This window comes from Ambystoma mexicanum, chromosome 8, assembly GCF_040938575.1.
Source record: "Ambystoma mexicanum isolate Mex_15411 chromosome 8, UKY_AmexF1_1, whole genome shotgun sequence".
NCBI classification, from domain to species: domain Eukaryota; kingdom Metazoa; phylum Chordata; class Amphibia; order Caudata; family Ambystomatidae; genus Ambystoma; species Ambystoma mexicanum.
This window is the reverse complement of record NC_090929.1, coordinates 958,786,031-958,930,209: the sequence shown is the minus strand read 5'-3', so window position 1 is coordinate 958,930,209 and position 144,179 is coordinate 958,786,031. Positions and strand designations below refer to the sequence as shown.

The 144,179-nt window shown below is 46.6% G+C and overlaps 1 long non-coding RNA gene across 1 annotated transcript; it reads left to right on the top strand.

Moving 5' to 3' along the window:
* The first annotated feature begins 37,653 nt into the window (after positions 1-37,653).
* LOC138473700 (uncharacterized) lies at positions 37,654-143,816 on the top strand. Its single transcript, XR_011268863.1, has 2 exons — positions 37,654-37,821; positions 143,282-143,816. It is a non-coding gene; the product is annotated as an uncharacterized lncRNA (long non-coding RNA).
* Positions 143,817-144,179: the final 363 nt, after the last annotated feature.

Sequence of the window (144,179 nt, the reverse complement as noted above, 5' to 3'; positions counted from 1 at the left end):
TTGTGAATCAGGCCCACTGTCTCTGTCTCACTCTACTGAGTGTGGCACGTTTGAGCTATAGTAGAGAGAAGATAATTGTGTCCCGTTGTGTCCCGTTGAATGAACAAAAATCCTTTCCCAAGATGGCCACCATGGAAAGGGAACAGGGGCTCCATAAGGAGCTTCTACTATTGTTATTTATTCTCTTATCTCATGTACTTTCCCTTTCCATGGTGGCCAACGGGAGTGCTCAGGATGGCGGGGAGCAAAAGGTAAGTGTAGGGAGGGGGGGGGGTGAGGGGAATATTTTTTTTTAAATGGTGGGCCGCAGCGGGGCGGCAGCCTGTGGGTTTGTAAAACGCAGGCTGACATCAGAGATTTTAACCCACATTCTGTGGAATCTGACTGGCTGCACCCCCTGCCACAGGTGCTAATGGAGTTTATACCCTTGCAGCTACGTAGAACATGCCTTCATTCTGTAGGCCAGCTCCCACACTGAGCTTGAAAGCAACATTCATTATTCCATCATGTAGTCTCCCCACCCTCAGACCGGCCTATGACACTTTATAGCATCCCATTTTGTCCACTAACAAAACAAAGCCTTGCCTACTAGTAGTAAACAGTATACAGTCATGACATCCAATTGGACTCCCCTGGCACAGCATCTACTCTTTTCATTAACCTCTGCACCGCTCTATCACTCTCCATTCTCCCTTCTGGTCTAACCCACTCTGCTCGACACACTCTGGACAGCCTCATCCACTCCAACCTCCCTCTCTCATCTCCTCTGGTCACCCCTCTCTCTTGGTCTGACCACTCTCTTCTCTCCTCCCTCCTGGGTCCCTATGGCCTTGTGATCACTCCTTCAAAAGCCCTGCCAACCTCGTTCACGAACATTCATCCGATGAAACGAGTGTCAGCTGCTGCCTTCACTTCCACCTTTATCCCCCCTTGCCCTCCCAACTCCGACTCTACCACTGACACTGCTCTCAGCAACTTCCACCTGTCCATCACAAACACCTTTTACATTCTTACCCCAGTCATGCAGATCCACTTGAAACCTGCCTCTAACACAACATGGACTGTTTTCTGTATCCCTACAGACCTGCTACCAGCACTTACACCTGAAGCCTGCACTCCCTGCGCTTGCCACCTGCTGGCCTCACTTTTACTATTGTTATTTATTCTCTTATCTCATGTACTGCACTGTCCCCTCCTCTTTCCCCCTGCACTTTCCCCCTTCCCATGCACTTGCACGATCTGAATGACACCTGGCCTAGTAGGATTGTTGTCTGTCCTCCCTCTGTTCCCCATCCCTTGCCTCGTTGCACCTTGAAACACTTGTGTATAGGCGCGTTATAAATGCCATATCATATCATAACACTTGGTACAACTCTGAACTTGCAGACCTGAAATGAAAGTGCAGAGCTGCAGAAAGGAAGTAGCCAACCTCAAGCTCATCCTCAGACATACTGGCCTTCCACCTGCTCCAAAGGCAATACTGACTCTCTATCCGTGCCAAGAAAAGGGCCCACATTAAGGCATGGGTATCTGGCGCAGCCAACAACAAGGCTAGACTTTTCAAAATCTGCAGGGAAATTGCCAACCCTTCCGCAGTGTTCTCCTCCTCTATTCCTTCTGAGGCCCTCTGCAATGCACTGGCCACTCACTTCACAACCAAAAACACAGGACATCATGAACAGCCTTGGCCCAACCCATCCCTCACCCCGTTGCTTCCATTGGCCACTCACCGTCCTCCTTCCTCCTTCTCCTTCATCGCTCTTGTCTCACCGGAACAAGTCACTAGAATTGTCCGCTCCATGAAGGTCGCTTCCAAACAATTTTCCCCTTGCTCCTCCAGAACCATCAAGGACAACATTAGCTCTCTCGCCCATGCACTCACTGATCGCTGTAACTACTCCTTTGCTTCTGGTTCTTTCCGCTACCTCCCTCAAGCCTGCCATTGTGCTCCCCCTCCTTAAAAAAAGTCAGCAGATCCTTACTTTCCAGCCAACTACTGCCCCATCTCCATCAGCCCCTTCCTGGTGAAACTGCTGGAAAAATTGGCCCTGTCCCAACTCAACTCTGACACTGAACTTATTGGTGGTCTCCACAACCATCAATCTGGATTCCGAGCATCCAGAGGCATGAAAACTGCTCTTCTGAACACCCATGAAGAACTACTTGCATCCCGGGATTCCACCTCCCCTGCTGTCCTCATCCTTCTTGATCTCTCCTCTGCATTTGGCATGGTGAACCACTCCATCCTCATACAAAGGCGCCATGACACCCTTGGTATCTCGGAGTGGGCACTAAACTGGCTGATCTCCTTCTTAACTGACCGTTCTTCCCAAGCCATCCTGTGCACCTTCTGCTCTCTTACTTCCTACTCCACCTCTGGTGTCCCCTCGGGGTCTATTCTCTCGCCTTGGTTATTTAATATCTACTCAGCTGCCACTCCCTATCTCCTCCTTCTTCCCAACTTCCAGTGTTATGCTAATGACACACAACTCTTCTTCAAACTTCCTGCTGACCCTCTTGCACCTTCCATCATCCCTGACAGCCTTTCTGCCATCCAGGCCTTGTGCACTTCCAATGATCTCTGCCTCAATGTCAGCAAAACAGAGATCCTTCTGATTGGGACCGCTGAACCCGGCTTCTTCCCTTTACTCTGGCCTTCCTCCATGGGCTCTCCCATGCACCCTGTTCTGAAGCCAGAAACCACATTGTCATCTTCGACTCCTCTCTCTCCTTCCTGCCTCACACTCAGGACATTGCCAAGAAGTCCCACTTTCAGCTCTTCCTTCTCAGAGGAATTCTACCTTTTCTCACCTTTCCCCAGAAAATCAATATTACCAGAGCCCTGGTTCTCTCTAGGCTTGACTATTACAATAGCCTCCTCATGTATCTACCTTCTTCCGCTCAGCAACCCCTCCAGCTAATCCAGAATAGGGCAGCAAGAGTTATCCTTGGCCTCTAGCCCAAGGACTGCAGCTTTCCTGCCCTAAAAAGTCTTGGCTGACTCCCGGTTGCTTCCCAGATTAAATTCATGTCCCTCTGTATCACCCACAAGGCTGTCTGGGGTTGAATACCACACTATCCGTAACTCTCTCTTACCAAATATTCCCCCTCTAGACCACTGTGCTCCGCTGGCACCAACTCCTTGTGTGTAAAGCGTTTAGCTAAACAGAGGGCAGGAGGTTGATCGTTTTCCTCAGCTGGCTCCCTTTTTTGGAACAGCCTCCAACTCCCTCTTCGTCTTGAGCAGGACATTCTTAAATTGTGGAAGATCCTCAAGAACCTCCTCTTTACCTCCTCCTCCTTCCCTCCCTCTCTCCTCTGCTAATCTCACAGTTGCTTGTTTGGTGTTCAGGGCCATTATGCATCCTCAGGGTCCTGATCTCCCACACCGAACTGCCCAGCTTTTGTCTATCCTTAGCTCTTGCCTTGGCTCGCCCTTCACCCTTGGAGGCTTGCACTTTCCCTACATTGCATTTCACATGTTGCTCACCCATGAGCAACCCAGCACCTATCTCATTCCCTATCCCTTCTGCACCTGCACATTCTGAACACTCACAAGGCATAGTAGGTTCGTCCCCCCCCACTGTATTTTATATTTTTTATAGATTTTAATTGTTTCTCAACCCTTGTCCCCTCCCTGTTGCCCTGTGGGTGCTTTGAAACAATGTTTACTTCCTGTATAAGGGCTTAACAAACGATCGATACATAAATAAATAAATAAATAACAGGCTAAGGTTTATTAATAGCAGTCCCATTCTATCCACAAACCCTACCAACGCGCTCTACCTTAAGCCCTTCAAAAAGATATAACCCACATCTTCTAGAAGGTGTACATAGGCCTCCTGGGACACTATTACTGCCTACTCTAAAACAAAGGTGTTCATTGTATTATCACAATAGTCCATCTTCTATTTCCATGAATCCTTGAATGGTAGTCACCTTCCTGGTCATGATGATGAATAAGACAATTTCCGGTTTCCTCCTCTTCAGGGGCATCTGTCCTCCACCCCGATGTGTTTCCTGTCCCTGATGAGGGGATCATTGTTCAATCCAGTTAGAACCTCTGTGGTGCACTAAATGGCAGACCAATGGCCCTGACCCAGTTATCCCAAGCACAATGAAAAGTCTTTAGCTCAGCAGTTCCAGGACATGCAAGCGCAGTCCTTTGTATCACTTACAAGAATTGTCTTCAGCAGTATGTTTATCCCAGCCAGCTTCATCACCCTCCCCACACCCAATCAAACTCCTGCAATAACATAATTACACTTTATTATAACTTCTAATGTCGGGATCCGCACAGTCACACTACCACCGATCTGTGGCCAGCAAGAAGAAATTCCAATTTAAACATTTCCTTGGTCATCACTTAAGAAACAGATGATTGGTGTTAAAAGTAAGCAAGACTGTTTCCACGAATGAAGGTCATTTTGGGAGATAAAATGTTGTGCAATCTTTGCAAAAGAAGCTACACAAAAAGAAAATTATTGAATTGTACTAATATTCCAAACTGTCTCTTTTTTAAAATGAACAATTTTCATTTCTAGTAATCATTTCCAGGATACATTTTAGTCAGTATATCATTGTTAAATTTGTCTTACTGAGCAAAGCAATTTCACAAAACTTTCAGTAACAATAAACATTATTTTCTGATAAAATATTATTATTCCAACATGGGCACACAGGTTTAATCCTTGAAAATATATTAACGAGAAATAGGAAGGTGAAAAATGGCACGCATGGCTTCTTTGCATGAAGTCAAAGGGCATTTTAGAAACATACGAATGAGTGCAGTTATTTATGTTTGGCAAACATGGCTGTGATAAAAGCATAATATGCTTGAATTGCTAAGTGCATAGTGACCTATGGGCTTTCATTTTTCATAACACTCACCCTAGCATTGAACTGTTGTTTGTAACCCAGAATCATATATAATCATTCAACCAGTTTAGAATTGGAATGATAACATGAAGTCACTGTGAGCTCTATCACTCAATTAGCCAGACTTTTAGAAGAGATGAGTTCACTTCACAGATTTATGATGGCTAGATGCATGCCCAGTCCTAAATTACATATCTAGTAGTGTTCAAAAACATAATATATCGCTTCATAATAATAATATAGTTCTAGAATATATAGTTGTGAAGCTCTGCAGAAAACCATTATATGCATATTTTAAATGCAATAATGCTTTATGTGCATCTATATATATAAAACAAAGCCATGTTTGTTTGTGGGTTTGTATGTGGCGTTGATCTTGGAGGCATAACTCCTCATGAACGGTGGAGTCCGGCATCATGAATTTTGCATGGAATATTCTTTATTACATTGCCAAATTAATGCAACTATTTCTAGCTTGATAGGTCATCCCGTTCCAGAGATAATTAACTTTTTTTGATTTTTCAGCATTACATTTTGTGGTGTTCCGCACACCATCTACAGGTCATTTGTAGAACGTGATCATCATCATGCTGTCTCTGCTGAACTGGTCTTGCATTTTTTTTCCTAATTTATTTTAGAAGAGAGTGAGTGTGTATTTCTTTTCATTGATTTATTTTGCAATAAATTCGATACATGTTAATTTCACTAATTAATTGAACATCACATTTGTATTTAACTCTGAATTGAATTCTCACGTGAATATCATATTTGTATGCTTACTGTGATTATTCACAGTGTGTGTTTAGCAGAGACAATGGCCACCACTGCTCACAACACTGCAAATAATCAGAGTAAGCATACAAATATGATATTCACGTGAGAATTTAAATCGGAGATAAATGACAATTTGGTGTTCAATTTATTAATGAAAATGACATGTATCACATTTTACCTTTGTGGCAATGAACAATATTTGTTCATCTTTTTTGCTGGAATATGAAAAGAAATCTGAGAATGGACATCCTGGCGAAGCCGGGTACATAGGCTAATATATGTATGTAATCAAGTGTACACAATATGTTAAAGGCATGATATGAATATAGCAATGCTTTGTGGCAGAATTGAGCAAAACATTGTGAAGTTTTCAACGTTTTCTCAGTATCAGTTACGAAGTGTGCAAAGGCCTGAAACTGCATAACTCTAGGCAAAGAACCTTTTTCTTCTTGAACTAAAATCTCCCTCAGCAGACATATTCGAGAGCTCTCGAAGCTCCGTACCTTCCACTTTCACCTGCTGAAGCGTGTCCTTCCTTTCCCCGAACATGCAACATAAGGTGGAAGTTACCAAAGGGATGCTGCTGGCAAGAACTGAATCTTTCCACAGCCTGTATCTGGGCCTCCTCAAACTTCACATATGCCTACTTCTGCTGATTCCAAACAAGCCAGCAATGCTCATCATGAGGCGAAAACCCTGGTACAACCCTCCCAGGCCTTGACATCCTTACAATGGCTCCAATTAAGGAACGCATTGACATTAAATCACTATATATCATGTATTGGGTCATCATGGTATGTGGCCCTACCTGTCTCAAACCCTACATCATGAGGTGCAACCTGTTCCATGAGCATAGATCAACAGCAGCTCTTTCTCAATCCTCAAGAATGAGAACCTAGGACTATCACTGTGCATCAGGATGGAGGATAAGCACTTTAAATTCAGAACAATTTCAAAAACGAATTTCTTCTGTCACATTTTACATCCCTGAATGCCCTACACTTTTTCAGGGGGTTCTATGTCTTGTGACCATCTATTGGGGACCGCTCCAAAAAAAAGACTGCCTTTTTAGACCACATTGAAGCTGCCTGCGCCCATTCGGCATCTCCAATCCTCTCACACCCCATCCTCTGACCCACACTGAACTCACCTTCATGTCTGTGCAGCAGTCCCAAACCCTATCCTTTGTAGTTCCTCTTCCCTTCCTCCCCACCCTTGCACATGGGGCCAACTATGCCTTGCATCTGGCACCAGACGTGTCTATAATAAAAACATAAATGATTAAATACAATTACCCTAACAATTCAGTTGTTTCGTCATATGGTTAAATTCGTTTGTATAGGCATAGCTACACCACACTGTTTTCCTTCCATGCTTCTTGATACAGGTATTGACACAGCACAGTTAGGCCTATCTAAGTAGAGCACTTGAGGAATTCGCCTGAGATCTATACAGGTGGAATCATAAATCCTCTAATTCTGAAGCACCAGCAACCAAATTGCTGTCATGTTCTGTAGGTGTCAAGTGTGACGCCTAGTGATATGGTCCTCAACCAAGTGAAGATATGTTCTTAGTTGGTGGTTAGCGGCAATAGGCAATGGCTGCCTTCAGAGCACCCTACCTTGAAAGCCTATGTTAATCTAAGGCTTCACCTAGTGCTCCAGATACATCTCTAAAGTGGGAGTATTTTTCTTTGTATTGATTTAAGTTGGGAATACATTTGTCTTTTGGAGAGTAAAAAACGTAATTCTGATTCCCAAGGGGAGTATTTTTTCAGTCAATCAAAATATATTTAAACTCTAAAACAGATATCAATTTGTGATCTATACTATAGGTGCATTTTTATCGTATACTTCACCTTAAGATCAGACAGTGATTTTGGAGCACCTTCCTACAGCGCTGCTCTGCTGGTAGCACTGTCCGAACATATCTGCGGAGCTGTGTGGATATGATATGATATGATACGGCATTTATAAAGCACCTATACAAATGTGTTTCAGGATGGAAGCAGGAGGCAATCGTCTTGTCCCTGTTATTTCCCACTTTTTACTTTGGAGTAATATTACTTACCATTTTTCGACTATTTTCCTATTTTTAGGGAGCGAAAGTAGCTGGTACGCACCTTTTCTGTAGGTCTGCGTTTACCATTTAAAACATTGGGAGGGTAATTCATAGAATTCAGCGCACAAGTGGCGCACGCGGCTGGCGCACAGTGTGCGCGTGCGAATTTCTGCGCCAGCCGCGTGCACTAAAAGCCATTTCCGCGCGCAGCGTATTCATGGATTTTAGTTCCCAAAACCAGCCGTGGCACAGAGAGGCGCAGCGACCCTGCAGCAGTGCCAGTTACGTCCCCAACCCCTCCCCGTGCGCCATGCACAGCGCACAAATCCCGTACATGGCGCACAGGCCCCCAACCACGAAAAACACCTGTAAAACTCCCCGAATACACGTACCCCGCTGCACGGGGAGTGTCACAGGTGATTAGAGCGGGTACGTTATAACAGGGGTTCGCGGGAAGTTTCACACACGAAATGCCCTGTGCGAGTGGGGTACGTGTATTCCTGGGGTGCGTGGGAAGTTTCACACGCGATTGGAGAGGGGAACGTGTATTTCGGGGATGCGCGGGAAGTTTCACACGCGATAGGCCCTGTGCGCGTGTATTCCTGGGGTGCGCGGGAAGTTTCACACGCGATTGGAGCGGGGTACGTGTATTTCGGGGGGTGCGCTGGAAGTTTCACAAGCAAAATGCCCTGTGCGAGTGGGGTACGTGTATTCCTGGGGTGCGCGGGAAGTATCACATGTGAAATGCCCTGTGCGAGTGGGGTACCTGTATTCCTGGGGTGCGCGGGAAGTTTCACACGCGATTTGAGAGGGGAACGTGTATTAATGGGGGTGCGTGGGAAGTTTCACACGCGATAGGCCCTGTGCGCGTGCATTCCTGGGGTGCGCGGGAAGTTTCACACGCGATTGGAGAGGGGAACGTGTATTTTGGGGGTGCATGGGAAGTTTCACAAGCAATTGAAGCGGGGTACGTGTATTTCGGGGGTGCCCTCTTCATCAGTTTTCGCTGCAGACAGGGAGAGATAAAACACAGACATCAGGGCACTGTACAATGGACTGATACACACATGACAGTTGTAAATGAGTGGCAGTGTCAAACTTCAGACATGGCTTCACACTCCACAACACACATGTCATTTCAACTCACACATCTGAGCATTTCCACAGCAATATTGCACCAAGCAGCAACATCCATACACATACAACAGCATGAACAGCCGAAGGTGAGGCTGACATCACATGAAACACAGGGAGTGCACTAGACACGCACACACGCCACCACACTTACATGCATGTCTACATCTCCTCCCACTGTCGCACGGATGCGATCGCCATACATGTCACATCTGGCATTCAGCCTTCTACATATCAGTGTCACATGCATCCATGTTGCATCACAGTTGCACACTTGTCAAATAAACACACATGCACATGTACACAGTGCAGATACATGCAGCAGGAACCACCATCCATGTTTGACACCACAACCATGCCAACGTACATACACAGAAATTCAAACATGTGTGCTACCACACCTGCATTTGCACAGCATGCTTACCAACACATACACCATCGATGTGTCTCACACCTATGAGGACTCACATGTGGCAGCCTCACGCCCCTGTTCATACACATCCCTACATGGCCCTACGAAAACACATGTGCAACCTGCACACTACTGGCACACCACCACACGCAAAGCGTCAAATCAGTATGCATGTACACTTACCGCTCGACTCCAGACGGGTCTGCCTCTCAAGGACCTGGACATGGAGCGCTGGGCATATGTGTTCCAGGACCCTCATCCGGTGGTCGGACTGGTGGCCCCGGTGCCCCTTGGCATCCGCCGCCTTCAAGAGGCACCGGGCCTTGTTGAGGGTCCTGGACCTGAAGTCCTCCCAGCGCTTCTTGACATGGTGTAAGTTGCGGACTGCCACCCCCTCCGCGTTGATGGCAGTCACGATGTCCATCCAGATCCTGGTCTGTCCTTCAGTGTCGGCACGCAAACTTCCAAAGAGGGCATCATATTACCCCAGGTCTTGCTCCACCAGGACACCAACTTCCCTGGCACTGAAGCTGGTGGCCCTCTGCCTCTCTGGCTGGGGGTTGCCAGTGGTGCCAGATGGTGCTGTGCCCGACATGGCAAACCCAAAGGCAGGAGTGGGTGGGCAACTGGGTCCTGGGGCTGGGCTGTGGAGCGATGGTATCCCAGTCGGGAGTCTTCGGTTGCAGCAGGGGTGGTCACAGCAACTGCACCCCTGGCTGATGTGCAGGCAGCAAATAGCAGGGCATGTGGGCAGCAGGCAGTCAGGCAGCAGCAGATGGCAGGTGGGAGCGTGCTCGGGCCTCTGGGGGGCAGTAATTTGGCCTTCTGGGCAGAAGCGTGGTCTTCTGTGTGTTGTTGCGTGGCCAGCTTGATACAGAGTGATTTGGCACGTGCAAATCTTGCATGTCAGTGTGTAATTCGAGGAAAGTCCCTTCGCGCGTAAGCGCGTCAGCACACATACGAGGTTTCATTGGACCAAAGGCCCTTAGAGTGTAAGTGCTTCTGTGACATGACTCGTGCGGGCGTTTCCCTCATGACATGGGCATAGTGGTTCAGTGCGCGTGGAAAAACTGCACGTCCGCATGTGGATGGATGCGTGTAATCCGAGGAAAGGGCCTACGCGCATAAGTGAAGTGACGCGTGTGGGCGTTTCCATCAACACGGGTGCATGTTCATCGTACACGTCCAAAAACGGCATGTCCGAGTGTCAGCTCGTGTAATTGGAGGAAAGGGCCTTAGCGTGTACACGTGTAAGTGACGCTGTACATGTGGGCCGTTTTAAAAGGTACGTGTAGGACCCCATTCCCTTGTATGTGCTTTTCGTGGAGAGCGAGTGAGTGAATTCTGTACTTCTTGTCGGTTCACACGCGATTACTTCACAGCGTTTCAAGTTCGTACTCCCTGTTACCTCTGACAGCGTTCTTTATTTTTTTGGGGTCTTTTTCCTCAAACAGCTTTCACTTCTTCTTTTGTCCTGTCTCCTCAGACAGTGTACAGTTCTTCTTTTGGCGGGGGTGTTGCCTACGCACACACGTGCGTTTTTTTCCCATTATTTTTCCAGGCAGACGGTGAGTCGCGCATGCATTTACCAACTGTGCTTGCCCCGTGTGTCGCGCACCCCTTCAGAGGTCATTGTAGACTGCGTCTAACATGCGTATGCTTGTTTTTGTGTTTCTGGGTGCCACAGTGTAGTGCGGGTTCATTTTTCCACACACGTGGTCCACGAGGGGTTGCATGCACGTTACTTTTTGTTTTTGGGGTGCCTGTGCGTTGCGTGACACATCATCTTCCCCCAGGGGTCACAGACAGCTTTGCTAGAGCACTAGTACCCTACCCCTTTCACCGCCAATTGCCCAGGACAATTGTTTACTGCAATTCCCATTCGCACAACAACATCAGTGCCATGGTTGGGAGGCAACCTAGCGGTAAGGGAGGCAAAGGTGGCCAACCTCCAAAAGGTGGTTGTGGTGGGCGCGGTAGGGGACGTGGCAAGGATTTGCTGGGTGCCCCTAGACCCCCATGTGTGGAGGACCAATCAGGGACACCCATGCCCCCCCTCCCCTGGTTGAGGGAAACGTGGCTGACACCATCCCAGCTCAGCCCTTGTTGGACCAGCCCATTGTGGCACCTGAGCAGGCACAGGATGACTCCCAGGCTGACTTCCAGGTCAGCAAGTCTAAGCCACATGTGTCGGTGCAAGTTGGTGTCACCAGGCCACGTAGACCTGGGGCAGCAATGTCATCTGCTGCCCAGAGTAGGCAGGGTGGGGAGGCTGCAGGGGCAGCTGCAGCTCTATCCACCCCAGCTCTGAGTCTCCCAGCCGGGACAGTGTTGGTCCTGGTCCATCAAACTGACGTTGCCCCTGCCAACATCACACTTCAGCCAATGCCTGCACCAAGACCTATGGTCATTGTCCCTTTGCACACTCCCAGTATCCAGTCCACCTGCGCTTCTGCCCCTACTGACCAGAGCGGTGCAAGCCACTCAGGCTCAGTTCCACCTTTGAAGAAAAGGAAGAAGGGTGCTCTGGCACTACAGGCTGAGACCCCAGACACGGCTACATAGTCTGGCATGTCAAGAAAGCCTAGCTTTAATGACCCCGAACGTGATGCACTTGTGAGCTCTGTGTCGGCACATAGCCGCAAAATGTTGGTCACTGCAGGGTGCAAGACCACACCTGGTCAACATAGGGCACACTGGCAGACCATCGCGGACCGCATAAGTGCCCTTGCATTTGTGAGGCGCACAGCTGATGATTGCTACAAGCGGTGGAATGACCTGAAATGCAGAGCAAAGAACAAGCTGGCCTCAAATCATGCCACTGCTGGTGACTGGCGGTGGGTCTCCACAAGAGGACAACAAACTCACTGAACATGAGTCTGTTGCTGGGACCTTCGTCACAGAGGAACAGATCCAAGGTGTGGGAGATCTACCTGATTACGATGCATTGTCCGGTGAGTGCCCATGCATGGGTGTGTAATCCATGTGTATGTTGTTTGGGTGACGGGTTCTGATTGAGTGCCATGTGAGGGTGTGTACTCCTGAGTGTTATGGGTCACCCATTTGCTTCCTCCCATATATTCACGTGCCTTGGATTTGGGAATGACTGTATCCCTTCTGCCCACAGTTGCCAATTAGGCTCACATTAGTGCACTTTACCTTGAACTGTCATCTTGCAACTACATTGTTCTGATTTTGTAAGTGTTCATTCAGGATGATTGTTTCCACTCTCCCATTTTTGCTACGCATTATTCTGCCCTATTGCAACATATGTGATATGCTTCGGTCATTGTTAACAGCCCACACTGGGCCACTATTTTTACCTGGTTATGTTAATGATGACGCCATTCAGGCTGATGGAGTATTGGGCTGCAGACATTTTTTATTAGGGCCTGTTTGCATGTGGAAGATGACAGATGTTTCCTGTAATGTTAAAGTGACCAACCATTCATCAGCCCACAATGACTTTGTTATTGGACACTGGATGTGTTTCAGTGTGTGGCACATGCATATTTTGCAACACTATTCAACATCAATCTTCACATCATGTCGATGTGACATGGATGTGTGACAGTACTCATTCACTGACATATTGCTGTAGTTTTGTAATTTACCGTGGCTATGCTACTTGACATCTGTGTGGTGGCATGTGTCATGTATGTGTATTGGACATGCCACTCACAGCCTGATGTGTGATGCCAGTGCTACCCAACATGCTGCAAATGTGTTGCATATCCATCTTGCTCTCCCCAGTGTCTGCCTTTTTTACTCCACTTCCAACTCTTTGACAGTGCATGCATGGCAGGATTATAGTCATGTGGGACATGTGTTATTCATGTACTGGATCTCTGGCTTGTCACGGCCTATGTGTGTGCTATGGTGCGCATTCCCTGTTTCCATTTGTCTTTCATGTTTTTCCAGGTGATGACGCACTTGGTGCTGTTGAGGTTGAGGAGATGGTGCAGACCCTGGAGGAATCTCAGGCACGACTGGGCACCAGTGGGGGACATGGTGTGGTGGTGGGTGAAAACCCAATGTTACTGCAGACCATACTGTCCAGAGGTGCCTCTGGTTGCACCTCCCCAGACCTCTATTCAGGTGCTGAATCGGATGATGAGACTCATGTGCAGTCGCAGGTAAGTGTTCCTGGCAGGGATTCTGTTCTGTCCAACCCACCTGGACCAGGGGTAGAACCCTCTATGGGGATGTCAGTGTTGGTATGTCCGCCTTTGGCGGTTACGGATGCAGGGTCACACTCCACAGCATCTGATCCTGTTCCTCGGCCAGCAGATCAGAGGGGGAATGCAGTCCTGCAGCCTCAGGCAGTGCCAGCAGAGCAAGGTGCAGATCGCCTTGCCCCAAACAGGTGTGGTGTTCGTCGACGCGGTGGCCGTGCGCCACCAGGCAATACTGTATGGGAAAACTCCATGTACGGTATGGCAACCCAACAGGCAGCATCAGTAGAAATGATGGCTCAGGCAATGGAGAGGGTGGCCACTTCCATTATCCCCCCTGAAAGGCAGATGGAGCAACAACAGCAGGCAACAGACTCCATTTGCCAATCACACGGGGAAGACATGTTGGCGTCCAACAGGGACAGACGGGCGGCACTGGAGTCTCTGCGTGAATCCATATCAATAGAGTCCCAGGGCCAGAAGGAAGCCCTGAGGGTAGAACTCCATAACCTCAGGCAGTGTCTGCTTGAACTTGAGGCTTCCCGAAATGTTAGGGCAGAACAGCAGCTGGAGCAGCTCACACGTTCGCTCTCAGCTGAGATGCATGCAACACGTGAGGAGATCCTGGCATCATGCAAGGCCATGCGTGCAGAAATGCAGGCAACCCGTGATGTGCTGCATGGGGATCTCCGCACTTTAATCCTCCAGAATCAGACCTTCCAAACCTGCATGCTTGCTGCCATGGATGACCTTACCAGGGCTTTGCGTGGGCTGCCTCCCATAGTGCCACTGCCTCCTGATGCAGCGGCAGAGGATGAGCAGAGCGACAGCAGTTCTCCCACAATGGCATAGCCATGCAGGCCATGAGCCCAAGGAGGTATTTCTTTTTCTCGCAGGTGGGAGTTGGTGTGCACCCTGTCCTCGAACCTCCTGGGTGGCCTCCCCCACCCCCTCTGGCCCCCACATGGCCATTTTTGATTTTTTTTTTACAGTGAGTTGCCTTGTGTGGCTCTCGTGGGCATCCACTGATTTCTGGCTGGGCACATGCAGGCTTGTCCTGAGTTTGGGTTAGATGCTTGGGTTCGTGAGACACACACCCCTCCTGCTTCCCGTTTCCATGGGCTTGCAAAGGGTGTGACCAAGTGACAGTGAATTACACAGTGACGTTGGGCTCCCATGAGCTGTGTGGGCAGTCTGTAGTCAATACTGTGTAGACATCCCTAGTGGATATTGTTGTATTTTACACTGCATGGTGTATTGATATGTGCTTGTACATCAATGTCTTCCTCCTAATCTGCAGGTTCCTTCCTCATGTCTTCACAAGGCCGTCTACTTTGCAGATGCAGTTCATGTTGTATGCAGTACACTGAGAAATTTGCTTGGCAGCAACACTCTACAGTTGTAAGGGGTCGATGTGCTGGCGTATTCAGGTTGTAAGACTACCACTACTTGAACTTAGTACTGTCATGTTTTTGCATTTTTCCATGGTGCGTTGCAGCATTGTGTTTGTGGTAAGTATTTGGTAATGTGTGCTGTTAGGTATACATTACTGGGAGCATATTGTGTGTGGGCAGTTTCTATTAGGGACAGTGTATTTGTGACACTTGTGTCAGGTCTTGTGTGTTGCTTTGTTTGCTTTCAAATTGCATGATATGCCATGGTGTGTTTGGTGGTGGAGCTGGGGAGGTGTTGGGTGACATGGCGCTGTTCTCATGTTGTATTTAGCAAGGGGGTAATGAATTTCGCAGCATAGATGTATGTCTTTTGATGACACAGCATTAGTGGTGTTTGGGTAGGCAGGGATGCACACAATGAAACACTTCCAGGTGACCAATCTCAGGATGGTATGGTTGTGACAGTTGAGTGTCCCTTATGTCATCATCATTGATTTTCAGCTGGTATGTGCCAGGGCTGTGTGCACTCCACAGGGGTGTGATTTTATGTGAAGTAATTAACCACCAGCTGCGTACGGGCTGCCTCACCACGTGCCCTCTCACCTCCCATGCGCAGCGGGCGTGCATGTGGTTGGGGATGTGGGGGCACCACCATGTCCACCGGCAGGCCCTGGCGTGATGCAACGTTGTGCAGGACACATGCTGCCACTATGATCATGCACACTACTGGGGGAGCATATAACAGCTGCCCACCAGAGCAGTCAAGGGAGCGAAAGCGTGACTTGAGCACTCCGAATGTGCGCTCCACTATGCCCCGGGTTGCAATATGGGCTGTGTTGTATCTTACCTCGGGTGGCGTGGTGGGGTTCCAAATTGGCGTCATCATGTGGGTGCTCATAGGGTAGGCACTGTCCTCTGGGGAGGTGGTGATGGGTATCATTAGTGAGGTTGTGACATTACTCAGTATCTGACATGCATGCATGTGCAGTGGAATTATACTCACCGAGCAGCCATGTATCACCATGCAGCCCAGCTTCTAGGTCCCTGTTTAAGGTTTACATTCTGTAAATGAAACTATCGTGGGTGGATCCTGGATAGTTGGCATATACTGAGGTGATGATTCCCTTGGCATCACATACTACCTGCACGTTGATGGAATGCCAGTGCTTGCGGTTTCTATAGATGTGCTCAGATGCCCTGGGGGGACGTAGAGCCAAATGGGTGCAATCAATGGCACCTAGCACTTTGGGGAATTGTGCCACCCCATAGAACTCCTGGACGGCAGCCTGCCTTTCTGCAGGTGTTCTGGGCAGGTATATGTGCTTGCATACTGATGGGCGTGCAGTCATGATGGCCAACACCTGGTGTAGGCAGCGTGACTGCGTGGCCTGTGACACCCCCCCACTATAGCACTTGTCCGCTGAAATGATCCAGTGGCCAAGAAGTGCAGTACATTGAGGACCTTCTCCAGGGGGCTGAGTGCTTGGGAGCACAGGGTGGGTGATGTGAGGTCATCCTCCCACTCACTCACCAGGTTGAGTATTATGTGAGGTGGAAACCTGTACCTCCCATACACCTGGTCATCAGGCATCCCAAAAAGGCTGGTTCTGGGTGTAAAAATTCTGGGCCTGACTATCCTACTCCTCCTCCTGCGGTATCCCACGACCACTGCTGCTAGGAACGGTATATTCATCTTGGCGTCTGACCTTGTTTGTTGTTTGCGCGCACTTTTATGCTGCGCGGGTCCACATACGCCTGCTTCCTGCTGGCGTACGTGTTTCCGGATTAGCGTGTCTTTTTTGGTGCATGCATTAACCCCGTTCGATTCCATGAATACGTGTTGTAGACGCGCGTGTGGGTGTTCCGCGCATTTGCCTCCTGTACTTCCCCCGTAACACCCACATTTTCACGCGTTGTTCCCCATTCCGCCTGTTACGCCCCCTGTTACGCCTACTTTTGTTATGTGCGCTGCGCTATGTGCACTTTCGCTGTGCGCTTAGTGCACGCTGTTTGGAGACGTGTGCGCCAGCATGCACCATGCAGAATTTTAGCGCACATCCAGGGATTTACATGCACACGGACTTCCATGAATCGCTGTGCGCGGGTTTCGCTGCGATTTTCGTACTTGCACTGCGATTCGCACGCTTTCGCCGAAAATTTCAGCGCACATTCATTCCATGAATCGGCCTCTTAATTAGAGCGGAAACAGTCCCCTACAGCACATATAGGGAGAATACTGGTACCGTGGTTAAAGAGTACAGTAATTGTGAACTTCAATACAGCTAACATCATGAACATTAAACGAGAAAGGTCAACATCTACTAATCCAGTGGAAGAGGAAAAGGTCAAACATTATGCATCATTTGGAGATGTCCTTTACTGCTAATCAAGTCAGAAACTTGCAAATTGAAAATGGTCAACTCAAAGCAAAATAATTACCAAGATGGTAAATTACTTGAGCATTAAAATCTCCTTTTACATTCAGATGTGAGAAAAGGTTCTTTCAAAAAAGGAGTCTGATTAAATGTTTAATCACATGCAGAGAACTTCATTGCAACCCATTGACATGTTTACACTTTGAAAATACTCAAAGGACAAATGCTCAAAACTAGCATAGATAAAAACAGCGTAGGTGATAGGCTATTTTTTGTATTTATGCTAATTTAAGAAATGGGTACGCCACCCTATTCTCAAAGGTGACCTGTGTACTGCAGGAAGGTCAGCCAGAAGCACAAATAATGCCCTGACCAGATGCATTCATTAGCGTCAGAGGCAAACTCCTGGGGCTCCTGTACAACTGGCTGCTATCACCCGTGGGTGATGGGAACACATTTCACTGTCCATGGCCCTTAACTGTTCTGAAATGTAACACAATATATGAGAAGATTTCTATCTCTGCTGGTGGCTAGTTCCATAACACGATTAAACAAATGTGTTCCTGTCTTGCATTGCGTATCACCTGTGCCTGTTCTAAACAGACACAGGGGAATGTGTTTGTTCTCTGTGCATTTTAAAACTCATCCATTTGTGAATTTGGGATGTACTTTAAAATGCGCAGAAATGCCCCTTAATTTGCACAAATAAGCAAACGTGATGTAAACGGGCATCTGAATGTGCACCTCTGTGATCTGCACATTCAGATGCCCTTTGTGAGTAGGCCACACCATTGTGGGTGCCGTTCCTCACCTGCACCAAAAAAGGTTATGAGAATCTGCCCCAAAATGTCTAAAATCTTTTTAAAATTTAAAGCAAGCAAATTGAAACTTGCTTTTACTGATTACTATTTTAATCTGTTGGTTGAAATGGGTATGTGGGGTTAAACATGTTGGCATTACATAACAATACATTGACAAACCATGCATGATTATTTACATTTGTTTTATTTACCTAAGAGTAAATGTGACTATTGTGTTTGAAAACATACAATTGTGATATGTTATGCTAGAAATGTTTCTTTCTTAACACAATTGTGTCCTGAAAAATGACTCATGAAAACTCTTTGACGAAAGTTTAAAATTCTTACATAGTACAAAGATGTAGAAAAGGAGAGGGAAACGCCTCTTTACAACAGTCAATACAGCAAACACTTCTGCTCCAAGGAAACCCCTCTCTATGTTAATGAGAGGAGCCATAAATGACAACAGCAGAGGGTGGATCACCAGAAAAGAAAGACTATATAAGGCACTGGTGAGAGAAGGGTAAGGAAAGGAGCAAATATAGGAGGGCGGCAAGGCATCAACCAGACAGTGAACTAAATGGGGAGAGCTGGAATAGAGAGGGAAGCAGGGAACGACCCCCTAAAGAGCAGAATGGGAAGACAAAGAAGAGGGATAGGGAGTGAGTGTGTGAAGGAGACACTGCATAGAAGTGGAAGCGTGCAGTTTCAGACCTAAGGATGGAGATGGAAGGTACAATTTTGGGGCTTGGAGTGCAAAGGGGGAGAGGTGACATCTAGTTGGATACCAGGGTAAGGAAGGAGAATGAAGGGGTGGTGGCTGGGAAGAGAGACAGAGTAAGGATTGGTAAGAAAACAAAACACAAAACGGGGAAGGGAAAGCGTTCGTTACAGGGGTGAGAAGAGCGGGGTTTTACCACTCAGCAAAAACATGTCATTAAAGAAGGCGGCTTATTACAAAAATAGACAAACACATACACATGTAAAAGTATTACAAATATTTGTTTTAATATTACATTTGGTAAATATATGTAAAATAATACATGTTACATTCGTTTTTAAATATTAACAATTGCAGTGTTAACCCAACACCTGACTGACCTATCACTAGCATCGGGCCTAGCTTAGCAGAGAGGGTTCATGGGCCAGTGTACACTGTCACAAGAGTAGGATGGGCGCCCCAAAGGATCACTGTTCGCTATTGGAGTCCTGGTGGTTGTTGTGATGTTATGTGGTCTTGTCTGTTCACCAGCCATCTGTGCTATTGTCGAATGTTCAGTAGTTGTATGACTGAGAGCTTGGTAGAATGTTGGTGTGTGCTTCTTGTGAGAGTTCCAAGAGTGGCAGTTAGATCAAAGCTGTGAGTGGGTGAGGATGGCTGATGGGTGATCCCTGTCCCCTTGACCTGTACCTGTCCTGTCCAACTGTACATACTACTAAGTATGACTGGACAAGCTGTACATATGTTTCATATAACTGTAAATAAGGATACCTGGATTACAAACCCCAGCTCCACAGTTGGACTTTGTCTTAGCCAACTATACCACCGTTCCCCCAAAAGGCAAGAATCATCCTCACCCAGATGCCCCAACAAGAAATTCACCAAGCAACTGTCCGGAGGGTCTGAGGTGCTGAGGGGCAGCGCAAAGACTTTCATGCGGCTGCAGGAGCTGCGTCAGGGAGTCGTTCCGCTACAACAGGATTTCCGCTCCCTGTCGGAGGTGGGACGCTCCTTAAAGAAAATGGAGTGTAGCAGAGACACATTAAAGGGAGCGCAGCAGGGAATGGTTGATTGGGCATCACTAAACATGAATGAGAGCCCAAGCACATCAAAGGGAGCGGAACGGGGCACGGCCAGTTGCATACCGTGAAATTTGCACAGTAGACTGATAAAACACTGAAATGAGGATTGGGGCCTGTGACGTTACACTTACCTCCAGTATGTGCCCTGGGAAGGACGGCCTGACAGAGCCCCTGTCAGCGGGACCTGGACATGGACGCCATCAGCCAACGGGTGGATCAGGTGTCTATGTGAAGTTTGCTCCCTCGGGCGTCCCTGGGGGAGTTGTGTGCACTGTTCTTGCAAAACAGACTAGCTAGGTAGGCGGTGGTCATGGTCGGCATGGCATGGAAGCTGTACGGCCAGGCTTGCGGGAGTCAATGCATTCTGCAGAGTTATCAGGACACCCCCTCCCGCCATTCAAGGGCCGGCGAGCTCTCTCCTACTTCAAGATTGCAGAAGAATGATGAGGGGCATGGAACGTTCACGCATCAACAGCTTCTCACTCAGATTTTAGGAGTGTACTCCACCAGTTGTAGAGACAACGACAGAGCATAATACGTAATTCAGAGTGCTCAACGTCTAAATTATCTGAGTAGAATTTTTGCATGGAGTAACACTGCGGCAGTAGGGTTGGCCGCACAGATATATAATTAGATGAGCGGTTATGGACTGTCAATGGAGATACCACATCTTGAATTATTATGAGCTACATGCCAAGTTAATAAGAACATTCTGGCTTTGAATGGATGTTTTAAAGGGGAAAAAAAAGAGGAAACTTCATTCAGAATTATTACGATCGCTGCATGCCAAATAAATTGGAAACTTCCGGATTTGTGAATGAATGTTTGGAATATTTTTTTTTTCCTTTTCAACTGTCAACGAGTAAGTGACTGTTTCGCTGGGATTGGTTTACAGCGGTCAGCGTATAAATGACTGTTTTGATATTGACATTGGTTTATAACGATGAACTAGCAAATGATTGTCTTAATGGCGTTGTTTCAGTATGGTCTTCGGAGACTGTTACATGCACTAAAACGCATTTTTCAGCAGTATATACTGAGTCAAAACTAAAACCTTTATGTGTACGAGTGTTCACCGTACATGTTACTAATGCATAGCATATGGAAAATGTTTGCAGCAGTATATAGTATGGCAACATTAAAACGTTTATATGCAAGAGTGTTAAACATACGTGTCACTAATGCATAGCATATGGAAAATGTGTGCGATGCACAGTGTAAATGCATCATTTTAGAGATGTGGTGCAATTTATCATGTACAGCAGAGCAAATGCATTGCATAGGGAAAACAGTTTATGATGCATGTGCACAGTCGCAGTATTTTAGAGGAGTAAGATTATCACATGATTTATAACAAGATGCACTACATTTGAGAAGTAAGGTTTTTAAGAAAATGTTATGACTTGTGTTTGATGCATACCACCTTTGAAGTGGTGTTGGAGCATTCGTTTTACCAAATTAGATAAGCCACTAGTAGCTTGGAGCACACATTTTGGCAAATTGGTGCAAATGCTTTTCAGGGGTTCAGAACTGTCATATGCAGTGTCTATGGGCCATTGTGTTGTGCTCATTGTGTTGTGGCCACCACGTGTGTGTGTCTTTCCTCGCACCTTGCTCCAGATTGTGGAACATCCTCAATGTTTTGTCAATGTGTTACTGTGGTAGTCTCAAGATACATTTGGGATTTTGCAGTTCGCACAGAGAATTTGGCTCAGAGGGTACATTGGTTCAGAGGGTACCACCTCTTGAGCACAGTTTTGGTAATTGTTGCATTAACCAACAATAGATGTGAGGTGTCGCCAGCGCTCAGGGTACATCTCCATGAAATAGTTTGAGAGATTTCATGTATTAAGGGTTTAACATTGTTTATCTTGCAGGTGCGCGGGACAGGTCTGTGTTGAAGTGACCGCCTCACCTCATACGTGTTTGGAATGTGTGTGACTGTCATGTTTAGAATAACATGTTTAATTCCATGTTTTTCTTTTTCAAGTTTTTTTTCTTAGGGTGTAGGGTTTACCTGCTGTGACCCTAAAGTATTGACCTCAAATGTTTCATGAAACTTATGTTTTGGTCTTAATGCATCAATGCTCACTTGTAAGTGTTTTCCATCGTAGTTTCTGTATTGTTGATAGTTAATCACTATATCTGTTTTGCCGTGTACTACCAGGGGTACTGTTCTCACATTTTACCAATTTGTTTCCAAATGTTTCCATGTAGTATGGGTGATGTAGTGATGAGTATGTGGTGCTATGGTTGTTGCTACACAAGTGCAGGTGCATTGAGTGATGAGTATGTGGTGCTATGGTTGTTGGTACACAATTGCAGGTGTGAGTATGTGATGAGTATGTGGTGCTATGGTTGTTGCTGTGTGTTGTTGGTACACAAGTGCAGGTGCATTGAAGTGATGAGTATGTGGTGCTATGGTTGTTGCTGTAGTTGTTGCTTTACAAGTGTAGGTGCATGCTTTATGTCTGGTCTCAGTTCTGGTCTGGATGTTAGTCTTGGATATGACTCTTGGTGAGTGTGATCTTGATGACTGTCTGCGGTGAGACGGGGGTCGACTTGAGCAAGTGTCTGTTGGTGGGTGGAAACATATGGATTACGCACCCTGTTGTGTTGCCTCACTAGGTATTGGCGTGGCACCACCCTTTTTGTTAGTGGACATTTGGAACGCGCGTGCATGTGTAGTTTGCGACTTCCGGGTGTCTGGTTGGCCTGTGCATCTTGCTGTTGTGGGGTCCGTGGCCATTGTCAGTGTATTTGAGAGTTCCTAGTGGACTTGTGCCAGCGTGTGGCAGACCCTGTACCTGGTAATGGCAGTCACAAGTGGGAGGTGTGTGAGAGTGTGTTTACATTGAAGAGTTGTTTTGAGTGTGAGTGTGTCGGGTGTTGCTCAGGTGAGGTGACATACGCCTTCTGTGTACAATTGTGTGCCAAGGGGGATTGTGTGATGTTATGTGGTCTTGTCTTTCCTCCAGCCATCTGTGCTATCGTAGTATGTTCCATAGTTGCATGATTGACTGACAGCTTGGTAGAATGTTGGTGTGTGCTTCTGGTGAGAGTTCCAAGAGTGGCAGTTAGATTCCAGCTGTGATAGGGTGAATATGGCCGGTGGGTGCGCCCCTACCCCTGTCCTGTACCTGTCCTGGCCAACTGGGCATCCTACTAAGAGTAACTGGATGAACTGTACCTATGTTTCATATACCTGTAAATAAAGATACCTGGATTACAAACCCGGCTCCACCGGTGGACTGTGTCTTAGCCAAACATACAACCTATTTACAACAGTGGTCTGTGTTGTGCTTCCTGTTACGCTGAGAGGAAGGATTTCCCTTTGAAAATTCATCCCCACATGGAGTGAGGCATAGAGAAGTGTGAGGCTAAGTGCAGTCAGCTGCACCTTCAACTGCATCGCTATTGGATTGCTGGTGCTGTGCTATATGTTTGCTTCCCATTACACTAAGAGGAGTTGCTTTCTTTTAGAAACTATGATCCCTCCATGGAGTGCGGCATGGAGATGTGTGAGGTTAAGTGCAGTCAGCTGCAAACTTGGTTGTTGTGGATAGGCTGAGAACATACTTCTGGACCTTGAGCCTGTCAATTTTCTTTGGCTCCTCCCAACAACTACTGGTGAAGTTGACAGCAGTCAGTAATTGACCTTTAGACCTATCTATATTCTACTTATGTGCAGTTCTTGGATAGGAGCCTTTCCTGTTTTACTTACTGTTGTCACTATGAATCCTAAAATTGATGACCTCAGAAGTAAGCCTCGAGACCACCACATTCTCTCCCTGGACCATTCACCATCGCACAACCCACCCATCCAACCTTATCTTTACAGTCAATATTGAAACTCGACATAAGTGCCAGGGCTTGTCATCCCCCTCCCACAAATAACTACTAATTTCTTTCACTCAGGGAGGGCGATAATCATTGGGCAAGAGATCCAGTGAGCGTATATGATCTGAAATAGCAAGGAATGCCTCATCGGCTGATGCCTCAGCTGCTCCTTTGGTTATTGCTTCATGCTCACAGGCTTCTTCCAACTCGTCTGATCAGTCAAATTGAAACAACTCAAACCCTCCTTCATTAACCCAATAGGTGGACCTTGTAGAGGGTACCCACACTGTGATCAGCACCATTGAACCTTGTGGGCAATCTTTTTATGTTCATCAGTCATCTCCGTCTGCCTTGTTTTATGATCAACACGACTCTTTCAAAAATTCTCTTCCTTTTAGGGATATCTTGCTCTGCAAAATGTTAGAATCTTTGAGCAACTCATTAAAACAAGGCACTAGCTCTTTTTCTGGCAATCCTCTTAGTGCTGTCCTCATTGGTCAAACTATATGATAATATCTTCTCTGGAGTAAGAATTCATACTGTGTAGTTGGCACGGATTGACCAACCAACTGACACTAAGAGAGGTAGGAGGACGGGGTATTTATACTGCGCCACCAAGCAAGCCTCCAAACTAAGGGAAAAGCCTTCACAAATTATACAATAGATTTGGTGGACAGTGTACTGACCAGGTGGGGCATCTACCTTTAACTGGATCGAGTTTTCCAAAATAAAAAGGGAAAGGCATGTAACTCACCACATTAGAGTGAAGAAACAAATGACCAGGTTAGTGCTACAAAATGTACATTCAGAACAGGAATTTATCAGAATATATATATTTTATTAAATTAATTAACAATCGTTAAAAAAGATCCTTCAAAGAGGCAATGCATATTCAACAACACAATACAATAGAAATGTGGAAAGTGCGCAAGACAAACTCAAAAGAATACTACACAGGAGACAGTGACAGTAATCAAAACCGTAATCAATCAAGTCCTATATTAAGGGTAGAGAAAAAATCACTATTCAAAAGAAATCACTATTAAACAAAATCACTATTAAAAAAAGGCACTCAAAGGGTCAACTAATTCGCCCACAATGTGCTCAAAATTCAATTAAACCAAAGTACTCACACTGCATCATAGCCAATCAACGGATTGACCAATGCCTATAGAATTGTGGGCCCTTCTCTGGCCCGCTGGTGCCTTCAGTTGATCCAAGGCCTAGTGATTCTTTATTTGAATTATTGCTTCACCATTCTATTAAGCTTAGTGACAAACTTCCACCAGTTCCTGCTCCAATAACGTACAATCATCCACTATTTGACACAAGCTGCCAAATGATCCGTGATGCGGACGCTGTTAGTTTCAGACCACTGAATTATGTTAAGAATTGTGCAAAGAAAACATCTAAAAACTGCAAAGATGTGCAGGCTAAGTAGCAAAAATCCTCAGGAACATTTTTATAAACCATTGTAAACACGATACCAATATGGGATCAATTTCAGAAAGATTCCTCAGACACTGAACCTATAGTATGTACTTTTGTAACTGGCTGGAGGCCAAAAATAATAAGAGAAAACTGAAATTCAAAAGAGGATTTATAGAACACAAGTTAACCACTAATGAGGGAAAAATGACTCGCTGCTTTGCTCCTGTAATTTTTGCCAAAAGCATCTTGTGAACTTTTATCTTTTACTGATTTGGCGCACAACGTATCTGTGTCATCACTGATTTCAGATTCATCATTGGACTCACTCAAGAGAACCCTTTGGATCGTGATGTTGGGTCATTTTCAAAAGAACCATAAGATATCTCATCAGAATTCTGTATGAAACAAAACTCAGCTTTGTCTTATGGGACGCCATACTTAAAAACTAGGACTGGAATCTAAAGTTCTCTCAAAATCAATGGCGCCCTAATCAGATCTAATGTTTTGTTATGTTTCTGATTTTTTTAGCATAAGCTTTATTTCGCATACAAAATCATAAAAGCACGCATGTCATCAAACATCATACAAATACCTAAAACTGCCTCACAATAAAATTACAGAATTATATTTCAGAATTAATAGTTAATCAGTCCATGCTGTTTCTTCAGGCGTACTGTCCATGCCCACTTGAGGTATTGACTGATGGCAAACACTGCCAAAGTATCAGCCCAATGTAAGCAGGCTACCATCGCTGCATCAATTGTTCTACAATTACAACTCAAAAACAAACGTTTTAAAAAGTGTCTTCTCTAGGGGAGTCTAACTGGGCACAGTATTATCAAATGTTTCAAACCCTTAAGTGCCATATTACACAACATGCACATAGGAGATACACCATTATCCCATTTTTGAATCAGATCTGCTGTGGGCAAAATCCCAAATCGGAACTTCAGCTACAAGGACCTTATGAATTTGGGACTAACATAATCCAAGTACTCCTCATATCCTTTTTGCTTCTTAATAGCAATGGAAAAGGCCAAAGATTCAGAGGATATGGATAGTACCACTATGTCCCGCTGTAATTTAGCTAAGGTGACATATTTGACCATGGTTTTTGGATAAATTGTGATGGCACAAGTATGACTCCAACAGCCCCAAAGGTCTATGTCGCCCAGGCACCTCCTCACATGGGATGCCCACTTCAAGTTGTTACCCCCTTGCTGAGAGAGAACATCCAACAATACCTCTCTATACTTCAAACGATGAGCATTTGACAACAGCTGGACCCAGTAAAATACCACACGCAACTGACAAAAATATTAAATCCCCTGCATACCTGTCTCTAACAATGCTGGCAGGTTTGGTGTACAAATCGGTAATCCCAGTATATTTTTCAAATATTTATTTTGTGTTATGGCCAAAGAATTAGTATGCATGTGCCCACACAACTCCACCCCATAAACCGCAGCTTGCCGTGCCTGGGCCGTATACACTTCAATTGGGACACATACAGCTGCGTTACCATGTTCTGTTGTAAACCTAGCAATGGCTCCACTGTACATGGCCAACATAAGCTGAGCCTTCTCCAGCTGCATTGACCAGCCACATGTTACCATTACTCTTACCCCTAGATAGTCATAAGAGGCCACTCCTTCAATCACCCCTTCACCCAAGCCCAGGCTGACCCCCTTGGGTTTCCTTCTAATGATAGTATTAAAGATCATAGATTTTGACTAACGTTCAACACCAACCTTTTTCTTTCACAAAATTCACTAAAAATGTCCAGCTGATTGCGGATACCTATAATTGTTAGTGATAAAAGAACTGCATTGTCCGAATGGGATCTTATCACCTGCCAAAGTCGGTGCATCTGTCTGTACGGTTAATAGCTCCTCTGTCCACACAATTATGTTTGGGGACCAGAACACACACCTGCTGAACATATTTTTAATTTGGCACTAAAAGATGTTCTCCTGATCAATACCCCATCCAACTACCGAGGTATTACCCATATATAAACTCTTTATTGCAGTCAATAGTGCACCAAGGATACCCGGTTATCTGACCAACTCCCAAATGGCTGTGCCTAGGTACAGTGTCAAATGTGGTATGCAAACCACAAAGACTGTGTACAGGCTAACCTTCCTAATGACTGCGTACGTGTTGCACACCAACCACAGCCATAGACTTTGGCCGACTGTGCTTAGTCCTTAACAGAACCCTGCTTGTCGGTGATTGATAGTTATCTTATTGTTGGCCAAAGTATACAAATGAGCTAGCAGAGCCCTGACGAAAGTTCTACCCCCATATCCAATAAGGAGTTGGGTCTAAAATTCAAAGGCTCATCTCTAGGACCATTTTTGTGGATTGGAACCCGCTCTGCCTATGTCCATGGCTCAGGGACTACAATTTTACTCAAAATGACATTGTATAACTTTGTCAAATATAGGACCCAGACAGCAATATCATTCCTATAGAAATCTATAGGATTTGTCTGGGTCAGGTGCTTTGCCCATCTTCTGACACAATAATGCTTTACCAAACTCTTCATAAGTCAGTTTCAACGGCAAGCAGTTAGGATCATCTCTACTCATATCACACACCCCTGCAGGGAAAATTGTGCTGCTCACTACCCCATTGTCTCCATAAAGGCTACTATAATGATCTACCCATGCTTGTTCTGTGATGGAGGCTTGCAGATTATTGGATCCTGCACCATGCACTGGCCCCAACAGGCCCCAAAAACCGTTTGAGTCACCTTTGTCTATGGCATTCAGCAACCTCCTCCATGTATCCTCCAGCCATACCCTCTTTTTGTCCTTTACTAGTCTTCGATATTCTGCTCTGGCCAACCTTAACCCAATACTAACTGACAATTATTGTGATCTTATTTCACTAGTCAGCCTACACTCTTTATCTATCTCTACCTGTGGTGTTGTTCCCCAGGGGTCTAACCTCTCTCCCTGGCTGTTCAACCAATATCTGGCACTTCTTGCACACCGCATTGCCGCTCTCTGCCCCAACTTTCAGTGCTATGCGGATGACACTGAACTCATTTTCAGGCTCCCTTCTGCCACCTCTTCTCCTTCTCTCATCTCTGACTGTCTGTTAATATCCAGGAGTGGTGTGCCACCAATGATCTCTACCTTAATGCCAGTATGACTGAGATTCTCCTCATTGGCACACCTGCTCCCTCCTTTCCTGTCACTCTCTGGCCGGCCTCTCTTGGCCCTCTTCCTGCTCCCACCTTTGAGGCTAAAAATCACATGGTCATCTTCGACACTTTACTTCTCTCCTCACATCTCTGACATCTTTAAGATGTCACACTCAGCTACACCTCCTCAGAGGTATTCTTCTTTTCCTCTCCTTCCCCCAGAAGCTCTGGGTCTCCATAGCTCTGGTTCTCCATAGGGTGGACTACTGCAACAGCCTATTTCCAAATCTGCCTGCCTCTTCTCTCCACTCTCTGCAACTCACCCAAAACAGGACTGCAAGACTTGTCCTTGGGTTAAGCCCAGGGATTGTATCTCTCCAGGACTGAACACTCTGCACTGGCTCCCAGTGACTGTGAGGATTACATTTAATTCACTCTGCATTGTCCACAAGGTCTTCTGGGGCTTCAATACTTCAACTCTCTCTTCCTAAATATCTTCATTCTTGAGCTCTTCACTCATCCTCCTCCAACTCCCTCAGGGTCAGTCGCTTTCTCCAAGCAACGAGTTGGTTGTAGATCTCTTTCTTCTGCTGGGACCTCCATCTGAAACAGCCTCCCTGTCTCTCTGAAACTTGAGGAGAACAATCTACAGTTCTGGAAGCACATCAAGACCTTCCTCTTTGCCTCTGCTTCCTCTCATCCTCTCCCCTGCTGATCTCCTGGCTGAAACTGAATCTGCACTGGTTACTTGGCTACCCTCTGATCTCGGGCCCAGGTGCCCTCCTCGCCAATTGCACACATGCACTGCCCCCTGGTAACCCTTGCACCGGTGGACTGTTTCTGTATTCCTACAGCCCCCTACCAGCACTTGACACCAGATGTCTGCACTTACCCTTGCACTTGTCACCAGCTGGCTGCACTTTTTATTTATTGTCTTTATTTATTTTACTGTTATCCTATGTACTGCACTGACACCTACCCCTTCCCCCTGCACTTTTCCTCTTCCTCCCTCCTCTGCACCTGTGCAATCTCAATGTCACCTGGCCTAGTAAGATGGTTGTCTCTGTCTTCCCTTTGTTCCCCCTCCCTTGCCTTGTCATACCTTGAAATACTTGTGTATAGGCACGTTATAAATGCCATATCATATCATATCACATCATACCATGGGTTGAAGGTCTCAGCCAGTTTACGCACTGCTTTTTGTTTTATGAAATTCCAACCTTACATAATGTGTTCTCAAAAGATATTTCTTTTTTTAAATTTATTTTTATTGTGTTTTAGTTCATTGAGCTTTTCACAAATGTATTCACAGGTACATAATACACAATTTCAATTCATGTCATTAAAATAATTTCCACTATGAAATTACTAACAATTTTCAATATCATTTTCCATTGATTCTCAATTACTCTTAGAGGCTGTATATTACATTTTTATACTAGAATATAGTAAAGTGTTTTAGTATTCCTTATTCATTCTTAAGAATGTCTTTCTCAAATCTGTACCATACTTGGATAAGAGCAAAAGCCCTTTTTTGACTACATCCTTCCATTCCGTTCAGTCAAAATTGGTCTTCAGATATTTAAATAGAACCTTTAGTCCAATCTAAATACCATCTAAAATATTCTTTTTTCATAGCTTAACAGCCTGTTAAAACATGTATTATAGTTTCAATTTCTCAAAAGACATTGATTCGGTTCAGTGTTGATGATAACACACACAGATCTTGTATGTTTGCATTTTGATGCTTGGGTAGTTGTTCCTCTGCTGCTTGAAGAGAAGGATTTCTCTCATTAGGATACCATCTTTTGTTTTTGCAGAGAGGCTCTTATCAGACAATAATTTTTACAAACCTGAATGCTCTGTGGTTCAATCTAGCTGTTACAATTTGAAAATGTCATGTGCTGCTAACTCTTACATGATGTGCACAGTTCATTTCGACCAGGAGTCCTAGGTTTCCATCTCTCAATTGAACTTGCCACCCGTCGGCGCTTTCTTTTAATAAGGCATGATCAAGACCTGAGTATCTTTCTTTATAACAGACCGACTTTGTCCATACTATTTTGCAATTAGATTTAATTCCTTCAATCGGTATCCCGATTTTCATCTTTTTTAATAATTATATTACAGACGATATAGTTAACCATTTGCCGTCTACCTCATGGTTATTCGGCCTTCTTACAGCCAGCATCTGTCGGTCTCAAGGGAAGACCCTAATTCTTTTTTGAAAATGGTCTCCTGTTCTACATTTTTTAAAGCTCATTTTCAAGTAATCCTACCATTTTGATGCTTAGTGCAAAATCTGCCAATATTGGTCCTTTTCAAGATTTCTTGTTAATGAATGTGTATTGGCACCCTGCTCATCAGGATCTTGATTGCTTCCTGGATGACCTGTTTCGTATCTTTGAACAAGGTAATTCAGATCAAATTTTACTGGGTGGCGATATAAATAGTGCATATCCAAATATGGACTGGAAATCATGTGTTCTTGACCCTATTTGGGTCAAAGGTAGCTTGAAGTCATCAACGATAAGGGGTCCTAAGTGGGCATACTTCTTTGATACTGGGGGTCTACTCAAATTGATTGGTAATATCCAGGGTAATATTCCCCAGCACTTACCTGGTACAATCACATTTAATTTTCAAATATTGGTTATATTTAAGCATCACCCCAGTGTATCTTTAAGCAAAGTTTTCACATACATATAATAAAAGGAAAAAGACTAAAAACAGGGCATTAATGTTTCATAAGTCGAAAACTACAATGAGAACAAATGGGCAAATCTTCCTTCATGAGCATTTAATTTGAACAAATAAAAACGCATTACCTATGTTTTTGAAGCACATGTAGAACACATAATTCTGCAAAGGAAACTATATACATTACAACATCCAAACAATAATATATACAAATAGTTGGATTATGCGACAAAACCAATGATTGCAATTTTGGTTTCTAAAACTGCTGCACCAAGTTTTAGTAATGTACACAATTTCATAATTACAGATGTATTATTCATATATATTTCTGCATTGAATCCAACATGTTTCTGGCCTAACTGCTCTTATGCTGGACATTCCTCAGGTATAAAACAATACAGTACAGTACTACAACCAAGTTAAACTATGCTTAATTCATTAAAATCAGATGGTATTTATAACTGTGTAATGTAGACGATTACTTTTCATGGCCTGAGATCCTTTGTATTTTATTTGATAACATCCTTTTTACTAGGAAATTCCCTCCTTCTTGGTACATAGTGTATGCTGTGCCTGCTTTTAAAACATGAAAAAGTCTCTTTCTCTATCTCTATAACTATTGCCCACATCCATTATGAGACCAAGCAGCATGTTTTTATATCACTAATATTGTGCGAACTTGAAGCATGGGCCGAATCCACAGAAAGAATTGAGAAATTCCAAACAGGGTTTAGGAAAGTAGTAGGTACACAGTTTAATTGTTATATGTTACCATGATTTCAACATAAGGCCTGGCAGAAGAATGCCTCTAATTTCTTTGTGGTCACTGTAGATCTTTCTGCCTTCAATTTTGTAAATCACACTAGGCTATGGAATAACCTAGCAGCCTGGGATCTCCCATCAGGGATTTTAGACATGATCATACAACTTCATGACAATTTAGCCATCAGAATTAGTTTGGATAGTCATGGGATTTTCACAGAAAAGATCCCTTCAATATGAGGTATGGGAGAGGGATGTGTGCTTTCTCTCTGCCTCATTAACCTCTATAGTTTCCTCCTAAACTTGGGATCCATGATAGTCTATTTATAGTTTGCACTGATGGTATTTAGCAGTTTGATTTAACCCCTATGGATCTTCCCTGAGCCCTACATTATTTCTAAGCATAACTATCAGTTAATGACCTAGTATTAAATATAGACAAAACAAAGATAATTCAATTCAGGAGTTCAAGAAAGCATATGCATTTCAAATGGCCTATTCGCGGGAAGCACATAGGAAAAGTAAAGCAATTTGAATATTTGAGTTCACAAATGTAAACCTAGCAGCTCTTAACTACAACCTTTGTTAAACAAAACAAGTCATACTATTCGCTTCCCAATTACTAAGGCTGCAATTTAGATTCTGCTAATTTTCACATTTACCTTTGCTTAAATACTCCTCAGCATCACATTTAGGCTAGAATTATGGCATCTGGCCGATTGATCCTACTTATCAAGACTTGAGGGTCTTGTTTGGAGGAAGGGGCTTTCACTATCAAATTCAGTCCCTTTATCTATTATTAGGTATGAACTAGGTATAAATTCCCTTCGGGTGTGTGTTCATCAGAATATGTTATGTCTATATTGAAAAATTATTCTTCCATTGAAGGACTCAATGTTTGAGGTATTACAACATTGTGTGCAAGAGATTTTAAAATGCCAAATTGTCTGACAAATGTGAATTAACACCTGAATAATGATGTGGATGTACTCATTGATAACCCTGTCATGATAAAAGAAACAAAAAACTCTGGGAATGGGACAGGATACTAAAGAACATTTCTGATTATAAATGATATAAAGAACATGGCATAGAATACAAAAGATTAGGAACCTTACCACAGTATTTGTTAAGGCTTCCTTCTACCTGCTTTTGAAATCTATTCCTAAGATTTAGATTTAATACGCTGCTTACGGGGGACATTTTAACTTGTCGAGCTGGTCCATCTGTTCATCTCCGAACCTACAGATTTTGGAAAAGCATGGGGCAAGATGAATCTTGGAAACACCTGTTTACAAATTGCACAGCCACGTTAAATGTTCAACCTCTGCATTCCAGTACCTTTGTAGGATCGATCAATATTTTGTCAACTGATTATTTCTACAGTTGTTTATCTGCTTGCTATCATACTTCTCTGACGATCTTGCTCATCAGAGTAATTCATCTTATTTTAGGAGATACCTAGAATCACTCATTGTATTTCAATGGTGGAAATTTGGCTTTTTTGTTTTGTCTTTCCTTTTTTACATATCTGTGTTGTAAATGACAGCGTTACTTATCTTAAGGTTAATGGTATATCTCTTAATGGAATGTTTTAATGTATATAATATATGGGGATTTATTGTGAAGGGTTTATGAAAATAAATGTTGGGCAAGACACCTTAAATCAAGTTACGTGCTCACAATTCAGGGTGCCATCTTGGTTGAAAAATAGTACCAGGTGTATGAGGTATATCATCAAGCTCTCAGCCAAACAAGTGATTCACAGTTTTTCGAAAACTTCCGGGCAACAGATAAGTCCAAAAGGCAACCTCTTAAATCAGTAAAAAAATATAATTGGTGTAATACATGGAGTAAGATGCCATTAATGGAAATGTAACAGCAGTGGATGTAGGCAGCCACATGATCAATGCAAGATAATGCCTTCACCGATACATGTGCAAAAATGCTGAGTTCTTGAGAAGAGTCATCTCAAATGAATACATAACCTAGCAATAGTGTTGGCCTTGCACATTACCACAACCAGTGATGCCCTCTCAAAGGCCTCATTAGGCTGCCTTCTTTCTGGAGCTGTTCAAATTACTAGGAAACATGTTCCCTCACAGCCAAACTGATATTATGATCGCCTAACACCATGGGTATGTCTCATTTATTGAACACCGTTTTGTGTGGAAACTCTAAGAATGACCTAACATAGCCAGAACCTAATCAATATCCCTCCATTGCATATCTTAATCATCACTAACTTCGCTAATGCACTTTTCCTCCATTTCTACAACCTGGTCTGATGATATAACTCAACATTCTCTGTTCTGCTCATCCAAGAACGTTTCCTCCTTTTTCTAACACATGTATCTTTACAGGTGCAAATCTGCTTTGAATTCAATCTCTGCTTTACTCATTAATGGCAATGGGCAGTTTGCAATATGAATTGGCATTAATCATGAACTCATCAAGGAAACACTTCCTCTCAAACCTCTCCCCACACTCCTTATTAATTATGGTGTAGTTTGTCCTTACACTATTAATTAAAAAGAAGGCATGACATGTTTTCCCCTTTTGAGAGTACAACATGGGGGTCATGTGGCCAGCAGCTCCTGAAATTTTGAACGAATGACTTGAAGTCTGACCTCCGAGCTCACCAGCCATTTTCACTCTCCTGATATAAATGTTTTAGTGAATGTCCTTTGGAAAATGTATTTTAGGGTAGTGGACTTTGCAGCGATCATAGAGTCCTTACTCTTTGGTCACCTTTTGGCGGTGACCTTTGAAGATATGGGCAATTTTCTCATCAAGATGGTTGGCTCAGTACTTCTTATATAATAGTTGTGAGGGAGGGTGTAGGAGAAAAGTAAAGCAAAATGAATAACAATGAATAAATAAAGTGATTCAATAAATAAAAAACAGATAAACAATGACCTTAAGGCCATACCCCCAAGGAACATCTTGTTAGCGAATCCCTTAGGCCTTTTTTTTCTTCTAGCAGACTTTACAGGGTTCAGATGCACTATTAGAGTGTGCTTGCCATTGCTTTTTTTTTACAGCAAACATTTGGACATGCATGGAGAGTAGGACTGGAAAAGGGCTATTGAGCATGCATCTGGGCCAAGGTCATCTCGAGATGTATGTGTGAGCCTGGTTTTTCAGACAATTCTATACTTGGACGTCTCATACAATGTGGGGCCACGGACGATCTTTTGGATGCATCCTCTCAAATGCATTGTGCCCAAAAGCAAGAGGTAGAGAGTTCTACTAAAAACAATTCAGGTGTACAAGTCGTGAGGAGGCTGACTATAAGTGATACACTCACAAAGCCCCTAAAAGGACCCAGGGGTTTTCTCTATGACAAAAAATGAAGCTTTCATGTTTCAGGGTTATGTTAGTATTGATTTAAGATTTTGGGTTGGATATATTGGTCTGGTAATTGTGGTAACTTGGCTAATTGGAATGATATTGGTTCTGATATATGTGTTATGTTCTAATAATGGGCTGGCAAATTACTTGTTATCTAGTCTTGTATGGTATTTTTTTGTGGTCTGGTAAGGGGTCCAGAGACCCTCTTACAAAGTGTTTTGGTATATAATGTTAATAGATCTCATGCAGTGGCAATGGATCAGGGTAGCCCACTGTAAGGGGCAGAACGAGTGTGTATAGAGTGAGCAACCCAACCCCTTTCAATACAACTCAGTGATGTCTCTGTATTTGATCGCCTTCCCTCTCAGGATCACACAGAAAGTGGAGACACAGTATGCGTGGAACATGAGTGAGTGATTTCAGAAAGAGTGATGCTAAACAAAGGGACAGTCATGGCCATGTGTCAATCAAGGCAGGTGCTTATATCACTAATTATAACAGTGCCATGTGCAAGTACATTAGAGCCCTGCATCATTTCACACGGGAGATTAGACACCCAATTTCTGCTTCAAGGAACCTTCCATTTTGAACGTTTAACTATATTAAAATGCATATTAGTATTGAAGAAAGGGAAAATAGGTCTAAAACAATGGGGACATAGTCCACATGGTTTGAGAAAGTTTTGGAGTGACAGAATACATCTACAATAAGGGCCCCTAAAGATACAAATGAAAAACTGTGTGATACAGTTGAGGAATTGGGAGCGACGAGAAGGGCCAGACTTATACATTGCTTGGTCTGTAGATTGTGGATGTGAAACAGGATGAACTAATTGATGTTTTCACTAATGGAGGGATGCAAGCACCTCAGGGGACACAAGTGGTCGTTCTGACTGTCGAGTGCCTCGTGTTTGTTGCAACTGCTACTCTGCAATCCCAACCCCAAGCAGGGCTAGTAGTGCACCATCCCGTGGTGAGCACACATGACCTGTGCCCCAGCGCCTGGAGGGGTCACATGACCTATGTAGACACAAACACCTGTAGCTTCCCCTTTATCTGCATCTCAGGCTTGGGGTAGTACTCATTATGGATGGGACAGTGGGACTTTTCAGGCACCCCTTGGGCATGTCCCTGAACTGCCACGAGCTGATGGGGATTGTAATCAATGAATAACGGTCCATGTGCTCCATGGCCTCCAGGTGATTAGAGAATTCTGGTAAAGATTTCCTGAACACTTGTGAGGAGCCTCAGCATTGTATCTAGGAACTCAAATTGGTTATACAGTGCCACAATCCTGCCTTGACTGACATGGACAAGCTCATGTACCAGGCATCTCCCAGCTCTTGCCAAAGAGACTTACTTTAGAAGCACAATGGCCAGAACAAGATCACAGAGTAGTAGATGTATTACATCAAGCACATCATAGAATCATAGCTGCAATCCCAGAGGTGCGTCCCATGGGGAAATATGTAACTGCCACCAAAGCAAGGAAGGATTCCCAGCTTATCACTTAGATTAATTGAAAGTAGTGTTTACACAGCTGTCAGGTCTCACAAAACTAAACAGAACAGCTCAAGTGGTAATAGGTAACTCTTTTGTCTCTGGGCTGCAACCTAAGCTTCAAGCCCAATTGAAAAAATGTGTGTGGGATGCAGAATACGCCCTATTTGAATTGGGTACAGTTGTGAACCACTGTGCAGCATGTTAGTAACAAAAGAAAGAACATATTGAGAACACGATTATGGTGGTGCAATTACAGAATTTGCAGTGGCAGGGACCCTCAATGGAAAGAGCGGGTTTAGAGGTGGATATGCGTAGAAGGGGCAGGTGAACAGAGGATCCAAATGGAAAACCACTGGAAGCCCCTGGTATAAGGGTAGATATGTAATGACCAGGAAGGTTGGCACCTGCGATCTGGTGGGTCCTGGGACTGTGGTTGGATATGCTTCTTCACTTTGCCAAAGCCAGATGAATGTCATCCAGGTTAAGTGTTTTTCGCCCTGTCATGCCCTCTCCAATTGGCTGTTGGACACTGATTATTTAAAAGTGCTGGGGCCGAGAGTATTAGGGCCTCATTCCGGCTCAGGCGTTAACCGGTTTACGGCGCCGTAAACGGCGCCGACCCTTAACGCCTGATTACAAGGTTCCCTTTGCGGGATGGCTGTTTAACGCCTGCTTTTTGCAGGCGTTAAAAGCCATGCCGCAAAGGGACCTTGGCGATAATTACGGCACCGTAATTTACGGTGCCGTAATTATCGCCTTTCCCCATTCCCATTATGCCCTATGGGGCAAAAATGGGAATGGGGAAGGGGCCATTGGTGAATGGGGAATTACAGCCCCACTCACCTTGGAATGGGGCGGTTATTCCGCCATCCACCATGGCGGAATTGCAACCTTAGCGGCATGGACCATGGTGCTAATAGCACCATGGTCCTCCGCCAAGGTTGTAATGAGGCACTATGACAGTGACACCAACCCCTGCTAACTGGGCTTGAACCGTGATTGTCCCGGAAACTGCCCCAATCATCCCTGATGAAGAAAGCAGTCCAAATACTTCACATCTGTCTAATTTACTTAGCTATTGTCTTTCTAATCTGTATTTTACAGATGGTGGGCAGCAGAAACAGAGGCAGCTACAATGGTATGAAAACAGAAAAGGAAAGGTATATGAGTGGGACATGATCCTATTTTCCGGTAGCATCATGAGAAACAAGCAAATAAGGTGCTGTAAGGGGCTGCACATGGTGGCAACAACTGTAATAATATGCGATTCAGGTAGGGAAGAAATTAAGAGTGGTAATGAAATTAATCCATACAGTGATTGTCATTGCTATATCGTAAACTACATGAATTCAAAAATATGTAAAACAAACAAATTGGTTGTGTATTACTGAATTGTCTTTGTTCGGTCATCATTAGGTTGATGCAATGGACTATGCCTGTTCTATCATACATGTAAATCCTATGGTAGGTGCAGTCTCCTTTTCTCTGCATGTGTCTGCCTTTCATGTAACATCCCAATTTCGCAATTACTCAAGGGGAGCAGCAATCAGGATGATTCAAAAGCATCAAGTAATAATGCCCAGAATGGGTAAGAGGGATGGTTGTGATAAAGTGTGCAATGGGGTAAATAAAGCCATTGCCGGGTGGAGTGTTTATCAGAACCAGTCTCTTATTGACTGTTTAGGTCTTCCCAAATGTACAACAAGGCGTATTACTGGGGCAGAGCAAGTGAACACAGAGGGTGACATGGATGAATTGCATGTTATATCCACCCTGAACTCAGCTACCAGAGACAATCTGACACAACTCATTTGCAGCATCGCAGACTCTGGAAATGCACTGGATTTCAGGAGTGTAGAGTTACTAGATTTTCAGAACAGTCTGCTGGTGAACTTCAGAGAAGATGTGTGATCTCACACCTAGCCCCGGGAACATGGTGATGATTCCACCATCTCAGAAGATCATTGGCCATGGGGGAAGATGTGTCGGTATAGCGGCTGGGGTTGTTGTGGACTGCTGTGCACCTTCCAAAGTAAGGGCCCAGTCACTAGCGTGTGTGCACCAATGTACCAGGTTATACCATTGGTATGAATGTAGTAGGGACTGGATAGCTCATTGTGAAATATACGAAGTGAAAATGAAATCTTTTACTGTGGCCCTGTCAGACTCCACAGCTGCAATGTCTTAGCAAGCTCGCAAGAGGTCCGGTCCTATTAGTCACGAACTGGATACGTTTATAGATTTACTGTTTTCTTTCAACCCAATCAGAGTTGTACAGAAATGGTTTGTTGTCTTCTGAAGCTATTCATTTCTCCCTAAAAACAGTACAGGGTACATAATGTCTACATTCAGAATGTGTGCAGAACTGGATCGCTTTAGTCCCTCAAAGGTTTTATAATATTAGTGAATTGTTTCTGCCGGTTGAAAGAATTATAGATTTAAAAAGAGAATTGCATTTACTGAAAGTTATTATATAAGAGGAACAAGCATTTCAGACAGAACATTGTTATACCACCTTCTTCACCTCCCACGATGTAGTATGTTTTCTCAACCAGAGTAACAAAAAGCAATGTTAAGGACCACCTTTAGTTTAATAATATTCTCTGTACTTTTGGCAGATTTTCTAATAAGATGTTGTCGGCGTAGGGAAACTGGGTGCTCAATGCATATTGCTGTCCCCGGACCCCGGGAAGTTTTAGTTTTCTATCCTGCTGTGTTGTCTGAAGATACCTTGTATAAAGCCAATGAGCTAGATGAAGAAATCAATGTCCTGATTAGCATTTAAAATTAGATGACAATTTAGGCGGGAAGCGAGAGACTGTAAGCTGGCACGTGACATGGAGACAGGAAGTGGACATTGAGGTAGGACTAAGCACTGATAAAGGGATATTATTGTGCTTGTGGGAAGTAGGATTTGTCTACTGGAAGGTCTAGTCATGTTTTTCAGAACGTTCTTAGGTTTTGGTTCTGTCAGGTGCCCATTGGCCTATAAAGGTGATGAGTCAGGAGAGCAGGTTAAGTTAGTGCATGCAGTGTTTTCCGTATGTGTAGGATGTTATGTTTCTAGTTTTGGAACACACAATAAAGCTGTTAGTTTCTGTCATTATTTAATGTTGATGTGTGAGCCTGGTTTCTCTGATAAGAGTCAGTGTTCAGAATTGGAGGCATGTCTTCACAGGTATCTGGTTATGGATCGACATTGGTGAGTGGTGTACCCAGAGGCAAATATATGACCTTCTGTTGCAAAAAGGTGCACATTTAAGTATGGCTGTGAGCCCACTCCCTAAAGGTTCTCCCACTTGGAAGATAAACAAAAATGAGGCACCTTCACGGAATAACAGTCACATAGTTACATTTATTTAGCATCAACAAAACACTTGCATGACAGTTGTTTTGATAGGGCTTCTGCCTTACTTGCAATGCTTAGCCCTTAAATACTATTTTCTCAGCTGTGCTAGCATGATACGTAAATAAAACAGGAACCTTGAAAGGTAACTTCACTGACAGGTTGAACGAAGGTTCAGTGAGTTATTATAGTGAAATACAAATAGACATCCAGGGGGAGGCTCAACAGGTGTTCTTTTTCTATTCTTAGCCTGAGCTCAGGGGAAGGGTCACCACCTGCTGGTATTTGTATGTGCTATTGTGATTGCAAAACCTTTCCTAGCTTGAGAGCAGTGCCTCCAAATTAACAAACAGAGAGGTCAATTAATACTGTTTGTGGAACACGTCAAAACTGTTGTGTGACATTTTATCAAAGAAAAGAGAAAGAACTGGTGTTCATTTAATGCATATCTCGGCCCTTTGAACATCAGTTCTACTATATCAGTTCTACTCTATACTGTCGCATTGGCTTATCTACCTCACCCCTCTTGCCCACTTTATCTCCTCCTTCTCTCCTCACTTCCAGTGCTATGCTGATGACACTCAACTTTCCTTCGAACTTCCCTCTACCACTTCCTAATCCACCCCATCCCTCATTCCCGATCATCTGACTGCTATTCAGGAATGGTGTGCTGCCAATGACCTCTGGCTCAATGCCAGCAGAACTGAGATCCTTCTTATTGGGAAACCTGCACCCTGTTGCCCTCCTGTCCTCTGGCCGCCCTCTTTGGGTCCTCTACCCTCACCTTCAAGTGAAGTGAAAAATCTCACAGTATTCTTGAACTCCTCCCCCTCTTTCACACCTCACATCCTGGACCTTGCCAAGAAGGCCCACTCTCAGCTTCACCTCCTGTGATGCTGGAAATGCATTGGAGGGACAGGACCTCTGTATCCTTGTCCTTTATTGCTTTATCATGTATGTTCTGTCTTGTTTTCCATGCAGGAGTTCATGTGGGACTCCTGGCGGTGCGGCTCTTCCTCTTTTTGGTTTGGTGAACAGACCCTTGCGATACCCTTATGGCCCCCATGGGTGGGAGTACGACCCTGTACTGCTACTGTATGTTTTTGGGCACCTGTGTGTGACCCACAGAGCAGGATACGACTGGTCGCAGCTCCGTGCTGAATTGACAGGTGCCCTGCACATCCTACATTTTGGGATGCCCAGGCCCCATCATTGGAATCAGTGGATTCTTGATAGGAAACAAGATGGCACCTGTGGCCTCTTGCTTTCCATCGCCTGTTACATTACTTTTCCTGAAGTCCCAGGAAGCCCTGACTCTGTCCCTTCCCCCTGACTGGAGGTTGGGTGGAAGTTCCATATATGGTGTTGTGGGGAAGCCCAGACGAGACTGGCTGGAGCCTTCCTATGACTGTATGTTGTGGGTACGCCCATGGGGTGGGACCTGGGTGAATGAAGTGTGTGATGAATATGCATTCCGTGTCAGTATTGTGCCATTGCTCGATTTAACTTGCATTCTTTCTGTGGTCTATCATTGATTCATTTTACCATCCGATTCGTATGCTATTTGGGCCTGATAGCCACGGTCGCATTTTAAAGGAATCGATAATTAAGAGTGGTACCACATAGACCTGTATATATTTGCCATTATAGTATTGCCAGAGTACAAAGTGTGTTATTGTAATTGTACACAATTACAATAACACCCTTTGTACTCTGTCAATAACATGAACCGTATTTATAAAAAGACTGTGTTTTCACTAACATAGTGTGTGGACATTCCTTTGTGAGTGCTTGGAGACTACACTGTACTTAAGAACCAACCCACATCACCTCCTGAGAACTTAAGCCTTGATTGCTTGTCCATAGCTACCGTAATAGAGAATCTTGGATAGGGTCCTCTGTGAGTCTCCTCTACCGTATAGAGAGCAGGAGTACAGACACCTCCCTCAAGTCTTTACAACTCCTTAGAGGCATTCTTCCTTTTCCTCACCCTTACCCAGAAGCTCAATATCTCCAGAGCTTTAGTCCTCTCCTTGCTGGACTACTACACAACCTCTTGCGCTATCTGCCACTTTTTCCCTTTGCCCCTTCAACTAATCCAGAATAGGGCCGCAAGACGTAAACTTGGCCTTCAGTCCAGGGACTGCATCTCTCCATCCCTAAAATCACTCCACTCGTTCCTGGTGTCTGCAAGGATAACATTCAATACCCTCTGCATAATCCACAAGTCTTTCTGGGGCCTGGGACCCCACTATCTCCAACTCTCTCTCCCCAAATACTTCCCTGCTCGAGCCCTCTGCTCTTCTAGCTCAAACTCTATTCTGATCAAACACTTATCCAAGCAGAGAGTGGAGGGCAGATATCTTTCCTCAGCTGGCCCCTCTCTCTGGAACAGCCTCCCTGCTTCCCTCAGACTTGAGCCAGACCTCCTTAAGTTCTGGAAACTGCTCAAAACTTGTCTTTTCTCTACCTCCTTTCCTTTCACCCTCCCCTACTAATCACCCCACTTCTGCAGAGACTGGTGGCCTGGTCCTCATGAGTCTCACAGGTTACCAGGCCCTCTGCCCAGTCAACACCACCACCTACAGCACTTCGCTCTGGTCCCCTCCCGGACAGAGGTGCCCCTCCTGGGACATCCCACCCCTGCACATAGCCAGTGGTCCCCTCCCCAGCACCCCTTGGCACTTCCCCTCCTGGGCACGCTCTAGCACTTGCACTACCTCTTACCTCTCCACCTCTCCCCACCCTCCCTTCCATCTCCCCTACATTTGCTTGTCTGAATACCACAGGGCCTAGTAGGACTGCTATTATTTGATTGCTTACTGTTTTTACTATGGTTTGTTACTACCCTGTTCCCTTCCCTTTTTGCCTTGTGGTGGCTGGAAACACTATTGGGTTGTATAGGCACCTAACAAATGCACAATAAATCCAAAATAAAATAAATATTAGTGGTATCTTATAAACACGTGTTCTGATATACAGGTTGGGAAGAGAAAGGAGGGTTGGTACTAATGTGAATGTAAATGGACATTATTTCTTGTATTGCTACAACTTGCCTTATCAATGCATTACTAACCGATACAGATGAAACAGGAGGTTAGACATTGTAGAAGAAAACAAGCCCCTAAGAAGAATAAGAACACTATCATTAGGAAAGCACCAATTTGCCAGCTAAAAGAGCTGATGATGGACCTAAAGGAGCTGGTCATATTCCATGTGCCAGTGGGCACGTGGGCTTAGTTGGCAATATCATGCAGCTTCTTTATTGCTTCACGAAACGAAGTGGAGGTATCAAGCACATAGACAAAGCAATCTGCCCCTGGGATTTTGCATAGGCCACCCTTTTCTGCAAGTATCATTTCTAAAACCAACCTATTTTGAAGGGCCCGAGGATTACTGCATGTAATTCTACAGTGATATTACTCAATATTTCAGTGGTGTGATTAATAGTTGCTTCTAACAATCTAGCCAGGTGACAGATATCCCTAGAGTTTAGGGCAGGGCCAGACCAGGGGGTGATTGCTTTAATGAGATTGCCAATTACCTGTGCACCAGTATCGTCCTGAGTAACAGTTCTGTGTTGCCTGGGTTGTGAACAACAGAGGGTCTAATAGATACAGATGGAAATATGAATCCTACATGGCAATGGCCACTCCAATGTGGAGGTAGCCAAGTGTAAGTGTTAAGCCCACAAATGAAATACACAGTTGCACACATAAAAGGGAACATCAGTGTCACCTCTCGGATTGGTGAGTGTCATGTTGCAGTCAGCATTATATGCTAGGAATTTAGAACCACTATGCTCAATACAAACAATCCCTGTTATGTTGGAGGACTGGAGATGCATTTAAGGGATAGAAAATCAATGAGGGCTATTATCCAATAGCTGTGTGGCAGGTAGATCTGGCGCTGCCACAGTCACAAAGGCAGCCCGGGAGGAAAAAGTAGTAAACACATCTGACAAAGGGAAAGTAGCATTGTGGAGAACAAGAAATTCACAGGCTACTTTGTGCAGCAGCTGCTGTTGTAAATGAGCATACAAAGAGGAGGAGGAAGAACAGGAGGCAAGCAGATATTAGCTATTCCCTGGGCTACTCCTTTAAATATAGTAATACTTTCTATACGTAATATAGCCACATGTAAAGCATAACATGAAGCAACGAATGGGATCAGAATCTGTTGCAGTGGGAGCCCTTCCTCTACAAAGACAAGAAACTGTGAGCATACATAGCAATTGCTGAGTTGAACCATCTTTTGTGTATTATGCGTAAGGGTAACAAACACATTTCTTCTCATTAATTTGCAATGATAATACTGATCAGGAGGTAAAGTTGCCATCGTAACATTAGGAAAGGGTAGAGGTGTAGATTTTATTGAAAGGGGCCAATACATACCCCATAATACAAATAAAACGGCAAATAGTACAAGCAGGATCCAAAAATATAAAAACAGAAAGCACAATCTTGAATGATACCATTTCCTGTTAATGCATGATACTTGATATTTGAAGGGCAATTGTCTTTTGTCATGAGGAAAATAATTGAGAGGCATGGTCAGTATGTTCGTGGAGGCGGCACATATATTTTTGGAGTGTTAAAAATACCTTGCCAACAGGTAGTCCTTTAAAGACGACAGTCTTGACCACTGGGGTAGCTCCTCTCTCCTGAGAGTGTTCCCAAATAATCAGTTTGTTATTTAGCAATTTCATTAAAGTTTTCTTGGTCTCAGATTATAGTGTGGCACTTTGTTGGTCCTACAATATCTTTGGGGCATACTATGGTTGGAGAAACTGAAGTGATCTAATTTCCTTTAGTCCCTTTGCTGACAACCTTTTCTGGAGTAACCCTCATTTTTTAAAATCAAAAGTCCCAAGCTCTGGAATTTGTAAATTGGAATTGTCAGCAGTGTATCGGTGCCATTCCTTCATAAATAACACCACACAATTATTCCCCATCCCGGTGACCCTTCTGTGGGATACGGAACATGCTGTTCAAGTTTATTTCAACGTTTTCTACACCCACAACATTTGGTGCTTGCATTCCCTATGTTTCAAGAGCATTAATTCACCTGTAATTACAAGGTTGCAATATGTCTAGGTTCACTTAAAGCAGTGGTCCCCAAATATTTCAATACTAAAGAAATATATAGCATGTATTCAAACAATGTTTTCAATCAGCATCAATCTCACTGGTTATTCTGTCAATCTTCCACTCACTTAGTTCAGTCTGTGCTGTTGTCTCTGAAGCAAAAATGCTATTCCAGGCGAGGACCTCAGGGCAAATAAACATGTCAGTAAATCTGATAAAGTTTGACTTAGTCCATGGCTGCAGGAAAACACAGTCCAAATAGTGCAGTGCACTTCCATGGTCATTCATCATATGTTGCCTTTTCTCAACCATGGTACACAGTCCATCTGGATTTACTACTGACGAGGTCCCATCTGCAGGGTGCCATCTGTCAAAAGGTACACATTGGAGTAAGGCTGTAAATCCCCTTCCTAAAGGTTCTCCGACCTGCAAGATAAACAAGAATGAGACACCTTCACAGAATAACAGTCACATGGTTACATTTATTTAGCATCAACAAAACACTCGAGCGGAGAGAGGTGACAACAGTTGTTTTGCTAGAGCTCTCCACCTTACTTTCAATGTTTATCCCTTAAATACTATTTTCTCAGCTGCATTAGCATAATATGTAAATAAAACAGGGTCCTTGAAAGATATCTTCAGTGATAGGGTGAATGAAACTTCAGTGAGTAATTATAGTGAAATACAAATAGACATGCAGGGGGAGGCTCAGCATGTGTTATTTTTCTATCCTTAGCCTGAACTCCGGGGAAGGGTCACCACCTGCTGGTATTTGTGTGTGCTATTTTGACCACAAGATGTTTCCTTGCTTGAGAGCAGTGCCTGCAATTTAACACACACAGAGGGGTTATTTGGAATGCTGTTTGTGGACCAGGGCAAAACTGTCATGTGACATTTTATCAAAGAAAAGAGAAAGAACTGGTGTTCACTTAATGTATATTTCCAACTCTGTGTCCTTTATTGTCTTTAGAGGCACATCAGGTTAGAGGAGTGCATCTTAGTGAAGAAGCTTGTGTTACTACCTCATCCACATCTATGTGGCTTGGTGTAAGGTGGAGCAGGGCGAATGCTGTTGTAGGCCTAAAAAGTCTGATGGGGTATATGTTCTCTGTTTCTACTCCATGTATGCTGCAATAACTGTGAGCTGGTTTCTTTTATGCCTTGTCACATCCTTTCACATTGTTTTTTCTCTGCTTATTTTACTGCACACTTTCCCTGAGTTAGGGCATGGGAAAAGAAGATCCTTCCTTTAGACGAGGAACATCTACGAACCATCTTTTTAAGAGCACGTCTGAACGTCCTAAAGACAAACAAAGTCTTGTACTTCCGAAAGCAATCCGAAAACAACATCTGTCGCTACTGTCCAGCAACACAAAGCATCGAGACAGTGCTTCACCTTCTTCTGCTCTGCCCAGTAACAGACAATTTATGAACAGCCTATCTTCGATCCCACAGACTAAAACATCGGACAACAACCGACGAAGTCTGGTGGAATCAAATGATGAGCGGGGATTCTACATCCTTGACAATAGCAACAGCAAAATTCTTGCATAGCCTGGACCTGGACGGAAAGGCAACAGATCAAAACTTACACAGGCAGGACAAAACGCCCGGAAGACAATGCCCCTTTCGCCCAGCTAAGAAAGGAGAAAAAACAGACACCACAAAACAAAAACCTGCACCAAGTTTGTAAAAATTGTTAACCACGATTATACAAAAAAAAAAGAAAAATCCTTTCTTTAATTAAAGGGACACCCTGCCTTGATTTGCGTTTGCATGTTAGGGCACTGATAATTAACTCCCCACATTATCTGTCTATGGATTAGTTTTAAATACACTATGCCTGAACCGTTTTTCATGTGGCTGTATTATTAACCATTAAATAACATTTTTTTCTCATTCAATTATGTTTATTTCGGAGCACTGTTACATAAAAAAACACAAAATAACAAGACACACGTACAATCATTGTCATGACATTCCAGGCATTCACGTTTTACACATCAATAAATAAATGCATTGCACTATAAGTTGCTTATAATTACATGTGATCAATAAAAGGTGCCCATTAAAAACCTACTCAGAACATAGGATCATACACAAGTACAAAAACCAGTGCATTGTCTCACGAGGTCATCATGGTTATGAGATAAAAAAAAATAGAATAACATACACAGTCATGGTCATAACATTGCTTATTCAACTTTTTATTTGAGAATTATTTTTTAACAATTATTCACAGCAACCCTCTAACTTGGAAGTGCACACTGCCATTTTAGTTGTAACTTGAATCTTGAAAAATGTGTGTTTTTGTACTGTATTCTGCAGTGATTTTATTTTCATTGTTTACGATACCTGTGCACAACACATTTACAGGCCGATTCATGGAATAATTAGCACGGCGCAAGTGGGCAAAAACGTGCGAATCGCAGTGGAATAGCGAAAATCGCAGTGCAAGTGCGAAAATCGCACGAAAAGCAGCGCACGTCAATTCATGGAAGTCCGTGCGCGAGAAAACCAGCGGATGTGCGATAAAAAGTGCGCCGCGCACGTTGGCGCACAGGCCATCTAACAGCGTGCGCCAGGTCACAGCAAAAATCGCACAGGCCACAGCGAAATTCGCACATAGCGCGGCGCACACAACAAAAGTAGGCGGAACACGGGCGTAACACTCGGAATGGGGAACAACTTGCAAAAACGTGGGTGTCACGGGGGAAGTACAGGGCACAAATGCGCGGAACGCCCACACGCTCGCCTACAACACGTATCCGTGGAATAGAATAGGGCAAAAAAGCGCACGCTCAAACCAGCGCACAGGCACAAACACGACCGCCACAAGAAAGCAGGCGGTAGCGTCTCTGCGGCTGTAAGAAATGTGCGCCAAAAGGTGCGCCAACAAATAGCACCCATATACTGCCATGATGAATGTCCTATACTGTGGCCCTCCAGGACAAATGACGTGCAAAGGGGTACCCACAAACACGGACACGCTGACAAAAAATACGTGTGCGTGTATACCGGGGTGCGCGGGAAGTCTCACACGCGATTTGGCAGGGTAGGTGTATTTCAGGGGTGCGCGGGAAGTTCCACATGCGATTCCATCAGGGTACGTGTATTTCAGGGGTGCGCGGGAAGTCCCACGCGCGATTCCATCTGGGTACGTGTATTTCAGGGGTGTGCGGGACGTCCCACACGCGATTACAGCAGGGCGCGTGTATTTCAGGGGTGCGCGGGAAGTTCCACACGCGATTCCATCAGGGTACGTGTATTTCAGGGGTGCGCGGGAAGTCCCACACGCGATTCCATCAGGGTTCGTGTATTTCAGGGGTGCGCGGGAAGTCCCACACGCGATTACAGCAGGGCGCGTGTATTTCAGGGGTGCGCGGGAAGTTCCACACGCGAATAGCCTGGTCGCGTGTATTTCAGGGGTGCGCGGGAAGTTCCACACGCGAATAGCCTGGGCGCGTGTATTTCAGGGGTGCGCGGGAAGTCCCACACGCGATTACAGCAGGGCGCGTGTATTTCAGGGGTGCGCGGGAAGTTCCACACGCGAATAGCCTGGGCGCGTGTATTTCAGGGGTGCGCGGGAAGTTCCACACGCGAATAGCCTGGGCGCGTGTATTTCAGGGGTGCTCGGGAAGTCCCACATGCGATTCCATCAGGGTACGTGTATTTCAGGGGTGCGCAGGAAGTCCCACACGCGATTACAGCAGGGCACGTGTATTTCAGGGGTGCGCGGGAAGTTCCACACGCGAATAGCCTGGGCGCGTGTATTTCAGGGGTGCGCGGGAAGTTCCACACGCGAATAGCCTGGGCGCGTGTATTTCAGGGGTGCGCGGGAAGTCCCACACGCGAATAGCCTGGGCGCGTGTATTTCAGGGGTGCGCGGGAAGTCCCACACGCGATTACAGCAGGGTACGTGTATTTCAGGGGTGCGCAGGAAGTTCCACACGCGAATAGCCTGGGCGCGTGTATTTCAGGGGTGCGCGGGAAGTTCCACACGTGAATAGCCTAGGCGCGTGTATTTCAGGGGTGCGCGGGAAGTTCCACACGCGAATAGCCTGTGCGCGTGTATTTCAGGGGTGCGCGGGAAGTTCCACACGCGAATAGCCTGGGCGCGTGTATTTCAGGGGTGCGCGGGAAGTTTAACACGCGATTTCAGCAGGGTACCTGTATTTCAGGGGTGCGCGGGAATTTCCACACGCGAATAGCCTGGGCGCGTGTATTTCAGGGGTGCGCGGGAATTATCACACGCGATTTGGCTTGGTACGTGTATTACAGGGGTGCGTGGGAAGTTACACACGCGATTAGGCTGGGTGGGTCCTCACAGGTGTTCCCTGTACACCCTCGACGGCCCCTGCAGGCAGCCCACAAAACAGGGGACTACCCTGCACACCTGCTCATGTCTCCCACCACCCCCACCCCCCACCATCCAGGGGCACCCTCCACCAGGCCCCCACTCATGTCTCCCACCACCCCCACCCCCCCAGTCACCAGGGGCACCCTCCACCAGGCCCCCACTCATGTCTCCCACCACCCCCACCCCCCACCATCCAGGGGCAGCCTCCACCAGGCCCCCACTCATGTCTCCCACCACCCCCACCCACCTGCCACCATGGGCACCCTCCACCAGGCCCCCACTCATGTCTCCCACCACCCCCACCCCCCAGCAGTGCAGGGGCAGCCCCCACCAGGCCCCCACTCATGTCTCCCACCACCCCCACCCCCCTGCCACCATGGGCACCCTCCACCAGGCCCCCACTCATGTCTCCCACCACCACCACCCCCCAGCAGTGCAGGGGCAGCCCCCACCAGGCCCCCACTCATGTCTCCCACCACCCCCACACCCCCAGTCACCAGGGGCACCCTCCACCAGGCCCCCACTCATGTCTCCCACCACCCCCACCCCCCTCCCACCATGGGCACCCTCCACCAGGCCCCCACTCATGTCTCCCACCACCACCACCCCCCAGCAGTGCAGGGGCAGCCCCCACCAGGCCCCCACTCATGTCTCCCACCACCCCCACACCCCCAGTCACCAGGGGCACCCTCCACCAGGCCCCCACTCATGTCTCCCACCACCCCCACCCCCCACCATCCAGGGGCAGCCTCCACCAGGCCCCCACTCATGTCTCCCACCACCCCCACCCCCCTGCCACCATGGGCACCCTCCACCAGGCCCCCACTCATGTCTCCCACCACCACCACCCCCCAGCAGTGCAGGGGCAGTCCCCACCAGGCCCCCACTCATGTCTCCCACCACCCCCACCCCCCCAGTCACCAGGGGCACCCTCCACCAGGCCCCCACTCATGTCTCCCACCACCCCCACCCCCCACCATCCAGGGGCACCCTCCACCAGGCCCCCACTCATGTCTCCCACCACTCCCACCCCCTGCCACCATGGGCACCCTCCACCAGGCCCCCACTCATGTCTCCCACCACCCCCACCCCCCAGCAGTGCAGGGGCAGCCCCCACCAGGCCCCCATTCATGTCTCCCACCACCTCCACCCCCCTGCCACCATGGGCACCCTCCACCAGGCCCCCACTCATGTCTCCCACCACCACCACCCCCCAGCAGTGCAGGGGCAGCCCCACCAGGCCCCCACTCATGTCTCCCACCACCCCCACCCCCCTAGTCACCAGGGGCACCCTCCACCAGGCCCCCACTCATGTCTCCCACCACCGCCACCCCCCAGCAGTGCAGGGGCACCCTCCACCAGGCCCCCACTCATGTCTCCCACCACCCCCACCCCCCTGCCACCATGGGCAACCTCCACCAGGCCCCCACTCATGTCTCCCACCACCACCACCCCCCAGCAGTGCAGGGGCAGCCCCCACCAGGCCCCCACTCATGTCTCCCACCACCCCCACACCCCCAGTCACCAGGGGCACCCTCCACCAGGCCCCCACTCATGTCTCCCACCACCCCCACCCCCCAGCAGTGCAGGGGCACCCTCCACCAGGCCCCCACTCATGTCTCCCACCACCCCCACCCCCCTGCCACCATGGGCACCCTCCACCAGGCCCCCACTCATGTCTCCCACCACCCCCACCCCCCAGCAGTGCAGGGGCAGCTCCCACCAGGCCCCCACTCATGTCTCCCACCACCCCCACCCCCCTGCCACCATGGGCGCCCTCCACCAGGCCCCCACTCATGTCTCCCACCACCCCCACGCCCCCAGTCACCAGGGGCACCCTCCACCAGGCCCCCAGTCATGTCTCCCACCACCCCCACCCCCCAGCAGTGCAGGGGCACCCTCCACCAGGCCCCCACTCATGTCTCCCACCACCCCCAACCCCTGCCACCATGGGCACCCTCCACCAGGCCCCCACTCATGTCTCCCACCACCACCACCCCCCAGCAGTGCAGGGGCAGCCCAAACCAGGCCCCCACTCATGTCTCCCACCACCCCCACCCCCCCAGTCACCAGGGGCACCCTCCACCAGGCCCCCACTCATGTCTCCCACCACCCCCACCCCCCAGCAGTGCAGGGGCAACCTCCACCAGGCCCCCACTCATGTCTCCCACCACCCCCTCCCCCCTGCCACCATGGGCACCCTCCACCAGGCCCCCACTCATGTCTCCCACCACCCTCACCCCCCAGCAGTGCAGGGGCAGCCCCCACCAGGCCCCCACTCATGTCTCCCACCACCCCCACCCCCCTGCCACCATGGGCACCCTCCACCAGGCCCCCACTCATGTCTCCCACCACCCCCACCCCCCAGTCACCAGGGGCACCCTCCACCAGGCCCCCACTCATGTCTCCCACCACCCCCACCCCCCAGCAGTGCAGGGGCACCCTCCACCAGGCACCCACCCATGTCCCCTATCACCCCCACCCCCCAGCCACCAGGGGCACCCTCCACCAGGCCCCCATCCATGTCTCCCACCACCCCCACCCCCCCAGTCACCAGGGGCACCTTCCACCAGGCCCCCACTCATGTCTCCCACCACCCCCACCCCCCAGCAGTGCAGGGGCACCCTCCACCAGGCCCCCACCCATGTCTCCCACCACCCCCACCCCCCCAGCAGTGCAGGGGCATCCTCCACCAGGCACCCACACATGTCTCCCACCACCCCCACCCCCCCAGCAGTGCAGGGGCATCCTCCACCAGGCACCCACACATGTCCCTCTGCCCCCAGGTCCTGACGATACTCAATCATGGCAGTAATGGGCAGCATACCCAGCACAAACACCCAGGCAAGGATTGCATCCACCCACATAGTGAATGCAATTACATGATACAACCCCAATGGCAAGTATGTAAATGAACACATGTCCGTCACACACACATACACAACGGGTGCAAGTGAATGTCAAAACCCATATCATGACATGTTGAAACCAATGAGAAAATACCACAAGTGAAAGTTAAAAAAACATGTATTAAAGATGAAAAATAAGTAAACAAATCAAACATACAACAATGGGGATAACTAAATAAATGGTCCATGTCCGAGAACAAATGTAAAAATAAAAAAAACAAAGTAATCCAAAAACAAATGTCGTCCAAAGCAATGTCATGTGGAAGGAAAATAATGAAAAACCATTTCCTCATGGTGAACACAATAATCAATAAAAAAAATGTTTCTTCAAAAAGCAAACTATATACACGAATGTTCCAGGGTCCATGAGCCCAACACCATAAATGAAACCTACTACTACCTAATGAAAAAAATATATACAAAAAAGTGGCCATTGTCCGAGCGGTCCAAAAAAATAAAAATAAAGAAAGGAAACCTAACACTAACTAACTAAATAACTATATACAAAGGCAGCGGGCAAGTCCTGCGGCTCACTCGGTGATGTTGCTGGCCAGGGCATCATCGAACTCCATGTCGATGTCCTGGAGGCGGGATTCTGTCCTGGCCCCGAGGTCTCGCAGGGATAACCCCATGTTCAGCTCAAACTCCCTGCGAGCTTCCTCGAGGCACTCAGCCCGCCTCAACGCCCGACGCATGGAGAACTCCGCCCTGACCATGGTGAGCCGCTCCTCTTCCGCCCGCTGCCGCTCCGCACCTATCCGCTGGACCAACTGCTCCCACACGGAAGACACCACCATCCCAGGGTTGCCCTGCCCTCCGGTCGATGCCTGCCCCTCTGATCTTGATGGCCCCGAGCCATGATGCCTCCCACGTCGAGCCTGCTGCTGCCTCCGACGCCACTGCCTCTGCCAGCACGACGGCATCCAGGCTGATGGAAACCACCGACGCCGTCGTGCACGTGCCCTGCCCGATGATGCTGTCACATCTTCCATCTGCTGGGGTCCAGTTGCTGTGTTGTCCACCCCTGCTGGACCTCCGACTCCCAACTGTGGCAGGGATGGGATCCCCACCGAGCTGGCTGCATTGGTCGGGGCAGGTCCACAGGGGGCCCTGGTGGCATCTGGGCCGGAAGACGGCAAGGAGAACAACTGGTGTATAGCCTGCACAGAGGAGGAGAGGGCCGCCAGATTGGCCAACACATGCAGCAAACCCCCGAACATGGCCGATCCGAAATGGGCCACGTCGGCACGGTGCACTTCGTGATGACGTGCGTGCTCCTCCCGGGAAGCATGCACGGCATCACGAATCACAGCCGTGCGCATCGCGACCCCAATCAGGACCTTCTCCGCACGGCCAGGGGTTCCCACGTCCGCAGGTGGAGGGGAGTCAGGTGACATGGACATCCCCTCTACCTGCGGACGGGCCTGGGACGGGGCATCCCTGCTGGTGCATGGTGGTGCACTCACAGGGTCAGGGACAGCGACATGCACAGGCCCCTCCACGGTGACCTGTGCTGCCTCCTGCCCCTGGCCCTGAACTGCACCACTTGCACCAGCAGGGATGCCCCTACCAGGCCCCATGTGTGCCCCAGTGGCGGCCTCCTCCTCCTCTGTGCAAACCACCAACCTGGATGGCTCCTCACCGTCTCCCACCGTAGCAGGCCCCTGTGGGGGCTCACCCACCCCTTCCACTGCAGCCGTGGGGGCATCCCCGCCGCCTTGCTCCACAGCGCCGTCTCCGCCCTCTTCTTCACTAGCCGCTGCGTAGAGGGAGACAAAGAACACAAGCATCAGGGTACTGTACAATGGTCCCCTAGACAGGAAGCAATAGCAGATGAGCACCACTGTCAAAGTACACTTCCATCATGTCCCTCCACAACACATGGGTCAGTCCTGGCAAAACACACACTGTAACAGGCATGGTGCATGCCATGGACATTTCCATGCATGTCCAATGGACTCTTCAAACATTCAATGATATGGAACTCACATGCATCATGGCTCATGCCGATCACATGCACACACTTCACCTCAGTCACATCCATCTGGCCCCAAACACACCAAACACAGCGGATACAAGGGTAATTTGGCTGCTTCACTGAATCTGTGCATTGTCACACACATGTGTCATGCATCCATGGCATGCACAAGTCACAGACACGCAGGTCAGGCACACAGTGATGGCTACCATATATGTACCTGGTATCAGCACCCATCCCTCACCCCCACCCATGTCCAGGTACAGAGACTGGCATGCTCTCATGTTCAAAATCTGCATAGGGCTCCCCATGCGGCATTTGAACACATGCAACAACCATGTGGGTCACACATCACTGGTCGTACATGCATTACTATGATGTCCCTGCACACATACATGCATGCATGGCCTATGGCACACATACAGGCAAGTATCATAGAACCAGCACACCGCAACATGCCCTGTCTCACACAGTAATGCTTGGACACTTACCGCTCAACTCCAGACGGGCCTCCCTCTCAAGGATCTGGGCGTGGAGCGCTGGGCGTACGCGTTCCAGGACCCTCATCTGGATGGAACTCATGCGGCCCCGGCCCCCCTCCACGAGGCGCCGGGCCTTCACAAGGGTCCTGGACCTCAAGTCCTCCCAGCGCTTCTTGATCTTCAGGACGTTGCGGGTTGCCACCCCCTCCGCGTTGATGGCAACCACACAGTCGGCCCAGATCCTCTCCCGTCCTTCATTGCTGGCGCGGGACGATCCAAAGAGGGCATCATACTGCCCCAGGACATGCTCCACCAGGACACCAACTTCGGTGGCAGTGAAGCTGGTGCCCCTCTGCCCCTCTGGCCTCCGGTTGCCACTGGTGCCAGATGTGGAAGTGCCCGACATGGCAACCCCAGAGGCAGGTGTGGGTGGGCAACTGGGTCCTGGGGCTGGGCTGTGGAGCGATGTTATCCCAGTCGGGAGTCTTCAGTTCCAGCAGGGGTGGACACAGCACCTGGACCCCTGCAGATGGCTGATGTGCAGGCACCAAATGGCAGGGCACGGTGGCAGCAGGCAGGCAGGCAGGCAGCAGCAGATGGCACGTGGGAGGCTGCTCGGGGCACTGGGGGGGCAGTAAAACGGCCTTCTGGGCAGGAGCGTGGTCTTCCGTGTGTTTTCGCGTGGCCAGCTTGATACGGAGTGATTTGGCACGTGAAAATCCTGCACGTCAGCGTGAAATCCGAGGAAAGGCCCTTAGCGCGTAAGCGCGTCAGCACGCATACGCGATTCTATTGGACCAGAGTCCCTCAGCGCGTAAGCGCGTCTGTGACGTGACCCGCACGGGTGTTCCCCACTCAGCACGTGATGACGGAGCACACGTGGAAATACTGCACGTCAGCGTGTAATTGGACAAAAGTGCGCGTACACGCGATTGGCCTACGTACGTGTATTTCATGGGTGCGCGGGCACTTACACACGCAAGTACGTCAGCGCACCTGTATCCCGTGGTGCGTGGGAATTTCCACACGCTATTGGACTGGGAACTGGATTCCAGGGGTGCGCGGGTCACACACTCGCCTAGAACACGCGCAAAGCATATATTTGCGCACTTTGACAATAACAAGCTCAGACGCCAGGATGAACATACCGTTCCTAGCAGCAGTGGCAGTGGGCTACCAAAGGAGGAGGAGGAGGATAGTCAGGGCCAGAATATTCAGACCCAGAACCAGCCTTTTCGGGATGCCTGATGACCAGGTGTATGGGAGGTACAGGTTTCCACCACACATAATACTGGATCTGGTGAGTGAGTGGGAGGATGACCTCACATCACCCACCCTGTGCTCCCAAGCACTCAGCCCCCTGGAGAAGGTCCTCAATGTACTGCACTTCTTAGCCACTGGATCATTTCAGCGGACAAGTGCCATAGTGGGTGGGGTGTCACATGCCACCCAGTCACGCTGCCTACACCAGGTCTTGAACATCATCACTGCACGCCCATCAGTCCGCAGGCACATATACCTGCCCAGAACCCCTGCAGAAAAGCATGCTGCCGCCCTGGATTTTTACGGTGTGGCACGATTCCCCAAAGTGCTAGGTGCCATCGACTGCACCCATGTGGCTCTACGTCCCCCCAGGGCATCTGAGCACATCTATAGGAACCGCAAGCACTGGCATTCCATCAACGTGCAGGTAGCATGTAATGCCAAGGGAATCATCACCTCAGTATATGCCAACTATCCCGGGTCCACCCACGACAGCTTCATTTACCGAATGTCCACCCTAAGCCGGGACCTAGAAGCTGGGCGGCATGGCGATACATGGCTGCTTGGTGAGTATGTATGCCACTGCACATGCATGCATGTTGGATACTGAGCAAGGTCACAACCCCACCAATGATACCAATCACCACCTCCACAGGGGACAGTGCCTACCCTCTCAGCCCCCACATGATGACGCCAATTCGGAACCCCACCACGCCACCCGAGGTAAGATATAACACAGCCCACATTACGACCCGGGGCATAGTGGAGCGCACATTCGGAGTGCTAAAGTCACGCTTTCGCTCCCTTGACCGTTCTGGCGGCCAGCTGTTATACGCTCCCCCAGTAGTGTGCAGGATCATAGTGGCAGCATGTGTCCTGCACAACGTTGCAACACGCCGGGGCCTGGCCGTGGACATGGTGGTGGCCCCACATCCCAACCACATGCACAGCCGCTGCGCATGGGAGGGGAAAGGGCACGTGGGGAGGCAGCCCGTACACAGCTAGTGGCTAATTACTTCACATAGGAATCACACCCCTGTGGAGTGCACACTGCCCTGGCACATTCCATCTGACAATCAATGATGACTCAACCTGACACTGATCCTGAATGTCTGGAGAATGAACCGTGAATACCATATCAGCCTGAGATTGTTCACCTGGAAGTGTCACAATGTGTGCATCCCTACCCACACAGACACCACCAATGCAGTTTTGTGGAGTTACACATTCAAGCAGCTAAAAAGAATACCCACTTGCAAAATGCAACAAGAGGACAGTGCCATGTCAGCCAACCCAACCCCAGCACCGCCACACGACACACCATGCCATGTCATGCTATTTGTTGGTAAACAAAGTAATCCCCACAACATGACACTAGTGTCACTATGTACAGTGTCCCTATTAGAAACCTGCAACACCTGAAATGCTCACAGCAATGCCGGACCAACAACATACTTGAGCACGTACTACCATTAACATGACATCACAAATTTTACATATTAGTAGTCTCACCACCTGGAAATTCCTGCACTCCCACCACTACCAACTGTGCAGTGTTGGCGCCATGTAGAGTTGTAGGTGCACTGCTGCCAACATGGACCCCATCTCCAGACTAGAGGTCCTTGTGTAGACATGAGGAAGGGACCTGCAAATTGGGAGGTAGACACAGAAGATGAGTTACACATCAATGCAACATGCAGTGTACAACACAACAGCAATATGCACTAGGAATGTATACACAGTATTGACTACAGACTGCCCACACAGCTCATGGGAGTCCAACGTCACTGTGTAATTCACTGTCACTTGGGCACACCCTTTGCAAGCCCATGGAAACGGGAAGCAGGAGGGGTGTGTGTGACTCTAACCCACGCATCTGAACCAAATACATTACAAGCCTGCATGTGCCCAGCCACAATGCACCGTATGCCCACAGGAACCACGGAAGCCAACAAATCGTCCCAAAAAAATAGGGAATAAAATAAATAAAAATAAAAATAAAAATAAGAAACAATCAAAAATGGCCATTGATGGGCCCGGGGCGGTTGGGGAGGCCACCCAGGAGGTCCGAGGACAGGATGCACACCAGAACCCACCTGCGTGGATCCTGGGAAAATAAAACACCTCCATGGGCTCATGGCCCACACGGCTACCCTGTTGTGGGAGTATCACTGCTGTCGCTATTATCACCCTGTGCAGCTGCATCCGGAGGTGGTTGCACTATGGGAGGCAGCCCACGCAAGGCCCTAGTCTGCTCCTCCATGGCTGCAAGCATGCGGGTGTGGTAGGTCTGGTTCTGGAGGATGAGTGTGCGGAGGTCCCCATCCAACAACTCACGGGATGCCCGGACCTCCGCCCTCGTTGCCTGCATCTCAGCTGAGAGCGTACGGGTGAGACGCTCCAGCTGCTGTTCTGTCCTTTGGTGTGGTGAAGCCTCAAGCTCAACAAGAGTCGTCCTGAGGTGAAGGAGCTCCTGCCTCAGGGCTTCCCTGTGGCCCTGGGACTCAATGAAGATGGCCTCCTGCAGAGTCGCCAGTGCCGCCCGCCTGTCCCTGTTGGACCCCAACATGTCCTCCCTGTGTGACTGGCAGATGGAGTCGGTTGCCTGCTCTAGTCGCTCCATCAGCCTTTCTGGGGGGACAATGGAAGTGGCCACCCTATCCATGGCCTGATCCATCATCTCAGATGATGCAGCCTGTTGGGTTGCCATACCATAAATGGATTGCTCCCATGCGGTATTGCCAGGTGGCGTACGGCCACCACGTCGGCGGGCACCACACCTGTCTGGGGCAAGGCGAACTGCGCCTTGCTGTGCCGGCACTGCCTGAGGCTGCAGGACTGCATTCCCCCTCTGATCTGCTGGCCCAGGAACAGGATCAGATGTCGCGGAGTGTGACCCTGCATCCGTAACCACCAAAGGCGTAGCTGCCAACACTGACATCCCCATGGAGGGTTCTGACCCTGGTGCAGGTGGGTGAGACAGAACAGAATCCCTCCCTGGAACACTCACCTGCGACGGCACGTAGGTCTCATCCGAATCAACATCTGAGTACAGCTCGGGGGAGGGCAAGCCAGAGACACCCCTTGAGAGCACGACCTGCAGCACTTGTGGGTTCTCCCCCACCACCACACCACGTCCCTCACTGGTGGTTGGTCGGCCCTCGGACCCCTCCTGGGTCTGCACCATCTCCACAACCCCAGCAGTATCAGGTGCGTCTTCCCCTGCAAAGACATAAAAACAAAGAAATGGAAACAGGCATTAGCACCATGGCACACAATGAGGGCTGAGAAGCAAGAGAACCAGTACTTGATTGACACATGTCCCACATGACTAAAACCCTCCCATGCATGCACCCTCACTGCGTATGAAGTGCAGGCAAATGGCACACACTGATGACACCAAGATGGAAAATGAACACATTTTCTGCATGCTGCCTGGCAGTGGCATCACACATTGGCCTGTGATTGCCAGGTGAAACACACATGCCATCACACAGATGGCATGTACCATTGCTATTGAGTGAAGATGGAGAGGAGGGCAGCACCTATTCATTCAGTCCAGTTCCCGCATGTAATTGCTTTTCTAATTCTAACAGGTCAGATTTTTCACCTGGAGCTGCCAGTCTGAAATGGTCCAATTGCACAGGGACATGTGTGTACAAATGATATCCAGGTAACAAAGTCACTCCACTTTACCATAGCCATGTCAGACATGTGACTAGTGGACAGTGACATGGCTAGTAAAAGTGGGGGAATGCAAACAATCTGACTGAATGAACAGTGAAAAATAAGCAACAATGTTGTGGCAAGGTGACACTTCAAGGGCAACTGGCGTGCAGTTGGGCTAGATGTCTACTGTTGGCAGAAGGGATACTGCTATGGCCAAATGCAGCTGCGCAGGAAGTATTGCATGAAGCACATGGCTGACCCATACGACTCAGGCGCACACACTCTCACATGGCACACAAACAGAAGCCCTCACACACACACCATGCACATGGATGACACACACATGCATGTGCACTCACCGGACAATGCCTCGTAATCAGCCAGCTCTCCCACGCCTTGGATCTGCTCCTCCGTGACGTAGGTCCCAGCGACTGACTCATGTGGAGTGAGTTCCATGTCTACTACTGGAGACCCACCTCCAGTCACTAGAGTTGCGGCATGACTTGAGGCCAGCTTACTCTTTGCCCTGCGCATTAGGTCATTCCAGCGCTTATAGCAATCATTGGCTGTGCGCCTCACGATTCCAAGGGCACTTACGATGTCCGCAACGGTCTGCCAGTGTGCCTGGCGTTGTGCAGGTGTGGTCTTGGATCCTGCAACAATGACCATCTCGTTGTCATGTCCGGACACATACTCGACAAGTGCATTCAGTTCGTCATCCTTGAAGCTGGGCTTCCTGGACGGGCCGGACTGTGTAGCCGTGTCTGGGGCATCAGCCTGTGCCGGACGAGCACTCTTCCTCTTCCACTTGGAAGGTGGTGGTGATCCTGAGTGTCCTGCGCCGCTCTGGACACTAGGAGCAGGAGCCCTGGTGGACTCTGTATCAGGAGTGTGGGATTGCACACTCAGCATGGGAGTTGGTGCAGGCATTGGCTCTAGTGTGATGGTGTCAGGGGGAATGTCAGCAGCATGGACTAGGACCGACACTGTCCTGGCTGGGTGTGTGAGGGCTGGGGTGGATGGAGCCGCAGCTGCCCCTGCAGCTTCTCCGCCCTGCCTCCTTGGTGCAGCAGATGACCTTGCTGCCCCAGATCCACGTGGCATGATGGCATCAACGTGCACCAGCGCACGTGTCGTAGCCCTGCTGACCTGGAAGTCAGCCATGGAGTCAGCCAGGTCTGGTGCCACAATGGGCTGGTCCAACAAGGGCTGAGCATGGATGGTGTCAGCCACATCAGCCTCAACGGGAGGGGGGGGGGATTATGGGTGCCCGTGACTGGTCCTCCACACATGGGGGGACAGGCTCACCCTGCAAGTTACGACCACGTCCCCTACCGGATCCACCACGGCCACCACTTGTGGCTCTTCCACCTTTGCCACCCTTACGGAATCCTCGCCTCCCAGCCATGGCACTGATGTTAATGTGCGTATGGGAGTGGATGTAGACTATTGTCCTGGGCAATTGGGGGTCAAAGGGGTTGGGTACCAGATGGTAATTGTACCCTAGTGCTCTAGCAAGGCTGAATGTAACCCCTGGGGAAAGATGACGGGTCACGCAACGCACAGGAGGCCCAAAAAAGGGAGATGACGTGCACGCAACCCCTCCTAGACCACGTGTGCAGAAAGAAAAACCTGCACTACGCTGTGGCACCCAGTAACACAAGAATGAACGTATGCGTGTCACACGCAGCCTAGAATGACCTCTGAAGGGGTAGGCTACACACGGGGCAAGCACAGATGTTAGATATGTGCGTGACTCACCGTCTGCCAGGTAAAAGAGCGTGAAAAATGAGAGCGTTTGGTTGGCAACACCCCCGCCAAAAGAAGATATGTACGCTGTCTGAGGAGACAGGATAACAGTAGAAGGGAACACTGTTTGAGGGAACAGGCTCAGGTAAACCAGTACAAGAGAAAAATATCGAAAAAGCTGTCAGAGGTAACAGGGAGTACGAACTTGAAACGCTGTGAAGTAAATCGCGTGTGAAACGACAAGAAGTACAGAATTCACCCACTCGCTCTCCACGAAAAGCAGTACAAGGAATTGGTGTTCTACACGTACCTTATATGCAGGCCCACACGTACAGCGTCACTTACGCGGCGTGTACGTGCTAGGCCCATTCCCACCAATTACACGCTTTGTCACTTCTGCGTGTAGGTCCATTTGCACCAATTACACGCTTTGTCACTTCTGCGTGTATGTCCATTTGCACCAATTACACGCTTTGACACTTCTGCGTGTAGGTCCATTTGCACCAATTACACGCTTTGACACTTCTGCGTGTAGGTCCATTTGCACCAATTACACGCTTTGACACTTCTGCGTGTAGGTCCATTTGCACCAATTACACGTTTTGACACTTCTGCGTGTAGGTCCATTTGCACCAATTACACGCTTTGACACTCGGACGTGTCACGCAACTTTTTCCTACGCGTGCACGTGACTTCATAGACGCGCATACGCGTTTACGCGCTAAGGGCCTTTCATCGATTTACATGCAGACGTGTGGGATTTTCACGTGCAAAATCACTCACTACGTATCAAGCTGTCCACGTGTTCACACACGAAAGACCACGCTCCTGCCCAGGAGGCCAAATTACTGCCCCCCAGAGCCCTGAGCACGCTCCCACCTGCCATCTGCTGCTGCCTGACTGCCTGCTGCCCACGTGCCCTGCCATTTGCTGCCTGCACATCAGCCAGGGGTGCTGTTGCTGTGACCACCCCTGCTGGAACCAAAGGCTCCCGACTGCTTTTCCGTCGCCCCACAGCCCAGCCCCAGGACCCTGTTGCCCACCCACTCCTGCCTCTGGGTTTGCCATGTCGGGCACTACAACATCTGGCACCAGTGGCAACCCCCGGCCAAGGAGGCAGAGGGGCACCAGCTTCAGTGCCAGGGAAGTTGGTGTCCTGGTGGAGGATGCCCCTGGTGGCTGGGGAGTGGGGGTGGTGGGAGACATGGATGGGGGCCTGGTGGAGGGTGCCCCTGGTGGCTGGGGGGTGGGGCTGATAGGGGACATGGGTGGGGGCCTGGTGGAGGGTGCCCCTGGTGGCTGGGGTGTGGGGGTGGTGGGAGACATGGATGGGGGCCTGGTGGAGGGTGCCCCTGGTGGCTGGGGGGTGGGGGTGATAGGGGACATGGGTGGGGGCCTGGTGGAGGGTGCCCCTGGTGGCTGGGGGGTGGGGGTGATAGGGGACATGAGTGGGGGCCTGGTGGAGGGTGCCCCTGGTGGCTGGGGGGTGGGGGTGATAGGGGACATGTGTGGGTGCCTGGTGGAGGGTGCCCCTGGTGGCTGGGGGGTGGGGGTGATAGGGGACATGAGTGGGGGCCTGGTGGAGGGTGCCCCTGGTGGCTGGGGGGTGGGGGTGATAGGGGACATGGGTGGGGGCCTGGTGGAGGGTGCCCCTGCACTGCTGGGGGGTGGGGGTGGTGGGAGACATGGATGGGGGCCTAGTGGAGGGTGCCCCTGGTGGCTGGGGGGTGGGGGTGATAGGGGACATGGGTGGGGGCCTGGTGGAGGGTGCCCCTGGTGGCTGGGGGGTGGGGGTGATAGGGGACATGAGTGGGGGCCTGGTGGAGGGTGCCCCTGGTGGCTGGGGGGTGGGGGTGATAGGGGACATGTGTGGGTGCCTGGTGGAGGGTGCCCCTGGTGGCTGGGGGGTGGGGGTGATAGGGGACATGAGTGGGGGCATGGTGGAGGGTGCCCCTGGTGGCTGGGGGGTGGGGGTGATAGGGGACATGGGTGGGGGCCTGGTGGAGGGTGCCCCTGCACTGCTGGGGGGTGGGGGTGGTGGGAGACATGGATGGGGGCCTGGTGGAGGGTGCCCCTGGTGGCTGGGGGGTGGGGGTGGTGGGAGACATGGATGGGGGCCTGGTGGAGGGTGCCCCTGGTGGCTGGGGGGTGGGGGTGATAGGGGACATGGGTGGGGGCCTGGTGGAGGGTGCCCCTGCACTGCTGGGGGGTGGGGGTGGTGGGAGACATGGATGGGGGCCTGGTGGATGGTGCCCCTGGTGGCTGGGGGGTGGGGGTGGTGGGAGACATGGATGGGGGCCTGGTGGAGGGTGCCCCTGGTGGCTGGGGGGTGGGGGTGGTGGGAGACATGGATGGGGGCCTTGTGAAGGGTGCCCCTGGTGGCGGGGGGGGGTGGGGGTGATAGGGGACATGGGTGGGGGCCTGGTGGAGGGTGCCCCTGGTGGCTGGGGGGTGGGGGTGGTGGGAGACATGGATGGGGGCCTTGTGAAGGGTGCCCCTGGTGGCGGGGGGGTGGGGGTGATAGGGGACATGGGTGGGGGCCTGGTGGAGGGTGCCCCTGCACTGCTGGGGGGTGGGGGTGGTGGGAGACATGGATGGGGGCCTGGTGGAGGGTGCCCCTGGTGGCTGGGGGGTGGGGTGATAGGGGACATGGGTGGGGGCCTGGTGGAGGGTGCCCCTGCACTGCTGGGGGGTGGGGGTGGTGGGAGACATGGATGGGGGCCTGGTGGAGGGTGCCCCTGGTGGCTGGGGGGTGGGGGTGATAGGGGACATGGGTGGGGGCCTGGTGGAGGGTGCCCCTGGTGGCTGGGGGGTGGGGGTGATAGGGGACATGGGTGGGGGCCTGGTGGATGGTGCCCCTGCACTGCTGGGGGGTGGGGGTGGTGGGAGACATGAGTGGGGGCCTGGTGGAGGGTGCCCCTGGTGGCGGGGGGGTGGGGGTGATAGGGGACATGAGTGGGGGCCTGGTGGAGGCTGCCCCTGCACTGCTGGGGGGTGGGGGTACAGGGGGACATGAGCAGGTGTGCAGGGTAGTCCCCTGTTTTGTGGGCTGCCTGCAGGGGCCGTGGAGGGTGTACAGGGAACACCTGTGAGGACCCACCCAGCCAAATCGCGTGTGATAATTCCCGCGCACCCCTGTAATACACGTACCAAGCCAAATCGCATGTGAGAATTCCCGCGCACCCCTGTAATACACGTACCCAGCCGAATCGCGTGTAGAACTTCCCGTGTACCCCTGTAATACACGTACCCAGCCAAATCGCGTGTGATAATTCCCGCGCACCCCTGGAATACACGTACCCAGCCAAATCGCGTGTGATAATTCCCGCGCACCCCTGGAATACAAGTACCCAGCCAAATCGCATGTGAGAATTCCCGCGCACCCCTGTAATACACGTACCCAGCCGAATCGCGTGTAGAACTTCCCGTGTACCCCTGTAATACACGTACCCAGCCAAATCGCGTGTGATAATTCCTGCGTACCCCTGTGATACACGTGCCCTGGCTAATCGCATGTAAAACTTCACGCGTACCCCTGTAATACACGTACCCTGGCTAATCGCGTGTATGACTTCACGCATACCCCTGATATGCACGTTACCCGCTTTGCGTTCCTTGTTTGGCAGCCCTGTAGACTGTTCCAGGGTTAGCGCAGCCCTTTGCGATGATTTACTGATTTTGATGGCTTTTCCTTGCGCGAGGGCGTTCTTGGGGGCGTTACTGGCGCTGCTGCAGGGTCGCTGCGATACTCTGCGCCACGGCTGGTTTGGGAGCCTAAAATCCATGAATACGCTGTGCGCGGAAATCGGTTTTAGCGCACGTGCCTGGCGCAGACAATCGCACGCGGACACTCTGCGGCAGCCGCTTGCGACACTTTTCTGCGAAATTCTATGAATTACCCTGTTAATGTTCCTATGAAGGTTATATCTCAACCTCACTCTGGTCAAGAAATTGAGCCTTCAGGAATTATACTATTAGCTTCAAAGCAAGACATAGGTACCGTTTTCCAAACCGCAGTCTCATTGAGACTTTCCAGTGCATTGGGAGAATGAATGAGGTCAACTTGAGAATTTCCTATTTGGAAGATAGGTTGGAGGAAATGGAGCAGATGAAATATAAGCTCCCTGGGTTGCAAGAAGCATATCCAAATACAAAGTACAGAGGTCAGATAAGTCGCATTGAATGCTTTGGTATGCCAGAAAAACTTGAAAGATGTAACCTGGTAGCCTTTATGCAGTACTGGGATAACTAAGCTTCTTGATTTACATTTCCAACCATCTCTTGAGATTCAGATGGCTCATTTCACTGAACTGTGAGAGCTGGCATGGAACGGTTCTTCAAGGTCTTCCCTTATTTGTGTGCATTGGTTTGAAGACGAGGCACATTTTACTGGCAGATAAACAAGTTTCAAATTGAGGGTTGTAAGATTTAAATTTCTACTGATTTCACTAAAGACACAGGGACAGATTGTTAAAACATTTTTGGCACAAGTGCTTAGATGTCCGAACACACTCATTAATTGTTGCCCCCAAAATACTACCATTTCCCAAAGAGTACTTGAATGTGCACATTGTATCTGTGCATATTCAATGGAGTTTTTTTTAGACCTTTTGTGTATTTGAACAAATCACAAATCAGGGGGTGTTTTGGTACATTTTCAAACACTTAAGTATTCTCAAATGCAATGCATTTGATAGTGGACGGAAAACAAAGACATTCCCCTATTCCTGTTTGGAACAGCCACGTGTGGGTGGGTGTGCAAGAAAGCATGATGTTTTTTTTTGTTTAAGTGTACAGCAGTCAATTTCTGTCCCAATTGCATTTCTATTCCCCAAATAGGTATAGGGACGCTTTTTTATTTGCTTTCGGTTTCACAATGAGCAGCTGTGTAAGGGAATGTCACTGTGAGATGCGCTTCAGAACCCATATTTATTTATTTTGGCATTTGTATAGCGCACCTAGCCCAGGGGCATCTAGGCGCTTTTGCTAAAGAAGATCGTTACATTGGTTGCTTGCAAAGGTATTAGTTACATTCATTACATCTTGCATAGGTTACAGAGATTGGTTATGTTCATTACAACATACAGAAGTTACTTGCATAAAATACAAAAGGTACTATGTTGCTCGCATAATACATTGGCGTCTGTTAAAAGGTCAGATTATAATCAAAGTGCATTTAGGAGTTCTGGGTGAAGAGCCACGTTTTGAGACCTTTGTGGAAGGATCACAGTGAAGGGTCTGATCTCAAAGCTATGGGCATGGTGTTCCACTGTTTGGCTGCAATCACAGGGAAGCTACAGCCACCCGCTTTTTGCCATCTGAACCTCGGGATGACAAGATGATCGGTGTAGGCTAAAGGGGTGGGTCTGGTGGATTGTACTTTTGTAATTTGTTTGGCCAGGTAGATGGGGGCGCTATTCGAAAGGCATTTGTGGGCTAAGGATAAGATTTTGAATTTGATTCGATCACAAACCGGCTACCAGTGTGTATTGCATCTAGCTGGAGAGATATGTTCTTTTTTGGGGACATTGAGTGCGGCTCTGACTGCATTGTTCTGGATTATTTGAAGCTTGTTGATGCTTCTAGCGTTGGAGCCACCAAATAGGGAGTTGCAGTAATCTATCCTTGATACGATTAAAGCACTGCAAAGGGTGATGCAATTGTCAGACGTTAAGAACGGTCTGCTGGCAGTGATCAGTTTGGTTGTGTAGGACGCTGCTGTGGCAATGGCATTGACCTGCCTTGTTAGGGAGAGGGAAGAGTCCAGGTAGACTCATAGTGTTTTTACTTCATTATCTACCGGAATAATGTTATCCTCAATTGTGAAGAGTTTGTAGGATTGTGGAAGGGTGTTCAGTCCGTGTTGATTGCCAATGATGAGTAGATTGTTTTTTTCGTCGTTGAAACATTGCTCATGTTGCGCCGATCAGGCTTGGATGGTGAGGTAGATTGAGTTCATATGAGTTTGCATAATTGAGGCAGAGTTTATAGTTTGCATCTGCTTGACATTTTTGGTTAGAATAAGGGTTCAATCCCACCCAAATATATGGTTTTGATAAAAAAAATTATTAAGAAACCCAATTTTACATTTATGCTATTTCTTGCAGCATTTAGTGACTTCAAAATCGTTTTTCAATTACTGTATGTTATTAGGTTTGCTTTAACAGAGATATTCTACTGCCATAATTGTATTCATTAGAATGTATTATCTGTGGCCTACTGCACATTTTAATGCATTGTGCTATCCTTTACATAAGATGAAATTGAACAACAGAAATTTGACATGCATTAAATGTATTAACTCGGGCAGACATCGTTGTTTCTTCGAATAATTAATTGCACCTTCATTATTTGTATGTTATATAAGTCATTATATTCCTCCTGCACTCTGTGGATGGCCTTTAATTTAAAGGTATACTCTTTGTGGAAATTGTACTCCTAGACCTGTTTCTTGGAAGACTACAGACTATAACAAATGAACTTGGGGTCATCGCATTTTTGCATGAACACAAGTGTGGCACACACATGCTTTGGTGATCACTGTTCATCTAAATGTACACACACAAACACACACTCTCTTCATGCTGCTCCACTTCTCAAATCAAGATTAGCCAGTACCATTTGGACACTGATATTATCTGGTTGGTATTTGTAGTATAACAATTATACCCACATGATGTCAATGAGCTTAACAATCATAATATAATCCCCTAAACGTGGACATCTTTAATCATGTGATTGGCTCGAATGATCATGTTGATTGGCAACATCTGCTGCTCTGATAACAGTCTACACAGGCGACAGAGTTCTCAAATCACACCTGTTAGATGCATCCTGAAATCTGGAAGGTTTCAGTGATGGACAGTTCACCATTTGCTTTATTCATTTTGCTCTATCATAACAAACCATAACCTTGGAGAACACATCTCACTTTTTTGTGGCTCACGTATATCTTTAATAACATTATCTCTCTTCATGAATTTCATCAATCATTCCCTGCATTAAATAAGTGCAGTATAATTGTGCTTCAAGTCTATGATTCAACACCAATTGTTGATAATGTGTGGGAATCCCAATTGTGATTCTCTGCACAAGTGGCTGCAATGATCATGCAAATATCATACATGAGGCAGATATGCAATGTGTTTTCCATAAGGTTCTTTTCATGATTAGAAGAACAATTTTAAACAATACTTTTAGGAGCCAAGAATGTGCACAAAAGTAATTCAAAGTGTTCAACGTGTTTGTGTGCTACAGTAAACAAAAGGGTTTCTCCAGAAGGTTCAAAAAGTCAAAAGCAAAAGTTCTTTCAGTTCTTGTCAGGGCTGGGCTCTGGTCCATCCTGGCAGCTTTAAAAAACAAAACCGAACGTGGAAGTCGGTGTCCAGTGTCCCAAATCAATCATAAAGAGTCCCACTAAAAATGTCTCTAACAATCTTGTAATTTCAGTAGGTAGCAAATTCCCAGTCACCAGTAATCTCATTGGCGATGTTCTTGTGCCGCTAGCATGTGTTTGGTTTTTTGCACTTAATTGCCACATGAAGTGACCAGATGATACTTGAGTCTGATTTTTGTTATGAAGTAGTATTATCTTTGCTGTGAGAGGGGCTTTTCAGGCGAGTATTCATGAACTCATAGTTCTGTAGATTAATAGAGGATCAGTCATTATGATATCAGTATCTAAATACAGGCACAATTTATGTTTTATTTGATTGTATCTTGTGCATATTTTCACTTTCTATAATTGCATTTTGGTGGCACAACATGGTCTGCCAAGTAATCCGGAGGTTGGCCATTTTGATAGAACCACCCTAGCTGCTGACCATTTCTAGGGTCAGCCTTATTAAAGGTCTCAGCTTTCTTTTTTCTCTTTCTCTGATGCCTTTTCATTTCCAGGCTAGATCTCTCTACCCTATGTTTTTCGTTTTAGTATTCACACTTTTTATTTCCATATTTTAAGCATACTAACTATTCCCTCCTATATTTTCCATTTTGGTGGCCATTTGGTTGGCACCATTTTTTTTGCCAAACTTGGGGAGGTTTGCCATTTTGATTTTCAGAACGAGGCTTCATTCAACAAATAGCAACAGTGCTCTTATACTGACATCCACCTTGAATGTCTCTCCACTGTGCTAAATAGCCGGCTCTTCTGGTGCTCTGCAGAGATATCACTTTAGGTAAGCTTATTTTACTTTACAACCTGTTTCTATTTCCTCCTCCCCTCAGTGTGTACTTATAAGCGCATCAATAGTTACTATATACACAGACACATATCCCTATGTCTTCAATTTATGAGCATAATTCATGACTTATCTTCCTTCCTGGACGCAATATTGTGTGCTGTGATACATATGTCCCCACAATAGATCACGTTTTTACTAGATCTCCTTTTGAATATAGATTTTTCTCCTGCCTTAGCTTAAATCATTTATGTCATATGCCAGTCAGAGTTTTTACATGATTGTATAATTTTCGCTATTTCTATCACTTTTTTTGATTCTTTTCAGTGTCTGCCATTAATTATTCTTCAACCTGATTTTCTTCAACCTGCTTTTGCGTGACCACCATATTGTATGTGCTCTTAGTTCAAGTGTGTTCATATTCCATTGCCCTGAACAAATCATATTGATTTACACGTTTGTTTAATTTTGCCCTCACCATTATAATAACTACTTAGAAACTCCCTTGTGTGTTCTTTTTGATTCCTTACAGCACTTCCTAATTTCTAAATGTCAATCAGAACATTTCCCTTTTGCGTCCCTCCATATCTAGTCACAACATTTCCACCATATGAAAAGTGTACTTTAATATCTACATAACTTTTTGCACGTAATTCTTTCTTTTCCCCTTACCTCGCCTCTTTCCTTGTGTTTGTTCTCACGTTACAGCTCCATTATTTATTGTGATTTCTGCCTAATGAAGCTGATTTGAAGCCAAACACGTGCCTATGATAAAGTGACAAGCACACGTAACATATGTAAGACATATGTACTAATATCATAATGATGGATAGTTTATTGATCTACAGAACTATGAGCATCTCTTTGCAATAACGATGACAACTATTTAATAACAAAAATCAGACTAAAGTGTCATCTGTTCACCACATGTGGAGAATAAATGTACACACATTACATAGTCTTTAATTCTATAATGTACATAATATAATTCCGTCATTTTTATAGTGCCTTCACCGTGGGTATGGTCCCAAGGACCTGTAGGTTGAATGTCCTCAGAGGGACCGAAGTCCGAAGTATAGGAAAGTTAGGAGGTGCTAGTATGCATGTTTACATAATGGCCATTAAAGGTTATGGCTGAGTCTCTGCCAGCCACCCACGTATAATTGTCATGTGTATGGGCAGAGATACACTGGTGAAATAAGCTGGAGGGGGATGTGTTATAGAATAGTAAATTATGTCTGAAGCTACCTTTCCAATTGTTGTCATGAAAGGTAGCTACATTCTTATGGCAGCAGTGTTGTGCAGAGTGCCATTCGAGTTTAATGTGAGAGGAGATGCATGCAGGAGTGAAGCCGCGCCTTTGGGTAATTCCAAAAGTGGATAAAATGCATTGATTATAATCAAGTGATCTCCTAGAACTGCAACATTCGGGAAATTGTTCTTTTGCACAGGAAATGTTGCCTCACTTTTGATTGTAAACTGTGACTGCTAACCTTAGGACTTTATAATATGACTGACCATCACCTACAATCATATTTACCAACAGGTCTTTATTGCAGGGTTTCGAGGACACACTAAAGCAATCCTCCAAAGGGGCCAAAGATGTTAAAAAAGTAACTCAAATGTGGTCAGATTGGTTGTGCATTAAAATATTTGTATTCATTTATTTAATATACGTATAGACTTCCAGCTTTGTATATACAACATATAATACTTACATATACATAAACAAAACAATACAATATGTAAAATGTTATGAAGATCCAGATAAAATACTATGATCAATTAAAACCATTATAGTGATATACAGCAGCATTACATATACACATCTTGATCTAAACTATTTAAAATCTCAATGAATTTCCAATAGAACTTGGCCATAAAAAAGATGAAGTTCTTGTCATTGCATTGCATAGAATCAGTCCATATCATTGAAATATTACTAGGATCAACCAAATTATTAAAAGATTTTAAAAAACGAATATGCAAAGACGTTAAACTATCACAGTGTACGAGAAGATGCTCAAGTGTTTCCAGTTCAGTACTAGCAAATAGGTGACACATTCTTTCAGCACGCACAATGCCCAGTCAGCCTCCTTTGATCTCTAGCACATCACAATTGTTAAAGTTTAATCAAAGGTATTGTCTAAAAATCTGAGGGTTAGGCTATGCCTTAATGTATAAAGGACTAGCAGTACGTTCCATCCAATATTGGAGGAAGCAGCCACTGTTACTCTTTGTGGCCAACTCTACTAGATTACATTCACGGCTATACACTTTCAGTTTCTTTTTTAACCACCCTTTAAACTGGTACGCTTGTCTTATCATGGGAAATCGCTCAAAACCTATGGACCATATGCTATGAGCAATCTGAATTTTGTGCAGCATTCCTATATAATTACATTGTTCTTCTGAAAGGCATGTGTGTAAGATACAATATTAGTTTTTATTATCCATCAACCTAAGACTTTCAAAACACATTACAAGTCTCTAAATAAAATCAACCACACTGCAATTAAGATCAACCACTAAATGCAGGAATTTGACAGTTACTTTGTGTGGCATCCAAAACAGTTTCTGTAATATCATAGCTTCAAACATCTTAAGTTCCGGAAGATAGTTATGTCCCCATATCTCGATGCCATACTGTAATATTGATGAAATGTTGCCTATATATAGCATCAAAATATGAGCAGAGAAACCAACATTCTTCCCGATAAAGACACTTATTGAATTTACCGATAGCATACATTTGGCTTTATTTTGTACCCAAAGTTTATCCCATTTTAATTTATCGTCCATGTGCCCACTGAGATATGTATATTCCTTAACCTGTTCAAGGCTAGTACCCTCAAAAAACTGATTGTTTTTAGAAAAAAAACATTGTTTTACTTTTTCCGATGTTTACTTCCAATCCATTTTGTTTTGCGTATTCAGCTAACACATTTAGCATACTTTGTAGGCCCTTTGGGGTATGGTCCAGTAAAAGCAGGTCGTCGACATAGGCGAGCCAACCTACAGTTGCCGATCCTACTTTGACGGGACATGTGGGGAGATTCATAAAGTGCCAATGCAGATCCATCAAGTACAAATAAAACAGCATTGCTGCTATGATCCTACCCCTGCCATCAAGGCGGATACAAACCGAGGTGTCCGATTAAAGCAGCATTAGCATTCTAAGCAGACCTAGTGGTATATTCCAGGATAATAATTTCCGCCATAGCCTATTCCTAATAATGGAGGTGAATGCAGCGCTAAAATCTATGTAAGCACAATATACATTTGACTTGAGTTTCTTCCATGCATATTCTCTTTTCTTTGGTCCACAAATTTCTTCCCATATCTTATTATTACCTTCCACTGCCAGAATTGCTATCTTCCTCCACCTTTCAGATTTACAATTCAATGTATGTTCTTTCAGCCACTTGTGATACACCTGTTTAATCTGTTCTATGTGGGCAATAATCTCATTCGAGGCCCTGCCACCTAATGATGGATATATTTCTGAGGCTATTTCCTTACGGAGCTGTTTATTTTGCCACAGCAATCTTTTTATCATAATGTTGTTGTTTTTTAAAGACCTTACTAGATCTTTCATGAATGGTTTTATGGGTTCTTATAGCGATTGTGAAATTACCAATATTAACCATCAGCGAGGCAAATAGTGGGACTATCTTAACCGCTCCACTAGCACTAATATTCTCACATTGTGAGATAAATGCAGGTACCAGTCTAGTTATGGCTAGATTAGCTTTACTTACATTTTTTCCATTGCATTGAATTTGGTTTTGAGCCTCATACAAATAGATATTTCCATTTTGGTCATAAACGTGCGAATGACTTTGCACCTTAAATGGTTTAAAGTAAAGACACAATGGAAGGTGATCGCTCTCATCATGCGGGACAAAAGCCATGACCATAATCATAGACAATCCTTCAGAGTTGACAAACATATAATCAATTGTACTTGCAGAACTCCCATCTAACCGTGTAAAGGCGACCTGGGCATCTCCATGACAGTACCCATTTAAGTCAAACCATGTACATTAAATATTTCTGCCCTGGGTTTCCCTTGACGATTTGTCACTAACGGCTGAACCGGTTCAGGGTTTACATGCTTACCTAGCACGTCACCAATATTACATTCACCAAGTTGGGCACTAAAGTCACCCATAAGCCGAACAGGAAAACAATGGGAATATACATTCAAAATTTCCATCACTGTCTTCACATTTACTGATGTTGACACTGAATTTGGTGGATCGTAAATATTCACCAATAAGATAGAGTGTTGAAAATATGAAAGATTTACCGCCTCTATCATATTAGTGGAGTCTTTGATCTCTTTCACATTCCATGGCTGTCTAGCTGTAATCAGAATGCCACCTTTTGGGTGCCCTCTCAGACCTTTTGTGGTGGGTTTCCGAGCTGTACTTCGACCATCAAAATGTACTTTGTCAACTAACCATGTTTCCTGTAATACAACTAATGCAAACATATCTATCTGAGAGACCAATCCATCATCTCCAAATAAAAGGGCAAAACCCTGTGTAGTCCAGGAACACAATACGTTTTCATCATCAACACACTAATCCAAAGTGCTGTTTAAAGATAGACGGTAACCACTGCCAGTAACCATCTTCAACATTGGCTACAAAATGAACCCCATTCTTATCTTTCATTGTGCTACTATTTGTTAATCCAAGGTCAGCAAATGACAGAACTAAACCACCCACTTGTTTAGCTACCACATCTAAATAATTTTGGTTTACCAGAGTACCAGTAATCAGTACTGGAGTGGAGGGTGGGTTTCCTCCACAGACAGGAGCAAAGTGAAGAGGCTGGAGTTTGCCAGGTGACATCAACACAACACCTATAATCTAACCTGTAAAGCTCATCCACATATCTCAAAATATAGTCTAATTTAGCTACAACTTTAAACCACACATTTGTCACATGCTCAGATATATGTTCAATCTGATCCACAATCATGATGTCATCCAAAGTTATCACTCTAAATGCCACCACAGAATGTAGAATAGAAGCAATGTTGTTTAATTTAATGGTGGCAGATGTGCTATACTCGAGACAGGCTGGAGTTGTAATGCCTTAACTAGCCCACCTTTAGTTGACGGAGCACTACCAATGTTGAGGAGCATATGTTAACTGAGGTGACAGACCAAAGATCTAGAAGCTTAGATTGACGCTTCGATCCAGATTGCAATGTACAATTACAACCAAAAACAGAACAGCTCGTCTTACATACCTTTATTACCTCTTGGTGAACTTGTTGCCCACTACCAATCTCATTATTAGCTGTGCTCATATAGTTAGAATTCTCTGGGAGTGCAAACAGCAAATCTGCCAGCACCACCAGATTCAACTCAGGGCCGGGGACATTCACTGTATCCTTTGTAAGTTCGACATTGGGGCCGGCTATTTCACTCACCACACATGCATTCTTGCGTCATTTCACACGATTATTGTACATAAAGGCCAGAGGAATGGTTTTTACCTTACTCTGGACTAAACCAAATTGCTTCCCTTTACCACCATTTACTCCCATCACTAATGGTGGCGCGGTGGTCATTTTATTTGGCTTTAGAACCGTGGTTTCAAAAGCGTTGGGTCAGGTGCTTTGATCACAGACAGTTTTGCAGCCCCGATTAATGCTCTTGTGCAGTAGAATAGACTGGATGTCCAGTTTATTCTCCAGGCATTCACATTTTGCCACTTATGTAGTCAAGAGATTATCCAAAGACCAAAACATGTTGTTAGAGGACATGCTATTGGACCTGACCTCATTCAAACTTTTGTTTGATGTATCAGTAGAGCCGTCTACCACGGTATTACTTTCGACATCCTCACCCTGCTCATTTCCCACGATACCATATTCTTTCGTTCTTCATCTTTTTAACATTGCACTCAGGCAGGGATTTGTGATTGTTTTCAAGAGCTTCGGAAAACACTTCAGGATCAATATCAGCATGACATGGCGTGGATGATATTTCCATAATGTTTCCGAAATATTCAACATCAGGTTCTTCACAAGACAGATCCAAGTTAGTTTCAAGGTTAAAAGGGAATACACTTTCTGCATGTATAACACTATGTACCATTGCTGACACAAGATCCTTCTCTACTGGATCGCAATTAGTTTCCTCAATTGCTTTTTTGTTTTCTGAGCACTTATTCAAGTCTACTTGCTCAATAGCGGTACCAAGAGGCAGAATGTTATTAATAGTATTATCTATAGTACCTACTCCTGTGCTTTGAATCTTAGACACCTCAACAGGATGGAGAAACACAGCCTCTATAAGTTTAGCACCTACACATCCCAATGACGCTCTAATGGTCTTCGGCAATTTCTTTTGCAGCTATATCTTCATCTATTTTACTCAAAGCTGAAACCTTAGAGAAATATGTAGTAATTTTTTTAAATTTAATACCACCAGAAGGTTTCATGATGGTTTTCGGGGTGCATGTCCTGCGCCATCGCCTCATAGGTTTCTGTGGGCTTATCATAGTGTCAGGTATTTGGTCACACACTAAGGAATCTGTCATGACTCTGTCGCTGTTGCCTAGCAACGGCTGATCCATACTTACAACAAGACTCATGTACTGCTTTTACTAGATTACAGTACACGTCTACGCTATTGTTTGCTCCTTCTTATATTACTTCTAGATAATATCTGTGTTATATGCAATCAGTAACAGAGTAAATCTATAACAGGGCAAAATGTTCACTGATACACTAGTACACTGGTAACTTCACTATTGCAGCTATCAGCTGCTGTCACCGACAGTTAAACGCTTATTAAGTACTCTACAAAGTCAAATAAAGGGAAACGAGTGTCGGAATACAGCATACAGCATACAGCTGCACAACTGAACTTCCTTCTTCACGACCTGGAAATCACTAGGGGCCTTATTACGAGGTTGAAGGTAGTCATGGTGCTATTAGCGCCATGACTACCTCCAATATCGGTACCGTGTCAAGTCCGTTCAATGGGGACTTACCCGTCTATTCCGACCTTTGTGGGACCGGTAGGTCCCCATTGAAAAAGCCATTCCCCATTCCCATTTCAGCCCCCATAGGGCTCAATGGGAAGGTGCTAATAACGGTACTGCAAATTGTGGTACTGTTATTAGCTCTGAAGTCCCTTAACGGGTCCCTTCCATAACGCCTGGTAAAACCAGGCATTAAGGAGGGGACACGCTAAGGGACCTCGTAGTAGGGCGGTAAGGGATTACCGGCACCAGTGCCCTTACCAGAGCCGGTAATCCCTTACCGCCACCTCGTAATGAGGCCCTAGCAATACAGCAGTACAAGAGAAACCAAGCCACGACGCTCGTGTTTATTTTTTTTCAATAGACGCATTGGGAACGCCAACACGTCATAAGATCAAATCTAAATGAATGCGCACTTCGAATTAGGGATGTTGGATACAGTCTAACGCAGATTAGCAAGGCACTCGGTCTAGACAGTGCACACATCTCCCAGTTTACAGCTAAACAGGACCCTAGATTTGCATGTACATGCTCACACTCTCCACTCTCCACGCCACACGAACAGCAAACAGTGCTTCCAATGTACTTCGCAATACACGCACGCAGATGCGTGCAGCTGATACTATATATAGTACTTGCTGGGTAAAAGTGGGCAGAGCCACAGTATTCACTTTCCTAGAAGCAAAGAAAGCATTGAACAATAAGTGTATGAGATGACTCTCCAAGTTATATCACTGCCACCTTAACACTTGTTAAAAGGTCCAAAGTGTAGCAAATGTCAATAATAGGTTGAAACTCCATACTAAAGGATTCCTTCACGTAGATAACAGCCAGCAGCCAGCACGTAGATAGTAATAGCACAAACAGTACTTCCAATGTACTTCCCAATACGCGCGCGCAGATGCACGCAGCTCATACAATATTTAGCACTTCCTGGGTAAAAGTGGGCAGAGCCACAGTGTTCACTTTTCAAAGGATTCCTTCACATAGATAACAGGCAGCAGCCAGCAAGTAGATAGTAACAGCACAAACGGCACTTCCAAAGAACTTTGCAAAGTGCGCATATAATGTTAGAGGTCTATAGGGAAGCTCCAAAAAATCCCCAGCCCTTCCAGGCAGCTTCAACAAACAAGCTGTGGGGAAGGTCCTCACTGTTCCAAATCAATCATAAAGTGCTCCAAGTAAAATATATCTCACAATCATGGTGTTTCAGTTCGTACCAAAGTTTTAGTCTCTGGTAATCTCCTTTGGCAATGTCTGCAGGTAGCATACAATGCGTAGTTCTCCTCCAGGTCTGCAAGTTTGTACTGAAACCTAATGGTTGGTTCATTAATATGTTTCATGTGGAAGCTAGCCTGCAGCAATGGGTAAATAGTAGGCCACCTTAAGGTCTTTACAGAGTCTTTCAAGGTCTTATACCACCACCCTTGCTTGGCGTCCTAATTCTAGGCCTCCAAACTCAAACTCTCTCTGCTCCTCAATGTTCCTCCATGAGATTGTACCTGGGGGAACCTTCCCTTTGTCATATCCTCTCTTTCTCAGTCTTGTTCCCTCTCTCTCCAGGGGCTTCCTCTTGCATCTTCTCTTATTGTCCTCCTGCTGTTCTATTCACTCGCTCTTTCTTCCTTCTTTTCTTTCTTACTCATGGTGATTTCTGCTCTCCACTCTCATCACCCTTCTCTTTAATTATCTCCTCATGAATAACCACTTATTTGTAGGCCTCAACTTTTATTCATCTCTAAATTAAGAGCTGACTTGTTCACCTTCTGTGTGGTTCCTCTCACGGTTTCCTCCTATGTTTCTCTCACTGCTTCCGCCCTAACTTCTCTCACAGTTTCCTTCTAAGTGTCTCTCACCACTTCCTACCTAACCTCTCTCACCACTCTTCCTTAGCTCTCTCACCTACCTCTTCTTAGCTAACTCTGTCACCAATGCTAACTTTGTAATCTCTTTCAATTACCTGGGATCCTCCCTACCCAGCCTTCTGGTACTCACCTCTGCCCTCCTTTCTCCTGCTACGGCTCCTCACTCTTTATTTGCAAGCTGTGTCCAAGTGAGCTAATTCTCTAGACTTCCAAAGCCTTCTAACACATGCACTTCTTTGTATAGGGCCTTGACCCACCTTCCAGCCCCTCTCTGACCAAAGGGAACTCCGGAATGTCTCCCTAAGTAGCTTTTGATGGCTGATGGGTCACACCCTTGGAGATATCTTACATTTTTTCAGTCAGATTGGGGTTGGTAAATCTCTCCTCATGGGTGGGCCATCTCTTTGCTTGCCTCAGTGTGGCCCCACCCACAGCCAAGAGTCCCTTAGTGTAAAAGAGCTATAGGTGTATGTGTGTGGAGCGGAGTCTATTTGAGGGGACCGATTGAGTGTTTGAGGTTTCTATCTTGGATCGGGTACATCTCTATCCACCAATGTTTGGAGATGTGATTTCTGTACTCACATGACAAAAGCCAAGTGTGCAGGTACTGCGTATGTGAGACTGTCTCCTATAAAAAATTCTGTTAATGTGACAGGAACTCTTAAGGCAGCCATGCAATATGTTCCAGCCTCCCAAGCATGGCATGGTATGTGTAGCCAGCAGATCCTCTCCACACTGTCCCATGACTTAGCATCACCTGGTTTATTGCGGCATCTGGCACACTTATATCCTATCATCCAACTGTAAGGTCAGGCAAGCCTTTCCATTGCATAGCCTATTTCAAGAACAATGATTTATTTCCAACTAAAAACACCAGCTAGTCTTTCTTATCTGACAGCATGTAGATGTCACCCAACACAGAGCAAGAACCTCGATCATGGTAGGCTATGGAAGTCTATCAGAATATCTCTCATAATACTCGGTTTAATCTTTCATCACAGAACGTCAATTTAGCTTTCACTTGATCTTTAAGTGGTTCTTCTCCAGACCTGGTTGCCTGTTAAAATGCATCTATATGAGCTTTCAGGGGCCTGCTGAGTTTTGCAACATTATCCCATTGTTGCTTGTTGAGCATACAACAGTGTTCTCTATTATGCCATTATCTCCTGTGATAGCACCACTGCAAGAAGCAAAGTACATAATGTCTTTCAGTCTACCTCAGACTCCTAGCCTTGTGTTGCTTATAGCGCGTTTGTCAGCCTGGCAATTAATTTGTATATATATGAGTCTTTCTTACATCCAGGGTTACAGTTTTTATTTAGGTTATTGGACCAAATTCCACCAGTGCTGTTTATTTTTAAGCAAGTCTGCATAAGTTAAAGCTCGACCTAAAGGAACACTCGATTCATGTTGTGAGAGAACCGTCAAATCAAATATCAGAGACAAATCATTCTTAAGCAAATTAGCTTAATATATATAAAAGGGAAATTTGTGGATATGTGTGTGTGACGTGGGTGTGACTGTTCGAAATTTTCTTCCCAACATGCTAGAAACCTGAAATTTGGCATGTGAGTAGGTTCCATGGTGTAGACAATGTAAAAAGTATAAAATATACATGTATCTTATGTTTGCGGTCTGCAATGCTTGGATATTTGTGTGAGTTTCTTTTCGAAATGTTCACCATACTTCCCAACATGCTACAAACCTGAAATGTGGCATGCGGTTAGGTTCCATGGTGTAGCCAATTTAAAAAAGTATAACATATACATTTTAGTATTTTTTTAAGAGGTCTTACAATGCTTGGATTTGTGGGTGCATATGTTTAAACGGTTCAGTATACCTTCCAACATGCTGCAAGCCTGATATTTGGCATGTGGCTAGGCTCCATGGTGTAGACAATGTAACAAGTATAAAAAATACCTTTTTCAGATTTATTCATTTTTAAACGGTCTGCAATGCTTATCCCTGCTATATGGCTGCTCACACTGTAGTTATGCCGTTGTTCTACCTCATTGTTCCTAAAGTTCAGTAGTTCATGAAAACTTCAACAGTTCATTGTTAATAAACTTCCCGCACTATCAGCATTATAGCTGACATTAGCAACACTCAATTTTGAAGTCATGCGGGTGACAAAATACAGTGTTTTTTTAATAATGCGGGTGACAGGAAACAGTGCATGTCTCTTCAATAGTGTCCACCGTGACGTTGTCCATCACATTGTGGCAAATCTCTCATAATTTCAGAAAAATCATTTCCCACGGAAGTTGAGGTATGTATGCAATCTCAAAAGAATGAAGCTTACATGCTTCATACGTACAGGCACAGGTACAACACTGAAAGCGTACACACTTCAGCCCTACATGGACGGCACTTATGTTTAGGTTGCTGCTACCTCGGCTGTACATCCGGACATCAGTATTGTTGCTGCGCAATCTCAATGCTCCAACTCAAAGTAGCTGGATCTGATTTATGGGATTCATGCTTTTTCTTATGGTCAGCTTTATGTTGCTTTCTCCAGATTTGAAAACAAAGATAATTTGTTCACACTACCACCTATAGAAAAGACTAGCAATATTCTCTACAAAGAATCATTGGTTTAGTTAATAAAATAATGTTCAAACTAGGACTGGAGTAGGAATTACTGTGCGAAGCACGGGTACACCTGCTAGTTTTATAGATACCATAAGTGCATAATAATTCTCTACAATCTACAATTCATTGACTTCATGAAAATTCCACAGTTCATAACTTTTGACTTGTCTGACTTATCCAGAGCCTATTCCCCCCTTTCCCAGAAATTGTAAATGTTGGTTCAAATTCGTACAACAGTTTAAAATATATAAAGCATTGGAAATAAATATGCTTTTTACTTTAACATTGGTTTTCCTATGTGAAAAGTAGCATTTATTGAATAGGTGCACAACCTAAACCTCTTTCCGTATTTTCTTCATATTTGTAACGATTTGGGTACAATCCGGTGCAAGTCTGTCTTTTGGTGGTTGATGAAATTCTACTCAGTCATTTTTATTTTGGGCTATTGGGTAGCAGAGCCAACTACATGTCAAAACTATTGCATGTAAGTAAAGATAAGGATATGAGGAGGGACACAAAGCTTGAAGGTGTTGTTTGATCATTTGCACACCCATTGCCTGCCCATGGTCATGCTAATACATATGACGATTCCTGTCCATTTTCTGCCCATCCCTGCCCAAAACACCTCCTCATGGGAACTCTTTAAACTAGCTTTAATCAAGCATTACCATCATACGTTGCACTCCAAGTGCATGCTGGTGTTTTTTCAGAATTTCAAAGCACTATAATTGGAAAACACTCAAAAAATGCCAACCATTCTGCTGGCCATACCGCCGCAAATCACTTCCCTTCCCAGTAAACCCCAGCTGCATCTGAAAATATCCCCACATTCTAATATCTCACCCAGTCATCTAGCCACATTGATATTCCGTTGTATCCAGATAAAAAACACATCTACACCTCCAGGTCTTGTCTTATTCGTGCTGTCACCCTAATCCTATGATGCAGTCTTTTCATCCCTGCAATAAGCAATGTCACCTGTCTACAAAATGCCCTTCCTGGCGCCACCACCCAGCAAGCAAAATTCAGCTGCCCTAAAAGCTATTGTATTGTCCTTGGCTCTTATTTTTTTTTGAAGCCACCTCGTACAATTTTTCTCTCAATTTACCAATCTTCTTCAAATGTAGTCTGGATTCCATTCTCTTCACATTCAGTTCAATGTCCAGGAACGCCAGCACTGCTTCCCAACCAGTTTTTTCAGATGCCTGGGGAATGCTCAGCTCCCTACACAATCATTGAAAGGGCCCAAATAGTCGTTTGCATTCCTATCCATTTACCCCAACCATCAAGAAGTCATCCAAATAATACACCATATTCTTTGATCCTGAACATTTTGTTAATGCCCATTTCTATAAAAGTGCTGAAACACTCAACTCAAACAAAGTACACGCTGATGCGCATCCCATTGGCAATTCTGTGTCCTCATATATGTCAACCTCAAACTGAATATATAGTAGCTGAAAACCCTCTGGGTGCCCCAGTGACAGCCAAAACGCTGATTTCACATCACATTTTGCCATCTGAGCAGTCACCCCACATTTCTTAATCAGTGAAATAGCATTATCAATGCTAGAAAAAGTCACTGTACAGTCTACCAGGTTGATGCAATAAGTAATGGCCTTCCCTTCCAGCCACGACAGGTGATGAATAAAGTGAAGATCACCTTTCTCTTTTTTAGGCATAATGTCCATAGGTGAAACAATCGAGTTTAACAATGGACTGTGGTCAAAAGGACAAGCCATTCAGCCTTCTCTCCCTTCTTTCTCTAACTTGTCTGCCACCAGAACTTTGTTTTTTAATGAATTTTAAATTCTCTGCCCATCTCCCCACCCATGGAACCTTATAAGGTATCCTGAAGCAATTCTCAAATCCCTCTTCTACTAACTTTGCTGCCGCCCTACCTGGGTAGAATTCTATTCACTTCCTCAATTTATTTACATTAACTGGACTATGCCCCTTTTCCCAGAGCCCCCATGTAATTCCCGAAAGCCTTACCTCAACCCTCAGTTCCTCTTCCCCAGCAATGTGTCAGGAGATGCCACCCATTACATTTTGTGCATTTGTGTGTGTACTTGCATGTCGCTTTGGAATAAGCCCTTCTGTTCTAAGCATAGCATGCCCCCCACTAACATATCCACCTCTCAGACTGCCCATCCCTCTTTGGGTGGGCAATCCTTGAAAGGGCACAAATGGGACTGGCATCCCAAAAGCTGTGTGTGTACCCGCTACCGGCCTCGTGGGAGAAATCCACTGCAGCCATAGCTCTGCATCAATTTCACTCCAATCTTCACCTTCATCGTCTGCCATCCATGACCTGAACTCCTCATTATATCTTAGCCAAGTAAATCCTCCAAAATGTATCTGCGCCTTACTAACCACATCAATGTATTTTAACAGTGCCATGCTCAGCTCAGGGAAATTTTCAAAGTATATGCTGGCATATATGAGGCAAGTGGACGTCCAATTCTCAATGTTCATTAGACTCTAGGTCTCCTAGCTAATTCCCATTCTTCTTCTTCCTTTGAACCTTCTTTACATCTTACTTATCTGTGTAACAACTTAAATATCTCACATAATTCCCTTTCCAAATGTGCTCTTTTGTAGCCAAAGTGATGTGTGACCATAGAGGCTTTGCTACCTCCATATATGGCAATCTCTGTTCTTTTTTACTTTTCTTATCCAGCCCTGCCCCTCCCTTCTCCTATTACCACCTCCCTCCCTCCCTCCCTCCCTCCCTCCCTCCCTCCCTCCCTCCCTCCCTCCCTCCCTCCCTTCCTTCCTTCCTTCCTTCCTTCCTTCCTTCCTTCCTTCCTTCCTTCCTTCCTTCCTTCCTTCCTTCCTTCCTTCCTTCCTTCCTTCCTTCCTTCCTTCCTTCCTTCCTTCCTTCCTTCCTTCCTTCCTTCCTTCCTTCCTTCCTTCCTTCCTTCCTTCCTTCCTTCCTTTCTTCCTTCATTCCTTCCCCCTTTTCCACTTCCCACTCATCATCCTTGCTCTCATCTTTCTTTGTTTCTATTCTTCCTCTAATGTCAACAAACCTCCCTGCTTTACCTGCTCCACTTTCACCATCAGGTCCCCTTTCCATCATATCCTCTTTTTCCTTTCTCTTGTCTGAGTCACAACCAATGTCCTTGCACTTTTATTTTATTAGAGCATCCCACAAACTCCACCACCTCTACTGCCTTTTCCAATCACTCTTCTCCTTCTACTTGCTCCTCTCCCCACACCTTTTCCATGCGATGACCATATGTCATTCACCTCTTTCGCCTCATTTTTATCAACCATTCCTTTGTCTTCAAATCTCTTCATACCTGTTGCTCTGGGACTCTCCCACAACTGCAGCCTGTGTGTAGATATCCCTTCAATTTGTCTATTTTCTCTGGGTTCTGTGCCACTATTACTGCCTGTCGTGCTCCTCTCTTCTGTCCTTTTGTTCTCTTCTCCTTTCCCGGACACCTCCCACCAAGCTCCTCTTTCAGTCTGTTTTTAGATTCTTTCTATTGGCGACCAAACTGCTCCATCCTCTGACTTTTCCAATCTTCATACCTGTTCCCCCACCCTTTCTTCTGCTCTCCTTGGTCACCCCTTGTTCCTTCAACCTCTGTCATTTTCTGCTGCTCTCTTTTATTCTTTGTATCTGTAAAACTGTAGCATACCTCTTTCTATACTCCACTCTCTCTTCTGCACTTATTCTTCTTTATTGTTTCTTTGTGCCCACCCACATCTATGTCCCCTTTTTCTAACAGCCTCTTCCCAGGCCATCCTGCCCACCTTTTAGTCCATGGCAGCAACTGCTGCACTCTGAACCCCTCTCCTCTTCTGCTCTCCCCTCTCATGAGGCTGGTCGACACCCTGGACCCATACCTCCATCTCCTTTGCAAATACACTTTCATACTTCCCTTGCACCCCTTTGTGTATCTCCACTTTGCAATCTCTCCAAATCCCATCTTCCTCCCCTTCTCATTACACCCCTCCCCCACACTTCAACTTCACTCTGATCACCCTCGGTCAAGGCCTTTTGATGTACTTTTGCTACGTTCCCCTTCATCAGCGTGGAACTCCTTTTTTTCAAATCTCCTTTAAATCCAGCACCTCCTCTTGCCCCCTTTTTTTGTGCACCTCTCCGTTTACACTTTGTTAATTTGCTCTTCTTTGCCTCCCTATCACCAAGACCCCATTCTTTCCCCCATGATGTAAAGTAACGTCTGTAGTCTTCTTTAGCTTATCCACATAAGAACATTGGGACTGCATTCATCACCAGGCATTCTGCTGGCTCACATCAGCATTCCATTCAAGCTTGCAGACAAAACAGGTACATCATAACACATCTCCTTCCTTTCCAACATAAACACAAACACAGGAAGCGCATCACAACACATCCCCCTCCTTTCCAAAGACAACACTAAGGCGGGAAACACTGACACAGGGAACTCACACAAAACAGACATACCATGCATCTTTTTAGTGAGAAAGGCATCTCAAACATTTCTGGGACGGGATCCCTACACTTGCTTCATACTTCATACTTCACTTCACTACACTAGGAAGGCGCTACCTTCCTCTATTGGGACGGAATCCATACACTGGCTTCAGACTTCCTACTTCACTACACTGGAACAGAATCCCTACACTGACTTCATACTTAAATGCACGGGGAAGGTGCTACCTTCCTCTATTGAGACTGAATCCCTACACTGGCTTCAGACTTCATACTTTACTACACTGGGAAGGTATCCCTATACTTACTTCAGACTCTATTCCATCCCAATAGAGGAAGGCGCTACCTTCCTCTATTGGGATGGAATTCCTACACTGACTTCAGACGTGAAGGCGCTACCTTCCCCTATTAGGACGCTATCCCTATACTTAACTTCACCCTTCAAACTTCACTGATTTGGACGCTATCTCTACAACTAATTAGAGGGTTTCCATACACTAACATAACATTCTAAGAACTCTGAGGAGACGCTATGCCCCCAAAACTTCAATAATTTCTTAAAACTTTAAAACATCAGGGGATAGACACTGAGATCCCACTCTTCCACACATGACAATTTACTTTTGACACTGAAACCTTTGGCATGTAGGTGCGTCAAATTTACATCTTCACAGAAACATTTGTATACTACTGTCATCTATATACTTCTATTAGTACATAGGCACTTTAACTTGTATAAGTCCATGATGCTTTTGGGCACCTTCTAACCTACAAATCCTCAAGTAGGTTATAACTAGCTCATTCAAGCCCACTATTCTTCATTCATCAACTTTGGACATTTCTCCTGACTTCAAACTTTATGTATCCTTGAAAGTCCATCCTGAAAATCCTCAAGAGGTTAGACTCTACTCATTAACACATGGGTGCACAACATACGGCCCGTGGGCCAGTTGCGGCCCGCCATGCCGTTTTGTCCGACCTGCGAGGCACAAAGACTTTCCTAATGGAGGGTGGCCCGCAAGCAGCATCGGCCGCCCTCCATTAGGAAAGTCTTTGTTGTCTTTCGGGCCGGACAAAACACTGGCCCTCATTGGTTCAGTGCACACGAACCACGCAGCTCCTACGAGTCACGTAGTGCGTGTGTGCTGCACCAATGGAGGGCCAGCACTACGGCTGGCGTGGCCAGTAAGGCTTGATGCCGGAAGGCATTTCAGCCTTGCTGGCCACGACAGCCGTAGTGCCAGCAACCTCGCCAGCGTTCCAGCACGTCTGGGTAAGTACATTGGGGGGGGTGGGGTGGGGAGGGCTGTATGTTTGTGTGTGTGTGTGTGTGTGTCTGTCTGTCTCGGGTCCGTCCTGACTGTGTTTTTTGTTTTTGTATGTATGTTGAGATGCGGAGGTGGGGGGGGGTGTCGGGTGTGTATGGGTGTTTGTATTTGTATGTCTGCAGTGTATGTTTAGATGCGGAGGGGGTGTGTGTGTGTCGGGTCTGCCTGAATGTGTTTGTGTGCAAGTTCAGTGTATGTTGAGATGCAGGGGTGGGGTGTGTGTCGGGTCTGGCTGAATGTGTTTGTGTGCAAGTGGATTGTATGTTGAGATGCGGAGGGGGGATGGGGGGGTGGACGGGTCTGCCTGAATGTGCTTGTGTGCAGGTTCAGTGTATGTTGAGATGCGGGGGTGGGGGGTGTGTTGGGTCTGCTTGAATGTGTTTGTGTGCAAGTGCAGTGTGTGTTGAGATGCGGAGGGGGTGTGTGTGTGTCGGGTCTGCCTGAATGTGTTTGTGTGCAAGTGCAGTGTGTGTTGAGATGCGGGGGTGGGGTGTATGTCGGGTCTAACCAACAGAAAAGAGAGTGGGCACCACCATGTATTCAAAAATGTTCAGAATATTCAAGTAAAAATCAAATATTTCAAAAAAGAATATACATCCAATTGAAAAGGAGCTGGCTGTGACAAGTCTGGAGACACCTGGACTTATAATTGCAACACATGCTGGAGACCAAGTAATAATACTGGGTCACACAACCGCTCTCATATGGGGCCCAAGATGGGCACGTATTTATATCTGATTCACGACAATATGTTCAAGTATCCATAATATACCATACTTCTTAGAGAAAGGAAGATGAGTCTTTCTGATTCATATCAAAAATGATTTATCCATAATAGTTCAAACAAAAAGCTATCACTAATAATCCTTAGTGAGGAAGCAGTTGCCACAATCCACATGTATTAGACTAAAAAAGCCAATGCATTTCGGAAATTATTTCCTTCATCAGGGCGAGTCTCATTGGTGTGGTCAGTGGTGAAAAACAGAACGTCCTGCGTTCATGCCCACTCAGCAGTGGGTTTTAAATGACAATATGCACAAAGGCATGGAGAAAATCCACTCGTCTGTCTGAGTCACTGCCCTGCAGCTGCACAGTGGAGGATCGTTTCTCTCTGTGTATTACAAGATTGGTTTCCTTGTAAGCACGAGTGAATTTTCTCCATGCCTTTGTGCATATTGTCATTTAAAACCCACTGCTGAGTGGGCATGAACGCAGGACATTCTGTTTTTCACCACTGACCACACCAATGAGACTCGCCCTGATGAAGGAAATAATTTCCGAAATGCATTGGCTTTTTTAGTCTAATACATGTGGATTGTGGCAACTGCTTCCTCACTAAGGATTATTAGTGATAGCTTTTTGTTTGAACTATTATGGATAAATCATTTTTGATATGAATCAGAAAGACTCATCTTCCTTTCTCTAAGAAGTATGGTATATTATGGATACTTGAACATATTGTCGTGTATGTCGGGTCTGCCTGAATGTGTTTGTGTGCAAGTGAAGTGTATGTTGAGATGTGGGGGTGGGGGGTCCGGGTCTGTATGTGTGCATGCTTGTGAGTTTGTTTGGTGAGTTGGGGGGTGGGGGGGTTCAGGTCTGTATGGGTGCATGGTGTATACTTTTGAGTTTGTATGGTAAGTTGGGGGTGGGGGTTCGGGTCTGTATGGGAGCATGGTGTATGCTTGTGGGTTTGTGTGCTGAGTTGGGGGTGGGGGGTTCGGGTCTGTATGTGTGCATGGTGTATGCTTGTTAGTTTGTATGCAGGGGTGGGGGGGTTGGGGTCTGTATGAGTATGTATGCATGGTGCATGCTTGGTGGCATGGGGCATAGTGTTTGCTTGAGGGGTGGGTGTCTTGGGGCATAGTGTTTGCATGAGGGGTGGGTGTCATGGGGCATAGTGTTTGCATGAGGGGTGGGTGTCTTGGGGCATAGTGTTTGCATGAGGGGTGGGTGTCATGGGGCATAGTGTTTGCTTGAGGGGTGGGTGTCTTGGGGCATAGTGTTTGCATGAGGGGTGGGTGTCATGGGGCATAGTGTTTGGTTGGGGAGTGGGGCCATGGGACATAGTGTTTGCATGAGGGGTGGGGGCCTTGGGGCATAGTGTTTGCATGAGGGGGGTGGTGTCATGGGCATAGTGTTTGCTTGGGGGGTGTCTTGGGGCATAGTGTTTGCATGAGGGGTGGGGGCCATGGGGAATAGTGTTTGGTTGGGGAGTGGGGGCCATGGGGCATAGTGTTTGCTTGAGGGGTGGGTGTCTTGGGGCATAGTGTTTGCATGAGGGGTGGGTGTCATGGGGCATAGTGTTTGGTTGGGGAGTGGGGGCCATGGGACATAGTGTTTGCATGAGGGGTGGGTGTCTTGGGGCCTAGTGTTTGCATGAGGGGTGGGGGCCATGGGGCATAGTGTTTGGTTCGGGAGTGGGGCCATGGGGCATAGTGTTTGCTTGAGGGGTGGGGGCCTTGGGGCATAGTGTTTGCATGAGGGGAGGTGTCATGGGGCATAGTGTTTGCTTGAGGGGGGTGTCTTGGGGCATAGTGTTTGCATGAGGGGTGGGGGCCATGGGGCATAGTGTTTGGTTGGGGAGTGGGGGCCATGGGGCATAGTGTTTGCTTGAGGGGTGGGGGACTTGGGGCATAGTGTTTGCATGAGGGGGCGGTGTCATGGGGCATAGTGTTTGCTTGAGGGGGGGTGTCTTGGGGCATAGTGTTTGCATGAGGGGTGGGGGCCATGGGGCATAGTGTTTGGTTGGGGAGTGGGGGCCATAGGGCATAGTGTTTGCTTGAGGGGTGGGGGCCTTGGGGCATAGTGTTTGCATGAGGGGTGGGAGCCATGGGGCATAGTGTTTGCTTGAGGGGAGGGGGCTATGGGGCATAGTGTTTAATAAAAATTAGGGGTTGAAAAAGCCTCCTGCCACGCCACGCCTACCGCCCCACCCACATTTACTTTTCGCTCCACTATAGCCATCATGTAGGGTACTTTCGGCCCTCTGTCAAAATCAGTTGTGCACCCCTGCATTAACATCTTTGCACTTTATGAATGCACACCATACATGCCCTTCATGCTTAAACGATCTTGCACCATATGCACTTACTCTCTGCAGTTACCTCATAGCAAACACTGTTAATTACTTTGGCACCCTACTTAAAACTCATAACAGCTCATCTAATAATTGCACGCATTGCCAATAAAACTTTCTAAATCACATTTTTTCCCAGGAATGGGCACATCTATAAGCCATTAAAAGGATCCACCATGCACATCTAGACCACGCGCCTCTTCTATCCTTGGCACCTTACAGCTGTCCGCTTGTCCTTTTCTCTTGACATCTACGTCACGGCAGGGCTGTTCCACGTCGAGTGTTATCTATCACCCGGTACTCTCTCGGGCAATGAGGCTGGCGCTGTTCAGACCACTGTCCTCCTTTAATTACCATTCTTCACGGAAGCAGGCTTCCCTTCACTTTCACCGCAGTACCTTGCCGAACGTAGGCAATCGTTGTTCTGTGTAAACTCCAACGCTGTTGGGTACTTTACTCGCGCATCCCCAACAACTATAGAAAACTAACTTCCCTCTTGTACTGAGAGCCCCCTTGCAGCTTTAGAAACGCTGCATAGCTTTTGCACACTTCACAGAGAACATTGTGCTCCGCGTTCTCTCTCCTCGCCAACTCCCAAGTCACCCATTCAACGTCATCAACACTGCTCAGTATTGGAGTGCAACACAGCTCGTGCTTCCAACATCACACATCTGAGACTTCTCTTAGCATCCAGCCACTGACATAAGTCACCAACCCAAGCCGGTAGTGCTACATCTCTGCTTTAGCATCACACGTCTATACTGACCTTGCTGCTTTAGCTCTATATGGTACTATGCAACTTCTTCCTTTGGGGCTGCTTCACAGATGGGGAATGTGCCTCTTTTTCAAGCTTCACTTAAACTTTTGAGGGCTCTTTACTTCTACTTTGCTAGTGCCTTGGGGGCTGCTTCACTCTTGGGGCTTCAATCCTCTACTTCAAGCTTCTACCGTTGGGGCTCCGGCCAATGCTTCTTCACCTTTTTGGGGGCCTGCTTCACTTTTGGATCACTTTTGGGGCTTTGCTTCACCTTGGGGCTTACTTCACTTACTCTTTCCAATTGCCTCGTCTTCTGCCTTAAAATCCTGGCCCCCTGTATCTGCGCAGGTGCTTCCCCCTTCTGCTTTGCTCCTGCTTGCTTCAAATTCTTTGCCCCATAAAGCAGGTGCTTCCCCTTCTTCTCCTTGCCCTGGGTCATGGGACTTACTTCTTATCTTTGGGGGTACAGAGGTTCCTCTCCTTCTTCTGCTGCTCCCCCCTGAGCAGTCTTCTTCCTCTTCCTCTTTGCGCAGGTTCTTACTTTCAGTAATCCTCGTCGCCATTGATGTAAAGTACCTTCTGTAGTCTTCTTTAGTTTATTCACATATACTTGATTACAGGTTACAATAAGCTGTTAAGTATAGGAACCACTGGGTCCCATCATCCAGGCTCAACTGACACAGGGTAGAATTGTGGGACTGCATTCATCACGAAACATTCTGCTGGCTCACATCAGCATTCCATTCAAGCATGCACACACAACAAGTACATCATAACACCCTCTCAAACAGCTGTACCTACACTTGCTGAAGCAGCCTTTCTCTTATGCCTTCCTCTCATAATTGTAGTGGGGCCTTCTGGCCCCACCCCTTCTCCTGCCCTCACTTCCTGGCTCTTATCCTCCTCGACCTCTAACCTCTGACCTGCAGCCTGAAGAACCACAATGGAGGCTGCAATCTCCTTTTCAGACAGAACCGCTGTCTGTGCCGCCATTGTGTCTTTCTTACCTCATGTTTTTTTCTCAAAATGAGGGTCTTTCTTTAGTGCGACGCTGTCCCACGGACCAATTCGTGAGGCCGGTGTTGCATGTCATCCTGTTTTCCCCTTCACCTACGCACACAATGTTCCTGTGGGAGGGATTGTCCCTTCCCGTCAACAAAGCCCTCTGTGCTGACAGCTGGGGCAGCTGGCTGTTCTGTAACGGTCAGAGGGGAGAACCACGTTTTGTGAGGTGCATGGCTCAAGTTGGAGAGTACACACAAGTAGAAGGCATAGGGCCTCATTCCGAGTATGGCGGTAAGGGATAGCGGCCACCGCTAACGAGAGCGGTGGCGGTAATCCCTTACCGCCATACTCCGAGTTCCCTTTGCGCCATGGTGGTTTTAACACCTGCTTTTAGCAGGTGTTAAAAACCATGGCGCTAAGGGACCTTGATGTTAATTACGCCACCGTAATTTACGGTGGCGTAATTGACGCCTTCCCCACTCCCATTATGCCCTATGGGGCAAGAATGGGAATGGGGAAGGGTAAATGGGGATTGGGGAATTACCGCCCCGCCAACCTTGGAATGAGGCGGTTATTCCGCCATCCACCAAGGCGCTGCCGGTCCGGGTACGGCGTCAACCAAGGCGTTAATAGCGCCATTGGTTAGCGCCGTACTCGGAATGAGGCCCATACACCACTTATTTCAGAGGGTGGATGCCTTCCCACATTTGTGTTTTAACAGAACTTTAAAATAATAATTTTATGCCCTCCCATGTAGTAAAGCTGACATTCAAACACTGGTCGCACCACAGTCACCCTGCAAGAAATGGAGAGTACCCCATTGGTGGATGCTGCAAGAAACGTTAGGGATCTGATTTAAAAAGGTAGAAAAGCATCAATGCGATGTAAAATAACTGTATCAGAAACCATAACAAATTATAAACTCACCGGAATGAACAAAATTTACCAATTGTAAACTGAAAAATACAGTAAACAACTTTGGCACGAAGTAATGACTTTGATTTTGATTTTGAATAATTATAACATGCTCCGAACAGACTTAATTGTATAAACGTGCAGCTGGAACAACAGAAGAAAAGATATATATAGCACTGAAGTAAAGGAGGATGAAAAGCCACCAACTAACCCACTGTGCGACTATTTAAACAGGATGGTTTTAGGGGCCTTCCGAAACTGAGTAAGTGTCTGACAGCCCCTGATCTCCAAAGGTATGCTGTTCCAGAGTCTGTGTCCGAAGACAGCAAATCTTCCATCTCCTCTGGAACCACATACCCAGAGGGGGACACTCAGCAGGAACTGGCCCCTTGAACGAAGGGTCCTTGAGGGATTGTGAACATAAATTTTGGTGCTTTGGTACTCTGGGGCCAAACCATTTATGCATTTAAAAATCAAACCTGCCATTTTAAATGAGTAACCAACATAGTGGAAATGTGGTGTACTTATCTGCTTTGATGAGCAGCAAAGAGGAGAAAGGAGGAATCATTAAACAGGATTAAGCGCTTGGAACCTTGGTGATTGGTTGTTCTGAGGGGTCATGATCCTGGCCTGTTAGGAGCTTTGATTCAGACACCTTAGTAATATTGTTAATGCTGTTCGTAGCATTTATTTCTTTTATATATTCTTCGCTGCTGCTGGACCACTAGATAAATATGAAAAAGCATACTCTCTGAAGACTCTGGTCTTGACATAGAATCTATATATGAGGTTAGGATACCAATTTAGAAATACATTCCAATCCCTGTGTGGCAGTTGCAGTAATCTTTGCCCAGCTTTCTCTGTGCGTTGCATCAAGTGATCTGCGAGAGAAGTCAGACCGATCTTAGACACTGCTCACAGTAAGCTAACCCTGTGGTCTCCCTTGGTACCCCTAAAATCAATTGAGGCTCCTGAGATGTGGCCAGCAGCATGTTGCTCTTTGTTTCTGGAGTGGCTGGCTTTCTGATAGCTATAGCTCGGTGGGGTGAGGGCTCGCTGCTGCAATATGTGTGTCATCTGCAAGTTGGAGGTTCGAATCCCGCCAAGGCCAACTCAGCCTTTCATCCTCCTAAGGTTGATAAATGAGTGCCAACACAGGTTGGGTGTAATTGTATATATATTTGTTCCATATGAAGCGCTTATGCATAAGTGCTATATAATAACACATCATTTTCGTTTGTCCTTGGACGTCTGCTTGCATTCACAGTAATTTGGTAATATGGGCCTAAACGCACTGATATTAACTATACTATACATATGGTGATCCATTCTTGTATAAAATGTATATCACTTTACATTGATATCGTTACCATGTTTTTTCGTAGTGTACTTAGAAACAATGCTATGTGATGCCCCTTCCTGTTTTGTCAAGGGTTGAAAGGTCATGTTCCATTGCTTCTTGTGATGTCCCTTGCTGGTGGGGTCAAATTACATAATTTCCTGTAATGTAATCAGATGTCAAGGGTCGTGTGATGTCACTTCCGCTACCCTTGGTATTTTGCTGAAATGACGACCCTGACAGTAAGGCCACTCATTTGCAAATAACGATTTCAATGTAAAGTCCCTTTATGAGTGCCTTGTGGGAGTTATCAGCCTGTGTGACTGATAAAAGCACAGCGCACCTAGCCAAGTACCTTTCTAGTACCGTTTAGCTGCGAGGCTCTGTGCATGTACCTAGCGGTTGAAAAAACTTTGACGAACTTGGACCGTGTTGGAGCTGAACTAACTATCCCAAAAGGTGATTAAAGTGTATGGACATTACTATCAACGCCTACACTAAGCAACTTTATTTACTGTGCTTTTTCTCTTGTTTTCAGTAGGCTTGTGGCAAGTAAACACACCCTTTTTGAGGCATGCTATATATTGTGCACACGCATGCACCAGCGTGTGCACCTAGCCAAGTACCTTTCAAGTACCCATTTAGCCGCTCTGCTGCGGTGCTGAGTTGCTGCTGCCTGGTACTACGATTGAATAGGTACCTACATGTGGCTTGTTGGACCTCTTTACACATCATATGCAAAGTTAGTGACTGGGATTATTGTATGTATTGTGTATTGTGTAATACGGACGTGTTTGACTAAAGATAGTTCATGTCACATTGTCCGTACACTCTGAAATTGAATATCCCCGATTCTCTAGGCTTGCTGTTAAAATCTCCCTTGTTGGGAATCAAGAAGGTAAAATCCATACCTGGAACCTCCAGAAAAACCATCACGCTTACCCCAGTTCTAAGGACTCCCGTCTCTAATAGGGACATCCGCTCCTTCTGCGCTAAGAGAAAGTAGTGCATGTTGGAGGACTTGCCCCCTGAGGTGGTGCTACCTGTGAGCCGGTGTCTGGTAGCTACTACAATACAGTCCACGAGTGGCCCATGCAAAGAGATGGCTCCTCCTACTGCGTCTGACCTCACCATCTTGACGATAGTTCAAACGCCCAACAAACACAAGAGTAATCGCTCTCTTATGTCCCCAGTGGACGAGCTGAAGTGTCGCCTGTGCTGCTGGACATATCGATACATGAGAGCTCTGGCAAATTGAGCAGTTCTTCTGGCACGATACCCACTGATTATGGTGCCCCAGGCTCAATTGATACATCTATCCACTCTGTTCATTCTATCGTGAACTCTTTTCTACAACCGACACCTCGACGCTGACTTCCGCTCAATAAATCTGACAACCCTGCAGAAAATTTGGTCCTCATCTAGATTACACTTGCGGCGGTAAATACCACTGTTGCTAGTTTTTTTTAATTATTTGAATGCCTTGATACGAAAATCTCGCAACAATCTAGTCAAATTCAACAAATACTTGATTGGATTGTCAAACTCCCTCCCGACATTCATAATCCAGTGAATGGTGCAAATATGAGAAAGAAAGAAGGTACAATTGAACCACCATCTTTGATTAGAAACCCGCATAGTACCAGTTCCTTTTCTTCGGTATTGCCTTTGTTCAAGCACATAATTTGTCCTATTGAACAGGGTAAACCTGAAGTCATCAATCTTAATGATTCTTGGATCAGCATAGATAGGAACCCTAAAAAACAACTTCCTATAGTATGTGGTGACCTCTCTGAAGCCGTGCTCCAAAAGCCAAGTCATAAAAACCGTGTTAAACGAATCATGACCAAAACAAAACTGGTCACTCGGAAGTCAAACAGGACAGCTCAGCCTGACAAGCCCAGGCCTGTTGTGCGTTCTACTCCTGAATCAACAGAGCAACCACAGTTGTTACTGCCCTCACAGACAGTTGTGACATTAATAGCTATTCCGACCATAACGCCTGCCTCAGATTTGGTGATGCACAGTCACAAAACAGACTTTGTTGATCACCCACATCGAACATCTCCTTCCAATTACGCGCCCTTGACTGAGATAGTCAATTTAATTGGGAAATCATCTAACAAGTTGAATGAAAAGGGGAAAGCGAATCAACAGACGGAACACATCATTTAAGAGGCCAACGTTACTTCAGGACAGGACTTGATTCCTGGCATGTATAAACCAAATGAAGAAGACAAGGCCTAGCAAGAGCGCATGACATCGATCGAAGCAGCTGTTGATGCTCACTTATTAAAACATGTCAAACAAGCCATGGGTGTTAAATCCCCTACCATCGTATTGGGAGAGGCAGCCTTACCATTAGCTAATGTTAATAAAACATCAATTAAAAAAGAAGTGGACTGTCTACCCTCATTTAAACAATCAAATGAATGTTCACGGACACGTGTTGATTCTGCCTTAATAGCAGTACAAAATAAATACGCAAACAATAACTCTAGTGCCAGTTCAACTTGCCAGGAGCATAAAAATACTTTCAAGAATTGTCATTTGCTTATTGTAAAGTGTCATGATGCTCCTTTTCAAAAATATGATCTATGCCGCTCAAGTATATTGAACATATTTGGAGACCTAGATCATCTGGAAGACATATCCTCAGGCGACATCGACCAGGTTCAATTTGTTTGTGATCAAAACTTGTCCATTGTGCGATTCTGGATCAAATCAGGCTTAGAACTGAACACGATTTGGAAAGCAAAAATTGAACTATTCAAACTGGGATTCCTTGTCGCGCAAAATCCAGAACATTTGGTTCAATAATGTAAGACAGCTATTGTGAGCAAACAAACCCCAATTTCAGAATTACAACACAACCCCACTTGTTTATGCTCTTATTGTGGCCCTACCTTGAAACAACAGTGAGAGAAAGTGAACATGATGAAAGCATAACCATTAACAGAAGAGCCCGTAAATACATCCTCCTTAGTCAGCTGGAATACCAGGGGTCACTCTCACCTGCAATGGGGCTCAAATCATCCCATAAACTAATACGATATAGTGACACTTCAAGAGACGTGGATGCTAGTTGCTCCAGTTTGGGATGACCATGATGTTATATTGTTGCCGGCAATTACTGCCCAAAGGGGAGGCCCACTTCAGGCCTCTTCATGGCGGTTAAAACCAAGCGAGGGCTCACGATTACTTAGTGGGCCTCGCCGAACAATTTTATGCAAATGGTCAAGATATCCAACTCTACCCATTCCTTAGCGGTAATTAATCTGTATTGCAATCTGGCTGGCATTTCAGATGATATGTTTTATAAAGCTCTATCAAGTGTATTGGAATTGGTTACACAAGCTCATAACATTCTGGCTAAATTATTGGTACAAGATATCAACCTGGATTGCCTTTGGCAGAGTAAATTACCACACACACATGACAAGGAGAGGTGGATCAAGTTTGTTGCAGATCATAACTTCCATATGGCAAATGGTTCTATAGTGGGAGATATCCCACCGCATCAGATGTGGTAAAGGGGTACGTCGAAATCCACCATAGACTATGTATACATGACTGATTCCTTATTTCAGAAGGTCACAAAATTTGAAATTATACCACAATAAGTTAGTGATCATCATCTTCTCACACTCTATTGGCAATGGGTGCACAAGTTCTTTGGGAATAAACAACAATGGACCAATCAGATACTGACAATTAATAATGCAAAATCTCACTTTAGATGGTCCGATAATTCACTTTTGGCCCTAAATGAGGCTATTGTACAAGAACAGAGTGGGATCAATTTTGAATCAAATGTAGAGGTCTTGTCCCTTTTCTGAAATATTTACATTGACAAAGGCACACTTCATTCCAATCACAATCTTAGGTTTGATTTACTAACACAACAAACAAGAGCAGTTTATAGAAAAGAATTGAGATTAATTTCCAGACTTCCTCCAAATCAACGAGACCAGGCTCGAAGAGTAACCAAGTGCAGATTTTGTAACTGATTTATGCAAGAAAAGCCAAATTATTTCAACTTGATAGCAAGGCTTTCATAAGATCAGAATATAACAAAAACTCTGCTCAAGTGTGGGCCCTGTTTGGTAGAACATCTAATCAAAAGCAAGCAAGTGCTCAACTGAATGGGGTCACCGAAGCTCAATGGCTTGACCACTTTTCACATCTATACGCTGATGAAAGTTTTGCTAAGTATAAGTACGAATGCCAATCTACAGTGGGTGGAACTTAGATTGCACGAAGGATGAAATAGAGGAACTTATAAACAAATCCTCAGTCTTTCGTGAAGCAGGACCAGGTGGCTTGACCAATTTCATCCTCAAGCAGAACTCGAAAAGGTGGGCAGGTATTCTTACTAATGTATTTCAACAGATCTTAATGTCTTGGAAACTACCGGCCTTGTGGTCCTCATCTCTGATCCTTCCCATTTTTGAGAAAGACGATCGTGGTGCACCCTCAAGCTATTGCCCAATGGCCTTGCTCGATGCTCCGGGTAAAATCTTTACTAGATTAGTCTTGAGAGATATTAGTCTATGGTCACGAACATGCAAGCAACGTGATCCGAATCAGACAGGTTTTGTTGCGGGACTTGGAACTGCAGTGAACCTTCTTACTCTGAATGCCCTCAAAGCCCAGGCACATGCCTCTAAAAAACTGATCTATTTTGCGTTCGTCAACTTGCACTCGGCCTTCGACTCAGTATCAAGAGTTAAGTTAATGACAAAACTGTTGAATGCAAAATCTCTGGGTACATTATGTGACCTCATTTACTCATTACATTGTGCTACCACCATAAAAATTAGGTTATCATTGATGGGCCTACTTTCTGCTGCAATCATGACATCAAGAGGGTTGAAGCAAGGATGTATCCTTGTGTCAGCCCTCTTCAATTTTTTTATACATGATGTGATGCAGGACTTTTGCAGTTCTGCTCCCATTCTCCAAAAATGAACGGAGTTGCCATTAAAGCTCTGTGGTAGGCTGACGACCTGGTCTTGGTCTCAAAAACCCCAATAGGCTTGCAATTTCTATTTTCAGCTTTAAGTGCCTATTTAGACGATAATGAATTAATCATTAATCTAAAAAAAAAAACAGATAGTGGTATATGCACCAAGGTTAAACAACAGAGCCAAACGGATTGGAAGATCAAAAATGTGAAAATGTGAGTTTGGAAATTGTACTGACTTATCTGTATCTTGGCTTACTATTTGATGGAATGCTGCATGTTGATTCGCAATTAAGAACGCTTGTACACGGATTGATCCCAACCGTGTCGCAGACACGGTTAATCATATACAAATATGGCACATTTTCAATTAAACTAGCTGTTATGTACCGACGCCAGAAAGTTATGCCATCAATCCTTTATGGTTAAGAGACAAAAAATATAATTTCAAAGTTGTTCCTGAACAAATTAGAGGCTACATTTTGGTGGGGTGTCCTTGGTTTACCACAATGTATACCAGGACCTTGACTGCAACATGAGTTGTGACTTACCTCATTAATGGCTGTCTACAATTGGCGTCAATGTGCCCTATTCTGTAAATGCCTACTTTATACTCAAAACGATACAATCCTGGCAACTTTATCTGATTATATGCTTTCTTCTTCACATGTATTTGTGCGATCTTGACCTGCTTGTATTTGTGAGGTTCTGGCAAAGGGAGATGTGTCAATTGATATTCTTATGACAAATCCGTACTGAGCCAAGGACAAAATATACAGGTTGGATTGGATTGAGACAAGAACTAAATGTCTCACAAATAAGGATTTTCAGGCCAATGGTTTTGAACAAAAAAGACTCAAATATTTGGAACCACACTTGTGTAGAGCACCATCACCACAGCTTAAGTCGGCGATTCTACGTCTATATTTCAACCTGTATCTGACACAAGACATTTTAGCAAGAAGAAAACTTATCGATCTGAAATATAACTACTGCAGACATTGCTCTGATATACTTGTTAAAGAAACCTTGAAACATGTAATTGTGGAATGCCCAGCACTTATAGATCTGAGAGCAAAGTTTTTTGATAAGCATATGATCTATTTTGGTTTGATGTCTCCTGACAACCGGTGGCCAACGATTCTGACAACTAAAGTCATGAGCATTCGAATAGCTACCTTCAATTTTATGAATGCCTTAAATGTAAGTACTGTCAGTGAGACAATGGGCCTCATTACACGGTAGGCGGTGAGCCATGGCGCTATTAGCGCCATGGCTCATGCCGGTAAAATACCGGCACCGCCTTGGCGGAAAGGGGATTTACCGCCCCATTCCAAGGTTGGAGGGGCGGTAAATCCCCCTTCCGCCATTGCCCTTCCCCATTCCCATTTCTTCCCCTTAGGGCTCTATGGGAATCGGGAAGGCGCTAATTACGGCACCGCAATTTTGCGGTGCCGTAATTAGCTCCGAGGTCCCTTAGCGGGTTGGATTTTAACGCCTGCAAAAAGCAGGCGTTAAATCCCCCAACCCGCAAAGGGACCTCGTAGTAAGGCGGTAGGGATTTACCGGTACCGGTATTTTACCGGTACCGGTAAATCCCTACCGCCATCCGTGTAATGAGGCCCAATGACTTAGTAGCACTTTAAAGGAATATAGCCGCTTTATGGTGTCATTATGTAACAGGATATTTAACACATGATCGAATTTAAGGGACGTTCTTCAACAATTATTTGAGTGAATCAATTATATGAACTGACATTAGTTTAATGTTGAAGTCCTCCAATGTTAACATGCCTTTTATTTGCTTTTTGTATTTTTTACTTGCCTTTAAGGCATTTATTTGGTTGGTCATTTTTACTTACTTGGTTCATGTGCTATTGTTCTTGACTGATTAGTTTTATTTTCCTTACCTATGTGCTATTGTATGAATTATTTAAATGTTTTGAAAAAGTTGAGTTCTCTCAGCTAAATTCAATAAAAAATAAAAAATTAAAATTAAAAAAAGATAAAAGCACGCATCACTGGGACGTGATGGTTTTAGCAGACTTATCTCCATTTCACCATTGCCTACTGCAGGTGTGGAGGAGTGTATGGATGCTATGGATCTTTGTCAAAGCATTATCACCAGCAGTTCTACAATGCAGGCTTGAAAGACACGTGAATGGGAGCATTTACATGAGAGAGGGCGGTTGCATAGGACAGACTCTTTATTTTCTCTTTTCTTTGGTCACTCTTCAGTTCATTGGCAGTGGCAATCAATCCGACATATATTTGGCATCAGTCTACTTACTTTCATCACACTAGCAAGCATGCTCAAATAAGATCATACTTCTAAACATGTTTGCTGGTTTTTGGGCATAGTGTCTAGCTTTATTTGAACCTGAGAACAAGCCATTTCGACCTGTGAACAAGCCATTCATTATGGCTTTATACTGTCACACTATGGGATGTTGAAGATTGGCAGTGAGATGCCTACAAAAAACCACGTTGTTTTACCAACACCACCACTCGCATCTCTAGCACTATGACACAACGCCATGGCGTTGGTGGCTAATCAGAGCCCACGGCATTGACTTTCTACTGACTGATCTAGGTATCTCCCCATTGGATGAACACACACCAAAGGGTCACATCCACAAATCACAAATAGACTCAACAGCACGTAGTATGGGTACTTCTGAACAGTATGCATCAACACCTCAAGATTACAAGTTGCCTCCTCCTCTATCCCACTAAATGCACCTCTCCCTCTCTTCTTGGTTTGCCACGTGCAACAAGGATAGCAAAATGGCTGAGGTGAATTATACAATACCCCCTTGCATTACATAAAAATATGTGCTTACTGTAGAAATCCTGGCTAATGCTGTAGGCACAGTCACCATGAAAATGGGCTGTTAAATGTTGCTCTTTGCTGTTGGTGACTTGTCATCTACTGGATGTTTAATGTTACCCTACATAATTGTTATCCAATTTCCCTGAAAGAAAGCTGTTTTTTTCTTGGGGACAGAGGACACCGCGGGACCCGCCTAGATTAGCCCTAGCATCATCACTATGCTCGGTCTCTCACACTTATTCAGTTACATAGTAATGCGCAACCACTGAACAAAATTACAAGCCACTTCTTACCTTCAATCATTGAGAATGGAGGTGCCCATTGAGGAGGCGCCTGCCACCTCAGGGCATAAAAAGCTGCCTCTGCTATTAGCTATAGACAAGGTGTGGCCTGAAGAAACACGGCCAAGGTTCTTTTCTTCATTGCGGAACCTGCAGTTCTGGCAAGCCACAATCTCCTGCATCACTAGTAAAACAGACGCCATTTTAGATGGGCTGGTAATACTGTGATGCTTTCTGGCACGAAGCTCTTTTTTCTGTCTGTCCTGGCTTGGCACCACTGGTGTCACCTCCCCACCCCCTGTGAGTCCCTGCACACCGATCCCCCACCCCACCTGTCCAGCGGCCGAGCAAAAGCTCCACCTCAGGCCCCTATTAGACCTGCAAATAGTTCATTACTTAACCCTTTCTTTGTTATGCTAGAGCATTTAAATAAGAAGCTATTTTTAGGTGATGTTTCATTTGAGCAAAAATTCTTCTTAACACGACCTTAAGTTTGAACCTTTAGGGGTAAGAGCAGAAGTATGGGCATGTTCATACTGAAAGAACACACGCATCACCAGTTAGCTACCTAGATCTACGCTTTCTTTCAAGAAAATTAAAATGTGCTGAACAAAAACAAAATATCACACTATCTGCCTTCCTCTTTTTTATACTTTTGGAAACCAAAGAACATTTATTTTTCATAGAATGTCACATTTCCCTCACATTAATAAAGCATGCCTTTTCCAAACAGTGAAAAATATCCAGTTTACGTTTTCACACATCTTTGGTTGTGAGTCAAAGGGGCTCATTGCTGGTTTGCCTGTAACCTGCCAGTAATTCTGGTGGGTTAATGGCAAACCCACCTTACCCTTACCGGTGCCCGATATTCCGATATTAGGATTACATGGAATGGGCTTTTTGCACTCAACGGCACCAGAAGTACCAGTGCCGGTAACTGCAGAAATTGTTTGCCAGGAGGGGCCTGACCTACCAGCAGGTCAGACCTGCTGTTGGAGCAGAGCCCCTACTGGCAAACTCAGAGTTTGCCGGTCCGGAAAAAATGCCAGAGCCGGTATTACCATAATTTTTTCCGTCATTTTTACCGGACCAGCACACTCGTAATAGGCCCCTAAGTCTGGAAAGTACACTTGCGAAACATGCATGATATTTGTTTGAGCCCCAAAACGTGCAAGACATGTTGTTTGCCCCACGCTGAACTGCATTTTGGTATTAGTAGACTTCCATTGAAAAAGATGCCAGAAATAACGCTAAAATCACATTTTTGGGTTTAACAAATTTCTCTAAGGACTTACATATTTGTCTGGATGGTTTATTATGATGTGGGTACTTTTCAACACATTACTAAAAAATAGAGCACTGCTGAAAGCCAAACATGGTGGTGGGGAGGGGGAAAGTAGGAGAGGGCAAGTGGGTCGTGATGATTTTCCAGGTCCGTAGATGTAAAATTAGTTTTTTTTCTTGTACCTGCCTTGTGCTGAATTTGTTACATTGGAAGACATGTGAATATTCTTACTCTCACAACCTCTAGTCCCCCCTGGTAAATGGGGTCTTCATCAATCACAGGCCCAATCCCTGGCCCGATGTCCTTGTAAACTGGGGTCACCACAGGAGATATTCTATAGGTATGAAAATCCTTGGCGATTCATTTCTTTTGACAGTCAAAACAAACCACATTTGTAGCTTCTGAATTAACAGCATATGCCTAATTTGGAGTAATCATGAAACTGATGCAAAAACAATGTACTCCAGTTAGCAAAATACTATATTGGTACCCAGCGTGCCATATTTTTTGCCACATCTAATCACCGATTTGTGCTTTTGCAAGCCTTACCTGCTGGTAATCCTGCTCACGTTATTGTGTCTCCCGGAGCCATTTTCTTTATTTACTATGTCCGCCACAGAAAGGGAGAACAGACTACGTTTCTCAGGCGACGGCAGGCATTTGTTTTTATGTTGCAAAACGCAAAAACATCTCACAACTGAAAAGAAAAACAACATTCGTACCCCGGTCTAACGGGCCTGGGTACTAATGGCAATAAGCTACACAGGGGGGGCATTAACACATCTGTTAATGCCCCCGGGGCCTTCGTTAAGGCTCTTGCTATGCTTGGGCCTATACCTATGGGCCCCAGGGGCATTACCTGACATGGTAATGCCCCCCTCGGATTGGGGCGTATTACCTAAATAATAGTTTTTCACTGCATTCCGAATTCAGATCGAATTCTCAAAAGCACCTGCAGAAACAATATTTCTGTCAACTACAGCTGGAGGATATGTGCTTAAAGTGCGTTAGTTGCATACTCGTGTTGAAACCCAACTTAACCAAATTGTCTTTTATCTCATTATGCCTTATCAGCCAAGACGAGATGCCTAGTGATTCAGTTGACACTGTCCGCTACGCCAAATAGCTGCACTTATTATATTACTCCCCAATATAAAATGAACAGTGAACATTCATATAGCTCAGGGGTAACGTGCTTGTCTTGGAAGCAAAACAATGCAACGCAATGCAGGTTTGAATCCTGATCCCGTGCTTAGAGAGATTTTTTGTCTTGTGGGTTACTCTAGGCATCTTCTTTTAATGTAACTTACCATGATCCCCTAGAGATGCAATTTACTGTGATGTCACTACATATGCAAATCAGGGGTGGCCCGCAAATCCCCCCCCTTCCCCCGCAGGTCCCTGCAAATCCTTCTCCACACTACACAGGGACCCTTCATGATTTCCCGGGCTACAGCACGGCATATGGCAGGAGTCTATCATCACTGACCAATGAGTGATCAGGGGGTCATCATTTATGAGGCAAATCAGCAATAGTGATGCTGACCACAATTTCGCTTCTGTGTCAAGGAAGCACTGAGTAAAACTCACCGAGCTAATGGATGCAATTTCAGGGTGAAACATCAACACAAATAGGGAATAATGCTGTGAGGTTCCTACTTTTTACATCTGCTCCTCGCCGGAGAGGGAGGGCTATTTCAGCTGCATTTTTTATTTTTGGTTTCCTCGCCATGACTGATGATAATCTCGGTAAAACACAAATTGATTTGCTCGGCTTCCACCGTCCCTCCTGAACTATAATTACTCAGGCAGGAAAAATTAATTAGTCCGGTGTGAGGCCGACTGCAGCTCTTTCTTCCTCGCTCTCTCCAAGGTGGAATTCTAATTGAAGAGTTCCAGATAAAGGGCTGGATTCCATGCGCGCTGCTGAGCTGCAATGTTGCACGGCGGGATTTGAAGGTCAACCCAGAGGAAAACGCGTCTTCTCTCTGAACGCGGGACCTTCGTACTTTGTTTCTCGAAGACCCTTTAACCTTTCCTTAATCACTGCAGAATTTCTGTTCAGGCATCCAGATGTAGTCTCGAGTGAGCTGCTTATCAAAGAGCAGTCTTGAAAGAGCAGACTTTCCATTTTCTCACAAACACGTGCGTTTAATTTTGCGTTACTTTTCCGTGAAATAATTCTTTTGTTTTGTATTAATTAAAGATAAGACTTCCACAGTGCGTTTTTACTGGAGCTAGATGCTTACGTACAAAACTGAATTTAGTGATGAAAAATGTACGACAAACATTTGAACGCTGCCATCCAGTGGGCCATTAAAGTAATGTTTAATGTCTGAAAAGCAACTGTAGTTCTGGTAGTTGTTTTAGTTTTATATTGTCTCTTGCATTTTAAAAGCCCCAACGTATGCCGATCGTACTCATGGCAGAGACAGGAGCTCAGGGCCGTTTCCTCCCTTGTATGTCCCTGAACACGGAGCTAAAAACTATTAAACATGTTCTATCATGTATAACAAAAACATAATTTTAAAAAATCGTGCATACATGCAAGAGCACCCAATCCAAGATGGAGGCCATGGGAGCATCCCATAGCCAATCAGGTTCTGGAACACCATATGAACTCCGCTCCAGCTAGTCCCTCATCTTCTGAAGCTGCGAGAAAAACGCTGACCCAAAAACAGACTCCAGACTAAAAACGCTTTACATCCAGAAAGCAAACTCCAAGAGAAATCTTGACCATTCTTCTCCGAATGGATCCCCATGTTTTTCTCCTCAAACGAGTGCAATGAATAGAGAAAAACAATGAGGGAAGATGTGAGGAATAGTACTCGCCTCTGTGCCTCTCAATAGAATCCTATCCCTCAATCACGCTAGCAGAATGGCAACTGTGTTGGGGATGAGTGAGGTGGGACAGTATGCATTTGCAGAAGTGAAATTAAATAACATTATTAGCATTGAAGTCTATGAATCCAGTGGTCATTCAATGTATGCCATAGATAGTATGTTATTGATCAGCCTAGTGAAATAAGCCTACATATGTGTTACAAATAGTTCTCTATGATTTCCTGATGGATGATGAGTCCATCCCTTCCATCAGCATGTCCACCACGTTGGCATGCTGTTTCTTGCATCATCATCTGATTACAGGGTTGCCAAATCCTCCCCTGCAGGCACTGGGATGTTCTTCCGAATACCCCTGTGCAGCATTTCACAAATGACAGCAATCTTTTCCACTTTCTCAGGACTGTACTTGAATGTCTCTTGTCTGGGGCAAGCACCTGAACCTTCCCTTCAGAGCTCCAAATATCCACATATGTGCTTAAAGCATACCCTGGCCTTGCTGTGTGACTTGCTGTTAGCACCTCCTTTGGCGTCCCGGGTTCTTGATGGAATCCATGATCCAGGGTAGCTTGTGAAAGCCACAGTCATCTGCAAGAGCAAAATAGAACGATGAGGTGAGTGGTGATTGTTCAGGTTTCTGCCCTGTGTTTTTTTTTTAGGAATTGCCTATTTTGTCAGTATTACAACTTGTAATAGAGTGGAACTACTGTTTTAGTTTTGAGTGAATTCCACAGGTGGAATTACCACTGCAGGAATTGCTGTACTTTTTTAGCAGTAAATCCTCTGATGTGAATTCCTCAGACGAGATTGACACTAGCGGAATTACCACCTAAATTGTGTACCTCGGAAATTACAAAGCACAGTAAATATGGCATCAATTTATGATTCTGCCACTTTTTCCCATTACATCAGACTCATAATAACCCCCAATGTCTGGCAACTGAATAGATCAAGGTATTTGATCCATGTTCACACTCATTAGAGGGGCTCCCACACACTTGTTCAATTTGTAAAATTTAGGGTTTCATCCTAACTAAACCAGGGTAACCCAAACGTGGACACCTTGCTTACTGTGCCTTAGAGAGGTTCAATTTCACCTCACTCAGGAGGCCTAATAAGGCTGAAGCACGTGTCTGGGGTTGCTAATGGTACTCTTGTAGGGTGAAATGGACCCTGGATGCCATAAATAAAAGGCCAGAGTCAGTGGGGGACATGCCCCTAAGTAAAAAAACCTGCTCTGGAGTAATGTGGAAAGGTTGTGAAATCAAAGTGAGGAGCGAAATTGGCCCTCAAAACGTCAAGACATTTGAGGATGCCAACTGCCTGGCATAAGGGAAAGGCATGTGGCAAGGTTTGCCAAAGTATTGGAGAGCTGAAGTAACATTCTCAGAAACAGCAGTGCCCAGAATATAAAATGAAAATATTGAGATTGTGTTTCAAGCCTTTGCAGCTAAATGAAGTATTTTTACTGTGACAGAAACAAATGTATGAATATTTGTTTTCCCTTTAACTAAAGTAATGCTCATTAAAGTGTCAGCAAGACTTTCAAAAGATGAACCAGGTTTCTGTCATACTGGGAGGCTGAACTGGGTTTAAACTGCTGCAGTAAAAGTAAAGCTTTCACAACTGAAATCAACCCAAATGGCATTTCGATTTTGCCTCCAAAGTGACAAGCTGCAAAGTCAGATGTGCACCATGCCTTTAAAAATGTAATTATAGTGCCCTCATTTAAACCCTGTATGCAGGGAACAATATTGCAGTGACAATTTTACATGTTAAAATTGTGTGCCTTTCAAGAGTACAGTTGAAGGGGTTTGCAACATATTGACATTCTCAAAGCGAGCTCTCAATTGTAAGCTATTTTAAAAGTTAAATGGTAACTGAGGCTGCATTGTAGTACGACATTGAGGTTGCCCAATGCTGAAGAGAAATAACAAAATATTGAGTGTACTAACTGTAAATTGCGCCTACAATATCCTGAAGGTTAGTAAATCTTTTTACAGACAAACAGAGACACAGTGGATGTTGCAGATACTTGTTTATTTAGATACATTGTTGGGTCCACAATAAGTATCTTGTCTTGAATGTATTGTTAACTTCACAATGAGTATCTGTGTGTAATGTTCGTTTTCTTAGCAAGCTATTTAGTCCCTTTGGGTCCTTGTTGTAATCAATTTCTGTTCAAAAGTGCTCTTGTTCTTAAGAGTCCTTGAGATCTTTATATGATTGGAGTATTGTGTATATTACTCTTAGTTTTTTGAGAGTCATTTGTGGAGTCCTTAGGGTTTTATTGCGCTTCTAGGTAAATATTGAAGGTAATGCAAAACATCGGTTGTTGCTTTAAAGTGATTTCTTGTGCACATGTGTTTGATCTCACAACATGCTAGTTCACTCAACACGTGTTTCCCCAGTATGTTGATACTGGTTCTTCAGGAGGGTAGAGAGAGATAAGCCACTAGATCATTGTGATAAATGTTTCACTCTAAGGGGGGAAAAAAGTCAGAAAAGAAAATAGAGGTCGAAATGGTTAGGGTATGATAATGGGTTTAGCTGACAAGTTGGTGTGCTCTGCTATGGTAATATCATCAAAGGCATCAAAGGGGTACATGCGGCTGAACAGTTTGATATTGTGCCAAAGCATTTGTTGTATACCTTTAATGCATGAAAAGAGGCTCTTAAGGTGGAAGAGATTGTACATTCATGATATAGCCACAGGAGAAATGGGAAGGCCTTAACTCAATTTTGAAAGGCTTTTGAGTAAGGTAAGTTACTAATTCCTTTAGTACACTGGTTCTTATGTGAAACCCACATTTTAGTCGCTAAGCGTCGGTGCGCATTATAATGCAGTATTTTAGTATGCATAGTGTAACAATAGGCAGGGATTTTTTATTTTGCTAATTGGTGTAAGGTTTACCTTACTAATTGATAGAGTTGTTGTCTTGAGGTGCCTGTTTGAATGCAGCGGCACAGGTTGCCGATTAAATGCGAGAAAGGCTGCGGATGCAAGTCTCTCCGCTTGTTTGGAATACCTAAAGATCAAGTAACAAGAGATATATCGAGCGCTAGTAACATTTAATAAAATTGGAGAGCGAGACGTTTCCGCTTGTAAGTAGTGTCAATTTATCAAAAGAACCACACATAGGGGCTTGTTCTTGTAAGTAAAAGACGCAGGCTTACCTTTGTGACTAAAGGTTGTAGCTAAGAGAACGCCGGTATGATAGCCGAGGTACAAAGATGCAGAGTAGTGAAGGTATCTGTTTGTAGATTGGATTTTCAAGGTAATATGATGATATAGAACGACGCTCGAGTACGTGGGCTGAGAGCTGTGAATGGGTGGTACCAGGTTACGTTCGAACCGCCATCTTGGAATGGTACAAGGAACCATTTGATGACAATAGGTAATGGTGAAATGCGCACTCACTAAGGAACCTTAGTTGAATTTGGAGAAGGGTTGTTTTGTTTGAATTCTGGAATCTTAATTTGGAGCGCGTATTGCTTGCAAAAAATGGCTGGTAAAAGCCGACTTGAATGATTTGAATAGGTAAGCTTGAGCGGCGAATTTCAGCCTTAGAAGCAATTTAAGTGCAAGATTCAATTTGAGTGTTGATTAATCGTGTGTGGGATAATTAAGATGGGGTGCATCAGGGTAATAGACGAGTAAATTTCTAATATGGGGTTTCTGCAGCATATGCTCGTTGTGCTAAGAGTGCAAATTAGTGCATGTATTTGTCTGTGGGAGGACACACGGTCTCGAATTGGAAGGAAAAGAGGCAAATGTAAGTCTGTTGGTATGATTAGTGGTGTCATGTTCATGAATGGGCTATTGTTGGTCTGAAAGGATAGACTTGGTGATGGGTTTAAAGGAAATGGACTAGCTCATTATCTGAGTTAAGGCCGGTATGGCAGCAGTCCATTAGGCAAATCGATTTGGTTTCATGTTGGCGGAGTAATTGGTGCCTGTTTCCCCCTCTGGGGGGTGAATTAACTTTTTGGATTCCAAAGAATGTTACAGATTTTAATTTGATCCAGCGGTTGTGCATAGTGAAGAAATGAAAAGCCAGTGGGGACGTCATGTCCTTGTTCTTAATGCTGCAAATGTGTTCTGAGATCCGGCTTTTAAGTTTTCTGATTGTACTACCTACATACATTTTGAGGCATGAGCATCTGATACCATAAACAACATATTTGGTATTGCAGTTGATGAAATCTTGAATGAAGCCATTGTCGCCATTAGGCAATTTGAAAGATTTTAGAGCGTCCTGTGAGAATTGGCAAATGCTGCAGGAGCCACATTTGAAGTTCTCTTTAAGTTTGGCTTGATTCCGTAGTTGTGACAGGCCTGGTTTCTTGTTGCGGTATTGAAAATGAGAGGGGCAAAGTATATTTTTTAGATTTGGTGCTCTCCTGAATGTGAGGTTGGGTTGATCAGTTAAATGGTTTATAAGATCTCCATCTGCTTTAAGTATGGTCCAATGCTTTGTTAAAATGTTCCTGAGTTTCTGGGATTCACTGTTGTAGGTGGTTATGAACCTTGGAGGATTAGCTTTTGGTTCCTGAGTAATGATTTTATTTTGTAGGAGTTCTGTTCTGGGTCTGAGGATTGTTTTCTAATGGGCTTTTTTGAGCAGACGTTTGTTGTAACCCCTTGATTTGAATTTTGATTCTGATTCTGTCACATGTTTGTTGAATTCCACATCTGTTGTACAGTTTCGATTGATTCTGAGATATTCTCCAAGAGGGATATTGTTGATGATGTGCTGGGGGTGATTACCTTTCACATGCAGGATGATGTTACCTGCTGTAGGTTTAACGTAAAGAGTTGTTTGAATTTTATTGTTTTCTACATATAATTCCAAATCCAAGAATTGTATTTTGGTTGTGCTTTCTTGCATAGTTAATTGCAGGTTATAGTTGTTGTTATTCAGGTATTGATGATATTCTTCCAGTTGGGTCTTTGTGCCATTCCATATTACCAAAATATTGTCGATGTAACGTCCCCAGTAAACCACACAGTTGTGTTCTGAAAAAAGGGGGTGTTTCCATGCATGGTATAGTTCATAGTGCCCCATGTAGATGTTTGCATATAAGGGTGCAAATTTGGCTCCCATGGCTGTGCCCTGAGTTTGTCTGACGATTTGATTGTTAAATGTGAAGATATTCTTATTAAGGGTGAAATTGAACATTTCCAGTAACATGAGATTGTGTTGAAACAATGCGATAGATTTTGTTTTGAGCAAGTGATGAGTTGTTTCCATTCCTTTGTTATGTAGTATACTGGTGTAGAGTGATATGACATCAAAAGCAACCAGATGGAAATCTGGTTCCCAATTTACTGATGATAACTGCTGTATCACATGCTTTGTGTCTTGAATAAATGATGCCATACTTTTGGCTAAAGGCTGAAGGTGGGTGTCAATAAATTCCAAGATGGGTTCTGTGAGGATTGTTACACTATGCATACTAAAATACTGCATTACAATGTGTACCGAGGCTGAGCGACTAAAATGTGGGTTTCACATAAGAACCAGTGTACTAATGGAATTACTAACTTACCTTACTCTAAAGCCTTTCAAAAAAATTGAGTTAAGGCTTTCTCACTTCTCCTGTGGCTACATCATGAATATACAATCTCTTCCACCTTAAGAGCCTCTTTTCATGCATTAAACTTATACAACAAGTGCTTTCGCACTATATCAAACTGTTCAGCCGCATGTCCCCCTTTGATGCCTTTGATGATATTACCATAGCAGAGCACAACAACTTGTCAGCTAAACCCATTATCATATCCTAACCATTTCGACCTCTATTTTCTTTCTGTCTTTTTTCCCCCTTAGAGTGAAAAATTAATCACAATTATCTAGTGGCTTATCTCTCTCTACCCTCCTGAAGACCCCGTATCAACATACTGGGGAAACATGTGTCGAGGGAACTAGCATGTTGTGAGATCAAACACATGTGCACAAGAAATCACATTAAAGCAACAACCAATGTTTTGCATTACCTTCAATATTTACCTAGAAGTGCAATAAAACCCTAAGGCCTCCACAAAGTACTCTCAAAAATATACACAATACTCCAATCATATAAAGATCTCAAGGACTCTTAAGAACAAGAGCGCCTTTGAACAGAAATTGATTGCAACAAGGACCCAAAGGGACTCAATGGCTTGCTAAGAAAACAAACATTACAAACAGATACTCATTGTGAAGTTAACAATACATTCATGGCAAGATACTTATTGTGGAGCCAGCAATATATATAAATAAACAAGTATCTGCAACATCCACTGTGTCTCTGCTTTTCTCTAAAAAGATTTACTACCCTTCAGGATACTGTAGGCACAACTTACAGTTAGTACACTCAATATTTTGGCCTTTCAAGAGTTCATTTTAAAGTGAAATGTAAGTTAAAAGGCAATTTTGTCTAAGTGGGTGAAGCCCCTGGGTCTTTCTTTGCTTGTGATTTCTTCAAATGTGAAACTGAATTCTTTCCTTAGTTGTCCTGGAAACCTAAAGAGGCCTGTTACTTAAATATACAAATAATAGGAGGCTTAGAGATCGAAATCACGGTGTGGACAAGATAAGGACAGGTCTGCTCTCGAGTTTTATGACCGAGGTCACACAGGCTGCAATACAACTTTCATTAGCTGGCCTTTAGCAATTGGAATGTGCAAGCTAATCTCAACACAGGACCCCTCTTGATGACACAGCCAGGAACAGGGAAATTGCAAGGGTGGAGGCCAGGGCCAATCAGTGGTTTTGACTGCCCATTGTGTAAAATGGGAGAAATAGTTATCATTATGTAAAATCAATAATATTTACCCCACGCTAGTTGTTTGGGATTTTTGGAAAGGTGTCCGCTAGCCCTAATTTTTGTGGCACCTGCACAACCCAAGTAATTTAGGAAAATGTAATTTAGCCCTCCTTGTGAATGTGAAAGAGATGAAAATGTGATTAAAACATGCAAAATATGATTCAAATGCTGTCCATCAAGGATCATAGGTTTCACTGATATCATTTTGGAGTAAATGTGGAATAACTGTAGCTCCATACAGGAATGACCTACAGACACCTGATGAGGCTTATGTGAGTCATAGCAAAATATAGGTTTAAATAATGCATTTATTTTTGTCCAAACGTGGAGGTGAAGGGTATTTGCAAGGTAGTGGGTCTCCTCCTCTGGTGTCCCAAAGCACTCCCACATTTTCTGGACTTATCAGCACACAGGTGGGAGTGGGGTTCTGGAGCAGTGACCAATCCCTTCCGCTGGAAATATGACACATTATGTCATTTGCCCTATAAATTAGTCACCTGTGTCAGATCAGGACACTTGCCACTAACCCCTGAGGTGAGCTGCTGCCAAAATCTGGAGGAACATCCCAGCACTAGCGGTGAGGCCTAATCTTGCAGACCAGCCAGGAGACTTAGTAGCTGACTTGGGTCCCCTTGGAGGAAAGAGGAAATCCTTCATTGACCCCATTGGCTGTTCCAGCAGTTGCACTCTGACACTCCATGATGTCCAGTCCAGACCTCTCCTGTAAATAGAACTGAACCACAAGAACCATAGAGTGTGTAGGCCTGGTATACTTGTAGCATTGCATTAGATAATTCCCCCTTTCAAGAATCCCCATTTGCCTGTGTAAAACCTTAGTGTATTTTTCTAAGCTAATCAATTAATTTCCCCATTTCACAGGATTTGTACTGTTGGAATTTGAAACCAACCATCTTGTCACAGTGTATTGTGAACTGGTATAGTCATAACGTATTGCCCAAAAGAAATGATCCCATTGTGATCTGAGAAACACATTTCTCCCTGTGTTTCAATTGTGCCCTGCACAACGAATATCCATCTGCAGCTCAATTTTCCTACTGCATCTGTCATCCTAACCAAAAACTGATTTTCCTCTTGTGAGCTACCCCATTTCCCCTAGTTTGCCTGTCATTTTAAGCATTAGTGAAAACGAATTCCATTGACATTTTGCTCAACATCCCAAAACCGATTGTCCCCTTCTGTTCCTCTTTCCTCATTGTGAGGTAAAAACAAATATCCATTTGCCTTTTCTTTCCCATTTCCCATGTGTCGAAGATCCTAAAACCGATTTTCCCCTTGTTTGCTGACTAGTATTCTCTAAAAGCCCTGCCTGTCTTCCGGAGTGTATGTGTTACGCTCACCTGGTATCCACAGGGACGCCACCCAGCCGGGGTACTCGCTGGTATGCTTCTCAGCTTTGCCCTGATGTGGTCTGCTTGGAAGGTTCTGCCTGAAAATACAGGAGGACTGTGTTCAAGACTGACCGACTGGGGTAAGTATCCTCCCTCCACCCCCGTATGATTTCAGTCCCTCTGGCGCCCTCTCCTTGTGGTAGAATTAGGCATGCTCTCTGTCCTGCCTTCTTTGCAGGGGCGCTTTGTCTTTCATGGGCGAGTGCGGTCCAGTTACTTCACTGACGCCGGCCCATTTGATATTGTGCAGGTAGGTCTTATTGCTGTTCTTTAGTTTTGTTGCTATCCTGCATGCCTTCCTTTGTTTAAAATGCCTCTTTTTTCTCCCTTAGGTATGCAGAGCTTCAGCGCGGCGAACTGGCTTGGTTGAGCCCCGCTGGTAAATGTTGGTGCATTAAGAGTGCTATGATGCGGTAAGTAAGCGCTATGCACAGCGCTGCAAAGTCTTGCCTTTGCTAACCTGTGTTTTCCTTCCTTGTAAGGCGCGATGTTCTTCAGCACGAGTGGAATGTCCAGAGTGGAGCCAACTGAGAGGCGACCACCCAAGTAAGCCTTTTGAGCAGTTCGTAATTTGTAAATGTCTCTACTGCTTTCTCTAATGTTGCCTCTATCTTCCTCTTTTAGGTCGTTCTGTCCGGGAGGCGTGCAGATTCGAGGAAGCTGTTCTCAGTAGCTGCGAGTGCTTAAAGATGAAGACTGCAGGTGAGATGCTGCTGCTAATGAAGGTTCTGCTTCTCCGAGGTTCGAGGGAATAGCTGGACACGGTGAGCTTCACGTTGCAAGCTGCAAAGTAACACAAAGCGTGTTGTCTTGCTCGGGTGTGGTTTAAATAGCTCCAATAAAATAGTCCAGGAAAAGTAGTTCCTAGGCTACCACACCCAAAACACTAGACCGCATAGCTTGGTTCTTAGGAACCAAGCTATGTGGATGCCTCCATGTTGGCTGACAATAATAAAGTAGTTCCCAAGCACATTGTGTATTCATGGTGTATGAGCCTGGCGCCATAGGTGCCAGGACTGGCCCCATGAGGGCTTTTGAAGAGGATGCCAGGCTCTAGAGGCCCGAGTCCTGACTCCACCTGGCCAATGGGTTTGCCATAGGGGGTTTTGGGCGAGGGTCATGACAGCACCCCCCCTAAGGCCCCTCCCATGGTGTTCCTTCTTTCTGGCCCAGGTTTGGTTGGGAAGTTCTGATGGAATTTCCTGATTAGATGTGGTGCGTGGATATTCTTACTGGGCTCCCAGGATCTATCTTGTGGTCCAAATCCTTTCCAGTCGACAAGATAATATAGCTTGGTCCTAGAGTATTTAGAGTCGAAGATATCTTTGGCTTCGAATTCTGGTTCTCCGTCAACAAGTATGGGCTTAGGTGGTGTCCCAATCCGTGTGCCGGGTTGCATTGGTTTCAGGAGGGACACATGGAATACCGGGTGAATGTGTAGATTAGGTGGTAAATCCAGTTTCTGCTGGGTTGATAATTGCCTTAATGGTATAAGGCCGTAAGAATCTGGGATGAAAGGTCCGGGTTCCTTTTGCTGGGTAAGAATTTAGTGGCTAACCAAACTTTGTCTCCTACTTGATAATCAGGGGCCTTTTTCTGGTGTTGGTCGGTGAATCTCTTTTGTTTTTATTTGGCATGAATAAGGTGTTCCTTTGCCCTTTTGAAAGCCTGAGTAATGGTTGTGTGTAGAGTATTTACTGCTGGCATTCCCAAGCTGGCTCCAAGGTCTAGTTCAGAGGTACGTGGATGTCTGCCATAAAGGGTATAGAAGGGCGTTTGTCCGGTGCTTGAATGCAAAGAATTGTTACATGCATATTCGGCTATCCATAGTAGGTCTTTCCAATTCCGTTGTTCGTGGTGCAGCATGCACCGTAAATATTGCTCGAGTGTCTGATTGGTTCTCTCGGTTTGGCCGTCTGTTTGGGGATGGTGACTGGTAGATAGCCGAACGTCGATCTGCGCCATTGCACAACATTTTTTCCAGAAGTTTGAAACAAACTGGCTGCCTCGATCAGAGACCAGAACGAAGGGAAGCCATGTAGCTTAACCACGCCCCCCAGGAACACTTTTGCTAAAGTGGCTGCGTCTGGAAGGCCTTTGAGAGGAACAAAATGGGCCATCTTCGAGAATAAGTCCACAACTACAAGGATGGTATTGAACTCTTGGCTTGGAGGTAGATCAGTGACGAAGTCAAGGGAAGGGAAAGAGTGTGCCATGGAACTGGAGGAATGTCCAATGGTTGTAGGAGACCAGATGGTTTTTGTTTCTGTGATTTATTTTGTGTGCAGACACCGCAGGACTGAATATACTGAATGATGTCCTTACGCCAGGTAGGCCACCAAAAGTTCTCTTTCACCTTAGCTAGGGTTTTGGCGATACGAGGATGCCCTTCGATCAGTGAATCATGATAGTTTGAAATAATATGCTGTTGTAATTCCTTCTTGGGTACATATAGGCGATCCCTAAAAAAGGGTAGATGGTCCTTGATGGTATATTGTTCTCCTTGAGTTTGCCATGCGAGATAGACATCAGGATTCATTGTCCGTTGGATTTATTTTCGTATTTCTGCTTGTGTTAAGGCTGTCGTGATACCTAAGAGTTTGTCTTCAGGTATACTAGGTACTGGGTCTGGAGTTGTATATACTATTTCATCTATGCCCATGCGAGATAAGGCATCCGCCTTTCCGTTTCTGACTCCTGGTCGAAATGTGATTACTTAATCATATTCGGCGAAGAAAAGGGCCCACTGTAATTGGCGCGAAGACTGGGCCTTGGCTGTTTTGAGATATTGCAGGTTTTGGTGGTCTGTGATGACTGTAATGGTGTGTCTGGCCCCCAGAAGGTAGTGCCTCCAGGCTTTTAAGGCGGATTTGATAGCCAGGAGTTCCTTGTCCGTGATGGCATATTTAATCTCTGCAGGTGAGAACTTTTTCGACCAGAAGGCCACAGGATGTAGCTGGCCAGTTTCCGGGTCTCTCTGGGAAAGGACAGCCCCCATTACAAGACTGGCCACATCAATTTCAACAACATAAGGGAGATCTGGATGAGGATGTCGCAGGATTGGAGCGGAGGTAAACCTTTGTTTAAGTTCCTGAAAGGCTTCTTCTGCTTCTTCGGTCCAAGCAAACTTTGTATTGTTTTTTCGTAATAGTACTGTGATTGGGTGCACAACCTGAGAGAAGTCTGGGATGAAACGGCGGTAAAAGTTTGCAAAGCCCAGCATGTTTTGTACCCCGTTCAGAGACGTCGGTGAAGGCCATTTCAGAATGGCATCTACCTTGTGCACATCCATTCTGATGCCTCCTGGAGTAAGGATAAAACCAAGAAATTCTACTTCGGTGACGTGAAAAAAGCATTTTTCAAGCTTTGCAAACAAGCAATGTTGACGGAGCTTGGTGAAGACTGAACGAACGTGCCTGACATGATCTTGTTCCGAGGCTGAGTATACTAAAATGTTGTCTATGTACACTAAGGCGCACACATCAATTAACTCCCTTAAGACGTCCTTCATGAAATACTGGAATGCCGCAGGAGCGTTGCATAACCCGAAGGGCATGACTTGATATTCAAACAAGCCGTACTTAGTACGGAAGGTGGTTTTCCATTAATCTCCTTTTCTGATTCAGACCAGGTGGTAGGCTCCTCGAAGGTCCAATTTGGTATAAATCTGGGCATCTTTAACTTGGTCTAGCATCTCAGGGATAAGTGGCAAGGGGTAGCGGTTCTTCACAGTGATCTGGTTCAATGCGCGGTAGTCAATACAGGTTCTCCAGTCTCCTTCCTTTTTCAGTACGTAGAACAAAGGACTGGCTGAGGGGAACTTCGAAGGACGGATAAAACCGGTTGCAAGGTACTGGTCTAAATAGGATTTCAAATGAAGGTTTTCTGGTTCTGTGAGAGCATAGATCCTGCCGCAAGGGATTTGTGCACCAGGAACAAGGTCTATCTGCAGTCATAGGGCCTGTGCAGCGGCAATGTATTGGCTTGGTCCTTTCGGAAAATATCCTGGAAATCATGGTATTCACTTGGCAAGGTATTAGTTGCTCTCAGGGTTGATACTGTCGCTCTGGGAGTCATGGGGATACAGATGTCGTGTTTCTCCTCTTGGTAATAGCAGGCAGGGGAGCAATCATCGGGGAAGGTTAATTTTCGTGCCCACAGTCTATCAAAGGGTTGTGAGCAACCAACCATGGCATCCCTAGTATTAGCCTAAACTGAGGTGCCTTGATGAGATCGAATGAAATAGGCTCCCGATGTCCGTCCTGGCACAGCAAGGTTACCCTGGCTGTGCACTGGGTTACTGCTCCGGAAGTGATTTCTGTCCCATCCACGGTGGTTACCTTGTCCATAGTTGGCTAAGAACACAAAGGAAGCCCCATCTCTGCTGCCAGTTCTTGATCAATACAATTTACATCTGCTCTGCTATCGAGGTATGCTCCAACTGCATGCATTCTTGACGACTGTTGGTGGTTAATTAAGATCACTAGTATTGCTGTCATGATCTCTGCTTCCAAAAGATCAGGACTTGCCGGACTCCCTTGGAAGCAGACCCATAACCCCGGTTCCGAGTGCCAGCCAGTCCCAATTGGGACCTTTTGGACCCTGTCCTGGCGCCAGTGGCACCAGGCTCATAAAGATGCCCAGTCCCAGCGCTGGAAGCGCCGGGCTCATAATGCTTGGGTGGACTTACCTGCAGCAGACCATGCTGCTTACTTACCTGCCAGTTGAGCCCCTGACCCTCTTCTGTTTGGGACTACTTTTCCTGTTGGGTGGGGCAGGAGCCACTCCCTAGGTTCAGAACACTGGAACTCTTCTGGAAAGCAGGAACTCTTTTCTCACCTAGGCGTGGCTGTGGAAGGAGACACCTAAGCACTACAGGAGGCTATTTAAACCACACCCAATGGATGAATCTTGCTTTGCGTTATTCTGCATTCTCTGCAGCAGAACGCTCATCGTGTCTTCTGCTTCTGATCCTGGGCCTAAGGAACAAAGGCTTACCATCCTGGAATCCAGTCTTCAGCAGCACCTGTAAAGACAAAGAAAGAACAGGTTAGCACTACGATCTTCAGTGGCAGCGCATCTCTTACCTGGTCCATCGGCTGTCACCAACGCCTCGCGCTGCATTCCGGCATCTGTAAAGACAAAGGCTTACCTACTCTTCGCATGCTCCGGAGGTCTTGGCACTGCATTCCGGCATCTGAAAGACAAAAGCTTACCAGCTCTTCGCACGCTCCGGAGGCCTTCGGCGCTGAATCCCGCATCTGAAAGACAAAAGAAGGTGCGTTTAAAGACATTGGGCAACTTTATTACTCACGTGCCATTACTCCTTCCCACGCCGAATCCAGTGGGTATTCCAGCACCCTTCAGCTTCTCTAAAGCTCCGAACTTGTACCTGCAAGATAAAAGGGACAGTTAGTGCGCATCGTGAAGCAGGCTACAAGCGCTTACTTACGTGCTTCCAGGCGCTTCTATTCCTCACGCGGGTTCGATCCTCAACATTCATCAGCTCGCCATCCGCCATGGCCGGAACCCTGCAAAACAAGAGATATCATTACAAAAGACTTTTAAGACATTTGAAGTGCCCAGAACTTACCGTTCGTGCAGTTAACGACAGACAGCAGTCCTCTGAGGTCAAGAGGCCTGCACCCTTATCCAGTGAAGAAACTGGTTACGGTACCCTGCCCCGAGGCAGATGGAGAGCTCGGCGTTCACTTATCTAAGGTGAGGGTGTTAACCTTTGGGGTTCTACAGGAGAAGAGAAAGGGAAGAGGAGAGAGACACCAAATAACCCCAGTTCATTAATACCATATTTTCTATCTGCAGACATCTTACTCTTCGAGTCAGACATACAGTGCACAGAGGTCCAGCCCAAAGAGCCAACCGTGTGTTACACATCACCTTTGAAGATACGGCATTCACCCAGTCAAGACCGGCGCCTCTGCGGGAATCTGGTGAGCGTTACAGAACGCAAAGCCCACCGCAAAACTCCCACCCAGGCGCTATGGAAACCTCGGATACCGACGAGCTAGCCCAGTTACTTGGGGAACTAAGAGCAGAAGTGCATGCAGCCCGTCAGGAAACGAATGCTCTAAGAAGGGAACTGATTATTTCCAAGGAGCGAACAGACGATCTCGCTAGACAATTGCTACAGTCACAAGCCGGACAAACTCCGTTACCCGCATCAGGGGCAAATCTTCCTTCAACATCCTCTACGAACCCAGTGCAGATCAACCTACCTGGGAATGTACCTCTGGCTCCGCCCGAACGATTTTCTGGTGACCCAAAGAGGTTTGCAGTATTTATTAATCAGTGCCGGTTGCACTTCTTATGCCGGCCAGCAGCCTTTCCAACTGATCAAGCTAAGGTAGCTTTCGTGCTTTCGTACCTTAGTGGCAATGCGGCAGACTGGTCGATCCCTCTAGTTAATCAGGATGATCCGGTTCTCCATGATTTTCAAGCTTTTCAGCTCAGTATGGAAAAACTGTTTGCAAGACATTCACAGGGGCAGGCCTTGGACAATGAGCTCCTTTCATTGCGACAGGGTAATCAAGACCTTTTGGCTTATATTGCGTCTTTCAACAGACTGATAGTGGAAACTCGATGGCCTGAGGACTAAAGGATTATGCTGTTTTATAGAGGTCTACGTTGAGAGCTCAAAGATGTGTTAGCCCAAGTAGTGAATCCCCCGCAAGACTGTTCGGACTATATTGACTTAGTCGTTCAAATTGACCACAGACTGCAGAACAGGAAGGCCGATCGTTCCAAGTTTGATGCTCGAGTATTTTCCAAACCACCAACTCCTACCAAAGGAGTAGACTCCGGGGAACCCATCCAAATAGGGGGCCTGAAAGGACCACTAACACAAAAGGAGCGGGAAAGGAGAAAACAGCTGCAATTATGCCTCTATTGCGGAAACTCGGGGCACTTTCTTCGAGACTGTCCGGTGAAACCAGCCAAGAAGGCAGTAGGAGCTGCAGTTACCAGGGTCACAAACTCTGAGCAGGGAAACGACCTCGCCCGACAAGAATAGAGGTCCTCTTGCCGAGCGTTAAAACCAGTTCCGTGACCTCGCATTTTGTGATACCTATGATCCTCATTAGCCCTGAACATCCGGATCGATTACATGCGATTGAAGCTTACGTCGACAGCGGTGCCATCGGCAATTATGTGGATCATGAAATGGTTTTGAGGATGAATCTGACTCTTTGTCCAAAGGCTGTAAAGGACGTCATTACTACGGTGGATGGTACGGAGATAGCCTCCGGACCAGTAACGCATACCACCCAAGAAGTGACGCTAGTAAGTCAAGATGGACACCATGAGAAGATCGTGTTCGATGTGATCAAAGCCCCTCAGTTCCAGATTATTCTAGGAATTCCTTGGTTAGAGAAGCACAATCCTCAGATCGATTGGCGAGCAAGAACGGTTCAGTTTCCAGAATGTGTCTCTACTTGTCACCCTCGACCTGGTGTTGCACTGGCAGCAATTTCCTCGGAGGCTCCCCAGTTACCTCCTGAATACCTAGAATTCCAAGATGTTTTCCGGAAGGATCAGGCTAACTCTCTACCTCCTCATAGGTCTTATGACTGCCAGATAGACCTGATACCTGGATCTACTCCTCCCTGTAGTAGAATTTATGCCCTCACCGAGCCTGAGAATCTTCACCTCCGACAATACCTGGATCAATACCTAGCGAATGGGTTTATTCGTCCTTCCAAGTCCCCTGCTTCCTCAACTTTGTTCTTCGTTCCAAAAAAAGAAGGGGACCTTAGAACTTGTATAGATTATCGCGCCCTGAACCAGATCACCGTTAAGAATAGATATCCGTTATCTTTGATCCCTGAACTCCTGGACCAAGTCAGAAAAGCATGCATATATACAAAGCTGGATCTTAGAGGAGCCTACCACTTGGTACGAGTAAAAGAGGGCGATGAATGGAAGACGGCCTTCCGCACCAAGTATGGGCTATTTGAATATCAGGTCATGCCCTTCGGACTTTGCAATGCCCCGGCCGCCTTTCAATATTTTATGAACGATGTCCTCAGAGAGCTCATAGATGTGTGTGTTGTTGTTTACATTGACGACATCCTCGTTTATTCTTCATCGGAAACTGAACATCGGAAACACGTGAAAATGGTCCTCGAGAGATTGCGTCAACACAAACTTTTCGCTAAGTTGGAAAAATGTGTTTTCAACGTGACTGAAGTTGAATTCTTGGGATTCATATTATCACCTAGCGGAGTGCGTATGGATTCAAAGAAGGTCGATGCAATTCTGAAATGGCCATCGCCATCCTCCGTAAAAGGTGTTCAAAGCATGTTAGGCTTCGCTAACTTTTACCGCAGGTTTATCCCCGAATTCTCTCGAATAGTCCAGCCCATCACCGCCTTGTTAAAGAAAAACAAACGTTTTGAATGGTCTACCGAGGCAGAACAAGCTTTCCAGAATTTGAAGACTAGATTTATCTCTGCACCGATCTTAAAACATCCTCGCCCAGAACTCCCCTACATCGTTGAAACTGATGCTTCGAGCCTTGCCATGGGGGCAGTTCTATCACAAAAGGACCCAGTAACCAATCAGTTGCATCCCGTGGCATTTTGGTCCCGCAAATTCTCGCCACTGAAATCAATTACACTATTACTGATAAGGAACTTCTAGCTATCAAGTCCGCCTTTAAGGCTTGGCGGCATTATCTTCTGGGGGCCCGACACACCGTTACTGTGATTACAGATCACCGAAACCTGCAATATTTGAAAACCGCAAAAGCGCAATCCTCTAGGCAACTCCGTTGGGCACTATTCTTTGCCGAGTTTGACTTCATAATTACCTATCGACCTGGTACAAAAAACGGTAAAGCTGATGCCCTTTCTCGGATGGGAGTGGAAGAACATTTGATCAATCCTAAACCTGTACCTATCATTCCCGAAGAAAGAATTCTAGGTGTAATCGCCACACAATCCATAGAGGAAGTTAAGGATAAAGCCAGGCTACTGGTAACTCCAGCAGACATACAGAATTGGCATCTGCAGGGAAAGGACTTTACGGTGAAGGACAACCTATTATATTTCCAAGAACGGTTATACCTGCCCAGCACAGATTTACAGAAAAAGGTAATCTCTTGTTATCACGATTCTTTAATGGAAGGACATCCCGGTATGACCAAGACCTCGGAAAAGATCAAGCGCTACTTCTGGTGGCCGTCTTGGAAAAGATATCAGAGACTTTATAATGTCCTGTGGAGTATGCGCCCAAAACAAGAGTCAAAAGGAAAAACCAGCCGGCCTCTTACGCCCTATTGACATCCCACCTCGCCCTTGGCATACGCTTTCTATGGACTTCATCACCGATCTACCTCCATGCTCCGGATACAATACTATCCTAGTAATCGTGGACCTATTCTCCAAGAATGCGCATTTCATTCCACTCAAAGGCTTACCAACAGCAGCAACTCTGGCCCGAGAATTTCTCGAAAACATCGTCCAACTGCACGGTTTTCCTTCAGTTCTCATTTCAGATCGAGGTAGTCAATTTATTTTTCATTTTTGGCGAAGTTGCTGTCGGTCGGCTCAAATTGATGTGAGACTTTCGACCAGCCACCACCCTCAAACCGACGGACAAACCGTGAGGACCAATCAAACTCTGGAACAGTATTTGCGCTGCATGCTACAACAAACTGAAAAAACTTGGAAAGATATCCTTTGGATAGCCGAATATGCCTACAATAACTCTGTCCACTCGGGAACTGGGAAGACCCCGTTTTTTCTTTTATACGGTAGTCACCCTCGAACCTCGGAGTTGGATCCACTCCAAGATCTTGGAACACCAGCAGTAGACCACCTGCATTCTACAATCACCCAAGCCTTTAAGGAAGCCGTTTCTCACCTTCAAAGGGCTAAAGAACAATACAAGAAAGGAGCAGACCAACATCGGAAGGAAGCCCCCCAACATCAAGTAGGAGATCAAGTCTGGTTATCCACCAAATATCTACCTCTAAAAGGACCACGCACATTCAACCCAAGATACCTTGGTCCCTATCCCATCACTACGATAGTAAATCCAGTAGCGGTCAAGTTGGACTTGCCCCCTCACATGAAGATACATACAGTCTTCCACGTCTCTCTATTAAAACCCGTGCAACCTCAAACCCGACTAACTAAATCTCCAAAACCTATTCTAGTTGATGGAGAACTCGAGTTTGAAGTCAAAAACATTCCTGGATTCCAAGATCTCCAAATCTAAACTATTTTACCTGATTGACTGGAAAGGCTACGGTCCCCAAGAAAGATCCTGGGAACCTGCAGAATATGTCCACGCCCCTCGTCTAATCAAAAGATTTCATCGAACATTTCCTAACAAGCCCAAACCCCCGGAGAAGCCCGGTTTGGGAGGGGCCTTGAGGGGGGGTGCTGTCATGATCTCTGCTTCCAAAAGATCAGGACTTGCCCGACTCCCTTGTAAGCAGACCCATAACCCCGGTTCCGAGTGCCAGCCAGTCCCAATTGGGACCTTTTGGACCCTGTCCTGGCGCCAGTGGCACCAGGCTCATAAAGATGCCCAGTCCCAGCGCTGGAAGCGCCGGGCTCATAATGCTTGGGTGGACTTACCTGCAGCAGACCATGCTGCTTACTTACCTGCCAGTTGAGCCCCTGACCCTCTTCTGTTTGGGACTACTTTTCCTGTTGGGTGGGGCAGGAGCCACTCCCTAGGTTCAGAACACTGGAACTCTTCTGGAAAGCAGGAACTCTTTTCTCACCTAGGCGTGGCTGTGGAAGGAGACACCTAAGCACTACAGGAGGCTATTTAAACCACACCCGATGGATGAATCTTGCTTTGCGTTATTCTGCATTCTCTGCAGCAGAACGCTCATCGTGTCTTCTGCTTCTGATCCTGGGCCTAAGGGAACAAAGGCTTACCATCCTGGAATCCAGTCTTCAGAAGCACCTGTAAAGACAAAGAAAGAACAGGTTAGCACTACGGTCTTCAGTGGCAGCGCATCTCTTACCTGGTCCATCGGCTGTCACCAACGCCTCGCGCTGCATTCCGGCATCTGAAAGACAAAGGCTTACATACTCTTCGCATGCTCCTGAGGTCTTCGCACTGCATTCCGGCATCTGAAAGACAAAAGATTACCAGCTCTTTGCACGCTCCGGAGGCCTTCGGCGCTGAATCCCGCATCTGAAAGACAAAAGAAGGTGCGTTTAAAGACATTGGGCAACTTTATTACTCACGTGGCATTACTCCTTCCCACGTCGAATCCAGTGGGTATTCCAGCACCCTTCAGCTTCTCTAAAGCTCCGAACTTGTACCTGCAAGATAAAAGGGACAGTTAGTGCGCTTCGTGAAGCAGGCTACAAGCGCTTACTTACGTGCTTCCAGGCGCTTCTATTCCTCACGCGGGTTCGATCCTCAACTTTCATCAGCTCGCCATCCGCCATTGCCGGAACCCTGCAAAACAAGAGATATCATTACAAAAGACTTTTAAGACATTTGAAGTGCCCAGAACTTACCGTTCGTGCAGTTAACGACGGACAGCAGTCCTCTGAGGTCAAGAGGCCTGCACCCTTATCCAGTGAAGAAACTGGTTACGGCACCCTGCCCCGAGGCAGATGGAGAGCTCGGCGTTCACTTACCTAAGGTGAGGGTGTTAACCTTTGGGGTTCTACAGGAGAAGAGAAAGGGAAGAGGAGAGAGGCACCCAATAACCCCAGTTCATTAATCCCATATTTTCTATCTGCAGACATCTTACTCTTCGAGTCAGACATACAGTGCACAGAGGTCCAGCCCAAAGAGCCAACCGTGTGTTACACATCACCTTTGAAGATACGGCATTCACCCAGTCAAGACCGGCGCCTCTGCGGGAATCAGGTGAGCGTTACAATTGCAAAGTGCGAGGTCAGCAACTCTTTCTTCTCACTCAACAAACTGACCTCTACTTTTGTCGAGCTTGGTAGTTTTCCGATTCCTTAGCTTCAATCTTCTCTGTGGCCCCGACTGTTCTTCTTGGGGGTTTTACTAGACAGTCCTTCAGGAAATGTCCTGGTTCCCCACAATACAAACAAAGCTGCTGTTGTCTTCTTTTGTCCCGCTCTTGTTTTGTTAATGGAGGCCGTATCCCTCCAATCTGCATGGATTCTACAGCATTTTCAGGTAAATGGGTTGTGCTTTCCCTTTGTCGAACATACACGGTCCGAGGGTCCGTCTTAGACCGATCTGCCTTTCGGTCCTGACACCGGTGGTCTAGCTGCACAACCAGATTTATGAATTCTGCACAGTCTCTGGGTGGATCAACCACCTGGGCTAAGAGGTCCTTTAATTCGCCTCGTAAGCCTTGATGGAATAACATGGTTCTTTTGTTTTCTGACCACCTAGCTTCAGCAACCAGTCTGTAGAAGGTAGCAATGTATGTTAAAAAGTCCTGCTTCCTCTGTCGGAGGGACAAGAGTTCATTGTCTACTGCTTGTTCCTGGGTATGGCGAGCAAAAACCTTTTCCATTTCTCTCTGGAACCCCCCACAGTCATGTAATAGAGGATTGTCATGGGTTACCAACGGCACCGACCAATCTGCTGCACTAGCACTCAGGTATGATAAGACAAAAGCTACCCGAGCTTGGTTGTTTGGAAATGCTCCAGGCCTACAAAGAAAATCAAGGCGGCACTGATTGATGAATGCCGCATACTTCCGTGGGTCGCCTGAGAACCTTTCTGGTGTTGCCACGGGCACTGTTCCAGGTAACGTGATCTGTACCGGAGAGGGTGGTATGGCGGGGTTTTGTATCGTTGAATTGCTTCCAGGTAGAGGCGTCTGTCCTGCCTGTGATTGCAAGTATTGCCTGCTAATCTCTTCAGTGCGTTCTTTCGTCACTATTAGGTCTCTCCGGAGGGCATTAGTCTCTTGTCGGGCAGAATGAACCTCAGCACAAAGCTCTCCTATAAATTGGGCCAATTGGTCCATTTCGGATGTCTCCATTGCGCCCAGGTGGATTTGTTATTGGAGGCTTTGCGTTTTGTTACGCTCACCTGGTATCCACAGGGACGCTACCCAGCCGGGTTACTCGCTGGTATGCTTCTCAGCTTTGCCCTGATGTGGTCTGCGGGGAAGGTTCTGACTGAAAATACAGGAGGACTGTGCTCTAGACTGACCGACTGGGGTAAGTATCCTCCCTCCACCCCCGTATGATTTCAGTCCCTCTGGCGCCCTCTCCTCACCTTGTGGTAGAATTAGACGTGCTCTCCGTCCTGCCTTCTTTGCAGGGGCGCATTGTCTTTCATGGGCGAGTGCGGTCCAGTTACTTCACTGACGCCGGCCCGTTTGATATTGTTCAGGTAGGTCTTATTGCTGTTCTTTAGTTTTGTTGCTATGCTGCATGCCTTTCTTTGTTTAAAATGTCTCTTTTTTCTCCCTTAGGTATGCAGAGCTTCAGTGCGCGAAATGGCTTGGTTGAGCCTCGCTGGTAAATATTGGCGCATTTACAGGCTGATTCATGGAATTAATGTGCGCTGAAAATTGCTGCGTAAGCGTGCAAAAGCGTGCGAATCGCAGCACAAGTGCGAAAATCACAGCGAAACCCGTGCACAGCGATTCATGGAAGTGCGTGCGCGTGTAAATCCATGGATGTGTGCTACGCGCACAGCGAAAGCGCACATAGCACAGCGCACACAACAAAAGAAGGCGCAACACGAGGCGTAACACGTGGAATGGGGAACAACGCGTGAAAATGTGGCGTCACAGGGGAAGTACAGGAGGCAAATGCACGGAACGCCCACACGCGCACCTACAACACGTTTTCATGGAATCGAACAGGGCTAACGCGTGCGCCAAAAAAGACTCGCTAATCCGGAAACACGTACGCCAGCAGGAAGCCGGCATATGTGGACCCGCGTAGCATAAAAGTGCGCGCAAACAACAAACAAGCTCAGACGCTAAAATTAATATACCGTTCCTTGCAGCAGTGGTTGTGGGATACCGCAGGAGGAGGAGGAGGATAGTCAGGGCCAGAATTTTTACAACCAGAACCAGCCTTTTTGGGATGCCTGATGACCAGGTGTATGGAAGGCACAGGTTTCCACCTCACATAATACTCGACCTGGTCAGTGAGTGGGAGGATGACCTCACATCACCCACCCTGTGCTCCCAAGCACTGAGCCCTTTGCAAAAGGTGCTCAATGTACTGCACTTCTTGGCCACTGGTTCATTTCGGCAGACAAGTGCCATAGTGGGGGGTGGTGTCACAGGCCACGCAGTCACGCTGCCTGCACTAGGTGTTGGCCATCATGACTGCAAGCCCATCAGTCCGCAGGCACATATACCTGCCCAGAACACCTGCAGAAAGGCAGGCTGTCATCCAGGATTTTTACGGGGTGGCTCACTTCCCAAAAGTGCTAGGTGCCATTGACTGCACCCATGTGGCTCTACGTCCTCCCAGGACAACTGAGCACATCTACAGAAACTGAAAGCACTGGCATTCCATCAATGTGCAGGTAGTATGTGATGCCAAGGGAATCATCACCTCAGTATATGCCAACTATCCAGGGTCCACCCATGACAGTTTAATTTACAGAATGTCAACCCTAAACTGGGACCTAGAAGCTGGGCGGCATGGCAATACATGGCTGCTTGGTGAGTATAAATGCCCCCGCACATGCATGCATGTCAGATACTGAGTAATGTCACAACCCCACTAATGATACCCATCATCACCTCCCCAGGGGACAGTGCCTACCCTCTGAGCACCCACATGATGACGCCAATTCGGAACCCCACCACACCACCCGAGGTAAGATACAACACAGCCCATATTGCAGCCCGGGGCATAGTGGAGCGCACATTTGGAGTGCTCAAGTCACGCAACACGCCGGGGCCTGCCGGTGGACATGGTGGTGCCCCCACATCCCCAACCACAAGCAAGGCCGCTGCGCATGGGAGGGGAAAGGGCACATGATGAGGCACCCCGTACGCAGCTGGTGGCTAATTACTTCACCTAAAATCACACCCCTGTGGAGTGCACACAGCCCTGGCACATACCAGCTGACAATGATGATGACATAAGGGACATTCAACTGTCACAACCACACCAGCCTGAGATTGGTCACCTGGAAGTGTTACATTGTGTGCATCCCGACCTACCGAAAGACAACCAATGCTGTGTCACAAAAAGACACACATTTATGCAGCATGAATGACTACCCCCTTGCAAAATACAACATGAAAATGGCGCCATGTCACCCCACCCTTCCCCATCTCCGCCACCCAACACACCATGGCATGTCCTGCAAAGTGAAAGCAAACAAAGGAATGCACAACACATGACACACGTGTCACAAAATGCACTGTCCCAAATGGAAACAGGCCACAGACAATATGCTCCCAGTAATCAATAACAAACAGCACACATGACCAAATACTTACCCGCAACACAATACAGCAACACAGCATGAAACATTGCCAAAATATGACAGTACAAACTCAAAGTAATATAAGTCATACAACCTCAATAAGCCAGCACATCGACCCCTTCCAACTCCAGAGAGTTGCTGTCAGGCAAATGTGTCAGTGTACTGGATACAACATGAACTGCATCTGCAAAGGAGACAGCCTTGTGAAGACATGAATAAGGTACCTGCGAATAAGGAGGAAGACATGGATGCCCAAGCACATATCAATACACCATTCAGTGTTCAATACAAAAACAAACCCCACTAGGGATGTCCACACAGTTATGACTACAGACTGCCCACACAGCTCATGGGAGCCCAATGTCACTGTGTAAGTAACTGTCACTTGGTCACACCCTTTGCGAGCCTATGGAAACGGGAAGCAGGAGGGGTGTGTGTGTCAGGAACCCAAGCATCTAACCCAAACACAGGACAAGCCTGCATGTGCCCAGCAGGAATACACAGTGGATGCCCACGGGAGCCACACAAGGCAACACACTGTAAAAAAATAAAATAAAGAATATCAAAAATGGCCATTTGGGGGCCAGGGGAGGGGCACCCGGAGGTCTGAGGACAGGGTGCACACCAACACCCACCTGTGTGGATGTTGCGAAAAAAAAAACACCTCCATGGGCTCATGGCCTGCACGGCTACGCTACTGTGGGATAAGTGCTGCTGTCGCTCTCATCACCCTCTGCTGCTGCATCAGGAGGTGGTGGTGCTATGGGAGGCAGCCCACGCAAAGACCTGGTATGGTCCTCCATGGCAGCAAGCATGCCGGTGTGGAAGGTCTCGTTCTGGAGGATGATAGTACGGAGATCCCCATGCAGCACCTGATGGGTTGCCTGCATTTCGGCACGCATGGCCTCCTGTGATGCCTGGATCTCCCCCCAAGTTGCCTGCAGCTCAGCTAAGAGCGAACGTGTGAGCCGCTCCAGCTGCTTTTCTGTCCTCAAATTTGTGGAAGCCTCAAGTTCAACAAGAGTCTCCCTGAGGTTATGGAGTTCTACCCTCAAGGCTTACCTGTGGCCCTGTGACTCTATAGAAATGGCTTCCCGCAGAGTCTTCAGAGCCGCCCGTCGGTCCCTGTTAGACGCCAAAGTGTCTTCCCTGTGTGATTGGCAAATGAAGTCTGTTGCCTGCTGTTGTTGCTCAATCTGCCTTTCAGGGGGGGATAATGGAAGTGGCCTCTCCATTGCCTGAGCCATCATTTCAACTGATGCTGCCTGTTGGGTTGCTGTACCGTACATGGAGTTCTCCCATACAGTATTGCCTGGTGGCGTACAGCCACCTCGTTGGCGGGCACCAAACCTGTTTGGGGCAAGGCGATCTGCACCTTGCTGTGCTGGCACTGCCTGAGGCTGCAGGACTGCATTCGCCCTCGGATCTGCTGGCCCAGGAACAGGATCAGATGTTGTGGAGTGTGACCCTGCAACCGTGACCGCCAAAGGCGGAGTAACCAACACTGACATCCCCATAGAGCATTCTACCCCTGGTGCAGGTGGGTTGGACAGAACAGAATCCCTGCCAGAAACACTCACCTGCGACAGCACATAAGTCTCATCATCCGATTCAGCACCTGAATAGAGGTCTGAGGAGGTGCACCCAGAGACACCCCTGGACAGTATGGTCTGCAGTAACAAAGGGTTTTCACCCACCGCCACACCACGTCCCCCACTGGTGCCCGGTCGTGCCTGAGATTCCTCCTGGGTCTGCACCATCTCCTCCACCTCAACCGCATCAAGTGCATCATCACCTGCAAAAACATGAAAGACAGCAAATGGAAACAGGCATGAGCCCCATAACACACACATAGGCCTGACAAGGCAGAGATCCAGTACATGAATTACACATGTCCCACATGACTATAACCCTGGCATGCATGCACTGTCAATGAGTTGGCAGGGGAGGCAAAAAGCACACACTGATGACACCAAGATGGAAAAGCAAGACATTTGCTGCATGCTGGGTAGTGCTGGCATCACACATTAGCCTGTGAGTGGTATGTCCAATACACATACATGACACATGCCATCACACAGATGGCATGTAGCATAGCCATGGTACATTCCACAAGTACAGCCATATGTCAGTGAATGAGTACTGTCAGCCATCCATGTGAGATGGATATGATGAGATGAAAAAAGCTACATAGTGTGACAAAATATGCATGTGCCACTCACTGCAACACATCCAGTGTACACGAATACAGTGATTGCAGAAAGATGTACACATCAATAGTTGGTCACTTAAACTTGACAGGAAACAACTAGCATGTACCACATACAAACAGGCACCAAAAATCAATGTGAGCAGGCCAATACTCAATCAGCCTGAATGGTCTAATCATTCACATAACAAGGTAACAAATGTGGGCCAATGTGGGGTGTAATCAATGACAGAAGCATGTCACATATGTGACAATAGGGCTGAAAAATGCGTTGCAAAAGTGGGAGAATTGAAACAATCAGCCTGAATGCATACCGAAAAATTCTGAACAATGTTGTTGCAAGATGACAGTTCAAGGGCAACTGCAGTAATGTGGCGCTAAATGGCTACTCTGGGCAGAAGGGATACTGTCATACCCAAATCCAAGGCCAGTGAATGTTTTGGAGGAAGCACATGGGTGACCCATACCACTCAGGTGCACACACCCTCACCTGGCACTCAATCAGAACCTGTCATCCACACAACATACACATGGATTACACACACATGCATGGGCACTCACCGGACAATGCGTCGTAATCTGGTAGGTCTCCCACGCCTTGGATCTGTTCCTCTGTGACGAAAGTTCCAGCAACAGACTTATGTTCAGTGAGTTGGTTGTCCTCTTGTGGATACCCACCGCCAGTCACCAGAGTAGAAGCATGATTTGAGTCCAGCTTGTTCTTTGCTCTGCATTTTAGGTCATTCCACCGCTTGTAGCAATCATCAGCTGTGCGCCTCACAAATCCCAGGGCACTAATGATGTCCGTGATGGTCTGCCAGTGTGCCTTATGTTGACCAGGTGTGGTCTTGCACCCTGCAGTCACCACCATTTCACGGCTATGTGCCGACACATAGGCCACAAGTGTATCAAGTTCAGCGTCATTAAAGCTAGGCTTCCTTGAAGTGCCGGAGTGTGTAGCCGTGTCTGGGGTCTCAGCCTGTAGTGCCAGAGCACCCTTCTTCCTCTTTTTCAAAGGTGGTGCGGATCCTGAGTGGCTTATGCAGCTCTGGTCAGTAGGGGCAGAAGCGCCGGTGGACTGGGTACTAGGAGTGTGAGAATGCAGAATGACCATAGGTCTTGGTGCAGGCATTGGCTGCAGGGTGAGGTTGGCATGGGCAATGTCGGTTTGATGGACCGGGACCGACACTGTCCCGGCTGGGAGACTCAGAGCTGGAGTGGATCGAGCTGCAGCTGCCCCTGCAGCCTCCCCACCCTGCCTACTTGGGGCAGCGGATGACATAGCTGCCCCAGATCCACGTGGCCTGGTGACACCAACTTGCACCGCCACACGTGGCTTAGACTTGCTGACCTGGAAGTCAGCCTGGGAGTCATCCTGTGCCAGTCAGGTGCCACAATGGGCTGGTCTAACAAGGGCTGAGCTGGGATGGTGTCAGCTACGTTTCCCACAACCATGGGCGGGAGGCATGGGTGTCCCTGATTGCTCCTCCACACATTGGAGTCTAGGGGCACCCTGCAAATCCTGGCCACATCCCCTACTGCGCCCACCACGCCCACCTTTTGGAGGTCAGCCACCTTTGCCTCCCTTACCATTTGGTTGCCTCCCAACCATGGCACTGATGTTGTTGTGTGTATGGGAGAAGCAGTAAACAATTGTCCTGGGCAATTGAGGGTGAAAGGGGAGGGTACTAGATGAAATTCGTACCCCAGTGCTCTAGCAAGGATGTCTGTGACCCCTGGGGAAAGATGACGGGTCACACAATGCACAGGCACCCCGAAAAAAAAAAATAACGTGCACGCTACCCATCGTAGACCACGTGGGTGGAAAAATGAACCCGCACTACTCTGTGGCACCCAGAAACAAAAAATGAAACGTACGGTTAATACACACCTCCTACAATGACCTCTGAAGGGGTACGCGACACACCGGGGCAAGCACAGTTGGTAAATACGTGCTCGACTCACCGTCTGCCTGGAAAAATAACGTGAAAAAGACACGCGTGTGCACGTTGGCAACACCCCCGCCAAAAGAAGAATTGTACGCTGTCTGAGGAGACAGGACAAAAGAAGAAGTGAACGCTGTTTGAGGAAACAGGCCCAACAAAAAAATTGAACGCTGTCAGAGGTAACAGGGAGTACGAACTTGAAACGCTGTGAAGTAATCGCGTGTGAACCGACAAGAAGTACAGAATTCAGCCACTCGCTCTCCACGAAAAGCACGTACAAGGAAATGGCATCCTACATGCACCTTTTAAACTGGCCCACATGTACAACGTCACTTACGCGTGTACGCCCTAAGGCCCTTTCCTCCAATTACACGAGCTGGCACTCGGACGTGCAGTTTTTGCACTTGTACGATGAACATGCACCCGTGTTGAGGGAAACGCCTTGCGTGTCACGTCACAGAAGCGTAGGCCCTTTCCTCGGATTACACGCATTCACACGCGGACGTGCAGTTTTTTCACGCACCCTGAACCACTATGCCCACGTCACGAGGGAAACGCCCGCGCGCGTAATGTCACAGACGTGCTTACGCGCTAAGGGCCTTTCCTTGAATTACACGCAGATCTGCAAGATTTTCACGTGCCAAATCACTCTGTATCAAGCTGGCCACGCAACAACACACGGAAGACCACGCTCCCGCCCAGGAGGCCGAATTACTGCCCCCCAGAGCCCCGAGCATGCTCCCACCTGCCATCTGCTGCTGCCTGCCTGCCTGCTGCCCACGTGCCCTGCTATTTGGTGCCTGCACGTCAGCCAGGGTTCCAGTTGCTGTGTCCACCCCTGCTGGAACAGAAGACTCCCGACTGGGATACCATCGCTCCACAGCCCAGCCCCAGGACCCAGTTGCCCACCCACGCCTGCCTCGGGGGTCGCCATGTCGGGGCAAACACCATCTGAGACCCCTGGCGACCCCCAGCCAGAGAGGCAGAGGGCCACCAGCTTCAGTGTGAAGGAAGTTGGTGTCCTGGTGGAGCATGTCCTGGGGCATTTTGATGCCCTCTTCGGAACATCACGCGCCAACAAGGAAGGATGGGAGAGGATCTGGGATGACGTAGTGGTTGCCATCAACGCAGAGGGGGTGGCAACCCGCGACATCAAGCACGTCAAGAAGCGCTGGGAGGACTTCAGGTCCAGGACCCTCTACAAGGCCCGGCGCCTCATGGAGGGGGGCCGGGTCGGCATGAGTGACATCCAGATGAGGGTCCTGGAACGCGTATGCCCAGCGTTCCACTCCCAGATCCTTCAGAGGAAGACCCATCTGGAGTTGAGTGGTAAGTGGCCAAGCATTGGTGTGTGAGACAGGGCATGTTGCAGTGTACTGGTAGTCTGATACTTGCCTGTATGTGTGACATAGGCCACGTATGGATGTGTGTGTGCAAGGACATCATGGTCATGCATGTGAGACCAGTAATGTGTGAACCACATGGTTGGTGCATGTGTTACAATGCAACATGGGGAGCTGTATGCCAAATGCACACATGAAAGCATGCCAGTCTCTGTTCTTGGACATGGAGGGGGTGTGAGGGATGGGTGCTGCTGTCATGTACATGTATGGTGCACATGTGTGTGTCTGAGAAGTGTGTGTGTGACTTTGAAACGCCATGCATGCATGACACATGTCCGTGATGATGTGTACATTCACTCATGCAGTGCGGTCACCGTTGTATGCACTGCGTCTATCCACTGTTTCTGTGGTGTACAAGCCATGATGCATGACCCTCCGGTGATGTGTGTGCATGGGATCAGTGTGAGCCATGATGTATGTGAGTTTGAAGGCAACATTTTGGTTAATAGAGGCCCTTGTACATGAATGCTGATGTTGATTGCAGCCGCCGTGCCTGTTTCTGCATGTGTGTTGCGTGCATTCACCCATGTGTTGTGGAGGGACAGGATGGAAGTGACGTTTGACACTGCCACTCATGTGTTATTGCTTCCTGTCTAGGGGAATATTGTACTGTACCCTGATGCTTGTGTTCTATGTCTCCCTCTATGCAGCGTCAAGTGAAGAAGAGGGCGGAGACGGCGATGTGGAGCCAAGCGGCTTGGATGCCTCCACCGGGTGGCGACGCAAGGCCCAGCCACCCTCCCAGGACTTGCCAGCATCCGGGAGCGAGGGGGCTGGTGCCAGGTCTGCCACTACGGCTGCGGTGGAAGGGCCGGGTGAGCCCCCACAGGAGCTTGCAATGGCGGAAGACAGTGTGGAGACATCCATGTTGGTGGTCTCCACAGAAGAGGAGCCCGCTACTAAGCCGCACATGGGGCCTGGTGGGGGTAGTACCACTGGTGCAAGTGGTGTAGTCCAGGCCCAGGGTCAGGAGGCAGCACAGGTCACCGCGGAGGGGCCTGTGCATGTCGCTGTCCTTGACCATGTGACTGCACCGCCATGCACCAGCAGGGATGCCCCGTCCCAGGCCCATCCGCAGGTAGGGGAGAGTGCCATGTCATCTGCCTCTCCACTACCTGCAGACGAGGGGTCCCATGAACGTATGGGCTCCGTCCTGATTGGTGTTGCGTTGCGCACGCGTGACATTCATGATGCCGTCCGTTCTTCCTGGGAAGAGAACGCAAGCCATCACGAACAGCAGCGTCGCGACGTGGCACTGTTGGGAGGGGCCCTGGTCGGTGGGTCCTACATGTGACACGCACTCTGGCGGACCTCTCCTCCTCTGTGGAGACTATGCGCCAGTTGTTCTCCCTGCCGTCTTCTGGCCCAGATTTCACCAGGGCCCCCTGTGGACCTGGACTGACCAACACAGCCAGCTTGGTGGAGATCCCATCCCTGCCACAGTCGGGAGTCGGCGGTCCAGCAGGGGTGGACACCACAACTGGAGACCAGCTGATGGAGGATGTGCAGGCATCATCGGACAGGGCACATGGACAGCAGCAGCAGCAGCAACAGCAGGAGCAGGCTCTAGGTGGGAGCAATGATGGCTCGGGCCATCGACATCGGGGGACGGCATCGGCCAGAGGGCAGGAGGACCCTGGAATCTTCCGTGTGGCTGCGGTTGGGCCAGTGTATAGGTGCAGAGCGGCGGTGGGCAGAAGAGGCGCGGCTCACCATGGTCAGGGCAGAGTTCTCCATGCGTCGGGCGTTGAGGCGGGCAGAGTGCGAGACCTCGGTGCCAGGGCAGAGGCCCACCTCCAGCAAATAGACATGGAGTTCGATGATGCCCTGGCCGAAAACATCACTGAGTGAGCCACAGGACTTGCCCGCCGCCATTGTAAATAGTTTATAGTGTTAGGTTTCCTTTTTTTTATTTTGGGGCTTTTGGACTATGCCCCACACTTTTGTATATTGTTTTTTTGTTAGGTAGGTTATTAGATGGGTTTCATTTGTTTTTTTGGGCTCATGGACCCTTGAAAATTGGATTGTACATAGTTGGACGTTGGATTTAATTTGACATTTTAATTTCATTTCACCATGGATCAATAGATTTACATTTTTGCGTTTCATTTGGATTTGGTTTGGTGGACAGAGAGTTTTGGTCATTTTTCTTTTGGATTACTTCGGTTTTTTTGAGGATTTATTTTTTTTATTTGGACATGCATTTCATTTCATGTTTGCCATTATTTTATGCTTTAATTACTTTAAATTGATTTTCATGTTAATACATTTTGATGTTTTACTTCAATGTGTGGGATTTGCTCATTGGGTTCATGTATGTCGACATGTGGGTTTACTCAATCAATGGCAACCTGTGTGTGTGTGAGACGGACATGTGTTGATGTACATAGTTGACTTTTGGTTTGTGTCATGAGATGGGCATGTCACTGCTGGGTGGGTGAGTGGGTGGGGGGACATGAGTGGGACATGAGTGGGGGCCTGCTGGCAGGTGCCCCTCACTAATGGGGTGTGGGGGTGCAGGGGGACATGAGTGGGGGCCTGCTGGCTGGTGCCCCTCACTGCTGGGGGGTGGAGGTGAAGGGGGACATGAGTGGGACATGAGTGGGGGCCTGCTGGCAGGTGCCCATCACTGCTGGTGGGTGGGGGTGCAGGAGGACATGAGTGGGGGCCTGCTGGCAGGTGCCCCTCACTGCTGGGGTTGGGGGTGCAGGGGGACATGAGTGGGGGCCTGCTGGCAGGTGCCCCTCACTGCTGGGGCGTGGGGGTGCAGGGGGACATGAGTAGGGGCCTGCTGGCAGGTGCCCCTCACTGCTTGGGGGTGGGGGTACAGGGGGACATGAGTGGGGGCCTGCTGGCAGGTGCCCCTCACTGCTGGGGGGTGGGGGTGCAGGGGGACATGAGTGGGGGCCTGCTGGCAGGTGCCCCTCACTGCTGGGGGGTGGGGGTGCTGGGGGACATGAGTGGGGGCCTGCTGGCAGGTGCCCCTCACTGCTGGGGGGTGAAGGTGAAGGGGGACATGAGTGGGACATGAGTGGGGGCCTGCTGGCAGGTGCCCCTCACTGCTGGGGGGTGGGGGTGCAGGAGGACATGAGTGGGGGCCTGTTGGCAGGTGCCCCCCACTGCTGGGGGGTGGGGGTTCTGGGGGACATGTGTTGGTGATCACTAGTGCAAGGTGACATGTGGCCTGGCTGGGGGCATGCCCATGGTGGATGGACTGCCTGCGGGACATGACCAGGGTTGCTGGGTAGTCCCCTGTAGTGTGGGTTGCCTGCAGGGTCCGTGGAGGGGGTAAAGGGCACAACTGTGAGAACCCACACTGCCAATTGACTTGTGGGACTCCCCGCACACCCCCCTGGATACACATACCCCGCTCTGACACCGAAAGCATGTGTGGAACTTCCCCCGTACCGCGTTATACACGTACCCCGCTCGCACAGGCCCAATCACGTGTGAAACTTCCCGCGCACCCCAGTAATCCACGTACCCCGCTCGCACAGGCCCAATCGCGTGTGAAACTTCCCGCGCATCCCAGTAATCCACGTAGCCCGCACGCACAGGGCCTGCCGCATGTGAAACTTCCCGCGCACCCCAGTTATCCAAGTAGCCCACACGCACAGGGCCTGCCGCATGTGAAACTTCCCGCGCACCCCCCAAATCCATGTACCCCGCACGCACAGGGCCAATTGCGTGTGAAACTTCCTGCGTACCCCAGTAATCCACGTACCCCGCTCGCACAGGCCCAAACGCGTGTGAAACTTCCCACGCACCCCAGTAATCCACGTAGACCTCACGCACAGGGCCAATCGCATGTGAAACTTCCTGCGCACCCCAGTTATCCACGTAGCCCGCACGCACAGGGCCTGCCTTGTGTGCAACTTCCCGCGCACCCCCCAAATCCACGTACCCCGCATGCACAGGGCCAGTTGCGTGTGATACTTCCCACGCATGCCAGTAATCCACATAGCCCGCACGCACAGTGCCTGCCGCTTGTGAAACTTCCCACGCACCCCCCAAATCCACATACCCCGCACACACAGGGCCAATTGCATGTGACACTTCCCGTGCACCCCAGTAATACATGTACCCTGCTCGCACTAGGCCAATCGTGTGTGCAACTTCCCGCGCACCCCAGTTATCCACATAGCCCACACGCACAGGGCCTGCCGCATGTGAAACTTCCTGCACACCCCCCAAATCTATGTACCCCGCACGCACAAGGCCAATCGTGTGTGAAACTTCCTGCGCACCCCAGTAATCCACGTACCCCGCTCGCACAGGCCCAATCGCGTGTGAAACTTACCACGCACCCCAGTTATCCACGTAGCCCACACGCACAGGGCCTACCACGTGTGTAACTTCCCGCGCACCCCCCAAATCCACATACCCCACACGCACAGGGCCAATCGCGTGTGAAACGTCCCGCACACCCCAGTAATCCAAGTACCCCGCTCACACTGGCCCAATCGCGTGTGATACTTCCCGCGCATGCCAGTAATCCACGTAGCCCGCACGCACAGGGCCTGCCGCTTGTGAAACTTCCCATGCACCCCCCAAATCCACATACCCCGCACGCACAGGGCCAATCACGTCTGACACTTCCCGTGCACCCCAGTAATACACGTACACCCCGCTCGCACTGGGCCAATCACGTGTGAAACTTCACGCAAACCCCAGTAATCCACGTACCCTGCTCGCACAGGCCCAATCGCGTGTGATACTTCCCGCGCACGCCAGTAATCCACGTAGCCCACACGCACAAGTCCTGCTGCTTGTGAAACTTCCCACGTACCCCCCCAAATCCACATACCCCACACGCACAGGGCCAATCGCGTGTGACACTTCCCGTGCACCCCAGTAATACACGTATCCCGCTCGCACTGGGACAATCACGTGTGAAACTTCACGCAAATCCCAGTAATCCACGTACCCCGCTCGTACAGGCCCAATCACGTGTGAGACTACCCGCGCAGCGGAGTACGTGTATTCAGAGGGGTCCGCGGGGAGTTTTACAGGTGTTTTCATGGTTGTGAGCCTGTGCGCCATGTACAGGATTTGTGCGCTGTACATGGTGCATGGGGAGGGGATTGGGGCCGTAACTGCGACTGCTGCAGGGTCGCTGCGCCACTCTGCGCCACGGCTGGTTTAGGATGTTAAAATCCATGAATACGCTGTGCGCGGAAATGGATTTTAGCGCACGTGGCTGGCGCAGAAAGTCGCACTCGCACACTGTGCGCCAGCCGTGTGCATCACTTGTGCGCAGAATTCTATGAATTACCCCATAAGAGCGCTATGATGCGGTAAGTAAGCGCTATGCGCAGCTCTGCGAAGTCTTGCCTTTGCTAACCTGTGTTTTCCTTCCTTGTAGGTTGCGGTGTTCTTCAGCACAAGTGGAATGTCCAGAGTGGTGCCAACCGAGAGGCGACCAGCCAGGTAAGCCTTTTGAGCAGTTCGTAATTTGTAAATGTCTCTACTGCTTTCTTTAATGTTGCCTCTATCTTCCTCTTTCAGGTCGTTCTGTCCGGGAGGCGTGCAGATTTGAGGAAGCTGTTCTCAGTAGCTGCGAGTGTTTAAAGATGAAGACTGCAGGTGAGATGCTGCTGCTAATGATGTTCCTTTTGTCTCCTTGCAGGTTCTGCTTTCCCGAGTTACGAGGGAATAGCTGGATACGGTGAGCGTCACGTTGCAAGCTGCACAGTAACGCGAAGCGTGTTGTCTTGCTCGGATGTGGTTTAAATAGCCCCAATAAAATATTCCAGGAAAAGTTGTCCCTAGGCTACCACACCCAAAGCACTAGACCGCATAGCTTGGTCCTTAGGAACCAAGCTATGTGGATGCCTCCATGTTGGCTGACAATAATAAAGTAGTTCCCAAGCACATTGTGTATTCATGGTGTATGAGCCTTGCGCCATAGGCGCCAGGACTGGCCCCATGAGGGCTTTTGAAGAGGATGCCATGCTCTAGAGGCCCGAGTCCTGACTCCACCTGGCCAATGGGTTTGGCAGAGGGGGTTTTGGGCGGGGGTCGTGACAGCAAGCAACAGACTGCCTGTCTTTATATTCTTTCCCATAGCAGTTGTGATCATTAATAAAAAAAGACATTCTTTGAGTGTGCTTTAAAAAAAACTTTCCCATTTTTTGCTTGCTCCCCATATTGTTTCTGTGAACTGTATCCCAAATCCGATTTTTCACTTGTGTTCCTACTCCTTGCCACTGCCTTCCATCTAAGACTGACAAGTCTAGTGTATGTTTGGGGAAGGGGGTGAGGTTTTCTGGGACTCAAGCACCATTTTGTTCGCATGCACTTTCCTGTTTGTTTGCATTCATTTCCATTGGTGAAAGAAGGTAAGAGGATATCATTGACACTGTATATTTTGAGTTATCTCAGTGTACTGCTTCATCATAAGGGATATTCGGTTTTTGTGTTGCCACAATATTGTTGGCTGATGTAAGCTGTTTATTCTCATTTGACATTAAAAAACAAATTAATAAATATCTTATTCATACACACCGGCCTGGTTCCTAGTCCATTGTGACACATAGTTTGTTTGTGGAGGTTGGGTGCGAGACAGCTTGGAGGCCTTCTCAAAAAGGATCCGAAGTATAAAAAAACAACATGTTTATATTGTACCCCACACTCATTGTAGAGGAAGGAGACCCCTGACTTGCGGGTGCCATTCAATAAACTGTGACACTCTTGTTCAGAGGAAAATTGCCTAGTATTTCGGGGATGTACTGCCCTTGTAGGTGGGACCAGACGGTAATGCAAGTGGAGTTTTCTCCTCTGAGAAGGGTGCAGTCAACTACAACATGATTGTAGACCCTCTTCAATGGAAGAAATTCCATAGAATAAGATATCATGTCCATGTTCGTTCTCAGTAGAGGGGCTCCCACACTTTTGTTTTATTTTGTTTTAATTCAAGTTTACAGTTAATCCTTTTGCAAAGCACAGAGAATAAAACGTACTGTTAAGGGGGAGTCTGTTGGAGATTGCGTTCAAAACACCAAGGAGCATGTGCCAAAACACTTGCTAATCTGGAAATGGCGACCTTGAATGGCGATGTTGTGGTTTTGGAGCAACCAGCTGCAACCGATGGGGGTTCTGAGGACATTAGATATGAATATATGGTTTTGCAGTGGGGTGTGGCCATGACACCTGAGAGTGATTCTGCTCCATTGAGCCATCATCAAAAACTGGGAGCCAAAAGCCCCGGCTATCGGGCCGCCTGTTATCCGGTGAGTATATCTTAATGCGAGCTTGTGTATTTTATAGGGCATAAGAACTAGCTATAGTTAAAACTATGCATAGTTGTTTTGTCTACAGCCTCTAACTGATAAAGTGGATGGCACTGAGGAAAACCAGTCTGTAGCAGAGCCTATCAATATTTACTGTGTTTGCCCGTTCAAACCAACTTGAAAACTTCTGAAAATATGTTGTGTAAGACCTGTGTTTTGCTAATGAAAACCGATAGCATTAAAAATGATGCGGTCACATCAGCTGTGATTGGGATCCATATTTTGGCCATCAAGGCTTTTACGGTCATTGTTGTGAAAATGTATTCAAAACAACACTTTCACAGGTGCTGTTCAGGGCACAAAATTGATGACCCCGACAGGCTGCTCATGAATGTTTGGAAAAAGCTTACACTGATAATTTGCTATGTAAAATATGCCACATGCTCAGCCCTAAACGAATTGTAGAAATGATGCGTTTGATACAGGTGTTAACACAGCTAAGGGTTGGTCTAGGGACAGAGCAATGCATGTCTAAAACATTGCTGGCTATACAAAAGGCAAATAGCCCCCTTCTCAAAATGAAGCATTTTAGACGGGGGTGTCCGATGTGTGTTAGAAGCATTATTGAGAAAACAGTTCGCAAGTGGGGAGATAAAGTATATCAAAGACGGAATGGTCACTGTATGGTAGAGCAATGTGCATGGAACCCCATAAACTGACCTACAAGGATTAAGACTGTAGATGTTTCATATGTATTTGTGCTTATTTACAGGAAATAAAAAATGAATACCTGCTGGATAGCAATCAATTTAATGTGAAACCCACCATTGGATGTGTTCAACAATTATTGCTGGATTCAATTAAAGAGCAGCTGGGTAGTATATGCCCAAGGCTGATATTTAATCTGTATGCACGACCAGCGTTATACAAAGGGAATGTAGCAATATTTTATGCATCGCAACATATGCGTCAACATCAGCCACCGGCTAATGGACAACTATTGGGAAAAGTATCACAAAGAGGGTTTTGGCAATTTAAGGTCGCCGGCGGGATCATCACTGCAAGTGGAGGCGGCCAACCTGCAACACAGTTGTCGATGCATTAAAGGCCAGTGGCTGTTTGACAGGGAGCTTTACGAATATTTGTCAGCCATTTCTTTATTATGAATGTTTGCTTATCGACGCGGCAAAAGACAATTGTGAATTAAGTAATTGGTCATACATAAAAATGTGTAACTCAAGCTACTTAATGTGAAGAAAATCTGAACAAAATGTTTTAAATGTCAATAAAACATGTGTTTTATGAAACCTTGTTGTGTATTTATTTTGAGCTGGGGTGAACACTCTCTGCATAAATCTGACATAAATATATTATGACAAAGGGGTGTTAAGAGCTTGTAGCATCATCTGTGAAAATAAAAGGCTAACATTTTAAACAAGAAAAGAGTTCTCAAACCATGGGATTAAAACAGTTTCTTTAACAATTGTTGCTTCCGTTACACGCATCAATTTGTACAAATAATTGTACTAGCTCTTTTAAACTGTCAAAATGTATTGTAGCCGTGTTGTTAACATTTAACATTACACCTTTTACTTTCATGCTGACGGCTCCTAGAGATGTCAGCTAGATATGATATGATATGATGTGGCATTTATAAGGCTCCTGTACAC